At 41.3% G+C, this 144,179-nt stretch overlaps 2 protein-coding genes and 1 pseudogene across 2 annotated transcripts; 2 read left to right on the top strand and 1 right to left on the bottom strand.

Moving 5' to 3' along the window:
• Positions 1-2,327: 2,327 nt before the first annotated feature.
• On the top strand, positions 2,328-4,588 carry LOC134385850 (rho GTPase-activating protein 12-like; annotated as a pseudogene).
• Positions 4,589-30,637: 26,049 nt separating this feature from the next.
• TXNRD3 (thioredoxin reductase 3) lies at positions 30,638-93,184 on the bottom strand. Its single transcript, XM_063107518.1, has 18 exons — positions 93,103-93,184; positions 92,645-92,774; positions 92,234-92,510; positions 82,405-82,465; positions 81,287-81,396; positions 78,920-79,024; positions 78,607-78,679; positions 76,798-76,917; positions 65,642-65,784; positions 63,937-64,052; positions 62,930-63,155; positions 61,693-61,785; positions 56,757-56,833; positions 56,078-56,234; positions 52,306-52,413; positions 34,373-34,468; positions 30,904-31,038; positions 30,638-30,700 (listed from the first exon to the last, which is right to left on the bottom strand). The coding sequence occupies exons 1-18, from the start codon at positions 93,182-93,184 to the stop codon at positions 30,638-30,640; spliced, it is 2,172 nt and encodes a 723-aa protein (XP_062963588.1).
• Positions 93,185-131,501: 38,317 nt separating this feature from the next.
• NANP (N-acetylneuraminic acid phosphatase) lies at positions 131,502-137,312 on the top strand. The gene is made up of 2 exons (XM_063108271.1): positions 131,502-131,622; positions 136,082-137,312. The coding sequence occupies exons 1-2, from the start codon at positions 131,533-131,535 to the stop codon at positions 136,712-136,714; spliced, it is 723 nt and encodes a 240-aa protein (XP_062964341.1). The 5' UTR covers positions 131,502-131,532; the 3' UTR covers positions 136,715-137,312.
• The last annotated feature ends 6,867 nt before the right edge of the window (positions 137,313-144,179 follow it).

The raw sequence follows: 144,179 nt of genomic DNA, 5'->3' as shown, positions 1-144,179 counted from the left end.
TGGTTCTATCCATTACTGAAGGTGGGGTATGAGGTCTCCAATTATTATTGTAAAACTATTTATTATTATAGAAGTATTTCTTCCTTCAATTTTGTCAGTTTTTGCTTCATATACTTGGGGGTCCTGTTCTTAGGTGCATACATGTTTATTTTTTTATTTTTTTTATTTTTTATTTTTTTTGTCTTTTTCGTGACCAGCACTCAGGCAGTGAGCGCACTGGCCATTCCTATATGGGATCCGAACCCGCGGCCGGGAGCGTTGCTGCGCTCCCAGCGCAGCACTCTACCAAGTGCGCCACGGGCTCGGCCCCATACATGTTTATAATTGCTATATCTTCTTGATGGATTGAACCTTTTATCAATATTTAATTTTAAAAAATTTCTCATAACCTTTTTGACTCAACATCTACTTTGACAATAATATGGCAACTCAAGCTCTCTTTTGGTTACTATTTTCATGGAATGTCTCCTTCCAACCTTTTATTTGCAGCCTCTATGAGTTTTGTATCTAAATTGAGTTTCCTGTAGACAGCATATAGATGAATCTTTTATATACATTCTGCTAATCTATGCCTACTAGTTGGAAAATTTAATCCACTTACACTTAATTACTGAAAAGGAAGGACTTACTTCTGCCATTTTGAATTTGTTTGCTTTATGTCGTATGTATTTTGTTCCTCAATTCCTTCATTATTGCATTATTTTTATATTTAGTTGATTTTTGTAGTGTACCATTTTGATTCCCTCCTTCTGTGCTATTCTTTAGTTATCATCTTAGTGGATACCTTGCAGGTTACATTTAACACCTTACACTTATAAACACCTAGTATGAACAATAGTAACTTAGTTAAAAATTGTATACAAACCCTCTGCTCCTATATATCTTCACCCCTCCTGTTTATATTACTACTGTTGTTACTGAGCAAGGGCTTGCTACCAATGTGTGCACAGAAGCCAATACCGTGGCACTGGTTTTTGCAAGAAAAAAGGATTTATTCACAAAGTTGACTGGCTTGGAGACTAGGAGGTACAGCCCTCAAATATGTCTTGCAGAACCAGATGCTGAAGGGGCTTTTAAGGGGTATTCAGGATTCCTGATTAACTAAATCCAAATCAGGCCAAATGGCATGGCAAAGGGTGACAGGCTGATAAAGTAAGGAGATGATCGGTCGATTCTGATTGGTCAGAGCTGAAGGTCATACTGAAGTAGAGTGGTCCCTTAATTCCACACAATTAGTGTCCTCCTACAAAAGGAAAATTCCGGATGCAGACACACACACGTTTAAAGATGAAGGCGGAAAACTACAAGCTGAGCAATGGCAAATATTGCCAGCACAGCACCAGCAAGTAGACAAGAGGGGTGGAGCAGGTCCCCTTGCTCTCAGAAGGAGCCAGCTCTGCCGTTTTGGACATTTGCCTCCAGAACTGTGAATCAATAGACTTACGTTCTTCCAGCCGCCCATCGTTATGGCAGTCCTAGCAAACTAATAAATGTGCTTTTTTACTTTTTGTTGAGAACTGTACATTCTGAGCACTATAATATCGTAACTATGGAGATCACATAGTCCCATTTCTCAGGGACTTTTTTTTTGTTTTCAAAGGTGGAGCCATCATTTGTGACTTTTCCAAACTATTGTGCAAACTGTATGTTTACTGTTGAGTGTGGTTGCTAAAATTTTTATGCTCTGTGATCAGCTAGTGACATGACAAAGATTTCTTTAAATATCTGGTTCCCAGCAGGGGCAAAATAAAAATAAAATAAAGTAGCTTTTCAAAAGAGTACTAGCTCTTTAAATACCCTTGTGACAGAAAAGCTGCGTCAGATTGTGGGGTTGGAAGAATGATCAGCCTCTGCCGGCCACCCAGCAATCAAAAGCAGTGATCAGCAGCCAAAACACACATCCTGACACACCCTGATTTTTGGAGGGCAAGGGACTTATTGTCCACTGTGGCACCAGCAAGCTGCACCATCATCACGGGCTGCCATGCACAGCTGCCTGCCATGCTGGTGGGGGGTGGCTGCTGTGAGAGACATGGATATTCGGGGGCCAGTCTCGGCCGCTGCCATGTGAGCGCTTGCTGAGCTTGCTTAGGCCTCATGCAGCTGTGATGCTGGTTGAAGAGGGAGCTGCCTGCCACAAGGCCACCAGGCCCTTGGATTAAATGTAATATTTACATCTCCTTCATCTAAGCTGCGTTCATCCAACAAGCCATCAGGCCATAATGGGGTGTACCAGCCTTTTTGAGAGGTGAACATTGTTGAATAAGAGTGGCTGAAGGAAGTGGGAGGATGGACAAGTGCACACTAAAGTGGAGCAGGATGCTGGAATGGAGCAGAGGACAGAGAGAGTGAGAAAACAAGGGGAGTGGTACACCCCTGTGAAAAAGACATTGACGACTGGTGGCAAGTCAGCCAGGTGAGAATCCCCAGGCGTTCTATGACCAGCACAGGCAGTTAGGGAGGTCACCTGCAAAGCTCTAATGCTACCTGTTATATAGGCAGCTGGACTGCCAGATAATTCTGTGAAAACGATGCAGAGTCTCCACCTTCAGAGGCCACCAAGGCTGAGAACCAACTGCCTGAGCTTTTGAGCTTTGGAAAGCCATCTGTCCAAGGGTCAGATCGTATTCAGGAAGCCAGTCAGAATTTTGGACCCCGTTATATTCCAAGTCAGACTCTCAACCTAAGCCTGGACCTGATCCATAATAATGGAAAGTTTAACAATGACTCACAATCTCCTAAACTTTCCAGCCAGAATAGGACATGTATATTGGTCACTTTCCCAGTTCAGAATTCTTGGACATGGAGAAAACTAGCTTCTCCCAGGAACAGTCTTGTGAGTCGGCAGGAGAAGGCTCAGAAAGAACACATCAAGATTCTGAATCTGGTGATGAACTTAGCAGCAGCTCCACTGGACAGATAAGGGCGACTACACCTCCAAATCAAGGAAGGCAGATTCTCCTGTCTACACTAACCTACAAGAACTGAAAATATCCCAGTCTGCTCTGCCCCCACTTCCTGGGAGCCCAGCAATTCAGATTAATGGAGAATAGGAAACTCATAAAGATAGTTCAGGGTATTGTTATTGGTGTAACAGAGGAACACAGGAAAGAACTTGGAAACCACCTTATTGGACTCAGGATAAGCAAAGGAGATTTCCAAAGTCCAGGACATCAAGTGTGGCTGAAGCACATTGACGATCAAGGCAACGTTACTACAGTGCAGATGGATCTTGGTCAGAATGGGAATTGCCAGAGTACAGTGCTTCATCCCAGCAGCAAAGAGAAATAATTAAAAGTAGGAGCCTGGACAGATGGCTGCCAGAACCAAAGGTATTAACAGAGTGGAGACATGTAACCACTGTATTGAACGCTAATGACAAGGAATCTCCAACTGCCTTAAAACCCTGCTTTCCTGAAAATGAGTTTTCTCTCTCTTCACCAAAGCACTGAGATACAGGTCAAGAGAAATATGGATTATTAAATGTAACAAAAATTACTGAAAATGGGGAAAAGGTTTGAAAGAAGTGGTTGTCTTCTTGGGCAGTGTTGCAGAGTTCATCTTTACTTTTTACCAAAAGTCAAGGAAGCAGCACAAGTTGGTTTGGAAGTAATCAGACCAAACCAGAGTTCACAGTGGACCTCAAGGGCTCAATGACTGAGAGGGCTGCAGAGGATAAATCCAGCAAAAAGATGTATTTGAGCTGAAGACTCATCAGGGAACAGTCAGTTGGACTGAATTCAGTCTGATAATGACAGTCATTAATGATTGGTTTAAAGTTCTTAGTAGTACTATCAATAATCAATAATCAATGCAATTGAAGAACAGATACCAGATTCACCAGGAATAGAAAAGCCTGATAAAGAAAAGGACCAGAAGGATCCTAAAAACTTCGTTACATGAAACCACCTAACATAGATTCTTTGGAACAGAAAAAAAAGAAAAAGAAAAACTTAGAAGTTTCTTACATGACACCCCTCTTTGCAAGCTGTTCGTGAAGAAGGTTCTATTAAACATTGGGTATTTGGACTCAATCTTGCTAATCTGTCGGGGAGACTGGCACAGTGACGAAGTCTGTGAAGCTGTGTGTTGAACATGCTGGACGACATGGTTTGGATGCTGATGGGACGTATAGAGTAAGGGGCGACCTTGCAGTGACCCAGAAGCTGAGGTTTGCCGTCGGTTGTGATGAGACTTGGACTGGAATGGTAGTGAATGGGAAGACATTCGTGTCATCACTGGAACACTCAGAATGTTTTTTCAAGAATTACCAGAACCTCTTTTTACATTTAAGCACTTCAATGATTCTGTTGATGCAATTGAGCAAGACCCAAGACATCAAGTAGCTGCTGTTAGGACCTAATCAGACGGCTGCCAAAGCCAGATCAAGACACACGCAGACTCTTTGTGGACATCTCAAAAGAGCTACAGAACACGGAGAGTGCACTGTCGGAGTGCAGCAACTGGTTTAGGTCCCACTCTGTTTCAGCCAGAGAGAGAGACTGGTAATACAGCAGTTCATACTGTGGACCGAAATTGGATGGTAGAATGAATTCTTCTAGAACTACGTTCCATCTTCGGACATTGATTCCTGTTGAAGACAGCCTATGGAACAGAAGCTGGGTTCCATCAGACTTCAGATCTTTATGCATGGTGCATTTTACTTTTGGGTAAGCAGTGAGTCTTTGGTTTTGCACTTTTTTTGAGGGGTCAGAAGGGAAGGGGAGAGCCGAGATGCGTGTTAGGCCCTCACATTTGCTGCTTTGTTGCGAGTTGATATAACTGTGTGTAATTTTGAATTCATTTTATCCTGAATGTTTGTGTTTCATACTCTGAATTTCAGTAAAAATCAAAACTTAAAATGCTAACCAGTCATATACCCTGGATAATTTCGTTAAGAAAACAACATTTCTTTTTCTCTTCTAACTGGATAATGTAGAATTTCTTATGATCTGTAGGTTCATCACTTGACATAGCAATATTTACTATCAATTATTTTGAACATGGTCCTGGGCATTTGAACAAAATAAAGAACTTCCATTTTGAGACCTGTGTTTCTTTTTCAGGGTTTCTGCACACAGTGGTGGCCTCAGTGCTGGCATGTGTCATGACCTCGACATAACCTCTCGATGGAGGCCGCTGTCTTCTGCTGTGTGGTGCGGCGTCCTCACTGGGAATCGTAGCTACATGTTCGGGCAACAACTCATATTAAAACACTGTAATATTCTGGAGTTTTAGTTAGCATAAGTCAGTTATTTTGGGACTATTTTGCTATACTGAATTGTACCTAATAATCTTAATTATATCTAGTGCCATACTGAGTTCTTGGTATCACTGTGGAAATGGACATTATTTAATGTAAATATAGGCTAAAGACTTAATGTTCTTTAGCTTATGTATATAATTGTGCTGTATAGTCTCAGAGTACATTCCAACTCTACATTTCTTTCTTTTTAAAAAAATTTTTCTTTTATTTTGTCAATATACAATGTGGTTGATTATTGGGGCCCATCACCAAAACCTCCCTCCCTCCTCCCTCTCCCCCCTCCCTCCCAACAACCTCCTTTCTGTTCACTTGTCGTATCAACATCAAGGAATTGTAATTGTTATGTCTTCTTCCCCCCCACCCCAGGATATTTGTGTATTTATTTATTTATTTTTAGCTCCCACCAATAAGTGAGAACATGTGATATTTCTCTTTCTGTGCCTGACTCATTTCACTTAATATAATTCTCTCTAGGTCCACCCATGTTGTTGCAAATGGCAGTATTTCATTCGTTTTTATAGCTGAGTAGTATTCCATTGTGTAGATATACCACATTTTCCGTATCCACTCATCTGATGATGGACATTTGGGCTGGTTCCAACTCTTGGCTATTGTAAAGAGTGCTGCGATGAACATTGGGGAACAGGTATACCTTCGACTTGATGATTTCCATTCCTCTGGGTATATTCCCAGCAGGGGGATAGCTGGGTCGTATGGTAGATCTATCTGCAATTGTTTGAGGAACCTCCATACCATTTTCCACACAGGCTGCACCATTTTGCAGTCCCACCAACAATGTATGAGAGTTTCTTCTTCTCCACAACCTCGCCAGCATTTATCATTCACAGTCTTTTGGATATTAGCCATCCTAACTGGGGTGAGATGGTGTCTCAGTATGGTTTTGATTTGGATTTCCCAAATGCTGACTGATGTTGAGCATTTTTTCATGTGTCTGTTGGCCATTCATCTATCTTCCTTTGAGAAATGCCTATTTAGCTCTTTTGCCCATTTTTTAATTGGGTTACTTGTTTTTTTGTTGTAAAGTTGTTTCAGTTCCTTGTATATTCTGGATATCAATCCTTTGTCAAATGTATATTTTGCAAATATTTTCTCCCACTCTGTTGGTGGTCTTTTAACTCTATTAATTGTTTCTTTTGCTGTGCGGAAGCTTTTTAGTTTGATATAATCCCATTTGTTTATTTTTCCTTTGGTTGCCCATGCTTTTGGAGTCGTATTCATGAAGTCTGTGCCCAGTCCTACTTCCTGAAGGGTTTCTCCTATGTTTTCTTTAAGAAGTTTTATTGTTTCAGGGTGTATACTTAATTCTTTAATCCATTTTGAGTTGATTTTACTATATGGTGAGAGGTATGGGCCTAGTTTCATTCTCCTGCATATTGATATCCAATTATCCCAGCACAATTTACTGAAAAGACAGTTTCTTCCCCAGTGTATAGGCTTGGTGCCTTTCTCAAAGATCAGATGGCTGTAGGTGTGTGTGTTGATTTCTGGATTCTCTAGTCCATTTCATTGATCAGTGTGTCTGTTTCTATGCCAGTACCATGTTTTGGTTATTATAGCTTTGTAGTACAGTTTAAAGTCATGTAGTGTTATGCCTCCAGCTTTATTTTTTTGGCTCAGAATTGCTTTGGCTATGTGTGGTCTTTTGTTATCCCCTATAAATGTCTGGATAGCTTTTTCCATTTCTGAGAAAAATGTCATTGGGATTTTGATGGGGATTGCATTGAATTTGTATATCACTTTGGGTAGTAAGGACAATTTCACAATGTTGATTCTTCCAATCCAAGAGCATGGGATATCTTTCCATCTTCTTGTGTCCTCTTTAATTTCTCTCAGCAGTGGTTTGTAGTTCTCATTATAGAGATTTTTCACATCTTTGGTTAACTCAATTCATAAGTATTTTATTTTTTTGGTGGCTATTGTAAATGGGCAAGCTTTCTTGATTTCCCTTTCTGCATGTTCACTATTGGAGAATAGATATGCTACTGATTTTTGTGTGTTGATTTTGTATCCTGCTACTGTGCTGAAATCATTTATCAAGTCCAACAGTTTTTTTGTAGAGGTTTTAGGCTGTTCGATATATAGGATCATGTCATCTGCAAACAGGGACAGTTTGACTTCATCTTTTCCAATCTGGATGCCCTTTATTTCCTTCTCTTCTCTGATTGCTCTGGCTAGTACTTCCAGCACTATGTTGAATAGGAGTGGTGAGAGTCGGCATCCTTGTCTAGTTCCTGTTCTTAAAAGAAAAGCTTTCAGATTTTCCCCATTCAAGATGATATTGGCAGTGGGTTTATCATATATGGCTTTAATCATGTTGAGATACTTTAGATCTATACCTAACTTATAGAGAGTCTTTATCATGAATGAGTATTGAATTTTATCAAATGCTTTTTCAGAATCTATAGAGATGACCATATGGTCCTTATGTTTGATTTTATTGATATGGTGTACCACATTTATTGATTTGCATATGTTGAACCAACCCTGCATCCCTGGGATGAATCCCACTTGATCATGGTGTATAATTTTACGTATGTGTTGCTGTATTCTGTTAGCTAGTATTTTATTGAGGATTTTTGCATCTATATTCATCAAGGATATTGGCCTATAGTTTTTTTAGTTGAATTTTTACCTGGTTTTGGTATCAGGGTGATGTTTGCTTCATAGAATGAGTTTGGGAGAATTGCCTCTGTTTCGATCTTTTGGAATAGTTTGTAGAGAATTGGTGTCAATTCCTCTTTGAATGTTTTGTAGAATTCTGCTGTGAATCCATCTGGTCCTGGGCTTTTCTTTGTTGGGAGTTCGGATAACAGCTCCAATTTCTTTTATTGTTATTGGTCGGTTCAGATTTTCTACATTCTTCTTGGCTCAGTTTTGGGAGCTTGTGTGTCCAGAAATTTGTCCATTTCCTCCAGATTTTCAAGTTTGCTGGCATATAGTTGTTTATACTAGTATCGAATGATTCCTTGTATTTCAGATGTATCAGTTATAATATCACCATTATCATTTCTAATTTTTTTAATTTGGATCTTCTCTCTTCTTTTTTTAGTTAGCCATGCTAATGGTTTGTCAATTTTATTTATCTTTTCAAAAAACCAACTTTTTGATTGGTTGATCTTTTGTATCATTTGGGTTTCAATTTCATTCAGTTCTGCTCTGATCTTAATGATTTCTTTCCATCTGCTAACTTTGGGTTTGGATTGTTCTTGTTTTTCTAGTTCTTTAAGGTGAAGTATTAGGTTGTTCACTTGCCATCTTTCCATTCTTCTGAAGGAAGCACTTAATGAAATAAATTTTCCCCTCAATACTGCTTTTGCAGTATCCCACAGGTTTTGGTATGATGTATCATTGTTTTCATTAGTTTCAATAAATTTTTTGATTTCCTGTTTGATTTCTTCTTGGACTCATATGTCATTAAGTAGAATGCTGTTTAATTTCCATGTGTTTGTATAGTTTCTAGAGTTTCATTTGTTATTGATTTCAAATTTTAATCCATTGTGGTCTGAAAAAAATACATGGCATAACTTCAAATTTTGAATTTGTTGAGACTTGATTTGTGACCTAACATGTGATCTATCCTGGAGAATGATCCATGTGCTGATGAGAAGAATGAATATTCTGAGGTTGTTGGGTGGAATGTTCTGTAGATATCTGCCAAGTCCAATTGGTCTAGAGTGTTGCTTAGATCTTGTTTCTCTGCTGATTCTTTGCCTAGATGATCTGTCTAATATTGACAGTGGGCTGTTCAAGTCCCCTGCTATTATGGTATTAGTGTCTATTTCCTTCTTTAGGTCTAATAGAGTTTGCTTTATAAATCTGGCCTCTCTGACTTGGGTGCATATATATTCATGATTGTTATGTCTTCTTGATGGATCAGTCCTTTTATCATTATTTAGTGGTCCTCGTTATCTCTTTTTATGGTTTTTAGTTTAAAGTCTATTTTGTCAGATATAAGGATAGCTACTCCAGCTCGTTTTTCTTTTCTGTTTGCATGGTAAATCTTTTCCTATCCTTTCACTCTTAGTCTGTGTGAGTCTTTATAGGTGAGGTGGGTCTCTTGAAGGCACCATATAGCTGGGTTCTCCTTTTTAATCCCGTCAGCCAGTCTTTGTCTTTTGATTGGGGAATTTAATCCTTATATATTAAGAGTTGTTATTGAAAAGTGTTGATTTACTCCTAGCATTTTATTGATTTTTGTTTGGATTTCTTAAGTGTCTTTTGTTCCTTTCTTTCTGATTTACTGTTTGTTTTCTGTATTTGTTGGTTCCTTGGGTTGTAGATAAACTTTTTTTTTCTCTTCATTGTTGGCATTTTTATTTTACTAGTGGGTTTTGATTTTTCTTGAGTTTTTATAGAAGTGGTAGTTATTTTTCAGGTACTAAACCCAGTACTCCCTTTAGAATTTCTTGTAAGGGTGGTCATGTGGTAGTGAACTCCTGCAGTTTTTGTTTGTCTGAGAAATATACTATTTGCCCTTCATTTCAGAAGGATAGCTTTGTGGGGTAGAGTATTCTTGTCTGGCAATCTCTGTCTTTTAGTGGGGTAGAGTATTCTTGTCTGGCAATCTCTGTCTTTTAGTATTTTGAATATATCATCCTATTCCTTTCTTGATTTTAGGGTTTGTGATGAAAAGTCTGGTGTTGGTCTGATTGGGGCTCCCTTATAGGTGATTTGATGCTTCTCTCTTGCAGCTTTTAAGATTCTCTCTTTGTCTTTGAGTTTTGCCAATTTGACTATAACATGTCTTGGAGAAGACCTTTTTGGGTTGAATACATTTGGGGATCTTTGAGCTTCCTGAATCTGAAGATTTGTGTCTTCTCCTATACCTGGGAAGTTTTCTGCCACTATTTTGTTGAATATGTTTTCAATGCAATCTCCTTTTTCCTCCCCTTCTGGAATAACCATGACTCGGATATTTGAGTGCTTAAGGTTGTCTGATATCTCTCTTAGATTTTCTTCAATGTTTTTAATCCTTTTTTCTTTTTTTTCTTTTTGTCTGCCTGTATTATTTCAAACAGCCCATCTTCAAGGTCAGAAGTTTTCTCTTCTACTTCTGCAAGCCTGCTGGTTAAACTCTCTGTTCTGTTTTTTTATTTCATTGAATGAATTCTTCAGTTCAGCAAGCTCTGCTACATTCTTTTTCAGGGCATTGATTTCCTTGCACATTTCTTCCTTCAGATCCTGTATACTTTTCCTCATTTCATCATGTGGTCTAGCTGAGTTTTCTTGTATCTCATTCAGTTTCCTTAGAATTTCGAAATTCCTTGTCAGATATTTCAAGGGCTTCTTGTTCTATAGGATCTAGAGTTTGAGAGTTATTACCCTTTGGTGTTGTACTTTCTTGATTTTTTATATTTCTGGTATCTTTCCTTTGATGTTTAGTCATTGTGGCAGGGGATTTCACTGTCAACTAGTTTGACACTATTGTCTGGCTAGGATGCTGCTGGGGCTGCCAATTTGGTATGGCTGCCTCAGTGTCTGCTTGGTTGCCCACTAGTGCCTCGGGTGTGTGGTCGCCTCAGTTCTTGGGCCTCTCTGGGGAGGCACCTCTCTGGTCAGCACTCACTTGGCCGGGATGGGGATGGAGTTGGGCAGCAGTGGCAAGGCCTACCTGCTGAGTCACATGCTGGCACTGCAGGGTGTATGGTCTCCACGGATCTTGGGCTTCTCCAGCTGGGCGCCTCTCTGATGGGTGTTCACTTGGCCGGGCTGGGGATGGAGTCAGGCAGCAGCAGTGAGGCCTATCTGCAGGGTTGTGTGCTGGCACCACAGGGCACCTGGTCTCCCCCAACTCTACATTTCTAATCATGATATTGTTAATCTTTTCTCTGAATATTAGGTTTCCTTCCAAAATGGGCCATTGTTTGGGAAAGTTAACTGTGTGCTCTTGTAGATTTTAATTACATTTACAGGCAAATCACTATAATGTGAATGTTACTGTAAAAATACTTAATAGACTTGCTAAATGGTAAATACACCACAAGAGGAATCTTTTAGATTACTTAATACATACAGAATACATTAGAAAAAACCTATTACAGAATTCTAGCTCTCCATATGAATAGTAGAAATCCACATGTCAATTCGATGGAGGTTGGGTGGAAAACGAGTGCTGAATTCTCGAGTTTCTTTTTATGTTACTAATGTAGATTGATTTATACAATAAAATAGGGTTTGGACAGTTTTATTACAGGGAGAGTGGTTTGTTGAAGATTTTTTTAATGTATTTTTCTGGATTAACCTCTGTATATGAAATGTCTGATATGATAAACTGTAAGAGAAAAAAAAAAAGAAACACCAAAATTCCCCAGCCTCTTCATCGAGCTCTCCCTTCAATGCTGCATGTTTCTGGCAGACTCCAGAGTTCCAGAACAGAGCTTCAGACACTTGTTCTGACAACTCAAGTGTGGTTTCTGGGGAGGGACGGATCCCTTGAGTGTCTCTTTCCTCCATTTTCCATAATGTTGCTCCTGTCCCCTCGTTCTTACTGCTGAGGACACCCCTGGGCATGAATGCCCGCAGTTCGCTCACCTGTCCACCTGCTGTTTCCATGTTGGGGCTGTCAAGAATAAAGTTGTTATAAGCATTCATGTACACACAGAGACAAATATAAGCCCTCATTTGTCTGAATGCCTCAAAATTTACATTTCTAACAGTTTCTTTTGGTTCTCTGGATGTTACTGCTGATAGCAGATTCCACATTCAGTTCACGGCTGTGACACATTATCTCTGAGGATATCTGCACAGTCACCGTTTCTTTCACGTCTGATAGTCTCTGATTGACTACTCATATTCAATGCTAAAGATTAAAAATATGTTTGGATTTTGGGGTGATGAAACTGTTATCTTGATTCTAGCGGTACTTCACAATTGTTTTCTGAACTCATAGAAGAGTACACCAAAAAACCCTGAATTTTACTGTAAGTAAACTATATCTCATATTTTAAAATTTTTAAAGAAAAATAAAGTTCAAAAACTCTGAGCCTGTGTTCAGGGCTTATTGAATTTGAGCTTCACTGTTATCTAACGGGGGGAATTTAGCTGAGGGCCTGACTCAATATCTTTGCATCTGCCCTTAGGAGCCTCTCTGAACCCCCAGAGGGAGAAGATGGTACCAGTGTCTGGCCAGAGCAAGGGGAAGGGCTGGTTGCCAGCGTCCTGCCCCAGGACTCGGATTTGTTCATTTAAATACTGTGCTGGAAGAGCCTCATGCCTCGTTTCCCACCTAGTGCCCCTAGTCAAGAGACCCTTGGCTTTAGCCCTCCCCAGAGAAGAACTTTCCGAGCTTTGCAAGAATGTGGAAAGTGCTCTGAGAAGTGCAGGAGGTGGGATCTCACCACCTCTTCAGTGGACTTCCAATCGTCTGCTTCATCTCAGCTGCACCCATCCCCCCACCTGCTCACCTCCTCCTCCAGAGGCACATGGTGCCAGCAATTCCTGAGCTTTTGTCTACCTTGATGCAGAGTTAGTGGGTTTCTTCCCCATATCTGCCTAGATTTTTTAATCTGCTGGGCTATTCACCACTCATCCATCTGCTTTTCTTTCCCAAATCTCACTGCTGTTCGTCTACTCTCCTGCATGGAAAGAAATTAAAGAATACTTAAGTAAATGGAAAGACAACCTGTGTTTATGGATTGGAAGACTTAAGATGGCAATACTACCCAATTTTACAGATTCAATGCAGTCCCTATCAAAAGTGATTCAGTGAAATCAAAATCCCACTGGCTTTGTGCAGATATGAAAAAACTGATCTTAAAATTGCAAAAGACCCTGAATAGCCAAAACAATCTTTAAAAAGTACTACAAAGTTGGAGGATTCACACTTCCTCCTTTCAAAACTTTCTACAAAGCTACATTAATCAAAACACTGTAGTACTGGCATAAGAACAGACATTGATCAATGGGATAGAATGAAAGTCCAGAAATAAGCCCGTAAATCTATATTCAGACTTTTTACTTGGGTGCCAAGACCATCCAATGAGGAAAGAACAGTGGTGCTGGGACAACTGGATATTCACATGCAAAAGAATGAAACTGAACTCTTAACCTATACCATATACAAACATTAACCAAAAACCAATCCAAAACCTAAACATAAGACGCTTACAAAGAGTCTTCAAAACTGTAAAAATCTTACAAGGAAACAGATTTCAATCTTTCTAACCTTGTGTGGGCAAAGGTTTCTTAAATATGACAGCAAGAGTACAAGCAACCAAAGAATAAACAGATAAACTGGAACTCATCTTAAAACCTTTTGTGCTTCAAAGGATACTATCAAGAAAGTCAGGACAACCCATACAACGGGTGAAAATATTTGCAGATCTAGTAATGGTTTAACATCCGTGCTATGTAAAGAACTCTTGCAACTCAACACAAAAAGACAAGACACCAATTTAACAATGGGCACAGGACCTGAACAGACATTTCACATTTCAAGCAGATACACTAATGGTCGATAAGCACATGAAAAGATGCCCAGCACCAACATTAGGGAAACGCAAATAAAAACCACAGTGAAATACCACTTTCCACCTATTATGATGGCATCATCCAAAAAAAAAAAAAAAAAAAGGAAATAAGTGTTGGTGAGGATGTGGGGAAATCAGAACCCTCACACATTGCTGGTGGGAGTGTAAGGTGAATAGCTGCTGTGGAAAACATCCTGGCAGTTGCTCAGAAAGTTAAACAGAATATCCACATGACTCAGCAATTCCGCTCCTAGGTGTACATCCCAAAGAACTGAAAACAGGAACTCAGACAGATTCTTCTATGCCAGTACTCACTGCAGAATTATTTACAATAGCCAAAAGGCAGAAGCAACGCAGTGTCCATCAGCAGATGAACGGATACAAAAGTGGTGTGTCCATACGTATTATTCAGCCACAAAAAGGAATGAAGTACTGATTCATGCTACAACACGGATGAACTCTGAAAACACCAAGCTAAGTGAAAGAAGACAGACACAAATGGTCATATACTGTGTAATTCCAATTATGTGAAGTATCTAGAATAGACAGATTCATAGAGCTGGGAAGTAGAATGAAGGTTCTCAAGAGCTGGGGACTTGTTGACCAGGACGGAGTTTCCCTTCGGGATGGTGAAAATATCGTGGAACTAGATAGAGGTGGTGGTTGAACAACGTTGTGAATGTACTAAATGCCACTGAATTGTGCACTTTACAGTGGTTGACTCGTGTTATGTGAATTTACCTCCATAAACACTTTCCCCAACCTGACACACACACACAAAGATAAGCTTAGAGTTTTGTTTGCCGGAAAGCAAGTCAGTGATCAAAGAGTGATGAGATTACAGCAGAGCGACCCAGAACCAGCCCGAACTGCTCAGATCCGGTGCAGTCTGTGTTCATGAACACATTGGAATATTACTCAGCAACAGCAAGGAACGAACGACTCATCTCCTCGTCTCAAACGCGTCACAATAAATGAACAAAACAGCCACCGAGGACTCCACATCGTATGATTCCATTTGCAGGACTGTAGCGACAGAAGCAGGCCAGTCGTTGCCCACAGGTGGTGTTGACGGGAATGTATGGACTTCAAAGGGCACTGGGGAACTTCTTTAGGATTATGGAATTATTCTGTATAATGACCACGGTGGTGGCTGCCTCAGTAAAGCTGAAGGAAAAAGAATTCGTTGCTCATGCTTGGAAGAGACTTCACATTTCTCTTAACCATTTGGGAGATCTGTGGTGGCCAGGTGGCCGCAGTGGGCTGGGGTGAGTGGAGGGTGTCCCTTTACATGCCCCGAGGGTGTGCAAGCATAAAGAAATTCTGCCCGAATCCTAACGGACCAGGACAGCAAAGGAGTGCGGTGGTGCTGGAGTTAAGAACGGTGCCCTGGGAGCTGGAGCTGGAGCTGGGGAGAGTCTGCTGCGGGAACATTCTGCACCCTCCTGCCACCTGCCGTCTGGCGTGCACGCTGCGCTCCCTGGTGCCCTCACGTGGCGGAGCTCCGGGGAAGACGTGCAACCTCCCTCTGGGACTGGAGCAGCCCCTTGAGATTTGTCACGTTGGAGGGAGAAGGCAGCCCAAGCAGCCCAGAAAGTGGCGCCTTCTTTTTTTTTTTTTTTTTGTCGTTTTTTCGTGACTGGCACTCAGCCAGTGAGTGCACCGGTCAGTCCTATATAGGATCCGAACCCGCGGCGGGAGCGTCGCCGCACTGCCAGCGCAGCACTCTACCAAGTGCGCCACGGGCTCGGCCCGAAAGTGGCGCCTTCTGCTGAGGCATTTGTGGCTGGAGTGATGAGGTGGGTAAGTGGGAGCCGAAACCACATTTGTCCTCGGATTTTCTGCAGCTTCTTTCCCAGCACAGGTGCAAAGAGGTCAGCACGGTTACACCTCCAGTGTGCACTGTATCCCTCAAACAGTAAACAAAACAAAGTCCTCTTGGTCCTGCTCAGTACTTTTCACTTTACATTGGTTTTTTCGGACATTATCCTGGGTCATGGGGTCTGTTCTGGGAAGAGCAAGAGAGAATTCTACTGTCCCTCTTCCTGCTACTCACGGAGCTGCCGGCAGGGGGCAGGGACACCCAGATTCTGGGATTTTGAATCCTGCCCCAAACTGATTGAGGACTTGTGAGTCCATTGAAGAGAAAACTCAAATTGCATGCTGTGAAGCACAGAGACCCCAATTCAGCTTTGGGGGTAGAGAGCTGTGTTTGGAGCAGGCCCTTTCAGATCAGGATGTGGCTTGTGACTGCAGCAGCAGGGACATTTGATATTGTTGTGTGCTTTTGTGTGTGAAGTCCTCCTGTGACCCCAAAACTTTGATCTGCATTTGCAGTGCTTGGAACCAGGCCCTGTACCAGGGCCTGCTGGGGGGCTGCATCTCTTGGGGATAGAGGGTGGCCTTGAGTCGTGGTCTCATCACGAGTAAGGGGATGAGAGCCAGGGCCCTGCCATGAAGATAGCCAGCCGTGTGAGAAGACATGAGCCCAACCTATTTCCCCAGCCACCCCAGAAGAAGGGGGCTCTTGAAAGGCTTGGGACATGCACAGGCTTGTTTTTCCAAGGGCAGCAGCTCTGCAGCTGTGACAACTGGGCCATCTTCGCACTTGGCTGGGCTGTCCTTGGCATGCTGGTCAAGGTACACAAAGCCACAGGCTCTGGGCAAGAAAGACTGTACTAAAGTGGCCGTGTAGGGTCAGGCCAGGGACCAACTGCTTGGGGAGTTACAAGAAAACAGAGCCTGGGAACCCCCAGGTGCCACCAAGGTACAGTAGGAAGAAATGCTAACTGCTTGACTGCAAAGCCAGTCCATGTTCAAAATGCCTGCAGTTGGACTTATGCCCTCCAAAGTATTACACTGGGATAGTCGAAACTCAGCTGCTATAACAGACACCCCCAAATGCAGTGGCCTTCATACCACACAAGGTGACAGCTCCCTCTCCTACCCCTCTAAAGATGAGTGGCCCAAGGTGGTGGGACTATGCTCGGCGAGTTCCCTCTGAGAGCCCGGCCCTTCTGCCTCGGTGTCCACGTCTCCCTGAGGTGCATGGTCAGAGTGGGGCCTTCTGCACCTGTGCTCCAGCCTGCGGGGAAGAGACGAGAGGAGACGCCGCGGGGGCTGCAGCAGCACATCCCGCCAGCCCAGACCTGGTCACGTGGCCTTGATCGGCTGCACGGGCAGTGGGATGCATGGGCTCTGGCTGGCGTACAATCCAAAGCTCGGTGCTGAGAATTTACTCCTAAAAGGAAGAAGGGGAGAATGTCAGGGAGTCATTCTAAAGTGACGATAAACCTGCTCTCGAGGTTTCCCGAGACTGGTGGGTGGAGGGTCAGAGGCCAGTGTGCCCTGGCTGCTGGACAGCAGCCGGGTGCCCCTGCTGCCCTCGCTGCCCCACTGCTCAAGTCCACCTCACTGGCAGCGCTGGTCTGAGCCCTGGGCCCTGTTCTGCTGTGGCAGCTGGTGCCCCACCTGGATCCTGCCACCTGCCCTCCCAGTGCCCAACCCCACTATGACCCTGTGACCACCCGAGAGAACCATGGTAGCAGTGCTCCACCATGCCCTTGCTCAGCCAGTTGGGAGAGAAGACAGCTCGGCCAGGGGAGAAGGGAGCTGGGAGTGTGACCCTGCTGCCCAGTGGGCTGCACAAGAATTTGGGCACAGACGTGATGCACAGGCAGAGCAGCCTTGCCTCCCCGCAGAAGCAGCAGCTGGGAGTGACCAGAAGGCAGGAGAGCACCTGCAGAGTGACCCCATGGGCTCTTGGCCACAGGCAGGAGGGGACTGGAGGGACGTGTGGCCAGGGTGGAGAGTGAGAGAAGAAGGGAGGGGCGCAGTGGCTGGCAAGTGGCACGAATCCTTCCCATCACTTCGCAAATGTTACCGAACAACTTGACTCATGCAAAGAGCAGATTCCAGAGCTGTGCGACAGCTTCTCAAAATGAAACACCACGGGGCAGAGATTCCCCCTGTCATCCTGTCAGGCTCTGGCAGGAAGAGACAGGTGGGTGCCCACCTCAAGAGTGCCAGGAGGTGTGACCGGCGGGGCTTCAGTGGGGAGCTGATGGTACCCCAAGTCAGAGGGGAGGGTGGGCAAGGAGTGGCAGACACTGTTCAAGGGGGGCTGCCTAAAGGCACTGGCCTTGGTGGGGGTCAAGGCCTCTGCTACCTGGGGTGCCCTGCAGAGCTCCCCCCACCTTCCCTGTCCTGCTGGCACCTCCCTGGTTGGAGCCAACTGGAGGCTGAGGCTGGGGTCCGTGTGGGGGACCCCAGAAGTGGTTTCCCCAGGCACAGAGCAGGTGGAGGAGGGTCTGCAGGGGCAAATGGAATGCGCAGCAGTTATTTTGCTTTAGGAATGACTGTTCTGGACTTGACCTCAGCAGAAAGGCAGGCGTGTGGTGCCTCGTGCCATCATCAGGCTCTCCTCTGTACTAGACTTAGCTCTTGCATCGTGTTGCTTGTATTAGGGCATTATTTTACACACGGGATACTCGCACAAAATCTAAGGAGACAGGGGCCGTTCCCAATGGCGCCAACATGTGACATGTGTGTGGCAGTGTCTCCCGGTGTTCTGCGCCTGGTGCTGCTGGTGAGGCCTGCCCTGCAGACTCAGCTGTCACAAGCAGGCCCTGTGTCCCTCTTGCTCCCATGGCAATCACAGGAGTACTTTTGGTTAGACTGCATTCGTTCTTTACATTTTTATGCCTGAGCAGACACTGTCCTTTCTTATCTTGTGCTATGCTTTCTCTCTGCTTTGCTGCGGTGCCAGCACTGTCTCTCCAGGCTCTTCCTCTCCAGCTGCTCAGGCTCCCCAGAGACCTTCCCTGGTTTCCAGGCTGGAGGGGAGGGCCCGGCGAGCAGGGTCAAGGCCCAGGCTCTCAGCTTCATCAAGTAGATCTCCTATCCCCTGAGGGGCTGGCAACCCCTGTCCAAATTCCTCTTGCTCTAGGTTCTGCAGAGCACACCCTTCTGCAGTGGTGGGGACCAGCAGGGAACAGCCAGTGATGGGTGTGACTGCTTCTCCCAGCCCTCCCCAGGCCCTGGGCTCTGGAGGGGACTGTCAGTGCAGGTCTCAGCTCTGACCCACCAGCCTCCTCTCCCTCAGGTGCACGGTGACAGTCTCTGCACATCCTCTGCGCTCTGGTGATCAGGAGTCCACTGCGTCATCTGCTGCTTGCCCATCCTTGTGAGTCTGTGTGTCCAGGAGACAGCTGTGCTGCAGGGCGAGAGCACGCTGGGCAGGAGCATCATCACACCTGTCTTCAACCCACCTTCTTAACCCAGAGGCCCATTTTATTTTTATATTTTCTTCAGTATCTTTATTATTACAATTATTTCCTGTTTAAGGCAAATAAGACTGGTTTCCATTTATGGTAGTAATATAAAGTTTCTTTTTTAAAATACATGTATTTAAGTACATATTTATAGAATGTGAGTTGATTAATAAAAACATTGCTGAGTAAACAGTATAGGTGAAAAGTTACTGGCAAAAGTTATGAATGAAAGGTTTGGGAAACAAAGCACTTGAGGAATTTTAAGGTTTCTTATGTTTCTGAAATTTAAGATTTCATAACTATTAGGAAAGTAAAGAAAGATAGCTAATTTTTTTTAGCATATTGTTACAAATCATATTCTTTATGCTCCTTATCCACTCTTCCCCCTCCCCCTCCCCCTCTAATAACCACAGATTTGTTCTCCCCGTCTGACAGATTAACTGTTCTCCTGTTGGTTTGTTGCCCAGATGATCTGTCCAGTGCTGAGACAGGTGTGATCAAGTCCTCCCCTATTATTGTAAATCAGATGCTTTTTCTATTACTCTGGAGTGTGCTTTGTGGAGAGAGAGGACCTCTTATTTTTTTCTTTTTTCTTTTTGGTCTCTGCTGGTGCCTCTCGTTGTGTTAATGCAGTTGAGAGTCTGGCGTGCCATCTGCACAGTGGCTGTGACTGCTGCTATAGAGAGTAGCCACGTTTGCAGCTGCCATGGTAATTGCAGTGGCTGTGGAAGTCTACACATGTGAAAATCATGTTTTTGTGTGCTCTTCACCTGGTTGCGGCTGGGTTTGTCTTCCCCAGCTCCAGACCTTAGGACCCCGGTGGTGTCCGGGGCAGTGGTGCAGCTTGCCTAGTTGTGGCTGGGTTTGTCTTCCCCCAGCTCCAGACCTCAGGACCCCGGTGGTGTCCGGGGCGGTGGTGCAGCTTGCCTAGTTGTGGCTGGGTTTGTCTTCCCCCAGGTCCAGACCTCAGGACCCCGGTGGTGTCCGGGGCGGTGGTGCAGCTTGCCTAGTTGTGGCTGGGTTTGTCTTCCCCCAGCTCCAGACCTCAGGACCCCGGTGGTGTCCGGGGCGGTGGTGCAGCTTGCCTAGTTGTGGCTGGGTTCAGCTTCCCCGGCCCTAACCAAATCTTCAACTTTGTTTACTTTGAAAAACCCACATGGTTATCTTAATACACACAGAAAAGCATTTGACAAAATCCAACACTGTTTAATGATAAAAACTCTCAGCAAACTAGGAATAGAAAGGAGATTCCTCAATCAACAAAAGGCATCTGTGAAAAACCCACAGCTAATCTAATGCTGAGTAGTGAGAGACTGGATGCCTTCCCCTAGGAGTGGGAACAAAGCAAGATGTCTTTTCTGACCATTTGTACTCAACACTGTACCAGAGGTTCCAGCCAGTGCAGCCAGGGAGAAGGAAAAAATATATATCCAGATTGGAAAGGAAGAAGTAAAACTATCTTTATGTGTAGATGACATGATCCTATATATAGAAAGTACTAAAGAATCCATTAGAAAACTGCTAGAACTTATAAGCTAGTTCAGCAAGGTTGCAGAATACAAGATCAATATACAGAAATCAAGTGTATTTCTATATACTAGAAATGAACCATCCAAAAGTGAAATTAAAAAAAAAATTTAATTCACAATAGCATCAAAAAGAATAAAATATTTGGGACTAAATTTAACATAAGTACAAGACTTGTACCCTGAAAACTACAAAACATTGCTGAGAAATTAAAGAAGCTCTGTATGGATGGAGAGACACTCCATGTTCACAGATACCAAGAGTCTATCATTAAGATGGAAACACTCTCCAAAGTAATCCATATACTCAGTGAAATCCCTATCAAAATCCCAGTAGGCTTTTTTTTTTTTTTTGGCAGAAACTGATAAACTGATCCTACAATTTATATGGAAATAGAAAGGATCTAAAATGCCCAAAACAATCTTAAAAAAGAACAAAGTTGGAGGACTCACACTTCCCACCTTCAGAACCTACTACATAGCTGCAGTGATCAAGACAGTATGTTACCAGCATAAGGACACACCAACGGAACAGAATTAAGAGTCTTTCTGGACTTACATTTATGACCAATTGATTTTTACAAAGGTGCTGGGACGCTTGGATATCTACAGGCAAAAATACAAATTTAGATGCTTACCTCACGTTACACACAAAAATGAACTAAGAATGGATCATAAACTTAAATAGAAGAGCTAAAACTATAAAACTTCTAGAAAAAAAAAAAAAAAAACCAGTAGAAAAATCTTCATGATTTTGGATTAGGCATAGTTCTTAGATAAGATACCAAAGTCACTAACCATAAGAGTGAAAAACTGACAGATCAGACTACATCAAAATTATAAATTTTTGTGCTTCCAAAGAAACCATTTTGAAAATGAAAAGACAAGCCACAGAGAGGAAATATTTTCAAATCACTGGCAGACATCTATAGAACACTTAATCCAACAACTACAGAATACACTCTCCAAGATAGACCACATATTAGGTCCCAAATCAAGTCTCAACAAATTATTAAGAACTGAAATCTATTTCAAGTATCTTTTCAGAACACAATGAATTAAAGCTATAAATCAATAACAAGCAAAGCTCTGGAAATTATACAAATACACGGAAATTAACAACATGCCCCTGAACGACCTATGGGTCAAAGAAAAAATAAAAAGGAAATTAAAAAATATCTTGACTTGAAACTAATGAAAATGAAGACACATCATATCAAAACCTGTAGGATTCTGCAAAAGCAGTACTGAGTAAGTTTATTGCAATAAATGCTTACATCAAAAGACCAGAAAGACCTCAAATAAACAACCTAACATTATACCTCAAAGAACTGGAAAAACAAGAACAATCCAAACCCAAAATTAGCACATGGAAAGAAATAATTAAGATCAGAGCAGAACTAAATGAAATAGAGACCAGAAAAACGATACAAAAGATCAATGCAACAAAAAGTTGGCTTTTTGAGAAGATAAACAAAATAGACAAACCACTAGCAAGGTTAACTTTAAAAAGAAGAGAGAAGTCTCAAATAACAAAAATCAGAAATGAAAAAGGAGACATTACAACTGATACTACAAAGAATCATTAGAGACTAGTATGAATAACTGTACTCCAACAAATTTGAAAACCTGGAGGAAATGGATAAATTTCTGGACACATGCAAACCTTCAAGACTGAACAAAGAAGAAATAGAAAACCTGGACAGACTAACAACGAGCAACAAGATTAAAGCAGTAATCAGCACTCTCCCAACAAAGAAAAGCCCAGGACTGGATGGCTTCACTGCTGAATTCTAACAAACATATAAAGAAGAATTAATAGCAATCCCTTTCAAACCATTCCAAAAATTGGAAACATAGGCCATTCTCCCAAACTCATTCTATGAGGCCAGTGTCTCCCTGATACCAAAACCAGACAAAGATACAACAAAAAAAGAAAACTATATGCCAATATCCTTGCTCCTTGATTGGAAGAATTAACATTGTAAAAATTTCCACACCACCCTAAGTGATCTACAGATTCAATGAAATTCCCAACAAAATACCAATGACATTCCTCACAGAAATAGAAAAAACATCCTAACATTCATATGAAAGAGCAAAAGACACCAAATAGCCAAAGAAATCCTGAGCAAAATAAATAAAGCCAGAGGCATTACACTACCTGACTTCAAATTATACTACAAAGCTATAATAACCAATACATCATGGTACTGGCATAAAAACAGACACTTGGACCAATGGAACCGAATAGAGAACCCAGAAATCAACCCATACACTTACAGCCAACTGATCTTTGACAAAGACAACAAGAACATACATTGGGGGAAAGACTGCTTCTTCAATAAATGGTGCTGGGAAAACTGGACATCCACTTGTAAGAAGAATGAAACTAGACCCATACTTCTCACCACATACCCAAATCAACTAAAATCAACAGAATGAAAAGACAACCTACAGAATGGGAGAAAGTATTGCAAACTACGCATCTAACAAGGGATTAATATCCAGAATACACAAAGAACTCAAACAATTTAACAGGAAAAAAAATCTGATTAAAGAATGGCCAAAGGGGCTGAATAGGCATTTCTCAAAGGAAGATACGCAATGGTCATCAGACACATGAAAAAATGCTCAACATCACTATTAGGGAAATGCAAATCAAAACCACATTGAAATATCATCTCATCCCAGTTAGACTGGCCATTATCAAAAAGAGAATAACAAATACTGGTGAGGATGTGGAGAAAGGGGTCCTCTCCTACACTGTGGGTGGGACTGTAAATTAGTGCAGCCACTATGGAAAACAGTATGGAGGTTCCTCAAGCAACTACAGATAGAACTGCCATACGGTCCAGCAATTCCACTGCTGGGTGTATACCCAAAGGAATGGAAATCATCATGTGGAAGGGATACCTGCACTCCCATGTTCATCACAGCTCTATTTACAATAGCCAAGAGTTGGAAACAATGTAAACGTCCACCGACAGATGATGGATAAGGAAAATGTGGTATATATACACAATGGAATACTACTCAGCCATAAAAAGAATGAACTTCTGCCATTCGCAGCAACATGGATGAGCTTGGAAGAAAATTATGTTAAGTGAAATAAGCCAGGCACAGAAAAATACCACATGTCCTCACTCATAGGTGGGAGCTAAAAAACATACAAGTAAATAAAAAAAGAAAGAAAGATACAACAATCAGAAAAAGATACAACAATCACGAAAAGATACAACAATCACAATAATATGTTAAACTTTGAAAAGAGGAGCAAAAGGGGGAGGGGGAAGGGGACTAGTGAGAAACTGGTAAAGGGCCACAAAGAATGATTACGTTTTGCTATGATTAATCATCACATATTGTGTACAGGTATTGATATTCAACTCTGTACCCCACAAATACGTATAATCAATTATGTTTCGTTAAGAAAAAAGACAATGATGTACTGGCTAAAATGCACAGAGGTAAACAGCCCTTTAGTGTGATGTTTTATGTCCATGTGGCTTGGATCTGTGGGCTTTCAATTTTCACGACAGTTGTAAAATTTTTCTCTATTATTTCTCAAAACATTGTTCTGTCTCTCTCCCACCTTTCCCTTTCTGGGGCTCAAAGTATACATGTTATACCACTTGGTATTGTTTCAGAGCTCACTGATTCTGAGTTTTTTTATTTTTCAGCCTCTCCCCTCTGTCCCTCATTTCAGACAGTTTCTATTGCTTCGATTCTTTAACCTTTTCTTCCGCAGTGTATAATCTGCTGCTGACCACATCCAGTGAATATTCTTTTGGACAGTGCAAGGGAACAGCTAATGCAGAAGGGTTGTTTTACTCAGTTCTTGATTACCCCTGGAGCCTGGCAACCATCTCCAGCCAAGCCCTCAAAGCAAACTATAATAGCCACATACTTACTGATTTATGATATTATTACATAGGCCTGAAGCAGGGGGTCAAGATGAGCCAGGCTATCAGTGTGCTTCAAGTAAACATGAAGATTCATGATGTACATTTGGTGCCTGATCTGGCAGCCACACTATGGCTGGTCGTGTATCTACGTGACCCGTCCCTTTGAAGAACTCAAAGCTCCAAGACTTGAGTCTGCATGGCTGGGTGGAGACAGACCACATATATCTTTGCAGTTCGCAGTTGGAGAGAAAAGCACACCTCTATGCCTCTCAAAAACGGAGGTTTTGGAAGCCTGTGCATGACCTAACCACTGACTGTGTTTTGGTTTTTTTCTCTCTTTTTGCTGTATCTGCACTTTACCCTCTGCTGTAATAAACCTTAGGCATGAATACAACTCGATGTTGAGCCATGCGAGTCCTCCCCACAAATCACCAAACTAGCTAATGGCCACGAGGCCCCTTGAAAAAGGCACTGTGATTTTTCACCTCTGCAAGCTCTGTCTGGTCCTTCTTAATATCTTCCATTTCTTTCAGTACATTCATGTTTCCATCTAAGTTTAGAATATCTAAATCTCCAGTAAGTAGTTCTAATAGTGGTTTTAACACTCTCGTATGTTAGTTCCACTGCATCTGTCTTTCTGGGTCTGTTTCTATTCACTGGCTTTGATCCTGGCTGTGGATCACATTTTCCTGTTTCTTGGCATGTCTAGTAATTTTTTATTGAGTACTGAATATTATGGTTGTTATACTGCTGACTGTTTCGTTGACTTCCTTTAAGGAATGTTGTGCTTTCTTTTGCCGGCAGTTATTTCTGGATCATTTTGATCCCATTAAGGCCTATTTTTAAACTTTTCTAGGACAGATCTAGTAGTCTTCACTTCAATTCAACCCAAGACGTGACCCCTTTATGGGGTCTCCACTCAATGTCTGGGGGGTATCATTGAAGAATCTCTTATGTTGGTCAGAGTTCAAACTCTTCCCCACTTTCTGAGACTAGTAGGAATTGCTCAACTAACAAATCCCTGTCATTTTTTGCCCAACCTTCTAGAATTTCATTCTAAGGATGTGGGGCTTAGTCCTCAGCAAAGACTCCAGGGGATCCTTTTGTAGATTTCTGGAGCTCTTTTCTGCACAGCTCCCACCTGTGTCTCCCCCACAACTTCTAGCTGTCTCACTCTCCCTAAACTCTGATGCCTATCTCAACTCAGCAAGGACATCAGGCTCTGTTTGGGTTCTCTCTTTGTGCTCATTGTCTCAAAGTCACTTCCATGCAGAAAGCTGGGGCAACTGCAGGGATCACCTCATTTCCTTTCCCTCTGGAGTCACAGTCCTGCTCTGTCACTCCACAGCTGAATGCAGTCATTTCCCATCCCCTCCAGTTTAATTGTTTATGGAGGAAGAATACATTCCATGTAACTCCAGCGTGGCTGGAAACATAAGTCTCAATAAATATTTAATGATCTCTTGCAGCAAACTCCTAACAGGTCTCTTTGTTGCTATGTGCTTAGAAGCATTGCATGGCTCTCCACTGGAAAATAAAACAAACCACAGCTTGAGCACGTACCATATGACTCAAAAAGATAAAGTGTACTGAACCATTCATACAACAGATTTCCCCAGCTCACTCAGACTCATGCAGTCAAGAGAAGACTACAGTAACAGAAAGGCAAAACTCGTCTCATATACCCCCAGTACTGGGTAAGACCACTGACAGATCGTTTCAGCAACTAGTCTAGTTTACACATTCTGACCGACTGCTGCCCAAAACCACTTCTAATCACTGCCCTGTGACTACCCCATGACTACCCCCAGTCCTCCAAATGCTCTATGTGTCCTTCCCTCATTCCCATTTGAGATGACACTGAGACTGTCAAGGTCATGCTCTCCCTCTGGATGATGAGCAGGTCCCCCAAACAATCTTTCAGGTGAGCTTTGACAATCATGAATACTCTGCGGAACTTTCTCATGGACCCGTCGCAGCCACAGCTCAGGACCACTGACTCAGAGGGTGCTCCACCAAGGCCCCATGAACTTCCCCTGTAAGGTCTCATTTACAGTGATAAGTATGTCCAGTGCTAAGTATGAGTTCCAATCCTCTTTTGTCAAACTCCCAAATCTATATGAGGTTTTTGTCCGCCCTAGGAATAAAGTCAAGACATTTTAGTGATCTGACCAGATCAGTACTAATTTCAATTTTCCTTGATAAATGTATTAGTAATCTATTGCTGTGCAACAAATTACTCCAAAAATCAGCAGCTTAAATTACAAATAACTATTCTCTCTCAGTTTCTGAGGGTCAGCAATCTGGGAGTAGTCAACTAGATGGTAACGGCCCAAAGTCTCTCTGGAGACTGCAGTCTAGCTGCTGGCTCGGGTGAGGCTTGACTGGAGTAGTATTCATTTACAAGCCCTTTCACTTGGGCTTGGGTGACCTATTTCTTGCTGAATGTGGCTGGAGACTTCAGTTCTCCACCACGTGGGCTTTCTGAGTGTCATCATGACATGACAGCTGCCCTTCTCCCAGAGCAAGCAATACGAGAGAGACTGCACGTGAATGACCAAACTTAAGCAGTAGTGCTTTTATGACCTAATCTTAGAATCTTAGTCCCATCACTTCTGCCATATGTTACTGGCCACACAGACCAACCTTGGTAAATGTGGGAAGGGACTACACAAGGATGTGATTACCAGCAGCTGAGGATCCAACGTGGGGACAGCTTGGCAGCTGCCTCCCACAGTGGAAGTCTGCAAAAGCACTGACTCATCCATCTTCCTCCTGCCTGCCTGGTAGCTATACTGCTGCATGTCTACAAGAGCTTTCTTAATTGGGCCCTGTATTAGTCCGTTTCTGTTGCTTATATCATAATACACAGAACTGGGCAACTTATAAAGAAAACGAAATTTATTGCTTACAGTTTCTGAGGCAAGGAAGTCCGAAGTCCAGGGAACACATCTGGTGAAGGCTTTCTTTGGTGGTGATTTCAGTCCTGGCAGCGTATCACATTGTGAAAATGGTGCAGCAGAGAGAAAGAGATAGACTCTTCTGTTCTTTTAAAGCCCTCAGAACTATGCCCCTGACCACCATTTTCAATCCATTCACTACTGCAGGGTCCAACAATGTAATCACTTCTTCAAGGCTCCACCTTTCAATTACCATAATAGGATTTCCCACCCTCTTGACAGTCACAGTGGGGGCCAAGTTTCTAATACATAAAATTTGGGGAACACAATTCAAGCTTCAGTGAGTTTTGGGTGGACAGCCAGTCTACAGCAGGCCCCTACTCATTATCACAGAAGCCAAGATTCCCTACACCCATGTGCTGTACTTTGGGAACTTAGTAAGTGTTGCTCAATTTTTATAAGTTTGTGGGACAGGCAATAATGTGGACACTTAGTAAATGAGGAACAGGAAAGGTGAATGGATACACGCTGGCACATATCCAGTAAGCCAGAACCAGGCATTCCCGAGGCTAGCACGCCTCGGAGCCCAGGGTCGTTCCATCGCTCCCTGGCTCCTGTGAGCTGGCTCCTGGTCTCGCCCCTCTTCCCAGATCAATCGCCCACGACCCCTCACTCACCTCACTCTGTATCCACACGCCGCTTCCCATCACACCACTGTGTAACACAGGTCTTAAGATCTTTGCGTTCCTCATGTTAGTGCCACCAAACCCTCTTACCCCATCCCTATATGACACCAGTCTTGAAATTTAAGCCCAGCCTTCATGGCCTATCACATGTGTGCTTAGAATGAGTGTGTTTTCATGGTGAGTGTAGTCTTAAATCAAGCTTGTTAATTGTGCTACTCAAATCTATATATTTACAATTTTTTTGTTTGATCTAATGTTACTGAGGTATATTAAAATCTCCTCCATAATAAAGAATGTCAATTTTTCCTTGCAGATCTACGTGTAATTAGATGCATACAAATTTTATCTTCCACGTAAAATTAATCTCTCACCATTATACAGGGGCCATATTTATCCCAGGAGAGGAAAAAAGAGGAAGAAGGAGATAAAGAGGGAGGAAAATAAAAAGGTGACAGGGAGCCAACCACAGGCAGGTTTATGTGTCAGCCCTCCCCTTTCCTTACCAAAGCGATTAGCCTTGTCTGGTCAGAAGCCTGGAGGACGGTTACACTCTCTCTGGGTACTTAGTTCCTCCCACCCATGCCCGTGCAAAGGCAGGCAAGTCACCGTGTTGCCTCTTCCTGAGGGACAGTTTGTTCTCCACTCGCCCTTCCATGGGCGTGCAGCCCCCTGGGGTCTCAAGCTTTGCCAAAGGCTTCCTATCAGAAATCCCACCTGGGGCAGGCACGGGACTTAGCTTTTTTGCCCCTTGCTCAGCGCAAAGCAGGAGTTCAAGGTTTCCAGAGTTCCTGGGTTCTCTTCATTTGGGATTCTGGAAAACTGTGTGTGTGTGTGTGTGTGTGTGTGTGTGTGTGTGTGTGTGTGTGTGTGTGTGTGTGTGTGTGTGTGTGTGTGTGTGTGTGTGTGTGTGTGTGTGTGTGTGTGTGTGTGTGTGTGTGTGTGTGAGAGAGAGAGAGAGAGAGAGAGAGAGAAAGAGAGAGAGAGAGAGAGAGAGAGGGAGAGAGGGGGAGAGAGAGAGAGAGAGGGAGAGAGAGGGAGAGAGAGATTCAACAATACGGTAACAAAACATTTTCTAAAATTTCATCTATATTTTAACTGAATCTGTTGAAAGGATCATTCAGACCTTTTCCATGTTACTCTTGCAATTCAGCTCAAATATCACTGCTTCTGTTAAACACTGTTCAGTTACCCTACCCCCACCCCACACCCAATGTACATTAATAGCATCTCCCTCCATTTCCCACTGAACTGTTTCTACCTCAGTGACAGCAACTGCTGCACCTGCCTTACTTTTCGGACAGTCATATTTGCATTTTTCCCTCCCCAGTGAAAAAGCAACTTAATAACCAGATCCTATGTCAGTTTTCTTTGGGTTCCCAAGCCCACTCCACTCGTGCTCCAGCCCCACCTCTGGAGAGGGCAGCCAAATGCCCGTCTACGGATGGTGTTCCCTAATTGTTCGTTGGTTTAAATTTTTTCTTTTAAAACTTATGCCTAGAAATTCCAACCACAGAACTATCTGATCCTGTGGCACAGGGCTGAACGGCTAGAGTACTGCTCAAGAGAGCAAGTGGTGTAGAAGAGCCTTGGATTGGGCTGTGGTGTGCTGATGCCTCAAGAAAACAAGAGGTTTTCCTAAAAGACCTTGGAATAGGCCTCCCTCTTCCAGGGCATTTTAGGTGCTGAAAGTGCTTGTAAATTCAAATAAAACCTCTTAATATCACCTGTTCATTTACTGAATTTGACTATCATTAAGTAGATTGTGATTGAATCATTTCAAACAGTTTTAAAGTTCACATAATGTAGTATTGAAAACTTTAATATTACTCTTAAGATCAACATGAAAAAGAAATTCAAGTATTTTTCTCTTACATGAGATATTTTGCTCAGTCTTGGGATACTAATAATAGGAGAATGACTTCCAGGTCATTACCATGAGGAAACGCACAAGTGGGTGAAGCACTTGTCAGGTTTTTGACAGTAGGTCAAAATGCACCTTGAAAGAGACAGTGACTAAAACCTACAGAGTGTGTGCAGATCTCTGCTGGGGCATCCAGTTCTCTGCAGCCACAAACACCTGTCACCAGGGAGCAGTGTGAATGCTAGGCACACACTGGAAAATCACCACATTACAGTCAGTTTCATAACTGAAAAGATATTTTCACAGTGACAACAAAGGAAGGATAAAAACACTGGCAACCAAAAGAAAACAAAACAAATAACAAAAAAACCCACGAGCATCCAGAAGAGTTAACTCGAGTTGACTGCCCTTCAAAGGTCTCACCAAGGGCAGCTTGATTCTGACTCGCAAGGCAGTCAGCCTCAGCCTGCCTCACAACGGGATTCCGGGCCAAGACGTCAAGGAAGCAGTCTGCCTGCTGCTTGCAGTCAGCCAAGACTCTGAGCAGACTCAGGCTGCTGTCCTGTCACCTTGCCTGCATTCTCATCTCAGTGTCAAGAAGAAAAGCCTGGCCTGGCCCCTGAATAACAGAGCAGGTGTCATGAGCACAGGCTCTCATTATCTGAGAACTCTTGTCTTTGAAAGAAATGAGAATGTGACAAGGAAACTACACAGCAGCAGGACTAGCCTCAGCAGCCTTTCTGGGTGACGTCTAGTCCCGATGACTTTGTGATTTCCAAAGTTGTGAATACCTGTTCAGAAGGAAGAAAACAAAACAAACACATATTTAGATGTTAGTACTGCTTTAAGAAAACACATTGAGTATCACATTGACACTATTCTTAAAAATACACAGAGCAGTTACTAGCACAAAATCCTTCTGACAATGTGCTTTGTAACAGTTTTTCAAACTACAGCAATTGAAGCCAATTTTAAAAACCCTCCTGTTCCCTACCTCCCCGCACGTGGGGTGAATTCCAACGGTGTCATCGAGTAGCTGTTTAGTGAGCCCACATTTCATTGCCACTGCAAATCCTTGGGTAACCTCACCAGCATTTGGTCCAAGAATATGAAATCCTACCACCCGTTCCTTTAATACAGAAGCAAAACAAAGAGAATCCCAATAGTTTAATGGTCTAAACAGGAATCTATTCACTGCAAGTTCACAGTTAAATTTATAGCACCTACTACAGAAAAAGAACACCAGTGTTAAACTGAGCACATTACCATGAAACTGAGCCCCATAAGAATCTGCTAAATGAGGCAGTAAATGCACATCCAGAGTTAATTTGCACTCAAATTTATTAGAACAAGCAATTTACCCACTGCATGAAGGAGTTCATTAGTGTGATGTAAATTATGCTGAGATAGCACTGAGCAACACGACAAATCTGAACTGAAGTCCAGCAGTGGAGTGGTTCTAAGGCATCAGGTCTTACTGAAAATGCAGAGACCGCCAGTCCAGGAAGCAAGGTGCCCTGCTCCTAACATAAGCAGAGACCGAGGAGTGGACAGTGTGGAATTGTTACCCAGGGCCATCTGCCGGGAGGACCAAGGAGCACGGTGCAGTGATGAGCAGACCCACGAGGCAGGAGGCAACACTCGCAGTCAGTTTCCTAGTAACAGTGCGCTGTAGGCTGTCCATTGGTCAGTGTTCTTCCATCAGACTCTATCCTTCATTTCAATCTTCAATAGTGAAAGTGTAAAGCAGATGAAGAGAAAGATGTAAAAGAGCACTAGAGCCCAGGGCTGGCAGGAATCCACGGCTACTCAGGCTCTGGAGAAAGAGCCGTGTTCCAGAGCAGCCAACCTTACACACATGTGCCAGTGGGCCCTCAAGCAGAGAGCTCCAAGAGCAGGTCTCAGAGAGCAGGCACGCAGAGGCCCCTGGGCTGTGCGTTAAAAGTGGGGTCCCACGTCTTCTCTATCCATTCATCTGTGGAGGACACTTGGGTTGCTTCCATACGGAGCTGCTGCAAGTAGTGCTGAAATGGACATGGGAGCGCAGGTGTCTCTTCAACACGCTAATTTCAGTTCTTTCAGATCTATGCCCAGGAGTGGAATTGCTGGATCATATGATAGTTCTATTTTTAGTTTTTTGAGGAACCTACATACTATTTTCCAAAATGACTACTAATTTACAAACGGATGAAGAAAATGTGGTATATACACACAATGGAATACTACACAGCCTCAAAAAGAAGGAAATTCTGTCACTTGTGACAACATGAGTGGGACTGGAGGACATTGCGCCAAGTGAGATAAGCCAGGCACAGAAAGACTGTGGAATGAGTTTTAGTGATCCTCTGCACTGCATGGTGACCACGGTTAACATTAATAATGTTTTATGTATTTGAAAGTTGCTAACATAGATGTCTAATGTCCTTACCACTAGAAAACGATGAATTGGGGAGGTGATGGATATCTTAATCAGCTTGACTAAATCTTTCTATAATGTATACATAGATCACAACACTACAGAGGATCCTATAAATATACACAATTATTACTTGTCTGTTAAAAAGTTCTAAAAATGTACTGCTAAAAAACAAGTGTGGTTCCCAGGCCCTACAGAAGGCTACTGAAATAGCATCTGAGGTGGCGCGTTGTGGAGCATGCTGGAAAGGGGTCAGCCCAGAGGTGAGTAAGGACGCCTGGTGAAAATCTCCACTGGTGACTGACAGTGGGGCCGGTGCTGTGCGAGGGCAGCCTTGGGCACAATTCCCACCAGGGTGGTACCTGAGAAATACACACATGCTGGGTGAAAGGAAGGGTGAGCTCTGGTGGCGGAGGGGCAAGCATGTGACCTGGGGGCCTGACAGGAGTGAGGGGGGCAGGATGGGTGGTAGGGACAAAGCAGGTGTTGAAAGATGCCAGACAGGCCCCGAGTCCTACCCTGGGGCTGCTGGATGCAGCCAGCGCCTGAGGACAGCAGCCGTGTGCACAGTCTCTCACTCCCTCTGGAAAGGCTGCCAAGCTGTTCACCTCAGAGGACTTACTCCCACAAACAAGACCATGGTCACACACAGGCATACCAATCCTCAGGTGTGCAGCTGTGAGCCTGTCCCCACTTGGCAGCATTCTAGGGCCGCTCTGACCAATATCCCCATCACTGCCCTGCAGACAAGTGCCACCACCAAGGAACTAAGTCCAGGGCTCTGAGGGGCTTCACCATTCAGGAGCAGGAAACCTGCAAATGGGCAGTCAGCCTGTGACACCGTTTTCTGTTTTCACCAAAAATAAGATGACAACAGACATGCGAGAAGTAAACAAGGTGAAGACTGTGTGACTGCGTAAACTCTATGTAAACAGCACCTGCTGCTGTTCACATTTTCCTATTTTTATGGTCTATCTCCCCAGATAGATCATAAACCCTTAAAAAGAGAAGAAGTAAGTCTTAACACTGCTTTCCTCACTCACTATTCCTTATAAAGCAATTCCTAAATGACCATGTGGGAGGCTGTCAGCACCGTGGTGGGAAGGGCAGGGCCTCTGCTGAAGGGCTGGCCACCCCACTGCCGCTCCTTTAATGAAGAGCATCAGCAGGACTCAGATCAGTACTGGAGTTTCACTGTGTGTGAGCACCTCCTTCCAAAGTCTTTGGACACTTGCAAAATGCACACAAACATACAACTTACAATTTATTAGTTGATGACCAAAATTTTCACTCATCATGCAGTTCTAAACTACAGTTATCCCTCAGTATCAGCAGAGGTTTGCTCCCAAGACCCCACTCAGATACCAAAATCTGCAGATGCACAAAAAGTCCCTGATATAAAATGGCATAGTGTTTGCATATATCCTTTTTTTGTGACCGGTAAGGGGATCGCAACCCTTGGCTTGGTGTCGCCCACACCACGCTCAGCCAGTGAGCGCACCGACCATCCCTATATAGGATCCGAACCCGCGACGGGAGCGCCGCTGCGCTCCCAAGCGCTGCACTCACCCAAGTGCGCCACGGGGCTGGCCCAGTGTTTGCATATATCCTACACACATCCTCCCATACAGTTTAAATCCTCTCCAGATTACTTACAACACCTTATACAATGTAAATGCTATGTATAGTTTGTTATACTGTATTGTTTTTAAATTTACATTATTTTTATTGGTTTTTTTCCCTAATATTTTTGATCTGCAGTTGGTTGAATCCATGGATGTGGAACCCATGTATACAGAGGGCCAACTGTATCAAGTTAGATAGCTCTGGGGAGAGACAACTTCCAGTGATGTATTTTGAGAGGTATTGGTAAACCTCAATTACAATCTGTCACTGTTCAATCTCTGCAAACACACTCGCTAGGTAACAGAAGGGGTTCTGGCCTGCTCTGAAAGCTATGTTCAAAGAGATTACGAAAATCCAAATGCTAAGGGTAAAAGCTACATTTTAAAACAGCAGCATTTCGGCTTCCAGTCATATTACATACATTGTCGAATTTATTGCAGATTATCTTTGCATAACAAGCATTGTTGTCTCTGCCAGCTACTGTCCATTCAAGAGGCCAGAAAAAAGTATGATATACCTGGAAGACAAAAGATAGAGAAAGGCCAAGATTGATGCATATGAAAAACATTCCTCTTTAATTCTATAAAGACAATAATCTCTGTAGCAGCTTCAAAATTTGAAGTTCGATGATCCCAACTTTACATATCTGATGAGAGTATCTGGGCCAGAGCTCCTGAAACATCCTCTGCACAAGTGTGTTGACCTTTGTTTTGCTCAATTGTTAGTCAAAAAAAATCTATTAAAAAATTTTATTTTCATTTACAGAGCACTGCACACCAAGGCAATGCACTAGGCCTTTGTGTGCCCTGCAAAGATAAGGACTGAGACCCGCCTCCAACAAACTGACCACCTGCCTATAATGTTCACATTCAAACACAATCCAGCAAGAGTAAAAGAGATAGTTCCAGCAATCAAAGAACATCATCTATGCTACTTGAAAGCAGGGATCATGTCCTTCACACCAGCCCTGGGTACACCTCTAAGCCCTTTCAACCTGGCTCGGTATTCTAAGAACCAAAGCAAAGCACGAAGTGTCCCTCCATCCCGCTAGGACAGCTCCATCTTCCAGTGTTATTCATCCAGATCACTCCACAAAGAAGGTGATGAATCAATGTTTGGTGACAAAGAAATATATATCTCACAATGGATGAATTTAAGTTTTTAAAAAAATCCCATGCTGAAATAACCATATTAAATAATCTCAGAATTAAACGTTAGGCAACCATCAATTGTTTGCGCACATGCAGATTAAACAACAGTTTTATTAAAAGGTGTAATAGTACAAAGTTCTGTGTAATAAAAAAATTAGATCTAACTTGTATTTAACAGAAGAGAAACTCTTCTATCTATTTTACTACAAACTTTCCAATTTCTGTGGCTATTAGGAAGAGAAGATAAACGTTTCTCTACCCCGAGACATTATTTCCCAAGTATACGCCTCTAAGGTTGAGAAGAGATGATGCGAACTCCCTGAGGTTTTAAACACAGCAGCAAGCTTCTGTTTTGACACGTTCTGTTACCCTCTGCTGTAAAGAGTAAGGAAGCGAGTGCTTAAACTTCCTTCCATCTCTGCCTTATTTTTTCCCTGTCTTTTGTTAAATGTGTTTTTTCCTTCTACTATTTTGAATATTTTACTTAAGTCTTTGGCCCTCCTGGTTCAAAGTGGGTGTGAAGTGTGGATCCACCTTTATTTTTTTCCTGAACAGCTGCCCACCTATTCCATTGCCCTTTAATGAATAATCTGACTTCTGCCACTAATGTAAAACACTACCTGTGTTGCATACTGATTCTTATAAGCATTCTGGACTTCCTGTTCTGTCCATGTGCACGCCACAACTGTCCAACTGTCTTTACTGTGGCTAGACGATAAACTTTAAAATGTAACTAAGGCTGGTCTCCCCTCATTACTGTCCTGTTATTGCTTGTGCTTTTTAAAAGTTTTTATCAAATTATGCACAATAATTACAGACATAATTTTCAAAGCTCTTTTATGAAAAAGAGTGATCTCTGCCCCCACCCATTTCAGTATACATGGAGGCCACCACCATCACCTCTTTTAATTATTTTGGTATTTATCTCCATGTTTCTAAATAACATGCTTATGGTGCTACTTGACTTTTCTATTTTAGGCTTGGTTTACTGACTTGCCTCTATGGAAGAGGAGAATTCAGCTCTTTCTCCCCTGGCCCCCACCACACACTTGGCACCCTTCCTGCCCTGCTCCCATCCTTCTCATATACTTACAATCTTAGCTAGATGATTTCCAGTGTTTCCTTTACCAAGTAAAAGGTACCCACAGACAACTGGAGAGCCACACGCAGAGAATGAAGCTGCACCTTCACCTCACACCACACGCAAACATTAATTCAAATGGGTTATAGACCTAAATGCAAGAATCAAGACTATTTTTTAAAAATACTCTTGGAAACACAGGCATACATCTCCATGACTTTGGATTAGGCAATGGTTTCTTAGATGTGACATCAAAAGCACAGATGACAGAAGAAAAAAAAAGACAAACTGGGCATCATCAAAATTAAAGACTCTTGTGCTTTAAGGGACATCATCAAGAATATGAGAAGACAACTCCCAGAATGGGACAAAATTTGTAAACCATCTGATAAGGTACTTGTATGTAGAATACATAAAGGAACTCTTACAACTCAATAATGAAAAGGCAAATAACCCAATTTTAAAAAGGACAAAGGATCTAAATTGACATTTCTCCAAAGATGATCTACAAATGGCCGATAAACACATGAAAAAATGCTAAAAATCACTAGTCATTAGAGAAATGAAAATCACAACCATAATGAAATATCACTGGGATAATGTATTACCACACAAAAATTACCACAAACTTGGTGGCTTAAAATGAAAGAAATTCTCACAGTTCTTGAAGCCAGAAATATAAAATCAAGGTATCAGCAGGGCTACTCTCCCTCCAAAGGCTCTGAGCCTCTTCCAGCTTCTGGGAGCTCCAAGGGTAAGTGCCAAAAGCCAGGGAACCTACACGACCCAGCAATTTCACTGTTAGGTATATACCCAAGAGAAATCATATTATGTCCACACAAGAACTTGTACATGAATGCTCACAGGAGCATTATTCATGATAGCCAAAAATGGAAACAATTAAAATGTCTACCAATGTATCAAAGGATAAATAAAATGTGGTATATCCATATAATGAAGTACTATTCAGCAATAAAAATAATTAAATACCAACACACGCTACAATATGGATGAACCTTGAAGACATCATGCTAAGGGAAAGAGGTCACTCACATATTGTATTGAATGATTCCATTTGTCGGAAATGTCCCTAACAGGCAAATCTATAGAAACTTAAAGTAGACTAGTGGTTGCTTGGAGCCAAGGGTGGGGTGTAAATAGGGAGTGAACACTAATGGACACAGGGTTTCTTTTCTTTTCTTTTTTAAACAGGGTTTCTTTTGGGGTGATGAAAATGTCCTAAATTTAATTATAGTGATGGTTGCACAAGAGAATATACTAAGAATATACTAAAATCCATAGAATTGTACACTTAGTGAATTATATGTTAGGTAATTACATATCAATAGAACTATTCCTTTAAAAAATAAAGTTTTGCACAGCTGAGTCACATAATAAACTATGATTATTTTACTCTCATGCACAACTTTTTATTTTCTATGAGATTAAGAATATATTGTTTTGTCACAGACTTAATTTTCTATGTACTAACCCTAATTTATCCTAAATTTTAGCAATATTAAATCTTCAAATCCATGAACATGAGATGCTTTTCCAATTATTTAGGTCTTATTTAATTTCTTTGAGCAATGCTTTATGGTTTTCAGGGTACAATTTTTTCACCTCCTTGGTTAAATTTATTCCTAAGTACTTTATTCTTTTTAATGCTATTGTAAATGGAATTGCTTCTTTTGTTTGTTTTTGTTTTTGGATAGTTTATTGCAAGTGTAATAAAATATAACTGAGTTTTGTGTGTTGACTTTATATCCTGCAATGTTGATGAATTCATTTATTAGCTCAGTTGTGGGCTCAACTGCCCCCCTCTCTATCCACCCCCCATATCCATTTGTTAAAGTCCTAACAGAGTCTTTAAAGAGGCAAATCCTCTATCAGTAATCATATTAAATGTAAATGGCATAAGCTCTCCTATTAAAAGGCAGAGTTTAGCAGATTTGATTAAAAATATCAAGATTCATCTATATGTTGTTTAAGGAGACTCATTTCAGATTTAGGACACAAAAAGGTTGAAAGTAAAAGGACAGAAAAGTTATTTTCTCAGTGGTTACACTGGGGATTACAAGTAACATCTTAAATTTGTAGTAAACTATAACCTTAGTTTCAATGGTATACAAACACTCTTCTATCCATCTTTATCCCTCCCCCTTAATATTCTCACTTTCACAGATTACATCTATAGACAACATATGCTCATTAACATAGACTTATGATTATTGTTTTAATTCATATTCCCTTTTAAATCATATAGGGAAAAGAGAGAAGTTACAAAGCAAACCAAAAGTACAATATAACTGGCTTTTACATTTACCCATGAAATTACCTTTAATGGTGTTAATTTTTCTTACAGCTTCCAGTTACCATCTAATGTACTTTCATTTCAGCCTGAATGATAAACTCCCTCAGCTTTTCTGTGCAAATGTCTTAATTTTTCCTTCATTTAAAAATACATTTTAATTAATTAATTATTATTATTTTGGGGGGGTAGCTGGGCAGTGTGGGGATCTGAACTCTTGACCTTGGTGTTATCAATACCGCTCTCTAACCAACTGAGCTAGCAGGCCAGACCTTTTTCTTCATATTTAAAGGATAGTTTTTGCTGGATGTAGAATCCGTAGTTGACAATTTTTCTTTCCAGGCTTTAAATATGTCATACCATTGTCTTCTGGACTCCATGGTTTATGGTGAAAAATAGGCTGTTAATCTTACTGAAGATGTCTTGTACTTCATAAGTTGCTTCTCTTTTGCTTCTTTCAAAATTCTCTGTGTCTAAGCCCCTGGCATGATATGGGAGAGACTGGTGGTGGGTGCTGCAATGGTTTGGTTTTGCCCCCATGAGTGGTAAAGGACATTATATAATGATAAAAGGATCGATGCAGCAAGAAGATATAAGAATCGTAAATATATACACACCTAACATCGGAGCACCCAGATATATAAAGCAATGGTTATTAGATGTAAGGGGAGAGACAGACCTCACACAGTAATAGTTGGGGATTTTAACACACTACTCTCAGCATTAGACAGATTGATCATCCAGACAAAGAACTAGCAGAGAAATATTAGATTTAAACAGCATTTTGACCAAATGGACATGACAGACACGTACAGAACATTATATCCAACAACAACAGAATATACATTCTTCTCATCACCACATGGATCATTCTCCAGAATAGACCATATGTTGGCCAAAACTTAAGTGTCAACAAATTTAAAAAGATTGAAATCATATCAAATATATTTTCAGACCACAATTGAATAAAATTAGAAATTAGCAACAAATAAAACTTTGGAAACTATACAAATACATGGAAAAACATGCTCCTAAATGACCAAAGAATCAAAGAAGAAATCAAAAAATTCCTTGTAAACAAATGAAAATACAAGCACAACTTACCAAAACCTACAGAATACTGAAAAAGTAGTACTAAGAAGGAAGTTTCCTGCAGTAAATGCTTACATGAAAAGAGTAGAAAGACTTTGTAAAATAGGGGCTGGCCAGTTAGCTCACTTGGGAGAGCCTTGTGCTGACACCACCAAGGTCAAGGGTTTAGATCCCATACCAGCCAGCCACGAAAAAAATAAAAATAAACAATCTAATGTTACATCTCAAAGAACTAGAATAATAAGAACAATCCAATCCCCAAATTAGTGGATGAAAAAAAAAAAATTAAGATCAGATCAGAGCAAAATGAAATAGAGATCAAAAGAATTATACAAAAGATCAGCAAAACAAAAAGTTCGTTATTTGAGAAGAAAAACAAAATAGACAACCACTGGTCAGACTAACTAAAAAAAGAAGAGAAAAGACCCAAATAACAAAAATCAGAAATGAGGAAGGAGACATTACAACTGATACTACAGAAATACAAAGAATCAGTATAAAGTATTATGAACAAATTTGAAAATCTGGAGGGAATGGATAAATTGCTGGACACATTCAAACTACCAAGACTGAACCAAGAAGAAATAGAAAACCTGAACAGACCAATAACAAGCAATGAAACTGAAGCAGTAATCAGCAGCCTCCTCACAAAGAAAAGCTCAGGACCAGATGGCTTCACTGCTGAATTCTACCAAACCTTTAAAGAAGAATTAATAGCAATCCTTTTCAAACTATTCCAAAAAATTGAAACAGAGGCTATTTTCCCAAACTCATTCTATGAATCCATCATCACCCTGATACAAAAATCAGACAAAGATACAACAAAAAAAAGAACAGTACAGGCCAATATCCTCAATGCACATAGACACAAAAATCCTCAATAAAATATTGAGAATATAATAGCAAACAGAATACAACAAAATACAACAGCACATCAAAAAGATAATACATCATGATCAAGTGAGACTCATCCCAGGGATTCAAGGATGGTTCAACATATGCAAGTCAATAAATACGATACATCAACAAAATCAAGGTCAAAAACCATATGATTATCTCAATGGATCCAACAAAAAGCATTTGACAAAATTCAACATCCCTTCATGACAAAGACTCTCAACAAATTAGGTTTAGAAGGAAAATACCTCAACATGAAAAAGCCATATACAACAAACCCACCGCTGACAGCATTCTGAATGGAGAAAAACTGAAAGCTTTTCCTTTAAGAATGGGAACAAGACAAGAGCGCTCACTCTCACCACTCCTATTTAACATAGTATTGGAAGCACTAGTCAGAGAAATCAGGCAAAATAAAGAAATAAAGACCATCCAAATTGGAAAAGACAAAGTCAGATTTTCCCTTTTTGCAGATGACATGATCCTATATATAGAAAAACCTATAAATTCTATCAAAAAACTGCAAGAGCTGATAAATGAATGCAGCAAAGTTGCAGGACACAAAATCGATACACAAAAATCAGCATTTTTATACTGCAATAATGAACTAGCAGAAAAAGTAATCAAGAAAGCAAGCCCATTTACAATAGCCACCAAAAGAATAAAATGCCTAGGAATAAATTTAACCAATGAAGTGAAAGATCTCTATGAGAACTACAAAACACTGCTGAAAGAAATTAAGAGGACACATAAAGATGGAAAGACATTCCATGCTCTTGGTTTAGAAGAACTAACACTGTGAAAATGTCCACACTACCCAAAGCAATCTACAGATTCAATGCAATCCCCATCAAAATACCAGTGACATTCTCTACAGAAATAGAAAAAACAACCCTAACATTCATATGGAACAACAAAAGACCCTGAATAGCCAAAGCGATCCTACAAAAAAAAAAAAAGAAAGAAAGAAAGAAAGAAAGCCGGAGGTACTACACTACCTGATTTCAAATTATAATAAAAGCTATAATAACCAAAACAGCATGGTACCAGCATAAAAACAGACACTTGGACCAATGGAACACAACAGAGAACCCAGAAACCAATCCACATACTTACAGCCAACTGATCTTCAACAAAGTCAACAAGAACATACACTGGCGGAAAGACTGACTCTTTAGTAAATGATGCTGGGAAAACTGAACATCCATAAGTAGAAGAACAAAACTAGACCTGTACTTCTTTCCATATACTGAAATAAACTCAAAATGGATTAAAGAGTTCAGTATAAGACCTGAAACTATAAAACTCCTAGAAGAAAACATAGCGGAAACACTTCAGGATGTATGACTGGGCAAAGACTTTATAAATAAGACCACAAAAGCACAAGCAACAAAAGGAAAAATAAACAACTGGGATCATATCAAACAAAAAAGCTTCTGCACAGCAAAGGAAACAATCAACAGGGTGAAAAGACAACCTACAGAATGGAAAAAATATTTGCAAACTATACATCTGAGAAGAGATTAATATCCAGAGTATACAAGGAACTCAAGCAATTACACGGTAAAAAAACAAATAACCCAATTAAAAAATGGGCAAAGGAGCTGAATAGACATTTTTCAAAGAAAGACATACAAATAGTCAACAGGTACATGAAAAAATGTTCACATCACTAAGCATCAGGGAAATGCAAATCAAAACCACACTGAGATATCATCTCACCCAGTTAGACTGGCTATTATCAAAAAGGCAGAGAACAGCAAATGTTGATGAGGATGTGGAGAAAGGGGAACGCTTCTGCACTGTTGGTGGGATTGTAAATTAGCACAGCCACTATGGAAAACTGTATGGAGGTTTCTCAAACAACTATGGATAGATCTACCATATGATCCAGCAATCCCACTACTGGGTATATACCCAAAGGAATGGAAATCATCACATCAAAGGGACACCTGCACTCCCATGTTCATCGCAGCTCTGTTTACAATAGCCAGGATATGGAACCAACCTAAATGTCCATCGATGGATGACTGAATAAGGAAATTCTAGTATATATACACCATGGAATAGTACTCAGTGATAAAAAGAATGTAATTCTGTCATTCACAGCTACATGGGTGAGCTTGGAGAAAATTATGTTAAGTGAAACAAGCCAGGCGCAGATAGAGAAATACTGCATGTCCTCACTTATAAGTGGGAGCGAAGGAAGGAAGGAAGGAGGGAGGGAAAGAGGAAGGAAGGACAATCACAATAACACATTGAGCTTTCAGAAGGAGAGAACAGAACTGTGGTTACTAGAGGTGGGAAAGCGGATGGAGGAGGGGAGTCAGCAAGACATTGGTTAATGGACACAAGCAATGATTACATTCTGTAATGATGAACATGCTAATTATCCTGATTTGATCATCATACATTGTACACAGGTATTAATATTCAACTCTGTACCCCACAAATATGTTTAATCAATTATTTTTCAATAAAAATTGTTTAAAATAAAAAAATAAAATGGGGTCCTGTTCTGGACAAAGGAAATTAAGAATGTAAACGTTAGAATTGTCCTGTCTGAGATGAAAAGTATGCTTTGGCTTAAAAGAGATACATACAGTACGTTGATCACATATTTTATCATTACTGTTTATTTCTTGGAATTGAACAATTTCTGCCTTTCTCAAAGCAAAATAATATTAATGAGTACTTCCATTTTCTGCATTTTTCTGATTTTAGGCTTCAAAACAGCTGGTAATTATCACAGCATTCTGCATTTTTGGAACCTAATTTTATAAAGAGCTCTCTGATCTTGACTATGGAGACCACCTACTGGATGGAACAATTTTTGTACTATGAACACCAACACTTTCTTAGCGATGACTTGCTGAGAAGAGAAACACCAAGATTTAAAGCCTGCAGTAAAAATGCCAAACGCTGTAGTACTTCAGAACCAGTTTATTCTTTTGCTAAGCAGATCTGTGAAATAGTTAAAATGTCTTACCAGATAATTTGCTGATTATATTGATACCACTTTTGTTTTTTACTCCATTCTTTGTTTTAACATATGTGGTAGTGATGTCCTATACTTTTTCACCAAACAGATTCAAAGCCAAAATTAAAACTTCAAACTTCTTTGAAAGACCTCTTTAAGAGTAACAGTTAAGTCATACTTCACGACTGGTAAAGAAAGTCTTAAAATTTAGAAAGGTTTTGTTGGGCATAGCAGTAATTGAGTGAAAAGGATAAATTCCGTCAAAATGAGAATGAGCTAAAACTAGAAGTAGAACTAAAGGCTATTTCCTTCAATTTAGCAGTAAAACTGGAACATTTTACTACTTAACGTGGCTTTTACAAATGCATGGTCCTGTGGTTTTACCCGCTGTCAGTACTTAATATCTTGTTAATGCTTCTGCCCCTCTGACGATGAATTTAAGTTACAAAAAAAATGTCCAATAACTCTAATTTTAAAACGAAACTAGGTATTTACCTAAATTTGATATTTTTTTTATAAGGAGGCCCTGGGTTTGGGTTTTTTGCAGGGAGAGGGGGTGGATAATAGTGCAAGCTACATATGTCATGCAAGTTAGACTTTTTAAAAGGGTGACAAATTTCAATTATAGCTAAAGATACTTGTAAAAGTTTAGGACAGAGTTTCTCAAATTTGAGAACCCAGTGACCCCTGAGAATGCTTATGGATCAGTCTGAACAACACCTAATGCTGTTATTTTAGGTTATCAGTTACTACTTGGTGCTACTGTAAGCAACACATTGCAGCCCTAGGTGCTAACATAATTCATTGTTTAGGTACGAGCTGGGTATTCAAGTGATCTAGGATATGCTTTCTATATGATCATTGAAATTAAAACACAACTTTTTAGGGCTGGCTGGTTAACTTGTTTGGTAGAGTGCGGTGTTAACAACTAACACCTAGGTCAAGGGTTTGGGTCACCTCCCTGGCCAGCCGCAACAAAACAAAAGAAAAAACAAATAAATAAAACAAACTTTTAAAAAAATGTTTATATAGAACAACCAGCCCCATAGGCCTGCAGACTCCAGTTTAAGAACAGCTAGGTTAAGAAACATCTAAAACATGTTTGGTTTTCTGCAATCGAGATATTCATGGAAAAAGAATTTACACACATATGTTTTGCTTATGGCCACATTTTAGAGTAAAAGTATTGAAGCAAAGGAAATAGTCTTAATTCTCAGTTATCTACTGAAGCTGTGGTTTCATTGGTTCTGTTGCAACAATTTACAGGTATTTATTTAACTGAAAGTGTTTTTCTATAATTTCTGAAAGTTAAAGTCTTAACACACGCCAATTATGTATTTGTTGAACATATTCTACTTATTTCTTCAGCTTCCCCCCACATTTATAGAGCCTTTTTAAACATGTGAGATCAACAAGGTTTTACAATATTTGTGTCTGTCTGCATGCGTGTGTATGTGTGTGCATATGTGTGTGTATGGGGGTGGTTATAAAATAGAGAATATTGTGAGGTGTGGGATTCTTCAGAAAAATCCATCATCTCTCATTGTAGCAAACAGCACTGTTGCTGAAAGAATTCTATTTACTATTATCCAGAATATTTCTATTAAAAAATTGCTTACCTATTTTGGCGTTTCTGAAGTTCTAAAGACTAAATACAATCTATTATCTTTTTATGGATGGTTTTGGGGGGTAAAGAAACAAGCTGTCCCCAGCCAGCCTATAACAAACATTTTACAAAAATAAATAAAATAAAAATAACTTTTTTAAAAAAAAGAAATTCTCCCCTTGCCTTGACTGTAATGTGTGCTGCTGTGGGTCTCTTTGAGTTTATTTTGCTTAGTGTTCATTGACCTGCCTAGGAGTGTAGGTTCATATTTTCCATTAAATCTGGGAGGTCTGGGCCATTACTTATTGAAATATTTTTCAGTCCTTTATTTTCTCTCTTCACTTTCTGGACTGCTTGAGGGTGTCCCGCAAGACTATCAGGTTCTTTTCACTCTTCTTCATTATTTTTTCTTCCTGCTCCTCAGACTGGATAATTTCAACAGTCTTATCTTCAAGTTCACTGATCCTTTTCAGCCTGCTCCAATCTGCTTCTGAACCCCTCCAGTGAGTTTTTCACTTGAGTTATTGTAGTTTCAGCTCCAGAATTTCTATTTGGCTGTTTTTCATAATTTCTATCTCTTCATAGGTATTCTTATTTTGGTCATGTATCATTTTTCTGATTTTCTTCTGTTCTCTGACCATTGTTTCCTGAGCTCATTGAACATATTTAAGACAGGTGATTCAACACCTCTGACAAAAAATTCCAATGTCTAAACTCCCTCTAGGATGGTGTCTGTCAAATTATTTTTTTTTCCTGTGAATGGGCCATACATTCCTGTTTCTTTGTACGCTGTTATGAGTTGAATTGTGTCATCCCAAAATTCATATGTTGAATTCCTAGCCTGCACTACCTCAGCACATTTTATCTGGTAGTTTCAAATGTCATGATTTAAGATGAGGTCACACTGGAGTAGGGTGGTTCCCTAATCCAACATGACTGGTGTCCTTATAAAAATGGGAAATTTTAAATGAGGACACACACATGAGGAGAATGCTATGTGAAGATGAAGGCAGAGATCTACAAGCCAAGGAGTGCCAAAGATTGCCAGCACAGCACAGGAAGCTAGTAGACAGGGTGTAAAAGATCCTCGCTCTTGGAACTTAGCAGGAAACAACCTTGCGGACACCTGCGTCTCAGATTTCTAGCCTCCAGAACTTTTGTTGTTTAAGCAACCCAATTTGTAGTTTTGACAGACCTAGCAAACTAATACATATATTTTATTATTTCTTGTTGAGAACTGAACCTTCTGGATAAAATAGGTGGTAACTGTAACTCACAAATCGCCACTCCTCAGGGATTGCCGGTTTTGCTTGTTGAGGACTGGAGTTGTGCATGGGCAACTTGTCCAAAACGTCCTTGGCAAGTGCATGTTCACTGTGTGTGTGGCTGCTAAACTTTCTCTTCTGGCTCCCTGCGATCAGCCAGGAGCTTGACAAAGATTTCCCTAAATTTCTGACCCCCAAAGGGGCATGGGGAGGGAGGGAAGTACTGTCTCTAAATCCCACTGCAGGACGGAGGCTGCTTCAGCTCCTGAGGGTTGAAAGAAAGGCCAGCAAATGCAGTGACTGGCACAACCCCAATGTTTGGAGGACAAGGCCTTACTCCCTACACTGGCACCAGCAGGCCACACCATGAACACAACTGCCATCACTTGGCTGCCTGCCACACTGCTGGGAACGGAGGGTGATAGCCCTACTTAAAACACAGAAATTCATGGAAATTCACCAGCCTCTTCACCGAGTTCTCCCTTCAATGCTGCACGTTTCTGGCAGACTCCAGAGTTCCAGAACAGAGCTTCAGACACTTGTTCTGACAACTCAAGTGTGGTTTCTGGGGAGGGACGGATCCCTTGAGTGTCTCTTTCCTCCATTTTCCATAATGTTGCTCCTGTCCCCTCGTTCTTACCGCTGAGGACACCCCTGGGCATGAATGCCCGCAGTTCGCTCACCTGTCCACCTGCTGTTTCCATGTTGGGGCTGTCATGAATAAAGTTGTTATAAGCATTCATGTACACACAGAGACAAATATAAGCCCTCATTTGTCTGAATGCCTCAAAATTTACATTTCTAACAGTTTCTTTTGGTTCTCTGGATGTTACTGCTGATAGCAGATTCCACATTCAGTTCACGGCTGTGACACATTATCTCTGAGGATATCTGCACAGTCACCGTTTCTTTCACGTCTGATAGTCTCTGATTGACTACTCATATTCAATGCTAAAGATTAAAAATATGTTTGGATTTTGGGGTGATGAAACTGTTCTTTATCTTGATTCTAGCGGTACTTCACAATTGTTTTCTGAACTCATAGAAGAGTACACCAAAAAACCCTGAATTTTACTGTAAGTAAATTATATCTCATATTTTAAAATTTTTAAAGAAAAATAAAGTTCAAAAACTCTGAACCTGTGTTCAGGGCTTATTGAATTTGAGCTTCACTGTTATCTAACTGGGGGAGTTTAGCCGAGGGCCTGACTCACTATCTTTGCATCTGCCCTTAGGAGCCTCTCTGAGCCCCCAGAGGGAGAAGATGGTACCAGTGTCTAGCCAGAGCAAGGGGAAGGGCTGGTTGCCAGCGTCCTGCCCCAGGACTCGGATTTGTTCATTTAAATACTGTGCTGGAAGAGCCTCATGCCTCATTTCCCGCCTAGTGCCCCTAGTCAAGAGACCCTTGGCTTTAGCCCTCCCCAGAGAAGAACCTTCCGAGCTTTGCAAGAATGTGGAAAGTGCTCTGAGAAGTGCAGGAGGTGGGATCTCACCACCTCTTCAGTGGACTTCCAATCGTCTGCTTCATCTCAGCTGCACCCATCCCCCCACCTGCTCATCTCCTCCTCCAGAGGCACATGGTGCCAGCAATTCCTGAGCTTTTGTCTACCTTTATGCAGAGTTAGTGGGTTTTTTCCCCATATCTGCCTAGATTTTTTAATCTGCTGGGCTATTCACCACTCCTCCATCTGCTTTTCTTTCCCAAATGTCACTGCTGTTTGTCTACTCTCCTATCCTTCCCATCTGCTATGCTCTGAATGTTTGTGTCCCCCCCCAAATTCATATTTTGAAATCCTGACCCCCAAGGATATGTTATCATATGTGGGGGCTTTGGGAGGAGATTAGGTCAAGAGGACAAGCCCTCATGAATGCAATAGCACCCTTATAAAGGAGACCCAGAGAGCTGCCTACCCCTCCCACCATGTGAGGACACAGGGAAAAGACAGCTGTCTAGGAGCTAGGAACAGGGCCCTCACCAGACACCAGTTCTGCCTTGATCTTAAACTTCCCAGCCTCCAGAACTGTGAGAAACAAATTTCTATTGTCTTTAAGCTACTTGGTTACAGCAGTTTGAATAGACAGAGGCACCATCCTTGACAGTTTACTTTCCAAAGCATGTACTTCCCTCAGAAGTGTACAATACCACTCACTGCCCCTGGCATTGAACACTGCTATGACAAAGCCTGAGGTGTGTCTGACTCTTTGCCCTCTGCGGACGACTGCCTTTCTCTTCCTGGATCACCAACTTCAATAACTTAACTAGGATATGTCTTTGTCTATCATTCTACATCAATTTCTTCTAGAACAAGGTATGTTATTTCAAGGTTTAGGTTCAGTTCTTCCTTAGTATTAGGGAAGTTTTTTTCTATCATATTTATTAGTACTACTTCTACACCATTTGTTAGGTTTTCCACTGAGGGGTATGAATTACACTTATGTTGGATCATCTTTGTCTGCCCATATCCACCATCTTCCTTCTTTGTCCTTTTTCTTCCACATCTCAACCTTTTCCTATGTAACTAACTCTACTTTCAATAACATGCTTCTTGTGATTCCCAACATTCCACATACTTCTTATCTCGGGTACATGGAATGCTGGGAATCACAGAAAGCACATGATTCAGTGTTTGTTACAGTGTTTCTGGTTCTCAGTTTGTCCTTAATAATCAGCACACAGGTGTGATTCTCCTGCTCCCTCCTTCCATGGAACAGGTATTCACTAGGAAGAAAGCCTGCACTTTTTTACTCGGGAGAAAGCCTGACATCTCCTTCTCCTTTCTCTCTGGCTTCTCCCAAGTGGCAGTGTCAGGTACAGAAAAACTGCACTGGAGAAGAGCACACTATTTCTATTATCCATCTCCTTTGGGTAACATTTTCCATAATGTGGCAGGTGTGTTGATTATCTTTGGTTTTTCACATATTATAGTAGTAAGCAAAGGAAACCTGAAGCACAAAGACCTTCCAGTGCCACAGGAAGGAACTCGGTGAGTCTCTAGAACAAATATGAGACTGTGTGGCTGCACCTTTATGAGCAGGACAAACAGCAGTGTGAACAGCCTGATTCCACTCTGCCTCTTACAGCCAACAGGAAGGAGTGTAGATCGTACTGTGTGGGCACTGGAAAACCATGGAAGTTTTAAGTGGGAAAAATGGAATGATTGATCTGTATTTTTAGAAGATGTCTCTGGCTTACATGATGACTAGACTGTAGTGGGTCAGTGTGAAAGCATAGATGAGGGGGGCTGTGGCAGTGGCACAGGCAATTGATAACAGTGGACTACAACAGGATGATGAGGGCAAAAACGAAACAAGGAGATGCACACGAGACACACTCTGAAGTTGAAACTGACAGGGCTCCTGGTGAATTGACTAACTGCTGGTGGCAAACAGGAAGTGACTCTCAGGCATGTATATATATGGGATTTTTCCCCTGGAAACCAAAGATTTCACTGCATTCTCAAAGGAATATATTCTAAAACAGGTTACAACCTTGCTTGTAGATCTCTAAATTTTGTATTAAGTCAGGCCACCAGAGAATACTATATTAGCACGGCCCTATTTTGGCCCCTTCAGGGATTGCTTTTTTACTATACTGTACTTGGGCATTATGCAATGGGACTGCATTGTTGGATCTAATAAGAAATGGTTCTATAAAACCTATTATTGTGCAGTATTTAACTAAAGGGACACTTTAAGGATGTTACTCATAATGTCCTTTCCTAAGACCTTGAAGAAATACCTCTCAGTTCTACCTCCTTGAGTCAGGTGGCGGGAAGCTTAGAGTTCAATTAAATTTTCAACATAACCTCACAGCAGGACTTCATGGCATGTATTTTGTGAACAACAAATCAACCTTTCTTCTAGCACCTTTTTTCTATCCTTATTTTCTTTTCACTTTGATTTCCTAAAAAACTACTATACACGTGTTTTTGAGAGGCTTCTTAAAATCCCTCTATAATAAGAACTTTTAGAAGTACTTATAAACCAAATTTTTGGTCCTGTCAAAATGCAACAAATAAATAATATAGGTATGTTGACCTGTAGTGAACTTTAGGAAAAAGACCTTAGACTACCCTTCAACCTTTGGGAGCCTGTTTCCTGTAAGACACTCCTTTATCTGGGGTATGGCTTCTACATCCTGCCTCTCATGTGCCTACTGCCTTTCTACTTAATTTCCCATTAATTTCAAATAGTTTTAAAGCTAAGTGTTAAATCCATAATTACTACCATCAAATTTCCAAGACCCAAGTAAAAGTTCACCCATGCAAAAAGGATTGGCTCATCATTATAAGGAGTTAACTATAAACACTAATGAAATAATGTCTTCTAAAACATAAATTTCAAAAACAACCATCTAGGCTGGCCAGTTAGCTCAGTTGATTACAGCGCAGCCTTGTAACACCAAGGTCACGGGTTTGGATCCCCATGCCAGCCAGCCACCAAAACAAACAAACAAACAAAAAACCAGAAACAAAAACCACCATCTAAAATAACATTATAAAGTTTTAATCATATATTTTCCTAACACCAGAAATGTAAACGAGAGTTTCAATAAGTCCTTAGGCCATTTAAATAGGGAATAAAGAAATTCCCAGTAATAAATTACATTGTACAATTAAAATGCCTTTAAGGGAGAGAACTGAGATTTCAATTGTCTTTTACTTAAAACATCAATTATCAATAATCTTCAAACTCTTTTTTTCTCCTTCTCCCTCCCATACTGGGAAGGTGGGCAGAAAAAAGCCAATCAAACTACCCACCAAAATACGATGTAAGAAAATATCTGTGCAGGACATCTTCTAGGGGATCTGAACAGCCCACAGCAGGCAGCCCACTCTGGAACTTGCTCACTGTCCCCACCCCAAGCCCATCAAGACTGCTGTGTGCATGTGATGGGGCTCTGGCTGCTGGCCATGCCACAGAGGTGATGGATGCTTGACCCAATTTGGACCAGCCACGTGTCCTCTCCCATAATGTTTATATTAGTCTTTCTGTTGCTTATAACAAAATTACCTGGAACTGGGTGATTTATAAAGAAAACAAAATTTATTGCTCACAGTTTCAGAGGTTGGAAGTCCAAAGTCCAGGGAACACATCTGGTGAAGACTTTCTTTGGTAGTGACTTCAGTGACAGCAGGGTGTCACATTGTGAAATGGTGGAGCAGAGAGAGCAGAGACTAACCTCCTCATTCACTCTCTTTTCAAAGCTCAGAACCTCGCCCCTGACCACCATTATTAATCCATTCACTACTGCAGGGTCCTGCAATCCAATCACCTCCCCAAGCTCCCACCTTTCAATTACCATAATAGGATTCTCCCACCCACCCACCCCCGCCGACAGTCACAGTGGGGGCTAAGTTTTTAAACATAAAACTTGGGAGACAATTCAAGCTTCAGTGAGTTTGGGGGGGCATTCAATCCACTACAACGTGGAACTAAGAATGAGAAGCAGTGAACTATTGCATAAACTTGGGGCATTAGAAAGGCTGTATTTTGGCTACTATGTACATTCCAGCAGCAAATAACAACCATCTGTAGAAAGAGAGGAATGGACTGTGCGTGCACAAATGCACACACAGACCCAAGAAAGTGAGAGAAAAAGCTGAACTAGCCTCCCGTTCCTGGTTCTTGTCCCTCCCTATGGCCTCGATATGTTTCTACCCCTGCACTCCGAAAAGATCTTCAAATAACTCTGCACTGCCTTGTATAAGCATGAAGCAGACTTAAGTTATTGCAACTCCTAAAAAAGGTCTGACTTATACATTACACTTCCCTCCTTCCCCAACTGTATTCTTATTATCAGTTTGCTACAGACAGGGTTTAAATTAATTTCTAATGCTCCTAAAATAGGAATATAATTTCCCACAATGTAACCATTATAGTAAAACAACAAAATAGAAAGTGACCGCAAAGACAAAGGGTTGATTAAAAGAGAAATTCTTAAAAAGCAAACAATAAAACATAATCTTACTTCTAGATTCTCTTTCTTATATACTTCAATAGCTTTCTCTTCAGATAATCCACAGCAACCATATTCCAGAGGAGTAAACACTGTAGTTGGAACATTAGTATAATTACACTGAAAGATAAACAAATTACATTCTTATTTTGTGACACTTTTTTCAGCAAAAATCTATATTACATATATTTATAAGAGGAAAATAAGTGCATCCAGTTCAGTGTGACTGATTCTTACATCATCAGCAATTTCAGGGAAGTTCCAAGATATGCTAAACAAGACCAGACAGGAGCCCCTGACCTGAGGGCAGAGACCACGTGCTTGCCAGCCACCACCGAGTGGGACTGGCCTTCCCTGAGCCCAGACTCAGAAGTCTGCAAACCAGGAGACCCAGGTGCAGGTGGAGCCACTCAGGTGCCCCTGAAGACACTCTCCAAAATGTTTTCTCTCCATCCCTGTGACACTAGGCGCTGCTCTCCTGAAGCACTGCTATCAGTGACCTGGAACTATGAGACTGCACTGGAAGCTGAGACCTCCCCTTGGCCACTTCATCTCCCTCATGCCACTGAGGGAATAAGCAAACAAGCAGCTCAGCAGGGCTGGAGTGACCATCCTTGACCATCAAGGGGACGGCACGTGTGTGTGACAGGATGCTAGCACACCAAGGGGGCCGGGATGAGTAGTTAAGACAGAACCCTCTTCAGAGCCATCATCAGACTGGGTCAGAGAAGAATGGACCACGTAGGAAGACTGTGGACTCAACCTGGCAGGCAGTCCTCCAGCTGCTCCGTGGATCCACCTGTGGGTAAGCGAGTATGACCACCTGTGGTACTGCTGCTGGGAGCAGAGGTCCCCACCTGGGAGGAGACTGAGTGGAAAAGAGCTGGAACACACTGGTGGAGCACCGTAAAAACTGTGCATGGGGAGAAAGTGCTGCGTAGGTGGCAGAGAATAGGGGGCAGGTGCCTGCCCATCCACAGCCTTGCAGAGAACATCACCACCACAGCACTGTACGTTTCCCCTAATCCCTGCCAACAGTTATCAGTGATTAGAATGGGGAAAGACCTCTGACCCCAAGAGAGCCAATACATAAGCTGGCCAGAAATCTACGGAATGGCAAGAAAGGGTGGGCAGGATCAATCCAATTCTTTCTCTTGCAGGAAAATGAACTAGAAGCAAAGAGAATTTTCCAGGTGGTAGTGGGACAGGAAGAAACGTGTCTGCAAAGTAGTAGCCTCCCTAGGTAGAGGAAGAGCACACATGTATAAAACCTCTGCCTACGCTGCTAGGCCCCAGACCACCTGCACACCACCAGCTCCACCTGTGGTGAGGCCCAGTCCCAGTCCAGTTCTTGTTTTATGTTCCTGTGCAGCTCTACCCATTAACCCTGTGATTCTCATAATAAACTCCCTCCATTTGCCTAGTTTGAATCAGTTTCAAGGAAAAACAAAACAAAACACCACCAGGTAACCCTGAATCAAAGAGGGGATTTGGGTACAACACAGAGTCACTTCTCCATTAGCCTGGTCCCTAACTTACACACTTGAGTACCACTCCACCTGAGCCTGCCTGCAAACCATGGGGAGCCAAGCACATATTTGCTTTTTTCTAACATGTCTGAGAAAAATCACATAATTATGTGAAATGCCTTGGTGATTTGGGGTCTCTCCTAGGCCCTCACATGTTGCTGGCCAATCCATTTGTTGACCGGCAGCTGACCCCACACTCATGGCTGACAATGGAGGCCTCATTCTCGACAGAGGCCTCGTCTCTTGTTCCACATCGATTGGGAAATTAGCAGAAAATCCCCTTCTCCTAAAAAGCCATCTCCACATCTTAGACTACTTCCTCCACCTAATCTGACCTCATCCCACCACATCTTTCCTTTCTTTCTTTGTACCTTACATATACTGCTCCATCTCCTGATCCCTCCACCCCACGTCATCATGTTTAACTTCTTAAAGCATTGGGTGACTGCTCTGCCTACATACATACTGAAATGCTCTTTGCAGTTGGGATGGGACAGTTGTTCTTTGCACACTGAGCATTCCTGGCCCCCACCCACTATTGCCAGCAGAGCCCCTCCCCAGGGCCCCTCATGCACCAGCTTCTCCACATGTCCATAGGGTCTTCATGTGTGGCCTAATGAGGCAGCTGTGTGGACAAAATAAGCAGCATGTGGCATTCCTTATGGAGAACACGTGCCAATGTTTCACCTGAACATAATCATGTGAAACAACCAGAGAAATTCAAAATGTGGGACATTCTACAGGAAAAATGGCCCAGATTCATCAAAATGTCAGCGGCATAAAAAATAAAACAAATATGTAAAGGCAGGGGGACTGTATCAGATTAAGAGACAAGAGTTGTAGGAGCCAAAAGTGCTGTGTGAATCAAAACACGCACATGCTCTTAACAGCCAACTGAGAAAGTCTGAGTGTCATTGCATTTCTGTTTAATTTCTCAGATGTGGTAACAGAACTGGAGTTGTGGAGGTGAATACCCTCGGACTTAGAATATACATGCTGAAGGAGGTAGGGGCAAAGTGTCACTGATGTCTACCACTTCGAAAAGCCCTGCAAAAAAAAAAATGCACATGTACTATACATATACACATTCAGAAAAGGAGTGAAAGAGCGAAACAGCAAAATGCTAACACCTGGGGAATGTGGTGAAAGGTTAATGTGGGTGATTGTTTCACTATTCTTTTTGTGGTCTGACATCTTTCTAATAAAAAGTTGGGGAAAACAAGGGCCTTCACCACTTCCCCACTGCCTAGAGAAAGCCTTACTAATTCTTCCTTACGGCATTAAAGATTTTCAATGATCTGGTACCAAATTAATTTTCCAGGCTCATCTCCAACTGTACTCCCCTATCATCAATTGCTCTGCTCTCAAATGCTATATGCATTGTGGATGGGACAATTCCTCTTGTGTGAAACAGTACATGTAGCATTGCTAACCCCCCGCTCATATGCCAGCAGAGCCCCTCCCCAGGTACCCTTCACCTGCCAACTCCTGCACACATGCACAGTGATGCTGAGAGAGCAAAGCAAGACTTCCCCCAGCTGAAAACTCCTGGGCGCCCATGCACAGCCCCAGAGCAAGCCAGCACTGCGGGTCCCAGTGCTCTTATTTGAGTTATTGACCTTCCAGAGGAGTCCTTTCCTTCTTCAATTTTAAATTACGAATCCTACAAAGCCCATCCCAAATAATTGATTAAAGAATATTAAAAGTGAAAATCATCTGTAGAAATCATCTGATTTGCACCCTTGGCTTTGTAGATGACGAAATGACTTGACCAAGTTCACACACCAAGTAGGCAGTAAAGCCAGGGCCAGGGCTTGACCCATGTTGAGGGCTCCTCCTGCTCACTACAGCACAACAGTCCATTTATGAAGCCCTTCCCTATTCCTTCAGTCAGAGTTAAGTGGTCTGACACTTCTGAGTGTCCCTAAACCAACCAGCTCATAGTGCTCTTTGGCACATTACTGTACTCTGCCTTATTCAGCTGTGCTTCTCTGACTCATGACCGCCTGCCTACGTGGGAAACCCTGGGGCTGGAACCACAGCCAGTCCTTTGTACATCACCCAGCACATCCTGCACACAGTATTTGCACAAAAAATATTTACTGAAAACCATTAGTAAGTAGTAAGTCAACTTCAAATTATATCTCTGAGGAAAGCTTTACTTGGAAAATTGCACACAAGTGTTATTTGTATTGATTTTTTAAATCATGATTTTGATCAAGAAATTATCTCAAAAACAACAGTGCAAAACTTACCTTTTCTAAAGAGCCTCCAAAAAGTCTTCGAGCTAGCAGCCTGCCTGCCTGTATAGCTACAGGAGTGAGCTCTGGTTTACCCTCCAAAACATCCCCAACAGCATAGACATAGGGCACACTGGTCTGTTCCACATCATTTACTGGTATTTTGCCACTCCTATTAGTTTTTGAAGAGGAAAAGAAATATATTGTGACTAACTCTGTACCGCTGGAAGACTTAACACTACTCCAAAAGACTACACACAGAGAAAAGAGACCTCCCTCTAGGAACTCGTCACCTCAAGTTATCGATTATCCATGAGATCAATGGCTTAATATAGCAAAGGCTTAAGTTGCTCCAGAGGAGAACATCTGTCTGCTAAGACCATGTATGCTTCTTGGGTACCTGAGATTTCTCCAGGCTTCCCTGACAGTCACACTCAGAGCTTTGGAGTTTTGGAGTTTTTCTCCTTGCTGGACCAAGTACACAGAAATTCAGTCTAACTTACACTATTGAATGCATGAGCTCTTTAAGCCACACACTAAGAGTTACTGATTAATTAATGAAGAAATTGATAATACAGAGCTAGCACAGTACTTATGGTAAGATAAATTTAAATTAAATGAGAATTTCTAAGCAATAATCTGCACAAAACTTTGCTTTGTGCATCAACAGTGCAATGATCACACATACACTTACTTCTCATTGATTTTGACACCAATCGTCTCCAAGCCTAGTTTCCTTGTACAGGAGTCACGACCAATTGCTATCAAAACCTGTATTTAAAGAGAGACCAAAAACAAATTATCTACATCAGAAATAAACAAGGAAATATCACTACAGATCATTCAGACATTAAAAGGAGAGTAACAAATTTTAGGAACAACCTATGCCAGTAAATTTGACAGCCTAGGTGAAACAGATTCCATGAGAGACAATTTACCAAACTTATACACAGAATTCTGAATAAGCCTATAATACGGGCTGAATTGTGTTACTTCAAGGTTTGTATGTCGAAATCTTGACCCCAAGCACCTCAGAGTAAGACTATGTCTGGAGACAGGGCCTTTAAAGAGGTTATTAAGGTAAAATGAGTCACATGGGTGTGCCCTAATCCAATATTGCTGGTGTCCTTATAAGAAGAGGCAATTAGGACACAGACACACAGACCAGGCACAAACATGCGAGGACACAGGAGGAAGATGGCCACATACAAGCCAAGGGGAGAGGCCTCAGAAGAAACCAATTCTGCCACACCTTGATCTCAGACTCCCAGCCTCCAGAACTGTAAGAAAATAAATTTCTGTTGTTCAAGCCACCCACTCTGTGGTACTTTGCTATGGCAGCCCTAGCAAACCAATATACCGTATATCCTTTAAAGAAACTGAATTCACAATTTATAAACTTCCCATAAATTAATTCCAGACCCAGATGGCTTCTCTTGTAAAATCTATGGAACACCTAATAAGAAATAATACTAATGGTACACAAACTCTTTCAGAGAAAAAGAGAAAAAGGGAACACTTCCCAACTCCTTTATATGAAGCCAGTATAAACATCTGATACAAAATCAGACAAGGACATTAAAAGAAGCGAAAATCATAAGCCAGTACTTCTCATGAACATAGATGTAATATCCTTAATGAAATGCTGGCAAAAACACCAAGGGTTCGGATACCTATACATAGGCCATCCTCCAAAATAAATAAATTTTTTTTTTAAAGAAATATTAGCAAATCAAATATAGCAACACATAAAAAGTATAAGCAGGGGCCGGCCCGTGGCTCACTTGGGAGAGTGTGGTGCTGATAACACCAAGGCCACGGGTTTGGATCCCATATAGGGATGGCCGGTTAGCTCACTTGGGAGAGTGTGGTGCTGACAACACCAAGGCCACAGGTTCGGATCCCATATAGGGATGGCCGGTTGGCTCACTTGGGAGAGTGTGGTGCTGATAACACCAAGGCCACAGGTTCGGATCCCTATTTATGGATGGCCAGTTGGCTCACTTGGGAGAGCGTGGTGCTGACTACACCAAGGGTTAAGATCCCCTTACCTGTCATCTTTTCTAAAAAAAAAAAAAAAAAATTGATTATGACCAAGTGGAGTCTATCCCCAAAATGCAAATTTGGCTTAACATACAAAAATCAATCGATGTAATTTACTTCACAGAATAACGGAGAACAATTTAATCATCTCAATATATGCAGAAAAAGCATTTGACAAAATTCAACACTCTTTCACTGTTAAAACAAAATCTTTATCATACAAAGAACGAAAAAAACTTCCTCCACCAGATAAAAGGCATGTGCAGAAAACCTATAGGTCACATTCCAGCAATGACAAAAGGCTTCACCCAGGCAAGGATGCCCATTCTCACAGTCTCCAAACAACACTGTCCTGGAGGTCTTGACCAGAGCAAGAAGGCAAGAATAAAATTTTTAAAAACATGCAGATCAGAAAGAAACAAAACTCCTTTTATTTGGAGACATGAATCCTAAGGAGCTATTACAAAGTCAATACACAAAAACTAATCTGTATTTCTATGTAGTAACAATTGACAATTAAGAATTTTTAAAATACTGTATACCCTACCTTAAAAATCACGAAACAAAGATAAATTCAGCAAAATAGGTGAAAGACCTCTAGAGCACAATAAAACATTTCTGAGAAACTAAGGAATACACACATAAATGAAAAGACAAATGAGGTTCACATGTTGGAAAAAACAATACTGTTAAGATATCATTTCTTCCAAACTGATCTATAGAATAAATACAATATCAACCAAAATCCTAGCACACTTTTTTTTTTTTAGAAATTGACAAGCTGCTTTTAAAATTTATGTAGAAACGCAAAGGACCAAAACAAACTTGGAGGACCTGCTCTAGCTGATCTAAGACTCACCATAAAGCTTGGTAATCAAAACAAGGTGGCCCTGGGGATAAGATAGACAAATGGCCTGGGGAACAGAATAAAGGGCACAGAAACGGGCCCACAGTTAAATGGTCAGATGATTTCAACATAGGCACCAAAGCAATTCAATGGAGAAAGGGAAGTCTTTTTGACAAACGGTACTGGATATCACACCATTCAAAAAAATTAATTTGAGGTGGATCGCAGACCGAAATATAAAAGACAAAACTATAAAGCTTCAGGAAGAAAACACAGGGTATCTTCACAAACTTTGGGTAAGCAAAGATATCTTAGAGCACAGAGAAAGTTCTAACCATGATAGAAAAAACAGATAAACTAACCCAGAAAAATTTTAAAACTACTGCTCACGAAAAGATGCTACTAAAAAATAAACAGGCAAGTCACAGAATGGAAGAAAATATTCACAACACACATATCAGAAAACAGAATATATCCAAGATATATACAGAATTCCTGCAACTTAAGAATAAAAATTCAAACAATCCAACAAAAAGTGCCTAAAGACTTGAACAGACACTTCATAAGGGAAGATATAGGCATGGCCAACAAACACAGAAAAAATTACTCCACATCACTAGTCATCAGGAAGAAACAAACAAAAACCATAGTAAGATCCCACTACACATTAACTGGAAGGGCTAACATGAGAAAGCCAGACAACCCCAAAGCTAGGTGAGGACACGGAACAGCCAAACCCTCACGCGTGGCTGGTAGAGATACAAAATGTCACAGGTCATTTGGAAACTGTCCAGCAGTTTCTCAAAAAGTTAAACATAGATATTACCCTATGATCAAGCAATTTCACTCCTAGATATTTTTCCAAGAGAAATTAAACTGCACACCCACAAACAGCTTTAAACAAGAAATCTTCATAGCAGTTCTGATCACAATAGCCCAAACTGAAAGAAGCCATGGCATCATCCACAGGAAGATGAACGAGCAAACTGTGCTACGTCTGCACAGTCCACACAATCAGCAAACTAACTGCAGCTGCAGACACTAATGTGAATCCTACAAACATCAATCTGAACAAAAGACGAGTCCACTTAAGTGATGTCCAGAACAGGCAGAACCCGTCCACGGGGGCAGAATCAGAATAGTGGCTGCTTGGAGTTAGGGACTGGGAAGGGGCACAAGAGAGCTTTCTGGAGTCACAAAAATGTTCTGTTACCTTTAAAGGTGTGTGGATTACATGAACATGTGCACTTTTCAAAAGTGATTAAATGTACATCTAACATCTGTGTATTTTAGTACATGTGAATTATACCTTGTTACAAAAATAATTTACAAAGTTAGACATTATGAACAACCTCATACCAGTATATTTGAAAACTTATATGAAATGGACTGATTCCTAGAAAAGTACAACTAATTGCAAGTAACTCAAGAAAAAAATAGAAAGCCTTAAAAATCCTTTGACTATTAAAGAAACTGAATCAGTGGTCAAATACATCTCCATAGAAAATTCTAGGCCTAGAATGGTTGTATGAATGAATTCTATCAAACATATAATGAACCAATTCTAATATTACATTAACACTGCCAGAGAACAGAAAAAGAAGAAACATACTCCAAACTTCTTTCATGAGCTAGAATGACTTTGATACCCAAATCTGAAAAGTTCAACATATGATAAGAAAATTATAAGCTAATATGATTCATGAATATAGATGTAAAAATTATGAATAATCAAATCCAAAATTACCAAGTTGGGTTCATACCAGGAATACAAAGTAGACTGAACATTAGAAAATCAATGTAATTCAATGCATTAACAGACTAAAGAAAAAGACTGATCACTAACAGCTGCAAGAGAAACAGGTAGAACTGAACATCCATTCATGATTTTAAAATAAACAAAATAAACAAAAAAACTTAGCAAACAAAAAATTGAAAAGAATTTCCTTAACTTGATTAAGAGTATCTACCAAAACCTTACAGAAAACATTAATCTGTAACAATGAAACATGAAAACCTTCCTTTTGATACTGAGGACAAGACAAGATCGAGTAGTATTGCCATTCCTTGTTAACACTGTACTGGGGGTCCTAGTTAGCCCACTTATGCAAGAACATCCAATGCAGTACTCACCAAAATCCCAACAGGGTTCACTTTTGTTTTTTGGTTTTGCTATATATATGATTTGGCTGTCTTGATCCTCTCTACATTATCTTTACTGTTTCTAACTGAAAAATTATGTATATAAAAAGAGCATATAAGACATCAATGTGTATTTTCTTTTAAAACTGTAAACTAAGTACAAAAGAACTGTTGGCAAGCAAAATATCCCATGGGCTATTCACACTGTTCAGAGATTTTGTATTGTTTGCTTTTGAAAAAGAAAAATGGCTTTGTTATTGTTTCGATTATAAAATATATTCAATGTTTACTGCAAAAATAATTAAAAGAAAAAAATGTACAAAATACCTGACTCCCCAGAAGCAAGCACTAATAACATTTGGATACACGTGTTTCCAGATTTTGTTCTGCATTCAGTTACAAACACATATATTTTACCAGGGTATTCTTTATGTATCACTGGACACTCAAATGTCAGCAGCCCACCTATATTCTATACTTATTATACTCTTATAAAGAATCAAAAAATGTTAATCCTGGTAGAAATTTTCCATAAATTTCATCTCTGCTAATTTATGAGTGTGTTCAATCACTTGCTGCTTATAAAGTAAAAGCTTACTGTGTTATATACTCCTTCAATAGTTTCTGGTCCTTCAGTGGATTTAGCCAATATTTTCAGCTTTCCAGGTGAACCTTTCTCCAACTGTTGAATCTAGTAAGGACAAATAATGTAATTACTCTATGTAAAGTGACAGAAAACAAATGGCCAAAGGGTGTGAACACATGCATGTATGTCTGTGTGTGTGTGTGTTTGTGTGTGTATTGGTATATACATATGTGTGGGCATATTAAGGTTTTTGGACTAGGCAGAGAGAGGAAAGAGGTCCTTACAAGATACATCCTGGAAGTAGAAATGAATTAATGGATGAGCTGAGATTAGAGGTAGTATAAAAGGAGAACTGAAGGGATGTGTCTTAGATGTACATTTAATAAACTGTGTAGACTATGGTACCATTTACTGAGTACTTTGATGGGCAAGAAAGACTGGCAGGGGAATACACTTAGGTAAAAATCTAGAGTTTCCACTTTTGTCTTGTTAAATTTGAAATGGTTATGAGAGATTCAAGTGGCAATATCCGATAGGCAGTCGTATAAATAAATGAGTGTGGAGTTCAGGAGAGATGCTTGAACAGGAGATGGAAATCTGAGAGTCATTAACTTCCAGATAATACTTAAAACCATGGGCCTAAAGAAGATCGTCCAGATAAAAGTGCAGAGCAGTAAAGAGGGGGCCAGGATGGAAACCTGCACTGATGTTTAAAGGCTAGGAGGCTGTGGATGAGAAGAACCATGGACTGAGAGGCCACAGAAGCCAGAAAGGGGGTGCTTCAAATGGAAGCAGCGTGGTTTTACCATGTGCTGCAGAGCAGCTCAGGACAGGGATGCGACCACTGGATCTGACAACAGGAAGTTTGCTAAAAACACGACAGCAGTTTCAAAGAAGTGGTGGAGACCAAAGCAGCTGAGAGTCAACTACGTGTGAGGCGGAGGCTAGAAATCAGGAGCAGCATGTGAAGAAGTTCTCTCGTGAAGGGAGAAGAAAACCGGGGACCCAGGCAGCCAGGCAGGCAGGGAGGGCAGGGGCTCCTTTGAGAAGGTGAGAAAAAGTGAGAGAGGCGGGGACCCCGCCTCTGGGAAGAGCAAGGACACCTCGTCCATTATCAGAGGAGGGGATGAGGGGACAAATGGGGTAAGTCCTGTAGATTTGGGGGTGGGAACACTACATTTAACACTATTTGAGCACAGAAGAGAGTGAGAAAGAAAACAAAAGGAATTCTAAATGTCATCAGACTTACCACCACGGGTATAAACTTTCTTAAGAACTTAACACCATGCTGTTCCATGTAGGAACCCACTTTCTCTGCCATTTCTTGATCAAAGCCACGAAGAAGGATGGAGCGCACCATAACCGTGACATCTAAGCCAAGGCCACCAAGAAATCCTGCACATTCCAGAGCAACATAAGAGGCACCCACTACCAACGTTTTGCCAGGGCAATAAGGCAGAGAAAAAAGGTCATCGCTGAAAGAGAAAAATAATAGTACTAGGCACTGAAAATGAAATGAGTGACGCAGGTCCAGCGGATGATGACCTTTTGCTGGCTGAAATGCAATTCGGCGCTTGAGTGAACTGGAAGCAGCTGCCTCCTGAAGCCTGTCACTGGGTCCACTGCAGAGAGTGAGAGGTGTGTACCTCCATATTTTCAAAATCAAATTAGATCACAAGCAAAAGTCTTTTAAAAATAAAACAGAACAGGAAATATCAGACTACATTACACGTAATAATAAGAAAAAGTGTTGATCTGGAGATGTGTGCGTGGGTGGATGTTCACCTGAACAACAGAATGAAAATGGATTTCTTAATGTGAGTCTGCTCAGAAGTTACGAGTCATTGTGCCACATTATACAGCGTCCTCGCTTTGACCATCCAGGGATTTCCTCTCACTTCTCAGTGTTGAGAAGAGTTGTGCTGCTCCTGACCAGCTGGCTCGCTCTGATCAGAGGGACACTTGCGCTCAATGTATTTACTTCTTTGCTTTGGCCCACAGGAAATTTACAACCAAATTCCCAGACCACCTCCAGCAATCACCTAGAAACATATAGCATATTTTTGTGCATAAATTTTACCACTGACTTTATTATTTACCTAACTTTATTTTCTCTTTGTCTCATTACTTAGTTTTTTACATTGCATATACTTTTATTTCATCACTTCAAATCCTTTGTGGAATAAGACAGGGAATAAATAAATCGGAAACATATAATGCAGTTTATTGAAGTTAAAATGGACTATTTACTCTTACCTAGTAATACAGTATTCTTTATCTCCTTCAATTCCTAAATACCGTGGCCTTTGACCTGTTGCTATGACGAATTTTGCCCCAGTATAACAAGTTTCCTGTCCTTTTCTATTGGTTGCCTTGAAAAAAGAAAAGTAAACTTCACTTATTTAGCAAATACTACAGAGTATCAGACACTCTGGATAAAACAGTCATCACCCTTATTGAGCATCTCACTCAACAGAACAACGGACATGCAAAAAATAACAATGATTGTGTTAAGTGCCAGCACGGAAAATAGACGTCTTTGCAAACTATTACTCAAAGCACCACAGTGGGGGTGAGGTAGCGGGTTAGAGAGCCAGTCAAGGATGGCTTCAAAGATGGAGTGGAGATTTTCAAGTGGAGATGAGAAAACTGAAATAATTTGAAGGGAAGGGAGACCTGGAAAGAGAACAGGACAAACAAAAGTACACAGGCCTGGAAGGAGATGGTGTCTGGGGCACAGCAAGTGGCCAGACGTGACTAGAAAGCAGGGCTGTGTCAGAGGTGACATGAAACAGATCAGAGCCAAAATTGAAGGCTTTTACATGCCATTCTAACATTTAAGCTATGGGGACCAACAGAGGTTGTTCATTTTTTTAAATTAAACAAGTAGTTCATAAATACATTTTCATTTAAAAAAATCAAAACCAGCGAAGTGGGTTGGCACCATCATTGGGATAGAGGGTGGACAGCCTGGGGACAGGGGCCAGACTGCTTGGGCCAGTCCTGAAACAGACAAGCAAGCACAGGCTCAGGATGAAAGGTGGACCTGAAGTTCTAGCTTGAGCCACGGGGGACACTGACATCTCTAAAGGAGGCACCAAAGAAGAGGCAGGTCTGGCTGGGGCGTGACTGGCTTACTCAACCATCTGTGCCAGGCATATTGCAGTTCAAGAAATAAAACCAACTTATATTTCCACTGTGTTGCATGTGGATAATGTAATTCAAATTGGCCCACGTAAGGGTTTAATGGGGTGGCTTTAAGTGGACCACCTCGTATCTTTCTAAGTTGAGACAACTACTGACTACAAAATAATCTAAAATCTTGTCAGGATTGTCTTACACTATGCTACCAAAGCAAGTAGAAAAACTAGATGCTGAGGATATTTGATTCTCTTTCATAACTTAATTTTAAATGTTTTTGCTCATCAAAATTATCTCATTTTCCTTATGTATTTGATCTCATAATTATAAACATTATAAATTTAAACTTATAAAATACACTAATTATGACATTACTTTCATCAATGCTTTTACGAACAATATTTATTGGAGTTCTAGTTAAGGTTTCGTTTTAAAAAAGGATTCCACTGCTAAAATTTTGGACTTTTTTGTCTTTTGATCTTTCAACTGTTTAGTCTGAACATTTTCTCTTTGAAGATGGCAATGAAGCCAAAGGCAGATAATAACTTTAGGAATTCTTTAAAATGCACTGTTTGCAACTTAGCCCGACACATGGAATCAACAATAGGGGAAAACAGCCGTGTGCACGTGTGTGCGTGTGCATGTGTGTGCACGTGTGCGCATGCGCATGTGGGCATGTGTGTGCACATGTGTGCGTGTGTGTGTGTGTGTGTACATGCACTAACTACCTTTGTTGATGTGCAACATGGAATTTAGTTCAAGGTAAGTATAAGCAATCATAAGGAAGGGCAATAAAAAAGACGAGAAATTCAAACAGTACCTTTATTTTATAATGTTCAACAAATTCTCCATAGGAATTGACATAGGTCACAGCCTTTTCCCTCAAAGACAACCTGTAGACCCAATTTAGAGAGCCGATGTGGTTCTGAATCGCTTCTGTCATGTTCTTCCAGTTGTGCCTCACTGAAAATAAACAACCATGGTGAAGGTGTAAAGTGAATTTTACTTTTAATGGTAAAGTATATATAACCACAAAGGGACACACTATACACTGCTTTAACAACGAAGAAGTGAAGAAAAAAATTAAAAATAAATTTAAAAAATAAAAATCAACTGGTGAACAGAAGATAACTAGCATAAAAAATTCAATCTTTGTTATGCCAGCTACAGTTTATACCTCTTCCTATTTTATATTACAAAGCACGCGCAAAAAGCAGACTTCTGAAAAGAAAAAAACTGGGGGAAAGTCCATGGAGGAGAGAACGGGGGAAACTGGCCCTCACGTGGGAATGTCCACCACAGTGTAGGGCAGAGGGCCACCTCCATGGGGAGCGCCCCCTGGAACACTGCCCTGCTCTAGGGGCCTGCTCCACCTGGTCCCTTGGATGCGAACTTGGCTTCAAGTCAGTGAGCATGGCACACTCACCTCACAGACTGGCCCGGGCCTCCTCTCATGCAGTTCACTGGGTGGCAGTTCCATAACAGTCAATATCTTACATGTCTTTGCAATAAACGTGGCTCACGCTCAAAACTGCCAACCTTCTGTATCACAGTGTTCACCCATTCCTTTTGAAGTTAGGCTAGGACTCAGTTGGTGGGATTCTGCATCATCCCTGTATCTTCTACATGGGATTTATTTCATGGTGTTCACCTGGTCTACTGAGACTGGACCCCAAACCTCACACCAATCTCCATGCAGCTCAATTTATAACACATGGAGGCCAGCCCAGGGCTCCCATCATAACTGATGAGAGCCCCGAAGACAAACAGCAATCTGAGGGTGAGGGTCACATTTGGAGACTCACCTCGTCCACCACTCTTTAGAAATCCCTCCCCATCTGAGATGTGGGATCTTACTGTGCAGGAAAGGGAGGGGATTAGAAGAGATGTCCAGTGCAGAGAGGCCTGGCCAATGTAGGCACTGATGGCCCTTCTATGATGCCAGTGTACACCAGTCTCCTGAGACCCTGCCATCTGGGCAGTTACTCTTGGCCCTACATCATCCCACCACCACGTCCCACGAACCAGGTAGGTTACAATGACTTCAGTATCTGTCCCAGCAGTAATAACCCTCACCACAATGGCATACACCTACATGCCTCCTCCCCCTCCCAAAAAGTTTTCCTTCCAACACTTAAAGAAATCCATTTATCCCAAGGATCCTTTCAGTTCAATTCACAATTCCTGCGTCCTTTTGTTTCTGGTTCTTGTAACAGACAGTCTATGTTAGAGGTTCCAAGCAGGGCTGCACATCAGGAGGTGCTGGGAATCCTGTGATATACAAATCCTACGACTCACCCCAAACTATGAAATCAGGAGTGGGGTCCCAGAATCTGTACAGTTATAAAGCTCCTCCAGGTGATTTTAATAGGCCAACTCAATGGGCTGGCATTTTGGAACCACCTGCTCTACTGTTTTATTGATCTGTTTAGTCCTGCACCAGTATATTTTAAAATACAGATGGCAAAAGTCATGCTCTATACTTTAGCAAAGGTTGCTTAGCTATTCTCATGATTATTTTTCAACACAAACTTTATGTTTTTAAAGTATGATTATTTTAATCAGTCAAGTTCCAAAGAGAAAAAAAGTCTCATTTTTTGAGATTTTCACTGGTCTTACATAAAAGTTACAAATTAATTTCAAGATAAATAACGTCTTCACAATATTGAAACACCTCTTCTAAAATCATAGTATATTTTTAATGTCTTTGTATTCTTTCCTTATACATCTTGTACATTCCTGGTTAAATTTATTCCAAGGTATTCTATCATTTTGGTTGCAATTTTCCACTATACCTTTACTGTTGCTGATATGTAAAAAAAAACCTATTGATTTTTGCACATTTATCTTATAAGCAATCAACTGAACTCATCAGTTCTAGTATCTTTTAGTTCGATCTCATATTTTCTAGGTATATTATACATAACCATACATAATTCATATTATAAACTTAAAATATCTTTTTATTACTCCTTCTCCCATATGTACCCTCCTTCTTCCCTATTCGTCCAGCGTGTGCACTGCCTGAAGCTCCAGTTGTTCTAGCTGTTGCAGATATCGGCCATGGGAGTGTCCAGGCAGCCCTGATTCTTGACTTAATGCAAACACCTCCAATTCTTCCCTATTAAATATCTGCTTCTGAGGAGGCTGGCCGGTTAGCTCAGTTGGCTATAGTGGCCTTGCAATACCAAGGTCAAGGGTTCAGTTCCCTGTACTAGCCAGCCACCAAAAATAAATATCTGCTTCTGACTTTTCTTCATCAATGTAAAGGAGTATCCATTTCTTTTTTTAGATTTACTGACAGTTTTTTTAAAAGGCAACAATGGATGTGAGATTCTCATCCAAAGCCTTTAGAGCTAAAATCCAGGCCCTGGTGTTGATTCTGCTTCCTCCTCCTGTGCTGTCCTAACGTGGACCCCTCCTGCATGCCCACAGTGAACCCACACCAGCCGTGTTCATTCCTTTAGTACACTACTAGAGAGGACTTGCTAATGCTTGTCCTAGAGTTTGGGCACTTCTATGGGCTATACTTTTCGGGTTTTTGTTTTTTTTTTTTAATTTTTATTGAATCAAAATTGATTATACATATTTTGGGGGTTCAACGTTGAGATATGTTAATCAAAGCAATATTACTAGCATATATATTGTTACAAATCATACTTATTCTTCATGCCCCTTGTCCAATCTCACCCCATCCCTCTCCCTTTCCCCCTTCTCCCCTCTAATTATCCTAGATTTCTTCTCTCCTTCTGAAAGAATAATGGTTACTCTGTTGATCTGTTGCCTGGATGATCTGTCCAGTGCTGAGAGGTGTGATCAGGTCCCCCAGTATTATCATGAGCAGATGCCTCTTCTGTCAATCAGGAATGGGCTTTGTGGAGAGAGACATCCTCTTCTTTTCTTTATCTCTGCTGGTGACTCTCCTTGTGTCAATGCACTCCAGTGGCTGGCAGACCATCTGTGTGGTGGTTGTGGCATCCAGCCGCTTTCACAGCAGCCATGGTTACTGTGGTGGGCCACCCACATGGAGGTGAGTTTTTGGTATGCTCCTTGGTGCTGGCAGTGTGCCTGGTTGTGGGAGGGGAGTCTGGTCTCTGGCTCCATGCCTTGGGTCCCCAGGAGGGCCCTGAGGTGCTGGTGCAGTGTGCCTGGTTGTGGGAGGAGGATCACAGTCCCTGGCTCCATCCCTTGGGTCCCTGGGTGGGCCCGGAGTTGCTGGCGTGGTGTGCCTGGTTGAGGGGAGGGGTCTCTGGTCCCCAGCTTGATGCCTCTGGTCTCCTCACGGCCTCTGAGGTGCTGGTGTTGTGCCTAATTGTGAGAGGGGGCTCTGGTCCCTGGCTCCAAGCCTCATGTCCCTGGGTGGACCCCAGGCACTGGCAGTGTGTCTGAGCCAGAACTAATTTTTCTGTCCTTTGCTTACTTCTAAAGTGGGGGAACTTCCTTTTGGGACCAGTACTTGAGCTGTGTGGTTTAGCTAAATTGCTGCTTTGCTGCTGCTTTCCTAGGGAAGGCTTTTTGTGCAGCACAGGTCATAATGATTGACTTTATAGGTACTCCCGGCTCTCCAGAGACTTGGTGCACCTGGGTTGTATAGCAACTCTGATCTGGGCCAGAGTCTTTTCATCAAACTGCACCATGCAATTCTATATTCGTGACCAGTCTCCTCTGAGTGGTCCTATGCTGACTGGGGTGTAGATCAGCTGTCCTCGCTGTGCCCCAGTGTTCCCCTGGTGAGCCCATCTCTCTCACTGCCCATGCTGCAAACACTTTCCATGGGACGGGCCATGCACCAGTCCCTTGCAATGACTCTCCAGCCTCTGAGTGGTTCCATTTTTTCAGTTGTTGTGGTTCCTCGCTCCTGTGTGAGCCCATGGGAACCCTATTAGTGGTCTTGCTGGCCTGGGGGCCACCAAGGCCCTCTTCTCTCCTGCCACCTCCAAGCAACTTCATCTGAAGCACACAGCTGTGGTTTTTGCCTGCTCCTGCTCCGTGTGCTCAGCAGTTCCAGCCTTAAAGCGGCCACGGCACAAAATCTAGTTTTCTGTTTTTATACTATCTTTCGGTATGCTAGTTGTTTCAGTCTCAAAAAAAAGGTGAGAACAGTTTAAATTACAGAGGAAGTGTCTGTTCATTAAAGATTTCAGAAAATTTACTTGCAAAGCTATGGTGCCTTTTGGACAGGAGAGGGTTGTCCTTAGATAAGGTTTTCTTTGAGAATTGTAGTCAATTCTGGTCATTCATATTTTCCTAGAAGATATTCCTTTTTCATTGAGATATTTAAAATTATTACCACTAATTTGTACAGGAAATTTGTTTTATCTCTTCCCTATCTGTAGTTATATATATATATATATATATATATATATATATTTTTTTTTTTTGGTAGTTAAATTTCTTTCCTCACATCTAATATTGCATATTTATATGAGTTTTCTCCCCTACTTCCTTGATTAGACTTTCCAAAGGTCTGCCTATTTTATTTGTATTTTCAAATAAACTCTTGTTTTATATATCTGTTCTGCTGGAGGGATGCTAACTTGTTGATTTATGTTGTTTTTGTGTCTGTTTGCTTGCTTCTACCTACTTCTACCTACCCAGTATCAATTGCTATTGCTTTTAATCACATTTCCCTGACATATCTTTTCCCATCTGTTTAAAAATTTCCCATATATCCTTAACTTCTATTTGAAATTCCTTAATTTCCTATTTAAATTCTTAAAATTCCATATTTTCAACATTTTCACCAATTACCTCTTTTGCTTTTAGGTATGTGTCTTATAAACAGCACATAGAAAAATTTTGCTATTTATCCAACCTGAGAATCTGACCCACTCAGCTTTATTCTAATAGGTAATATGACTGCTCTTCTGTCTGGCATCTTATTTTCTGTTGTTTTTGTTTATTTTATTTTTCACAAAAGCAATATATATTTATTACACAAGAATACTGAACAGAAAATAGAAGAAATTACAATCATTTAGAGCCCTGCAACACAGAGATAATCACTGCTAACATTTTGATGCTGAACCTTTTTCTTGTGAATAAGTATTGATATATTTAATATATTTATGTAAAAAATATATGCATTTATATGTAATTATATGCAATTTTACCAATACAGGACCACATACACAGATTGGCTTTTTTTTTCTTTCTTAATTTTATTTTATTATTATTACTATTTGGGGGCCATAAAACAAGTTGCAATACATTTTAAAAGACTATGATCATAGAAAATATGCTCTCTGACCACAATAACAGAAGGAAATTTAGAAAATTCACAAATGTGTGGAAATTAAACAACACTCTCCTAAATAAACAAGGGGTAAAAAGAAAAATCACGGGGAAATTAGAGAGTAGTTTGAGTTAAGATCCAAGTGCAACATATCAAAGTTTGTAGGATGCAGGGTTCGTGCAGTGCTTAGAGGAAAACTTATACTTGTAAACACCTATATTAAAAATAAGAAAAATCTCAAATCAGTAACCTAAATTTCTACCTTAAGAAAGAAAAAGAAAAGCAAACTAAACCAAAACCAAATATAAGTAGGAAATAACAGAGATTATAACAGAAATATATGAAATAGGGAGTTAAAAAACAATAGAGAAAATCAACAAAACCAAAAGTTGATTCTTTAAAAAGATCAACAAAATTTGCAAATCTTTATCTAGATTGACCAAGAAAAAAGAGAAAAGATCAAAATTACTAAAGTCGGAAATAAAGCAGGGGCATTATTACATTGTCACTATGGTTTTTTGTGGTGGTAAGATTTAGTTTCTTTCTCTTTCTCATTTGCATTTTTGTTCTACAAGGGGATTTTGTACTTACTTGTGTATTCGTGGTAGTGATTACTGTTTTTTGGATTCCAGATGCAGGACTTCCTGGAGGATTTCTTGTAGGGCTGGTTGTATGATGGCAAACTCCCACAGTTTTTGTTTGTCTGGAAAACACAGTTTTCCCCTTGTTTCTGAAGGATAGCCTTGCTGGGTATTGTTCTCTTGGCTGGCAGCTTTCTCCTGTTAGTATTTTGAATATATCACCCCATTTTCTTCTGGCCTGTAGAGTTTCTGTTGAGAAGTCTGCTGTTAGTCTGATAGGGGCTCCCTTATGGGTGACTTGATGCTTTTCTATTGCTGTTTTTAGAATTCTGTCTTTTCTTTGAACTTTGCCAGTTTGACTCTGATGTATCTTGGAGAGGATCTTTTTAGATTGAATCTGTTTGGGGATCTTTGAGCCTCCTGGATCTGCAGGTCTGTGTCTCTCCCTGTACCTGGGAAGTCTTCCATTATTATTTCGTTGAATTGGTTTTCCATGCCTTTTCCTTACTTCTCCCCTTCTGGAACACTGTTGGGCTGCAACCGCTCCACTCACTATAGCAATTGCTAGGGTGAAAGGAGGCCACACCAAATGGCGGCTGTTTAAGTTCCCCACCCGCATGGTCCACACAAGATGCGCGCCTAGAGGAAGCAAAGGAGGAGGGTCACTTTTAGTTCCGCAAAAATTTTTATTGGTAGTTGCGCTTTTCCGCACTCGTGATCAGTGCATGATCGGTAGGCTAAGCATAGGAAAGTAAGGCGTATGCACATGTGACTTTTCCAGTGACTGGCTCTCGGTGTGGAAATCCCCACTTATATATAAATACAAGTGCTTAAAAGACAATAAACAGAACTGCCTGATGGAACTCCCGCCGCGTCTGAGTGTCCCTTTGCAGGCTGAATAGGCTGGCAGTGCACTCACCCACCTTCGGGGATCCTTCTTCGGCTTACGCCGCAGAGGGCAACTTATCTGGTCCTGCCTGGGGAGGGGGATAGGGAGTCTCCCAGGGATCACTGGGTGGCCACGGCCAAGGAAATCCAAAGCCTGGGCCTGGCTGACCGAGAGAGCACCCCGACAGAACACCCATGATTCAAGTGTTTGTGCGCTTCAGGTTGTCTGCTAGCTCCCTTAGATTTTCATTTTTTAAAATTCTTTTTCCCTTTTTTTGGTCCACCTGGGTTATTTCTAAAAGATTATCTTTAAGATCAGAAATCCTTTGTTTTGCTTATTCTAACCTGCTGTTTAAGCTATCAGTTGTGCTGTTTATTTCACTGAGTGAATCTTTCAGTTCCATGAGTTCTGTTACATTATTTTTTAAGGTATTGATCTCTGTGTAAATTTTCTCCTTTATATCCTGGAATTTTTTCTCATTTAATTATGTTGTCTGAGTCTTCTCTTATTCAGTGAGTTTCCTTAAAATTGTTGCTCAGAATTCCTTTTCAGTCATTTCAAGGGTTTCCTGCTCTATAGGGTCTGGTATTTGAGAATTACTGTATTCTTTTGGAGGTGTCATATTTCCTTGGGTTTTCATATTTCTATGGTAATGTCTGGTCATCTGGTAGAGCAGTTGTTTCTTCTATTACTCTGGAGGAGGCTTTAAGGAGAGAGACATCCTCTTCTTTTTCTGGTCTCTGCTGGTGACTCTCCTTGTGTCAGTACAGTCAAGTGTCTGGTGGGCCACCTGCATGGTGGCTGTGGCTACTGCTGTGGCATCAAGCTGCTTTTTCAGCAGCTGTGGCTGTGGTGGTGACTGTGGTGGGCCATCCACATGGATGTGGTGTTTTCAGCATGTTCCTTGCCTTCTTCCAGGAGGGGAATTGTGCCTTTGGCTTCTGCCTAGGACCCTGGGCATGCTCTGCTTTTTGCCTGCTTCCAAGAAGAGGGGACTGCCCTCAGCTCCTCTGTTTTTGTCTATTTAAAATTACAGTTGCATGCTGCTTCTTTTTTATTTTTGTTTTACTAACCTTTCTTTGTACATTTTCTCCTCTCCTTTTAAACTTACATTCAATTGCTCATCTAGAAATTATCTATATGTTTTAAACTTACTTTACCCTATATTTCTCTTGATGTTCATAGAGAAACATGTTCTTCTGAAACAAGATTGTGGCATACTTTTACTACTATTCTCTTGCCTCTCAGATTCTGTTGACCATTTATTTATTTATTTATTTATTTATTTATTTATTTATTTATTTATTTATTTATTTATTTATTTACTCACTCACTCACTCTTGGCCCTTTATTGAGCCTCTGCCTCAAAACTGCCAAGCCTCAAATCCCATGCAATGGCTAGCTAAGTATTTCATAGTATAACACCCCAAAGTTGACTTAGAAAGCATTTTGTATATGGGGATCTTTGAGGAATCCAATATAAAATTTTACCCACTCAAGGAAATTTGTAAGTATTTAGAAACCATCAACACTTAGAACAGGGTTAAGAACACCACCTAGCCTGTCAGGTGAGGCACAGTGGTCCAAACACATAACCCAGCTGTCTCCTCTTTGAAAGTGCAGAGCCCAGACAATGTGAGATGGTACAGAACAGACAAGGGTACTGTGTCGAGAAGTCCCCAGCAGGCATGGACCTGTCAAGACAGGTCTAATGTCAACCACACAAGCCACCTCTGCCTGCTTCGTCTCCCTCTCAAAGTGCCACAACTCAGTCCTTCACAGACTTTTCCCCATGACTGAGGCTTCTGGTTTTCTCCCCACTTACACTAAATTATTTTAGAAACAGTATAGAAACATTTTTAATTTTAAAGAGACTCCTTAACTACCTGCCAAATTAAAATGCACATAATTCAAATCCTATTCCATTTGCCTTTCTGTGGCATTTGACTCATTAATTCTCTTTCCAGACAACGAAAGTCCCAAATCTTGCCCTTAAAAATCTAGTGCCTCCTTGACCTGTGACAGCTCTCCTGGCTTTCCTCCTCTTCCTCACCCACTCCCTTAGGAATTGTGTACTCGGCATTCTATCTCTGCGTCTTTTCAATCTATACATTCTCCCCAGTTCCTAAGACTTCGAGTCTCACCCACATGCCGTGACTCTAAAACCCAGCTCGTGGCCAGCTCAGGTACAAACCTCCCCACAGCACCTCCACCAGCATGCTCCTGGTGCATCTGAAGTGGAATATCCAGGCAAGATGAAGGACTCGGGGAGAAGGATTCTTGAATGTGAAAAAGTAACCCAGGAGTTAAACTGCCAAATGGAAAGGCCTCACTTCATCTACAACCAGTTGATACTAATTTGACCTAAGGATGTCTATCAAGTTGACTGGGAAAACGTGTCCAGCCTCAGCTCAGTATCCTGAGCTCAGCCACACCCAACCACCAAACCAAACCCATCTATGCCTTCCACCTCAGTGGCCTGCATCCCATCTCCACGCTAACCCTCCTCCTGGACTCCCCCCGCCATGCTACCATGAACTGAAAACCTGTCACAATCACTTGGCTAAGCATTAGAGTGAGTCATCTACAGCACTTGAAACATGCATGTGCCCATATCTACAGGATCAACATCTCTGGGGAAAGAGACAAGTCGTCTGTAATTTTTTAAAACTCCATGAGGCATTGTGATACACAGCCAAGATGAAGAATCCACATTTAACTTGTCACCACATCTGATCAATCCTATATCTTCAATCTCCTTACACCCATTTCCTATGCTCCAGCCCGGCTATGCTCGGGCCTCTGTCATCTCTTGCTCCACCCCCAGCCCCCTCCTCCCTTTGTAAGTTCCTCAGTGCCATCGGAAGGATCCACAATCAAAACTGTGGCTCATGTTCCTCTCCTGCTTAAACTCCTCAACAGCTCTATTTCCTCTGCGGTAAAATTTAACTCCTTAATTTAAATGACACTTAAGGGCCTGCACAGCCTGCTCACTTCTCACCCATTCTTCATCGCAGCCACTCACTACCCCCAAGTGTACCATGCTTTCTCAAATTTCCACAGTTTTGGTCAAGCTGCCTCCTGTCTTAAACTTCCTACTTCTCTGTAACCTTCAAGGTCCAGCTCAAGGGTTACTTTGTCCCTGTCTTAGTCCATTTCTGTTGCTTATAACAAAATAGCTGGAACTGCGTGATGTATAAGAAAAACAAAATTTATTGCTTATAGTTTCAGCGGCTCAGAAGTCCAAACTCCAAAGAACACATCTGGTGGTGGTGACAATGACCCAGGGGTCTCACATTTGCAAGATGGTAGAAGCAGAGAAAGAGAGAGACAGACAGACTCTCCTCTCCTCTTCTTTTAAAGCCCTCAGAACCATGCCCCTGACCACCATCTTTAATCCATTCACTACTGCACGGTCCTATAATCTAATCACCTCTTCAAGCCTCCACCTTTCAGTTACCATAATAGGACTTCCCACCCTCAACAGTTACAGTGGGGGTTAAGTTTCCAATAAATGAAATTTGGGGGACACAATTCAATCAGACCATAGCAGTCCTAAAAGCGTTCCTTGACACTCCCTCCTCCTCAACATTACATTAAATGCCCCTCAAGTCAGCACTCAAAAGGGCCCCATTAATTACAGCACACTGAATGAATCTCCTTGTCTCTCTCTCCCAACAGACTGGGTGCTGCTTAGGGGCTGGAGCTATATGTTCTTCATCTCTGTATCCCCAGGGCCTAGATTACATAAATGTTTATTGGATGAATCTGTTTTCCACCTTTCGTTAACCGAAGACATATATAACCCTGATAAAACAGAAAATGTTATTAAAATAGCAGATAAAATTCAATTAATCCTTGCTATTCTACCTTCTTTCATTTTTTGGATAAAAAACAGAAATTAATTATCTCAATTCTGGAGGCCTGGAAGTCCAAGATCAAGATGTCAGCAGGGTTGGTTCCTTCTGATGACTATGAGAGAGAATATGTTCTTTGTACTTCAAAAAAAATCCGAAAATAGTGATTACTCTCTTTCACATTCTGATAAGGGTCTGGAATTGCTAGAGCTGAAACAATTCCTTCCTCGGCAGAGGCCCCTGAGAGCAGGCCATCTTTGCGTCCTCTGTATCTGGCTGACACCCAATGGGCTCCTAACGAATGTTTATTAATTGAATTTCAAACTCAACTACAAAATATGAATAGCAAGTCTTTTCTAAGAAACTCATTCTTCCTCCTTTCTCCCAATCTGTATTTCATATACCGTTACTCACCCTGTTGGTCACATTCCCAGCCAAACTTCGTTGAGTCACATAGCGCCTGCCCCAGAAGGGCAGCTTGGTGCATCAGTTTCTTAGGAATACAGCCTACATTTATACACGTACCACCGAGCCCTGAGAAAGGAAACAGCAGTCTTAGTGTTTCTTCTGTGTGTGTGCGTGTGTGTGTGTGCGTGCGTGTGTGTGCATGTGCGTGTGCGTGTGTGTGTAACCTGCAGAGTGTTATTAAAACATGTGGAAACGGCAAGCATGAATGGCAGTGTGAACAACCCTCCTCTCCAAAATAACACACAAGTGATTCATCTAAACTTTCGAACTGAGGGTCCATGGCAGAGACCCAAGATAGGCAAAAAATATGAATGTGCATGTGAAAAGTCTGCTGGGGACAGAGTCTGAGTCTGATCCACAAAGGAATCAGAAGTAATTTGATGAATCAGACATAAACTACAGCAAGGGTCAAATCTCAGCTTCCAGCCTTTTACTCTCTGTAACCCTGCCTGCTACCCAGAGCCAGCAGTCAGCCCACTGCAAGCCGCCTAGTGACATCTGCTCCAAATCCTGAACCCCACAAAACACATCACGCATGGAGGCCCTCTGCAGGGCATGAGTTGAGGAGCCCTCTCTGATTGCCGTCTCTTCTGCTATGCCAGGTAAGTAGGATAACTTCTGAACAGGAAAGGGAGAAGGAAAAGAAAAAAGAAGAAAGAGGGAGGGAGGAAGAAGGAGGGAGGGAAAACAAGACAAGTGTACACACACCACAAGAACATTATGACAAAAGTCAAGGCAGATTAACTTTACTGTATGTAATTCTAGGCTAAAACTTTTTGAGTAAGTTTGAATTTTAAAAAATCATTTTCATATTTTAATCACTCAGGGTTGTGGCAGGAGAGAGGAGACACACTCAAACAAGGTAACTGGAAAGAGTTTATGGAGAAGTTACAGAGTGTGGAAGGCGAGCAAGAAGGGATAGAGTGCCAGCGGGGGACCACTGGCAGCCCAGGTCAAGGGGCAAGGAGACTGAGTGAGGGCCACCACCCAGGGCAGCCGGCCATCTGACACGGGTGTGGCCTTCCGCATGAGGACAGAGACAACCTGCAACCACCCAGCAGGGAGGGAGCCAGAGGCGCAAGACCCCAGCTCCATACTCCTCTCTCCCTCTGTTCTCCTCCCACTGCTCAAAACTATCCAGGCCCCACCAGAAGCCAGAGGGCGAGGCTACCAACCGACCTGTCCCCTGGGGCATACAGCAGGGCAGAGACAGAAGGAGAACGCATTTGAAGTATAAAGAGAAAACAGCCACACAAAATCTACGTGTTCTATTTTATTGTGGAAAAAACCATGGAAAGGTGAGCTCTCAAGTCTATAGTACAGCAGAGTCACGGGCTGGGACCACATTGTGCTCCTTATTAAACTAAACTACAAAGATTACACGCATTAACTCGATCGACTACTGTGCAGTCATTAAAGTCAATTATGAAATTGAAGCAGAAACACAGAAAAATGTTTATGGCAAACTTAGGTGATGACCATACCGTATATACTCTATGACCACGACTATGTGAAAATATTATCACGTGTATGTGAAAACTACGGAAGAAGGGCTGGAATACTGGGGTCATGGAATATTTTTCTTTTTGCAAGGTCACCACTTGTTAACCATAACCTCACTGAGACTCAGTTTCCTCATAAACTTACAATAGGCTACCTGCATTTCTTGAGATTGTTACGAGGATTAAATGAGATTATGTAAAGAAAACAACATATGTATAAAGCAGAGAACAACAACAAAGAAAAATGGCTTACCCCAGGATGTGCCCTGAGGTGACGGGACCACAAAGTCTAGCACCATAACTTTCTTTCCCAAAATGGCAGCTTCCTACAAAGAAAAACTGCACATAAAGATGTTGTAATTTTCCTGACACTCCCCCAATTTTTCTCTCCCCTAAATAAAAACAGACTGTTTTTGTGTAACACGGTCTTTTCCCTGAATTAAGCCAGCTATTACAATAAAAACTTAAATTGTGACATTATAATTATCCTTTTTTTTAAGTGGTGAAGAAATGCTCATGGCAATCACCAGGAAAATTATCTATGAGTTTCATTTCTGTGCTCATACCTTCGCGCAGGCAAGGCCACCAGAACCACCACCAATGACAATGAGATCGTAATCATATGCTGAATCTTTCTGAAGGAGCTTCTGTAACAAACCACTCTGATGTGCCTATGGTTTAAAGAAAGCAGAAAGACTATTACATGACCTAAAGTTTTAAAACTTATTATTTGCACCCTGTGTTCAATCAGCATGGATTTCTTTTATAAAAAAATCTTAAAAACAATTATTGTATAATTCATCTAAGCTGGAATTGTAAATTTATTTGGATGCTATTCAAACAGGATCCAAGGAATTAGAACTAATGCCAAAGTACATATATTTTGTCCATTCTGACCTATCACCTGATGGCTAGCCATGTATCAAATGATCCAGGAGGTCATGGCTTTGTATTGCTGTCGGATGAGGTCAATTTCCTTAGTATAATCAAAATACTATAGGAAAGTGCAGCAAAATAACCAAGTATCATTTTTCGAGATCCCTGTGTACCTGAGCTAGTCTTCACTTTGAAAACAATTCTTATGCATCATCAGCATATTTTTTTCATGGTTTCTCATAAATTGATCTAAATTTTGTAGCTGTACTGGTGAACTTCCTATACAGCACAAACATCTTCCTTTTCCTTTAGGCAATAGTCACGAGGTTGGCTTGGCCCAAATGCTCCTGTTAATTTGGCCCTCCTTATGATCAGAAGCAGCTTCATGAGGTTAGTAGTTTGATGTGTGATTTAGTGAGTTTTCTTTATGCAAAATCAGTTACTCAATCCCATTACCTTGGCTTTAAAAACACCATGCTCAAATTAGCCCTTCCTGTGACACACAACAGGAACTTCAGGCAATCACCACATGCTCCACAGCCCATTAAAGAATGGGTGCCCAAGAAGAATTTTGGCATATCCTAAAAAGGATTTCTTCAGCCTCCTCACTTTTAGGTCCCTGATAAGGACAGAACTGTGTCTGCCAAATTTTATGGGAGAAGCTTGATTCCCCACTGTAACCACTGAAGGTGGGAAATCCTATTATGCTAGCTGAAAGGTGGGGTCTTGAAGATGTGATCAGATTGTAAGGACCTAGCTCACAGGCATGGTTCTGAGGGCTTTAAAAGGAAAGCAAGTGAGTCTTTCTCTCTCTCTCTGCTCCACCATTCTGCCGTATGAGATCCCTGGGTCACTGTCACCACCAACAAGGCCTTCCCTGGATGTTTCCTGGACTTTGGACTTCCCAGCCTCTGAAACTAAGCAGTACATTTCATTTTTTAATAAATTACCCAGTTCCAGGTATTTTATTATAAGTAACAGAAATGAACTAATACAGTGCCCTTAGAGAAATCCATCTCCTAAGGATCTGCCATCCAAGGAAATGCCTTTCAGTCTTGAAACAGAATTGCTGTCTCTGGATCTCCATATTTATTCTCTGCCATCATTTTCCAGATTAGAATTGGCAAGACCAGCACTTCATAAGGTGTTTAGGGGCTACAGTGATGGTACTTACCACCATGTAAATTGGGTTATAGCTTCTAAAACTAATAAAACAGGCTGTTACTACATAACAATGGTAGTCATAGACTAACATACAATGTAGACAATCTTTTCTCCAACAAAAATATAATTCTTAATTAAAATCTCAAATATAATATTTAATCAATTACTGATTATTAACGTTTGCATACATATATAAAGGATACAACAGAGTAGGTTTTTTTTTTTTTTTGTCTTTTTCGTGACCAGCACTCAGCCAGTGAGTACACCGGCCATTCCTATATAGGATCCGAACCCGCAGGGGGTGCGTCGCTGCGCTCCCAGCGCTGCACTCTCCCAAGTGCGCCATGGGCTCGGCCCAACAACAGAGTAGAATTTTAATAAAAATGAATAACTGTAAAATAACGACTCTATTTAATAAACATCAATTTTTATCTATCACTGCCTAACTGAATGTCACCTGTTCATCTCAAGCATGCTAGGAATGAAAAAATCAAAAGGCCGGTCCTTTGCAAAATGTCCCATGGTTAGCAGCCCTGACAGAACTTCTAATTACCCTAGATAAGAATGTTAGTGTTCACCTCATCTTACTGGGGGAACAGCCCTCGTTTCTCTCCTCATCAGGAGGTAGAGATGTCTCCAGGGTGGCCAGCCTGTCTGTCCTGGTAACCTCACTCAGAAGACAACTTCCTAGCTTCTGAAATTCGGGTTGGTAGAAAAGCTAATATGCCTCAAAGTAATCAAGCTTATCTGATAACCATCCTATATGCTCTCCTATTTCACAACTTCTAAAAGAGAAATGAATAGACTCCTAAAGATCATTTCCACCCTTTTGAATACTTTTTAAAATAAAGGTTGAGCCAGCAGTGCTGAAAAACACACAATACTATAAATACCTGAAACGTCTGGTCGCATCCGCCCACGTGAACTTTATTCACAAAGATATTGGGCACGGTTTTCTGATTAGTGATTTCTGACAGCACTTCCTGAACACTGGCCCCATCATCTAAAGAGTAAAAAAGTACATGAAAACATCGAAAAGGGCTCCAAAACCTTGTGAGCTGAACTGTGGTATTACAGCACTCTGCTCACCTGCACACACCCGTAAGAGATTAGTGTGTTATATAACCTCATGAGTGTTGACTCAAGCGGGGAGCCCACCCGTGCTTTAAAGGAAACCTTAAAAAATACAGACCAGTCTACTGGTTCCTTTTAAAATAAACTCTTCTAAATCAGATTTTGACATATAATTCAATGACTATGCCAAGACAAATAGATAAGAACCCTCTTTAAAGAGCAGATATCAAGATAAAATCTGCTGCAACAATAACTCAGAAAATACTTCCGACAGTTACTTTTGAAAAATCTTAATGATCATGGTCCAAAATTCACCCTCCATCCCTAAAAACAAACTGGGCCAGAACTATTTAAGACTACCTTATTTGGTATGCTCTTTCGAAAAGTTTCAAAGATTCAAGAGCATTTCACTTAACAAAGCAACTTGACTAAAATGAGTCAGGGAAATCCAGTGATGACACAGATTGACTTTTTCTGTCCAACACATCCTCACCCCTGCAAAGCACCTCATGTGTAAAGTGCCTAATTAACAATGGATGTGTGAATGTCAAGAATTCAAAAGCATGCTAAAAACTTAATGTGCTCTCCCTCATGGTAACACAATCAGGAAATAGGAGCAGATTCTTCTTATTTATTACAGCTGAAACTATTTTGCTAGAAAGTTGGCAGATGCATCTGAAATGCCTCAAGTACTTCAAAGTTAACAGCTTATACATCTTCCTCTTCTTCTCTCAAATATGAAAAACATATAAATAAAAAATCTACACCAAATAATCTGTCATAGAAGGATTCATTTTCTGCCTGGTTGAATATAGACAAAAATGGCTCATCTAACCCAAGAGACAAGAGCAAGTAGAACTAAACAAAGTAAACAAAAAGAAGTCAACCTTGCTGGAATTTATTATAAACAACACTATGTATTAGCAGTTCTACTTACCAACTTGATCAAGTTCCAGGATATTACAGTCAACTCCCAAAGAGGAAAAGAGTTCTTTAACCTGTAACAAAAACACACCTAACTTTCACCCTCACAAAAGAGTCAACAGTTATAAAATATGGACTGATGCCTGGAAGGCAAGGACTGTGTTCAGAAGATGTGTGGAGGCATTCTGCGTTAAAAATCTGACTGCATCCCCAGCCCGGCCGAGTGTGCGCCGATCAGAGGGGTGCCCAGCCTGAGAAGCCCAAGATCCATGGAGACCACACACCTGGTGGTGCCAGCACGCAACCCAGCAGGTAGGCCTCGCCGCTGCTGCCCAACTCCATCCCCAGCCCAGCTGAGTGCACGCTGATCAGGGAGGGGCCCAGCCAGGGAGGCCCAAGACCCAAGGCGACCATGAACCCGAGGCACTAGTGGGCAACCGAGCAGACAATGAGGCAGCTATAGAAAAGAATGAAATGCTGCCATTTGCAACAATGTGGATGGACCTAGAGAGAATTATATTAAGTGAAACAAGTCAGGCACAGAAAGAAAAATATCACATTTTCTCACTTTCTTGCAGGAGCTAAAAATAAATAAATAAATGCAAAAATAACCTGGGGGGGGGCGGGGAGGGAAGAAGACACAATTACAATTCCTTGAAGTTGATAGGACAAGCCAACAGAAAGGAGATTGTGGGGAGGGAGCGGGGAGAAGGCAGAGGGAGGGAGGTTTTGGTAATGGGCCACAATAATCAACCACATTGTACATTGACAAAATAAAATAAAAAATTTTTTAAAAAAACAGTTATAAAATATGGGCATAGTAATAAGGGATGTCCAAAATAAAAGTTTTTTAGGAATACGAGTTATGGCCTGAGGTTTTTTCCTTTCCTCTATTAAAAAGGCAGAATAATCTCAGCCCATCCCCTGCCTTATTTTTCCTGACCACTTATGGTTCCCAAATCTACAGCTCTTGCCCCAATCTCTTTTCTGAACTCAAGACAGGCAATTTATAGTTCTCCATCTGGGTGTCCCTCAGGCGCCTCACGGGCAACATGCCCAAAATGCAGCTCATCTTCTTACACACCTTTTCCTCTTTCTATGATTCCTTTTAACAGTGATTAAGTCATTCCATCATTTTTTACCCATCAAACACCATGTATGGGTCACTTACTGTTCTTAGAACCTGAGATAGAACAATGAACAAGACAAAACCCCTGCCCTCTAGCAGGGAAAACAGACAAGGAAATTGACAATTTAACTGCAGCACCATTCACAAATTGCTTAAACAAGACACCCTACAGCCTTGCTGCTGGAACAGGGGATGGAGCAGCAGCAGGGTAGGCACCACCAGACACGCACAATCTGCATTTCACCAACATCACAAAGTTCTGACTGGGAGTCATTTTAGACCCTCCCACTCAGGCAGTATCTTCCTACCCACCAACTCCCCACCTATCAAAAACTACCCCGGTGAAGAGGCCCATGTGTAATTGAATCAAAGTGTGGAACAATTTATACCTAGGGCATGGTCACAAACAATGTATAGTGGAGAACAACTAGCCTAAGCCGTGGATGCAATACCAGCAGAGGCAGGCAGCAGAACAGAGTGTCAACGGGAGCCTGCCAAACCCTGTGTCCCAGGGTCACTGCACACACCCAAGGCTGCACCTTCTGAGAAGCAACATCAGGTGGAAATAAGCTTTCCTAAAATAACCCAGCCAACTCACTGTAAGGAAATAAACAAGCAAACAAAAGCAGGCCACAGAGGAGGGGTTCAGTATCCAGAGTTGCTACAATATATTACCTTAATGTCCAATTTTGAACAAAAAATGACTAGATGTAAAAAGAAACAGGAAAGTTTAATCCATTCATAGCAAAGAATGTGGGCAACAGAAATGGCCTCTGAGAGGGCCCAGATGTGATATTTAACAAAGTAGTCATTACAAATATGTTCAAAGAACTAAAGGAACTGTGCTTAAGAAGTCTGTCATACGATGACAGTGACTCATCCAATAAAAAATATTATTAAACAGAAAAAATTATAAAAGAGAACTGAACTAAATAATTATTGAGTTGAAAGGTACAATAACTAAAATGAAAAGTTCACCACAGTGGCTTGACACTAGATTGAACTTGCAGAAGAAAGAATTAGTGAACTTGAGGATAGGTCAATAGAGACAATGCAATCTGAAGACACAGAGAAAAACAAAAATGGACAGAGCTTCAGAGAAATGTGGGACTCTAGTAAGCACACCAACGCAGACATAGTCTGAGTACAAGAAAGAAAGGAGATAAAATGTTCAAAGAAATAATAGCTGAAAATGTCCCAAATTTGATGAAAAACAGTAATCTACACATCCAGGAAGCTCAATAATCTCCAAGTAAGATAAATGCAGAGACTGACATTTAGACACATCAGAATGAAAACACTGAAAGACAAACACACATACACAAATTTAAGAGCAGTAGGACAAAAATGTTTCTTCATATACAAGGGAACAAGAATAAGATTAACAGCTGACTTCTCATCAAAAACAATGTTGGCCAAAGACAGTGGGATGAAATATTCAAAGTGGTGAAAAAATCATTAACCAAGAATCCCACATCCAGCAAAACTCTCTTTCAAAAGTGAAGGTGAGTTAAATATCCATTGATAGATGAATGGATAAGGAAAACATGGTATATATATACACAGTGGAATACTACTTTGCCATAAAAACAAAATGAAATTCTGCCTTTCACAGCAACATGGATGAACTTAGAGAAAATTATGTTAAGTGAAATAAGCCAGGCACAGATAAATACCGTACGTCCTCATTAATAAGTGGGGGGGGGGGGGGGGGGGAGGGAGGGAGAGAGAGAGAGAGAGAGAGAGAGAGAGAGATGGAAAGAGACAGAGAGACACACAGAGAGAGAGAGAAAGATCACAGTAATACATTGAATTTTCAAAAGGAGAGAATAGAACTGAGGTTACCACAGGTGGTGTGAAGGTTAATTCTAGGTGTCAACTTGGTTAGATGAAGGAATGCTGAGAAACCTGGTAAAGCTATCTTTGTAGGTGTGTCCATGAGGGTGTTTCCAGCAGAGATTAGTATGAGAATCTGAGTGCACTGGCTGGTAAAGATCTGCTCTCAATGTGGGTGGGAACCATTCAATCCACTGGGGATCTGGAGAGAACAAAAGACAGGAAAAAGGTGAAGCTCTATCCGCTGGAGCTGGGATACACTCTTCTCTCCTGTTTGTGGACACCAGAGCTCAAGTCTCTTCAGTTTTTGGGTTCCAGGACTTACACCAAGGACACCATCAACTTCCCTGTGTTGAGGTCTTCAGACTTGGACTGAACCACACTACCAGCTTCCAGTTTACAGAAGGCCTATCATGGGACTTCTCTTCACAATTGCATAAGCTAAATCCCCTAATGAACCCCTCTCACATATTTATAACATATCTTATTGATTCTGTCTCTCCGGAGAACCCTGACTAATACAGGTTGGGGGGAAGGTTAGCAAGAAATTGGTAAAGGGCCATGAAATATGATTACATTGTATAATGTTGAATATACTCATTATCCTGATCTGAGCATCAAAATAAATAAATAAAATAAATAAACAAGGTTAAAAAAAATGAAGGTGAGTGATATCAACAAGACGGCAGATGAGTGAGTTCCAGGCTCTCGTTCCCCATAGCAGCAATGAATAAAGAGCTCCTGATCAGAATAACTTCATAGGAGCTCTGGAAACTGATCAAAGATCTACAGCAATGAAGTGAATGCCCAATCAAGAAAAAGCCACATTTGAGATGGAAGAAGATGTTGTGGCATTTTCACTTGTCCTTACCCCACCACCTCCCCAATATTGTGTGGCACAGTGTGGGGGAAGCACAGTGTGGGTCCCAGTTGCCTTCCATAAAATGGAGAGCAGAAAGAACAAAACTGCAACACTCAACCAGCTAGGAATAGAAGGAAACTACCTCAACATTATTAAAGCTATATGGATTAGTCCATTTCCATTGCTTATAACAGAATACTGAAACTGGGTAATTTATAAAGAAATGAAAAATTTATTTCTTAGAGTTTCAGAGGCTGGGAAGTCCAAAGTACAGGGAAACCATCTGGTGAGGGCCTCCTTGGTGGTGACTCTCTACAGGGAGGCAGTGTCTCACATGGCAAGAATGGGCTGAGCAAGAAAGATAATCTGCTCACTCACTCTTCTTATAAAACCATCAGAACCATTACCCCCATTACATCCATCACTCCATGAATAGCTCAATCCATTCCCATGGGCACAGTCCTCACAATCTAATCATCTCTTAAAGGCCCCACCCTTCAAATACCATAATAGGATTTCTCACACTCTTAGCATTGTTACAATGGGGTCAAGTTTCCAATACATGAACGAACTTTTGGGAGACACATTTAACTAATAGCACCATATATGAAAAGCCCACAACTGTCATACTTGATGATGATGTAAGACTAAAAGCATTTCTTCCAAGATCAGGAAGAAGACAAGGATGCCTGTCTGCTTTTATCACTTCCATTCAACATAGTACTGGAAGTCCTAGCAAGAGCAATAAGGCAAGAAAAAGAAATAAAAGGCATTCAAGTTAAAAAGAAGTAAAATTGTCGCTGTTCACAGAAAACATGATCTTATATGCAGAAACCCTGAAGATTCCATAGACACCCACACACACACACACACACACACACACACACACAAAAGCTGTGAGAATAAAAAAATTCAGCAAAGTTGCAGGATATAAAATCAACAAACAAAAATCAGTTGCTTTTCTATGTATTAACAATGAACAATCCAAAAAGAAAATTAAGAAAAGAATTCTATTTACAATAGCATAAATAGCAGAAGAATAAATCTTAGGAATGAACTTAACCAAGGAAGCAAAACACATGTACATGGAAAAACTACAAAATGTTGCTGAAAGAAATTAAAGAAGACACCAATAAATGGAAAAACATCCCCTGTTCATGGGTTGGAAGACTTTATATTGTTAAGATGTGAATAGCACCCAACAGTTTCAGTGCAACCCCTGTCAAAATTGCAATCATGGTTTTGGAAAAATAGAAAAATTCATCCTAAAATTCATATGGATTCTGAAGGGAACCTGAATAGCTCAAACAATCTTGAAAAAGATAAACAAAGTTGGAGATCTCATGAATCCCAACTTCAAAACTTAGCAGGAAGCTACAGTAATTAAAACAGTATGGTACTGGCATAAAGACAGACATATACACCAATGGAAGAGACTAGAAAGCCCAGAAATAAAGCCTCACATAAACTGTCAAATGATATTTGATTAGGGTGCCAAGACCATTCAATAGTCTTTTCAACAAATGATGCTGAGAAAACTGGATATCCACATGGAAAAAAATTAAATTGGATTCTTACCTAAAACCATATAAAGAAATTAATTCAAAATGGATCAAAGATCTAAATGTAAGAGTTAAAACCATAAAACTCTTATAAGAAAACATAGGGGGAAAGTGTCACAACATTGGATTTGGCAATGATTTCTTGGATATGACCCCAAAGGTGCAAACAACAAAAGAAAAAATAGACAAACTGGATCTCACAAAAATAAAAAACTATTGTGCATCAAAGGATACTATCAACTGAGTAAAAAGGCAACCCGAGGAATTGGAAAGATTATTTGAAAATCACATATGTGATAAGTTATTAATATCCAGACTATGCAGAGAACTCCTAAAACTCAACAACAAATAAAAACCCAGCTAAAAAATGGACCAGGAGGCCAGCCACCCAAAATTAAAAATTAATTAATTAAAATGGACAAGGCACTCGAATAGATATTTCTCCAGAAAAGATATACAAATGGCCAACAAGCACATGAAAAAATGTTTGACATCATTAATCTTTAGGGAAATGCAAATCAAAACCACAATGAGATACCACTTCATACCCATTACAATAACTATCATTTAAAAAAAAAGACAAAAAAAACCCAAAAATCAGGTGTGCTGGCTAGCTCAGGTGGTTATAATGTGGTGTTATAACACCAAGGTCAAGGGTTTGGATCCCTGTACTGGTCAGTTGCAAACAACAAATGAACGAACAAACAAATAAATAAATAAATAAAAATAAATTTAAAGAACAGAAAATATCAAGTGTTGGTGAGTATGTGGAGAAACTGGCACCCTTGAACACTGTTGGTGGGAATGTAAAATAGTATGGCCACAATAGAAAACACAATGGCAGTTCCTCAAACATTTAAAAGAGAAATACCTTATGATCCAGCAATGCATTTCTAGGTATATACCTAAAACATTGAAAGCAGGGGCTCAAACAGATATTTGCACACCCATATTTATAACAACATTATTCACAATAGCCAAAAGGTGAAAGCAAGCCAAGCACTGACCAATGGATGAATGGATAAACAAAATGTTCTACTCGTACATATGTAGAATGGAATATTATTCAACCTTAAAAAGGAAGGAAACTCTGACACATGCTACGACATGTATGAACCTTGAGGACATTATGCTAAGTGAAATAAGCCAGTTACAAAAGGACAAATACTGTAAGATTCAATTCATATGAGATACCTAGAGTAGTCAAATTCATCAACAGAAAATAGAATGGTGGGTGCCAGCAGCTGGGGGCGGGGAAGGAAATGTAGGGTTAGTGTTTAATGGAGACAGAGTTTCAGTTTGGGAAGATGAAAAAGTTCTGTGGATGGATGGTCGTGATGGTTGCACAACACCGTGAACGCACTTAATGCCACCGAACTCTACACTTAAAAATGGTCAAAATAGTAAATTTTACATTCTGTATATTTTACCATAATAATTTTTAAAAGCTAACCAAAGAAAGCATAAATTTTTAATCCACAAATGTATGAATTCAGGATTAGGGAAACGTGGCTTAAAATTAATGTGAAGAAAGTGTTAAAAAATCAGGGCATTCTCTTCACTCTTTAGTTTGGGTTATTATTTCCTAACTGTCCTTTGACAGTGACTTCCCAACCAGTCTGGCTGCCTCCACATTCTCAGCCTAGTTTCAAATGACAGCCAGATTTCAAATCGCAGGTGGTGACTTTTCTTTTGTCACATCATTAAGTCCACACTTATCAGCAAGCATTGTAAGACCTCCTCAATTCAACCCTGAAACTGAACTTCCAGCCATTTTCCAATGAGTTCTCCTGATTTCCTTTCATATACACTATGTTCAGCCACACAGTTTTCCTTTTGTCATCTCTTACCCTTGTTCATACTAATTTCTCAGCTAGGTGCTCTTCCTTAACTACAGACATCCAACTTAGCCCTCAAGGACCAGCTTATATATCATTTTCTCAGATTGTTCTGATCCTCCCCACAGCCATTATTCTATCCGTTATGTCTAATGTCTACAGCACTTGTCTTTCAGTCACTTCTCTGTACGTGAGAATCATTTGATTACAGCTCAACTAGACTATGACTTATTGGGAGAGAAGACCAAGGTTTATTCATTCTTGTGTCCCTGCAACACTAAGCACCCAACAATGTTTGTTCAATGATATTAGCAGCCCAATCAAGGAAGAAATCTCTCTACTTAACTCTGTAAGGGTAAGGACATATGTGGAATACAGTGTCTAAGTTGAGTGATACATTTAAGTGGTTCATAGGCAAACTACTGCAAATTGAGTTAGTGAATGGTCACATGTAAAGACAGATGTGTAAGAAAGCAGACTGCTTGGCCAGGCAAAAAAAAAAAAACACTCAGGTAAAGTACTGGAAGATCTGTTGTCCACGTAGAAGCAGGGTACTTAATTCTGCCCACTAGAGCAATGCTCCCCTCCAGGAGTGAGCAAATGTTTCAAGGAGGCAGATTTTGCCTCACTTAAAAAAAAAATCCAATAATCAGAGATGTCCAATTATGTAATGGGACTCAAGGTGTTGGCAACATTACTGGAAGTGTTGACACATAAAGGACAGGGATCATCTGTCCTAAGATGTTGGGCATCAGCAAAGTTTTGACTAGAATAATCTAAAACCATTTATTCATTCAATGCACATTATGTGCCTGACACTATTCCAGTGATAAAGGAGTGGACAGACATAGTTCTGATCCCTTGGTGCTTCTACGAACCCCCAAAGGACAACTTTAAAAATACATAGATAGAAACAGACCCCAGAAATAGACCAACACATATGTGAGAACCTGAACGATCATGAATGAGCATTCAAACTAGTATGGAAGGGATGGGCTCTCCAATGAATGAAACAGAAACCAATAGGTCATAAAGAAGAAAACAATCTGGATCCCCACTAGTGTCACCAACAAGTCCAGATAGATTAAAGAAGGTGCATGTGAAAAGCACTCTATAAAACTTTCAGGAATTAAAACAGAAGGAAACCTTTATGACCTCAGAATAGAAACAGATTTCCTAAATCAGACACAAAAAGTACAACCCATAATAGGAAAAGAGTGATAGGTTCAACTATATTAAACTTGCAAACTTCTGTTAATCAAAAGATCTCATACAAAGAGTAAAAGAAAAGCCAAATCTGGGAGACTTTCCAATACATATAATCAAAGGATTAGTATCCAAAATATATAAAGAACACCTACAAATCACTACAAGAAAATTACAACTCAATAGAAAAATAAGCAAAAGAGCTGAATGTTTCATAGAAGAGGAAATTCAAATACCAATAAACACATGAACTTCATCAGGGAAATGCAAAATTAAAGCACAACGAAATACCATTTCATAACTGCAAAAATTGGTAAAAATTAAAAATATCAATGGTAGCAAGGACATGGACCAAGAGGAACCGTTGTACACTAGCAGAAGGGTACACTGGTATAATCACTTGGAAAAACAGAAGGTAGAAATCGTGTGTCCTCTACTGCCCAGCAATTCAGCTTCAAGACATCTACGCTCACTGGAGAGTAAGTCTTGTATACAAGCAGTAGGACATGTGTGCAAGAGCAGGCATACGGCTGTATTGTTAAGAGAAAAATACTAGGAACAGCAGAATGGTAAACTGTGGTATGATTCACCCGAGAGAAAGTTACGGCAATGAAAATTAATGAACCACAGCCACAGATATTAACATGCATGAATCTCTAAGACTTAACTGTCGAGGGAGGAAAGGTGCAGAAGAACACGTAGTTAGTATGATTCCATTTAGGTAAAGTCCCAAAACAGACCAAAAGGAAGTTTTAGTGATATATGTGTACGTGGTGAAACTGTAAAGTAAGGAATTTCAGACAGCGGTTAATCCTAGGGGGAGAGAGGAGACATCCAAGGGGCTTCTACACTACTAGTGTCACCTTATCATTCTTTAAAATGTATACGCCTGATACTATGTTTTAAGAGACTTTACCCATCAGTGTAAACTTCAAACCAATTTGAAAAACTCAGCCTAGAATTTCACGAGCCTAACATAGTTCCTGCTTTTGCATATTATCTTCCAAGCACCATTATTTTGACTTTCTGATAAGGTGAACTTCAGAATACTGAAAACGCCTCTGCGTGAGTCACCTTCCAAAGGCCCGTTTTCCACGTGCGTTGTTTCTAAACTCAGCACGCCTGTGTCCCTGGAAACACTGCCGGACTCCTCAGCAGCCCCAAGGCAGGGCCGTGCGCGGAAGCCCGGCGCTCCCTCCCTCACGGCCTTCTCACGACTCCGCGCCACGAGATGCCTCCGCTCGCACCGCCCCCCGACCCCCAGCCGAAGCTCTGTCTAAGTCGTGACGACGCGACCCCGACGGGCGGTTGAGAGCGCGCGCGCGGACCCGGCGTGGGGCCCCGGCCTCCGGCCCCTGCCCGCCGCCCCGCTCCGTCCCGCCGCCACCCGCCCCGTGCCTGCCGCCCACCCGCGCGCTGTGCGGGCAGTAGCTCTTGCTGAAGATCACCACGCGGCTGCCCTCGATGAGGCCCAGCAGGCGGCGCCGCAGGGCCTCGCGGGCCTCGGACAGGCGGCTGGTCCCGGGGGGCGACAGGCGGGCGCGGCGCCCCGGCGACGACAACTCCGGCACGCCGCGCACGCTGCCCAGGCGGCGGTTGGGGACGGCGCCCGCCTGCCCCGGCGCCCGCGGCGGCGGCGGCGCCGGCGGCTCCAGCGCCTCGCTCTCCCTGCCGGCCGGGCCGGGCCTGTTCGGGAGCCGAGACGCCGAGGGGCTGAGGGGATGCCCACGCCGCGTGCCCCGCGCCTAACGCCGCTCCGCGACGCCCGCTCACCCCGCCCCCTCGCCGCCCCGCCCCCTCTCCCGGGGCGCGGGACTCACCTGCCCATCAGAAGGGGCCCGAGCCGAGCTTCATCCTGCAGTAGCTCGGCGTGGTGTGCGCGTCCCGGGCCGCCTGGTCTCGGTGCAACGCCTTCCGCTCCTCTTGCGCTCACCCAGCCCCGCCAGCCACCTGAGAGTAGATGTATGTTCTTCAGGGCGGGTACATGTCTCTACTATATGGCAGTGTGAATTTTTAAAAGCTGACATCACGGAAGCTGAACAAAAATACTGCGTTTCCTAGTTTCCTAAGTTGCTGCCCTCAGCTCCCTACTCCGTGCAATTCTGGAGCCGCCCCAGACAAGGGGACCCTGACACCATTTGTGCTGGAGCGGGGACCCTGAGTCCAGCATCCAGGGCGCAGGGTGGCGTTTCACGGCCGACCTGGCCCGCCTTCACTCAGCGTCCTCCTCGCCACATGGATGGAGAGAGACGCTCTAGTGTGGGAGCCCAAGTGTCACCTGCTGCCCAGGTGTCTGGCTCACTGTGCCGCAGCCACGCCAGCTTCCTCTCCATGCCTCGGTGCCTCGGTACGTCAACCATTCCCGCTTGAGGGGCTTTGCTTTTCAGTGTCGTTAGTCTAGGATGTTCAACCCTGCAATGGACTCCACAATGTTGTGTTCCCCAAATTTCATGTGTTGAAACCGTAATCCCAATGTAATGACATCTGGAAGTGTGGCCTTTGAGAGAGGATTAAGTCCAAGGGTGGGGCCCTCGTGAATGGGATTAGTGCCCTTAAAGAAGAGGCCAGAGAACTAGCTTGCTGTCCTTCTGCCAGGGAGGACACAGCGAGAAACTGCAGTCTGAAATCGGGAAGAGGGCTCGCACCAGAACCCTAGTCTCAGACTTCCAGCCTCCGGAACTGTAATTATTTAATAAATTTATTTAATAAATTAAATAAATCTCTGTCGTTTGCAAGCCACACAGCCTACGTACTTTGTTACAGCAACCGGCACAAACTAACCCCTCCAGCAAATCTGGCTCCTGGGTCTTAACTTAAATGTTACCTCCTTAGATAACCTTTTACTGTGTACCCAAAAGGAGGTAGCCCTAGTCTCCCATTGCTCCTCACAGGTTCAACCTCCTCCATGACACATTTACTGCTACTTTCAATTATCTCCTGTAATTACTGGTTTATTTCTTTATTGTCTGCCCCACCCCCACCCCCATCACCATCACTAGAATGAGAGCTCCGTGAGGACAGGACTTCATCACTCCAGTCCACAGGTCTGTCCCCAGAGTCTATCACAGTGCCTGGCTCAAGGTAGGCACACAATTTAATTTTATTGAATGAATGAATGAATGAGTGAGTGATTCGGACATGTCACAAATTACTCGCACATGTATTACCCCTCTTGTCCCCAAGTGACAGACTGGGATCTCAAATCCTTTTTCTTCCTACCCAGCTCATCCAGAGAACCCCACATCAGGGAGGTGGGGCACAGACCACAATATTCAGGGGCTGTCCCATGCCACTCCTCCTGCCCTGGGCCTGTGTAGCCTATTTCATGCTTTTACTCCATGAGCACTTACTGAACACATAGGTCTGTGCTAAGGCTCAGAGAATAAGTGCATGATCTCAAGTCTTCAGGACATTAGAGTCTTTCAGGGAGAGATGTCAAAAATAAGGAGAGCAAATGAGGAAGTCTTTCTAGAGAGAGGAATACACTTGAGCTGGGGCTGACGACTGAAGAATCGTTAGCCCGGATGGTAAGAGTTGGAGGAAGAAACCGGACGGAGGGAGGCAGCCCAACTGAACCGTAGGAGCAGGGTAGAGACTTGGTGTACTTGGGAAAATGCTAGAGGATCCAGAAATGGACAGAGGTGAGAGAGAAATTAACACTGATGAAGTGAGCAGGGCCAGATGGCTGAGACCCAGCTGACCTGCTGTTTAGAAACTCCCTAGGAGAGAAAAGAGAACCCCAGACAGTGCTTCAGGCAGCACAAGGAAGGCTGCCCCGCTGGCCTCAGCAAAGGTCGCAGTTTGGAGAAACTGAAGGAGAAAGGAAACAGAACAAGAGCATGTCCCTCTTCTCCTTCTTATTTTTAGTTATTTGTGTCTTCTCTCTCTACCTCTTAATCTTAGACTTGTCTATTTTACTTGACTTTTCCAAAGAGAGTTTTAAATTTTACTGATCAAATCCACATTTTGTTTTCTAATTTATGAATTCCTTTGCTTATTTTCTTGGAGTTATTTTTACATTTTTTTCCTATTCCTTAAGTTGAAACTTTCATTCATTTATTTCTTGTTTTCTTTTATAAAATAAATATTAATTTTGCAAAATATACATGCAAATTTTTTCCCAAAAGCTCAAGCAACACATAAAAGTAGAAAAGAGAAAGCAAAGTATAAGATAATAATCATCTCAAAGTCTAGGAAAACAATTTATTGTCAATGTCTGATGTCCATCATCTTACATATCTCTGTAAACATTTAAACAGATAGAAGGATATATATCAATAATTTTACAAAATATGGCCAGTCTGATTTTAAAGTAAAATATAAATAAAATTTTAAGGCAAAAAGCTAAAGAGGAACTGTTGGAATTATTTATTCAAATTTTCTGGACACTTTTTCCAGAAAAGATATTGGTTCCTCAAAGATCTATTTAAATAAAACTGATCATGAAACAATGAGACTGAAATCATTACAAGTTCCAACTTTCAACTGTAGTTTTTACTCCCCAGTAGGAAAAATGAAGAAATTAGAACACTTACACTTTCTCCTACCTCTCCTCCTTCCCCCTCATGGATTTTGTGGATTTTGTTACCATTTTTACACTGTCAGGCTCTATAACATTTGCATTCTGCTAGATAGACGTGCCTCTCACAATTCCGTCTTACTTACTTACGTGGTTATTGAAGTAGACTTGATGTCAATCACTAACCGCTTTCCCATGACTTTTACACTCCTGAATTTTAATATTTTTAATCATCTCTTTGTAGCTTGGTTTGAATTATCCCAAGTAATTTTTTTCTAAAAGGATCAAGGTTGTTGTCTGCCCTGAGTTTTTACATGCTTTCTTTTCGTTTTCAGAAAAATCAATTATTTGTTGGATTTCCTTTACTTTCACATTTAATATCTCTGTAATTATCTCTACAACTTCATTGTTTTCCATTCATTTTTCAGTAACTTGTGTTTCCTCTAGCTTACTTACCAGGTCCCTTACCTGTGTTTTCAGTTGTGTTTATCTTATGTGTTATGAGGGTACTTCAAACAGTTCATGGGAGAATAGAATAAAAAGATACTAGTAATCCTTCCATGGACTTTTTGAAGACCCCTCGTATGTGCTGCTTTGAATGTGGTTCTATGCTCTGTACTCTCGTCATGTTTTCTTTCTTTTCTGGGCTCTTCCAGCTTTCCCTCAATCATCTAATCACCTTCCATGGGCTTGAAATTTTGTACCTTTTTCTTGAGCCTGTTGTCCTCTTGTTCTTTTAAGACATATCATGTTTTTTCTCGCTTCTTTGGAGTCATGGAGAATCACCTGTATGAATTCTCATGGTGTCTAGTGGAGTCGATTCACCTGCAGTATGCGCAATCTCACCTGCAATTTACTTGAGTCCTCCTTTCCTCATCTCCTTTTGTAGCACTCATGCATAGATTCCGAGTGCCACCAGTGGGTGCCATGCATTCAGACTGGCAATCAAATTCACAAACTACAGTGATCTTTAGTTTAGCATATGTTTAGACAGATTTATAGAAGGACATAGGACAGGATATTCAGCATCTGTCACCTCTTCATCTGATCAGGGTGTCCCAACAGGTACACAACTTCTCATGTCCCCTTACCCACATGGGACATAGACAGCTGATGCAATGAGAGACAAAGTGCACATGGGCAAGCTTGGCACAAAAACTGTCACCTCAGTTTCTCACCAGTTTTTATATGGTCATGTGGGCCCAAAGCCTGATGCCAACTCGCAGTTCCTGCTGTCCAGGTAGACCCGTGGATGATGGAGAAACAGCAAAGAAAGTACCCACAGCAATGCACACTTATCTTACCACTGTGATTACCAAGGAAATGGCACTGAGAGGAGAGACTCGAGGTCATTTGTCCAGGTAAGCCAACGTCAGCCAGGCCTGGTGCTAACTGTGTACTCACAGGACCCTTGCAGGTTCCTTTCTAAGTATGACTATCTTTTGATGGAATTGGCTATTTGCTGAAAAATATTGTAAGAAGAAGCAGAGAAAGGGCTGCCACACCTTCAACTTAGATTCACTGTCCTTGCTATGGCCTGGATGTTTGTGTCCCCTCAAAATTTATACATTGAAGCCCTAATCCCCAATGTGATGTTTTCTGGAGTCGGGGCCTTTTGGAGGTAAGTATGTGTATAAAATCTCATTATTTACTCATTCCAATAGCCCTGTAAGGTAGATATTATTGTCTCCACATCACGGGTGATAAAACTAAGGATGAGGAGCAGAACATGACTTGTCCAAAGCCACATACATGGTGAGGAGAACTGAGACTGGAATCCTGGCTCATTTATCTCTGGTACTTGTTCCAGAATTAACACTACTATGTTTTATTATTTTTGGTGGGTTTTGAGGGAGGGAAGAAACTAGAACTGCCTTTATTTCATCAGCTTTAATGAGAAGTTTTTTTTTTTCTTTTTTTGCTCATGATAAATGCATTTTAAAGCTTTGAATTTTCCTCTAAATACTGCTTTGGCTCCCCATAGTAACTTTGATCTTTTTGCTATTGCTGTCATTTGTTTCTAAATAGTGTTTAATTTTTAAATTAAAATTTTTAAACTGGTTTTAAACAAATAGGTTTTAATTTTCTCTTCAATACAGCAATTATTTAGGAGGTTTGTTTTAACATTTCCAAATGGGTAGATTTTTTTGTCACTGCTACTGCTGCCCTTTATTGCATATTTCCAAATTTATTATATTATAGACCAAAAACATGGCTTCTCTGATTTCTCCTTTTTGTGATTTATTAAGATCCTCTTCATAGTTTAGCAGCAAATATTATTTTCTGTCAATGCTCCTTGACTGTTTGAAAAGAATGTACATTTTCAACATGCTGTGTACAAAGTAGAAGCTTGAAATTGTGTAATTCACATTGCAGAATTTTAACTTAAAAAAAGAGTTTTAACTTATTTCTTGTTTTCTTGATATGTCAATTTATAAAAGAGATAGTGAAAAACCTCCCACAATGACTGTGGGTTTGTCAATTTCTTAATCCATTTGCTCATATAACTTTTGACAAGGTGTTTGGCTCCCAGGATTTGTTCCATCTCTTCTACATTGCATCACTTCCGAATGTTTGAGTCTCCACATACCACAACAGGTCATGATGGTTTCAGACACTCGAGGAATACTTTTCCCTTGCTCCAGTTTATTTCAGAATTGTCTGCATAAGCCAAGTCTAAGCCAGCCAGTCCCTGTTATTTCCCTGGCTGCACTGACTGGTTCAATCACTGTCCTAGGACCTAAGTCAGCCTATGAAAAATATAACTCAGGATTTGTTTTGTTTTGTTTTGTTTGTGGACAGCTGAAGGGCGAGATACCATCAGACTATATGCTGAGGGAATATTTGACTCCAGATGCTACCACCACCCATCCTTTGGTCATGAGGAGAGACTGCACAAGGTGAAATAAAAGCCCTGAAAGTGAGGATGAAAGAAAGAAGGGAACTTGTCTTTGGGAAAGTCATTAAGCCACTGGATCAGACCTCACCTGAAGGCCACCCTGCCTCCGGACTGTTGTACTCCAGTGAATTCCCTTAATCATTTAAGTCAGCTTGAGTTACATTTTCTTTTACTTGCAAACAAAAGCATCTCAACAAATAAAAATATGTTAAGATTGTGATGTTAGGTGCAGGAAAGTTCACGACTCATAATTTCTTAATTGATTGTTTCTTTTATAGGAAAACATCTTTCTTTGCCCTACTTAACTCTTTAGTCTGTAAAAATATATTTTTTTATAAATATTACTGTGGCCAAATCTGCTTTCTTTTGTTGGTATTTGCATATATATTTTGTTCCATCCTTTTCTTTTCCATATATATTTGTATTTTTCTTCTATATATGTCTGTTAGGGCAGGGTAAGACCTAACTGATCACCTCTCATCTCTTATATGTTCTTAATTAATTGAAGACAGATACAAGAAACCAGATGATAGTGACAAGAAGTTATTGGAACAGAAGTAGATCAGTGGTTGCCTTGGGCTGGGAGTGATGGTGGGCAAGGAGATGGTGGGGAGGAATGGAGAGTGATGGCTAAGTGTTATAGGGCTTATTTTTTGAGTAATTAAAATACTCTAAAATTGTGGTGACTGATGTACAAATCTATGAATGTGTTAAAAGCTATTGAATTGTATACTCTAAGTGGATGTGTGGTATGTGAATCACATCTTTAAAAAAGATATGGAATAAATAAAACAAGAATACGATGCTATGAACAAGAAACAATTATAAGACCAGAAAAAAAATTTATAAATTTCAAGGATTATTGCCAAAATTAATTTATTTATTACATACATATATTTTAATATTTGGAAATATATATATATATTTATATGTATACACACATATGTCTATATCTCTGCCTTGGATTGAGTGTCCCCTCAAAACTTGACCCCCACTGTGACAGTGTTAAGAGGGTGGGAAATCCTATTATGGTAATTGGAAGGTGGGGCCTTGAAGAGGTGATTGGACTGTAAGACCGTGCTTCACTGGATGGATTAAAAATGGCGGTCAGGGGCATGGTTTGGAGGGCTTTAAAAGGAGAGTGAATGAGGAGGTTAGGCTCTCTCTGCTCCACCATTCTCTGCCATGTGAGCAACACTGCTTTGCTGCAAATCCACCACCAAGCAGACCCTCACCATAAGTGTTCCCTGGACTTTGGATTGACAGCCTCTGAAACTGTAAGCAATAAGTTTTGTTTGGTTGGTTTTTAATAAATCACAGAGTTCCAAGTATTTTGTTATAAGCAACAGAAGTGGACTAACACAATCCCTATACAAGAAAATTTCCCACAATATGGAACAATAACGTAAAAAGGCAGAAAGTATGAAAGTAAAACAAGAAACCAAGAAATCAACCCATGAGTTTACATCTGTCTGATAGGAATCCCCAAAATAGAAGGCAGGTCAGCAAAGTGAATTAAAAAAAGGCCCATATGGCATTAGCACAAAATTCCAGAATATCAAGAATAGTGGAAATATCCTACAAGCTTCCAGAAAAGGTGAGTGCAGGGGAGGCACATTTGGCATCAGGCGTCTCATCAGTAACTCCGAATGCAGGAAGAAATGGAGCAGTGTTTCAAATTTTCTGAGGGACAATGATTTTGAACCAAGACTTCTAGAACAAGCCAATGTTTAAAGACAAAATAAAGATATTTTCAGATATGGAAGGACTCAAGACTGACCTTGTGCACAATGTTCCTTGGGAAATTACTTGAGAAATGAGGGGATACTCCTTGAGGAAGTCTCCAGGAAGGAACAGGGAGCTCTCTCTGGAGGATGAGAACTGGAGCCTGCGGGCGACAGCCAAACAGCAAGTCTGAGAGTGAGCAGTCTACAGAGAAGGAGAGTGTCCAGGAAACTGGGGACCGTGCAGCAGCCCTGCCTGCACCCGAGAGCAGCCTCTCGTCCCTCAGCCTCTCGACCCCACCAGGCTGAGCCTGTCCTCAGCGGACTCCCAGTGTTCCCAGAGAGTCCTCAGTGGGCAGCTGCTTTCCCAACACTGGGCCCGGAGTGCAGAGAGTGGGGACGTAACCCAAAGAGACACAGCTACCCGGCTGGATGGCCTTGAGCAAGCCCGGAAGAGCAGAATGAAGGAAGGAGCAGAAGGAAGTTAGCAGGTATATCAGCTATTGCTACGTAGCTTCAAACAACAGCCATGTGGAGCTCCTCCTGACTCCGAGAGCGGGCAGCGTGCTTCTGCTCCTCTGAGCTGGGCTCAGCAGGGCTTCCTTGCGTCTCAGCTGTGCTTCAGCTGTATGTCATCCCAGTGGCGTTGCTGAAGTTGGCTGGGTGTTCTAGCATGTCTGGAGACTCGGCTGGGACAACAGGGTTGACTCCCTTGGCTCCAGGTGCTCTCTCCTGTAACAGGCTAGCCCAGAGATCCGAGAGGAAGGAAGTATGTGAAGTCTCTTGAGGCCTAGCTTCAGAACCAGAGCACCTTCACTTCTGCCACATTCTGTTGGCCAAAGTGAGTCCCAGGCCAGCTCAGATCCCACGGGTGGAAATACAATCCACGTCTTGATGGGAGTTGCTACACAGTCACCTCTCTGAGGACATGGACACACGGAGGGCTGCAAAATCAAGGATTGCAATCAATCTATCATGGGGACAGAAAATAAGGATTTTTAAACAGTAGCAAAAAGGTACCTCTCTTCCTATGTGTGATCTCTTCTCTCTTACTCTGTGACCTGAGCATGAACGGACCATTTCCCAGGTCAGAACTCCAGACCTTCTGAGTGGTTTAGACATAGCTGTGTTTGTTTTTCTATATCCCACACACTGAGAAGCTTTTGAATGGTCTCAGCATGGTTTCCCTGAGCTGAGGGATACCCCCAGAGTGGAATTTAGCTCATCACTGGAGCAGAGCACTGTAGAGAGCACTAACATTAATAAAGTAAATGTATTTCACAGGGCCTAGCTTCCAAAGCCCTGTAGTTTCAGGTATAACCTAACTTTTTAAAATTACACATAGAAATATTAAGCTTTCAAAAGACAGGAAACTTTCCCCAGGCTAAAGTCTCTGTTGTAGATAAAGAATTGTAACACAGCAAAATTGCTGGCTCCAGGGGCAGATGTCCTTGGTGCAATTAAACCTAATGACTGTTGCCATGACAATTATCTTACTGTTCTTTTTGTAACCACCTATGTTCCTTTTCTGTAATTTTCTGGCCTGGAGAATAAATACTGAGAGAAGACACCAGTTCATTGTTAATTTTCCAAGGAATGCCTCTCTCTTGAGGGTTCGTGGAAATTAACCCCTTCGGGGCTTCTCACTGCTCAGAAGAAATGGGCTTTGAGTAATCCTTTTTGCATTTCTGTCACCCTGGGGGAGAGGTGACAGAGCACTGAAGGGGAGATGTGCCCTCGCACTCCAGCCCACTCAGGCAGCAGAGGGCTCAGGCTGAGTCTCTCAAGGGAAGGAAGAGCTTGCTGCCTCCCACCCCACTTCCTTGCTGGAGTTGATCTTTCCAGAAACCAGCCATGGAGACTGAGGGTAATGGAAGTGCCTTCTCAGGCGGAAACTTAGGGTTATGCCAGCTGCTCCCCTATCTACAAACGGAGACCTCGAGTCACCTTAGAACAGATTTGCCTTATTATCTTTCGAGCTCCTTAGGTTATACAAATGTAAGACAAGTGGGCACTGCTTTTTTTCAAGAAAGGATGTAAATGGACACTTGCTTTCTTTGGCTTGGAAATGCCTGCCCCTCCGAAGAGTCCCCAACACACAAAGCTAGGGAGGAGACAGAGGCAAAATCACACAGGGGCCAAGGGCCTGCAGGGAAAAGGGGTTTGGGACTCTGTCCTTCTTTTACTGGAACCAGTCTCTCACAGACACTGTGTGGGCTCACCTGAGGTCCTCGGGCAAGAAAGGGTGGCCACGGCCCCAGAGGACACTTCTCTCCAAGAGAAGGGCAGAGTCTGGTGGGTGGCCCGCACACACCTGGCCAGCGCAGGGTCTCCCATGGGTGCAGCTGAGACCTTGGCTCCGCTGCACCTCTGCATTCCCGGGCATTCCTCGGAGCTCAGGCACGGGGAGCCTCTGCCACACCCCACGGTCACCCCTCTGCTTCCCCACCGCAGGGCACGGGCCTGGCCTCAGAGGAGGACTCTGGCATGAATGTAGGGCATCCGAAGCACACACCCCCCCCCCCCCGCCCCAAGAGCCCTTGTGCGCTCGCTTTTAGGATAAGGCTTTGCTCCGCAGGCAGCCCCTGGTTAGGACGGAGGGGCCCCTCAGCTCTCCGGCCCCAGGTCCCCGTGGGCACTTAGGAAGGCGGCCGCGAGGTGGGACTGGGCTTCTGGGGACGCAGATGGCGCAACACAGACGGCGTGACGGCGTGAGGGCCGCTGTCGGAGGGTCTGTCTGCCGGGGGCTGCCTGCCCACAGGAGCCAGGCACCGCCGGGAGCACAGCCTGTCCCCAGCAGCTCCTGGGAGCTCTGCTCCAGCTCACTGACTCCAACTCTCCGGTCTCGATGTCCCCCGACGAAAGCAGGATGACGACCCAGATTCGGAGGTGACGCGTAAGCACACACAGTGGACCGTGCGGGTGGGGGCAGAACCGCCTGTTGCGGACACGGGTATGAAAAGGAAGCGGCCGTGCTCTTCAGGCCGCCCCTGCTCTTCAGGGCTGTCCCTGGGGTCACTAAGGACCTGTCCCGGCAGGAAGGTGCCCACGGCGGGAGGGGCGTGCTGGGCGCTCTGGTCTGCGAGCTCCCAGATACCTCACGACAGCCCTCCGGTTCTCTGAACTGCTGTGATTGTCCCCATTTTATAGACAAGAAAACCGAGGCCCAGGGCAGTTGTGACTCGGTGGAGCCCCCATGTGAGTGAGAGGTCAGGAGGGGTGCAGAAATGGAAGAGGAGAGAGACACTGAAGGGAGAGGGGAGAAAGTGAGAGAGGGCAGGAAGGTGAGGAGACGGGTGTCTGGGAGGGCAGGAGGACAGCATTTGACTGTCCCCCAGCCGGAGTCGTCGTGCCCTCGGGGATCGAGGCCCTTTGCAGGCAGCTTTGGGCATGCTCTGCCACCAGCCCAGGCTGCTAGGTGTCCTCAGAGCCCCTTGAACTTGCCATAGTTTGTAATGCTGCACTTGGGTGATTTTCTGATTAGTGCCTGCCTCCCTCCCCCATGTCCCCGGACTGGAAGCTCCAGGAGGGCGGGGAGCACGTCATGTGTTCACCGTTGTGTCATCAGCACTAAGTGCTTGGTGGCACGGGGTTGACGCTGGGTGTGCATGAGTTGCAGGTCGACTCTGGCACTCGTTGGGATGAGGTTTGTGCAGTCATCCCTTGTCTCAGCCGGTCTTCTGTCAGGTGTGTCAGATCAGCAGCAGCAGCAGGGGCTGGAGAGATGCACCCTGGCTGCAGAAAGTGTTCAGAGGAAAAGCAAGTGAGGCTGAAGGTGTCTTTGATGCCACGTCCCTTCTGCTGCTGCCTTAGCAGCTTTCTAGCTGGGAAATATCTGTGCAGCCGCCCCATTTCATTGGAATGGCTGTCTCAGGGACACGATAGGCCAGGAGGAGACAGAGTTGGCTGTGTACCTGGGGGGGAAATTACCCTTCTCCTCCCAGAGACTGCAAAATGGCTCCGTAAAACTGAGGCCAGCTCTTTGGCTTCTCAGATTTGCTTCCTATCCCCTCACTGGAATCTTTTCACATACAAGGATTTATTACCTTCCTGCACAGCAGAGGTATCATCTGCTGGTTAAAGGTGCAGAGTGATAGTTATTGGAGCTGTAACTGGTTTCTGCAAGTTCCAGGATCTGGAGACAGACGAGAAATTGGGAGTAATTTGAGAGACTAGTAATTGCTGATTGTTAAACTCCTGGTGGTTTTATTTATGCACTTATTTGTCGTGCAGCATTGTTTGCGCCTCTCGTCCTTAAACTGTCATGTACAGAGAGGGTGAGAATTTCCTGAGATGAGATCTGAGTGAACTGCTTCCTGCCTTCGTCTTTTTTCTTCTGTTTAAACAGCAACAAGAATTAGTGTCTAAATAAAATCAACCGACAGGAAAGTGTGCTTTATGAGTCTGACAGATGATAGTAATGGGCAGCAAACCTGTAGAATAGAAAACCTATAAAACAGGCCTCAAAGCACCTCTCTTTTGTCAAGTTATGATGAAGGATATCTATAGGCTCAGGGAAGAAAACTCAGCCAGCCAGGGAGTGTGGGTGAATTTCTTAGGTCTGGCAGACAAGATGTTTATAACACGCATAAGACTGAAACTCTTAGTTGCAAAGATATCAAAGCTGTGCTCGGAGTAAGATCTGGAGTTTTCGTCATTTAAAATGTCTGGGAATTTTGTATTATCCTGTATGTATTAGTCAGTTTTCTGTTGCTTATAATAGAATACCTGAAACTGGGTAATTTATAAAGAAACAAAATTGACTTCTTACAGTTTTGGAGGCTGGAAAGTCCAAGGTGGAGGGGTGCATCAGGTCAGGGACTTCTTTCTGGAGGGGACTCTGCAGAGAGGGCAAAAGCATGCTAACTGCTCTCTTCTTATAAAGCCACCAGTCTGCTCCCATGATAACCCATTTATCAATTAACCCGTTAATCCATGAATGGACTAATCCGTTCTTGAAGGCATAGTCCTCATGGTCTAATCACCTTTTAAAAGCCCTACTTTTCAAATATCATACTGGAAATTAAGCTTCAACATGAGCTTTGGAGGGGACAAACATTCAAATCATATCACTGTACTTATCCCAGTCACAGAGAAACAAAAGACACAAGGCTTTTCTTATGAAAAGCATGAGAGGGAAGAGTTGGGAATCCAACAAGTGGGATTCTGAGACCTATCCTACAGGAGTGGGGCTGGGGCTGAAGTTTATCCCACCAGGAACCTTTGGGCCAAACAAATATACTCACATTCAGTCCTCCAATGGCTCAGCAAGGCCAGCCATACACACTAAACATGACGCACAGGAACCACCAGGGACAGACATCACTTGCATGCATGCTAGTTCTTCAGCCAGGCTCAATTCTCTTCTGCACCTTGGATTGGTCGATTGATCTTATTTTCTTGGCTCAATCCTTGGCACATGTAAGGGATTTTAACACTTCCTGACTTTCTCCTTTTCCTTCCCCCTTGCCCAACCTCCCACCACAAGGGAGGACACCTCTACCTAGCTTTGACTCCCAAGGACACATCGACAAATCCCTAATGGTGTCCACCAAATCAGCCTGTAGAGGAGGGCTCAATGAGTTATCATTTTGGAGCAGTGGGAGGAAGAGAAAGAAGAGTAGAAGGGAAGAAGTGTGTTAGGACTAGAAGTCTGACACTCTTCTCCCCAGACACAGCTAAAGTAAACACCTGTGATCAATCTCCTCTTTAGCACAAGGCTACTAACTGCTTGGATCTCTTTGCAAATCTGTGAGATGGTTTGAGAATCTGAGCATGAGTAATTATAAAGTTTTCTGCCATGTTCTCTCAATAGCAACACTGTGAAAAAGAGTCGCCAAATTCAGTCAACAAAAAATGTATCTGAAGAACCAGATTTAATAGAGAAAGCAAACAGGGATGTTGAATAAATATAATTAATGACTTCAGAAAGATGCCCAAGGATATTGCCTTCATAAGAAAATAAATATATTAAAAACTAGATTGGGGGAACAGCGCCAGCAAGCAGGATGTGAGGGAGGAATTTGCAGCTACTGGCACAGCTGCCATCCCCATCACATAGCCATGGCTGACAAGGACACCACAGGTGCCAGGGAGGCAGTTGGAGCTGCCAATGTCACTGCTGCCACCATAAGGTAACCCTGCTGCTGCTACAGACACTGTCTTAGTCCGTTTCTGTTGCTTATAACAAAATACCTGGAATTGGGTAATTTGTAAGAAAATGAAATTTATGCTTACAGTTTGGGAGGCTGGGAAATCCAAAATCCAGGGAACACATCTGGTGAGAGTCTTAGTAGTGGTGACAGTGACCCAGGAGTCTCACATGGCAGAAAATGGTGGAGAAGAGAGAGACCAACCTCTCATGTGCTCTTCTTTTAAAGCCCTAAGAATCACGCCCCAACCACCATTATTAAATAATTCACTATGGCATGGTCCTATGATCTAATCACCTCCTCAAGGCCCGACCTTTCAATTACCATAATAGGATTTCCCACCCTCAACACTTAACAGTGGGAATTAAGCTTCAGTGAGGTTGGGGGGCATCCAATCTACTACAACATCACAGCTACACAGGCTGCCACTGTGGACACCACAGCCAAGCAAGTGGCTACTGCAGCCACCACTTCTGCAGTTGCCACCATGATTGGTGCTGCCAGGAAGCTGCCATGGTCATGTGAGCAGTTCATCACTGCTGGAGCCATGTGAGCAGCCCACCAAAGCCATCTCTACAACCACCACCACCACCACCGAAAGGGTGGCCTGCTACCACAGCAGCAACCACAGCATCCCCTGCCTCAGTGCAGATGAAACACTGACCATTTGACTCATTGACACAAGGAGGGTTACCAGCAGAGTCCTGAGAAGGAGAGTAATAGAAGAAGCAACTGCTCTCCTAGATGACCAGACATCAACATAGAGATACTAGAAATACAAAACACACACACACACACACACACACACACACACACACACACACACACACACACACACACACACACACACAAAAGAAAATATGAGTCCACCAAAGGAATACAATAATGCTCAAGTACTAGACCCCATATAGCAGCAATCTCTTGAAATGACTGAAAAGGAATTCTGAGTAAAAATCTTAAGGAAACTCAATGAAATACAAAAAGATGCAGTTAGACAATACAATGAACTAAGCAAAACTATCCAGAATATGAAGGAAGAAATCTACAAAGAGATTTATACCTTAAAAAAGAATGTAGCAGAACTCATGGAACTAAGAGTCATTTGACAAAATAAAAAGCACAACCAAGAGTTTAAGCAGCAGCCTAGAGCAAGCAGAAGAAAGGAGTTCTGATCTTGAAGATGATCTCTTTGAAATAACTCAGGTGAACCAAAAAAAAAAAAAGGAATTTTAAAAAATGAAGAAAATCTAAGAGGGATAACAAACAGCCTTAAGCACACAAACATCTAAATCATGGGTATTGCCAAAGGAGAGGATAAAGGAAAAGGCATTGAGAACATATTGAACAGAATAACAGCAGAAAACATCCCAGGTATAGGGAGAGACATGGACCTTCAAATTCAGGAGGCTCGAAGATCTCCAAATAGATTCAATCCAAAAAGGTCCTCTCCCAGGTACATTATAGTCAAACTGGCAAGACTCAGAGACATAGAGAGAATCCTAAAAACAACAAGGGAAAAACATCAAGTCACTTATAAGGGAGCCCCCATCAGACTAGGAGCAGACTTCTCAACAGAAACTCTACAGGTCAGGAGAGAATGGGATGATATATTCAAAATACTAAAAGAAAAAAACTGCCAGCCAAGAATACTATACCCAGCAAAGTTATCCTCCAGAAACAAAGGAGAAATAGTGTATTTTCCAGACAAAAACTACAAGAGTTCACCACCACATGACCAGCCCTAAAAGAAATCCTCAAGGGAGTCCTGCATCTGGAATCCAAAAAAAGAATAATCACTACTATGAATACACAAAAAAGAACAAAACCTACTGATAGAACAAAAATGTAAAAGAAAAAGAGAAAGGAACTGTATCTCACCACCTCCAAAAACCAACAAACACCAAAGACAATGAAAGGGAAAGAAAGAAACAAGAGATACTTAAAATATCCAAATAAAAATCAATAAAATGCCAGAAGTAAGAAAATACCTTTAACTAACAACCTTAAATGTAAATGGATTAAATTTCTCACTCAAAAGACACACTGGCTGATTGGGTTAAAAAGCCAGACCCAACTTTATGCTATATAGAAGATACTCACCTGACCTGTAAAGACACACACAGACTAAGAGTGAAGGGATGGAAAAAAATATACCACACGAATGGAAATAAAAAATGAGCAGAAGTAGCTATGCTTACATCAGATAAAACAGACTTTAAACAAAAACTATAAAAAGAGACAAAGAAGGTCATTATATAATGATAAAGGGATCTATCCAGCAAGAAGACATAACAATCATAAATATATATGTATCCAACATCAAGCACCCAGATATATAAAGCAAACTCTATTAGACCTAAGGAAAGAGATACACCCAAATACAATAACAGTTGGGGACCAATACACCCCTCTCTCAACATTGGAGAGATCATCTAGGCAACAAAACCAACAGAGAAACACAGGGTTGAAACCACACTTTAGACCAATAGGACTTGGCAGATAACTACGGAACATTTCATCCAACAACCCCACAATATACTTCTCAGCAGCACATGGAACATTCTCCAGAATAGACCACATATTATGTCCCAAATCAAGCCTCAACAAACTTTTAAAAATTGAAGTCATTTTAAGTATCTTCTCAGACCACAACAGATTAAAACTAGAATCAGTAGCAAGTAAAACTCTGAAAATTATATAAGCACGTGGAAATTAAACATGCTCCTGAACAACCTATGGGTCCAAGAAGAAATCAAACCGGGAATCAAAAAATTTCTTGAAAATAAAGAAAATAAAGACACATCATACCAAAACCTGTGGGATACAGCAAAAGCAGTACAAAGAGGGAAGTTTATTGCAATAAATACTTGCATCAAAAGAACAGAAAGACTCCCAATAAACAACCTGATGTTATACCTCAAAGAACTAGAAAAACAACAATCCAATCCTGAATTTAGTAGACAGAAAGAAATAATCAAGATCAGAGCAGAACTAAATGAGATAGAGACTGAGAAAACAATGAAAAAGATCAATGAAAAAGTTGTTTTTTTAAAAAGATAAACTAATACCACAGAAATACAAAATATTATTAGAGACTATTATAAACAACTATATTCCAACAAATTTGAAAACCTGGTGGAAAAGGATAAACTTCTGGACTCATACAAACTACCAAGACTAAACCAAGAAAAAACAGAAAACCTGAACAGACCAATAATGACCAATGAGATTGAAGCAGTAATCAGCAGTCTCCCAACAAAGAAAAGCCCAGGACTGGAAGGCTTTAATGCTAAATTCTACCAGACCTTCAAAGAGGAATTAATACCAGTTCTCTTCAAACTATTCCAAAAATTTGAAACAGAGGTGATTCCCCCAGACTCATTCTATGATGCCAGCATGACCCTGCTTCCAAAACCAGACAAAGATATAACAAAAAATGAAAACTATAGGCCAATATCTTTGCTGAATATATACACAAAAACCTTAATAAAATATTAGCAAGTACAATACAGCAATATGTAAAAAAAAAAAAAACTGTACACCACAATCAATTGGGATTCACCCCAGGGATACAAGGATGGTTTCACAAGTCAAATGTGATATATCACATCAACAAAATCAAGGACAAAAACCATATGATCATCTCAACAGACACATAAAAAGTCTTTGACAAAATTCAGCATCCCTTCATGATAAAGACTCTTGGAAAATTAGGTATAGGAAGAAAGTATCTCAACACAATAAAAGCCATATATGACAAACCCATAGCCAATATAATCCTGAATGATCCTTAAGAATGAGAACAAGAAAAGAATGCCCACTCTCACCAATCCTATTTAAGATAGTATTGGATGTACTAGCCAGAGCAATCAGGCAAAAGAAAGAAATAAAGAGCATTCAGATTCCAAAAGACGAAGCCAAATTATCCCTGTTTGCACATGACATGATCCTATATAGACAGAAACCTGAAGACTCTAAAAAAAAATCTCTTAGAGGTGATAAACAAATTCCATAAGGTTTCAGGATACAAAATCAACACACAAAAATCAGTTGCATTTTCATACTCCTATAGTGGACTAGCAGAAAAAGAAATCAAGAAAGCTAGCCCGTTTACAATAGACACCAAAAAAACAAAATGCATAGGAATAAACTTAACCAAGGAGGTGAAGAACTCTACAACAGGAACTACAAATTACTGTTGAAAGAATTAAAAAGGATATGAAAAGATGGAAAGACATACCATGCTCTTGGATTAGAAGAATTAAAATTGGAAAATGTCCATATTACCCAAAGCAATCTACAGATTCAATGCAATCCCCATCAAGATACCAAAGACATTCTTCACAGAAATAGAAAAAAGCAATCCTGAGCAAAATAAATAAATAAATAAAGCCAGAGGCATAACCCTACCTGACTTCAAATGATAAAACAAAGCTATAGTAATCAAAACAGCACGGTACTGGCATAAAAACAGACACTCATGCCAGTGGAATAGAATAGGGAACCCAGAAATCAACCCCAAAACCTACAGCCAAATGATCTTCAACAAAAGCACCAAGAACTTACATTGGGGGAAAGACTGCCTCTTCAATAAATGGTGCAGAGAAAACTTGGCATGCATATGTGGAAGAATGAAACTAGTCCTATCCTTCTCATCATATACCAAAATCAACTCAAAATGGACTGAAGATTTAAATATAAGCCCTGAAACTATAAAACTACTAAAAAAAAAAAAAACAGAGAGGAAACACTTCAGGAAGTAGGACTGGACAAAGACATGACCCCCGAAGCACAGGCAACAAAAGGAAAAATGAACAAATGGGATTATATCCAACCAGAAAGCTTCTGCACAGCAAAGGAAACATAAACAGAGCAAAAAAACAACCTACAGTGTGGGAGAATATATATTCAAACTCTGCATCCAACAGGGGATTAATATCTAGAATATACAAGAAACTCAAACAACTTAAAGGTAAAAAAAAAAAAAAAAAGCAAGCTGCTTTAAAAATGGACAAAGGAGCTGAATAGACATTTCTCAAGTGAAGATATACAAATGATCAACAGACACATGAAAAAAGGGTCAACATCACTCAGCATCAGGGAAATGCAAATCAAGATCACATTAGGGTATCATCTCACCCCAGTTAGACAGGATATTATCAAAAAGACAGAGGATGACAAATGCTAGAGAGGATGAGGAGAAAGGGAAGCCCTCCCTCACTATTGGTGGGACTGTAAACTGGTACAGCCATTATGGAAAATAGTATGGAGTTTCCTCAAACAGCTGCAGGTGTAACTGCCATATGATCCAGCAATCCCACTGCTGGGCATATACCCAGAGGAAATGGAAATCATCGTGTCTAAGGGATATCTGCACTCCCACCTTACTGGCCCTATTTACAATAGTCAAGAGTTGGAACCAATCTAAATGTTCACTGTTGGATGACTGGATATGGAGAATGTGGTGCATTTATTTACACAATAGAATACTACTCAAAAAAAAAGAAAAGAGTGAATACTCCCATTTGCAGCAACATGGATGAACTTAGAGAAAATCATGTTAAGTAAAATAAGCCAGGCACAGAAAGAGTGCCCTTACTCATAAGTGGGAGCTAAAAAATAAGCAAATAAATAAAAAAGAAAGAAAGTTAAAACAATCACAATAATATGTTGAATTTTCAAAAGGAGAGAACAGAACTGAGATTACTGGAGGGGGAAAAGGGGGAGTTTGAGGGGGGTAAGGGAGGAATTGGTAAAGGTCCATGAAAATCAGTTCCATTGTATAATGTTGATATACTAATTATTCTGATTTGCATGTCACATATTGCACACAGGTATTGATATTCAACTCTGTACCCCACAGATATGTATAATCAACTATGTTACAATAAAAAAAAAGTTTTAAAAAATCCTGATTGGTAAATTAGGAAAAACAAAAGCTCAGTACATTGGCTGAGAAACAGAATGAATACAGCCGAAGGTCCAAATTGGCAATCTGAAGACTCTTAACTGAGGAATTATCCCAGAACATGACATAAAAGTACAGAGAAATAGAAAGCATGAAATAAAAGTTAAAGGATGTGGAAGACAGAGAAATTGCAAAAAACATCAAATAGTAGTTCTAGAAGGAGAGAACAGAGAGAATGGAGGAAAGGAAACTTCCTAAGAAACAACAGAGGAAGCTCTCTCCATCTGAGAGAAATGCATGAATGCTGAGATTGCCCGGGCCCCTCCAGAGGTGAACATGTTAAAAGAGCAGCATCTTCAAAGCTCTAGGTGAAAACCACCTGGAACCTGTATTGACATACTCAGCCTATCATAAAACTGTCATTTTTTGTGAGGGCAAAATAAAGACATTTTCAGGCATGAAATGAGCCAAACTGGTTAACACCCAGAGGTACTTTCTAAAAAGATGTACTCCATCAAGAAGAAAAATGAAGACATGGGAAAAATGAGGTGCAAGAAACAATGGTAATCAAATAAAGGAGTTAAAGCTATTTTTAAAAGAGTAAATAAAAGGCTGGCCAGTTAGCTCAGTTGGTTAGAGCGTAGTTAAGGGTTCAGATCACCATACTGACCAGCCACCAAAAATAAAAAAATAAAATTTAAAAAAGAGTGAATAAGTGTTGATTATTTAAAGTAAGACATTTTAAATAACCATGTTGGTACCCTGCTTAGAAAACTGACAGTATCCACAAATGCTAAGGCTATGCATACCCAGCAATTCTGACCCAGCAATTCTGCTCCTGGGTGTGTATCCAAAGGGAATGCATAGATATCTGTACCAAAACCATAGGTACTAAAATGTTCACAGCAGCATTATGCGCAAAACCCCCAAACTGGCGCCAGTGCAGATGTTCATTGGCAGTAGAATAGATAACCTGCGAAATCATCATCGAATGGAATACTGTATTGCATAAGAAAAGTCCTACTGTTTTGTGCCTCTGTGGATGAGACTCAGAGGCATGATGCTGAGCAAAGGAAGCCAGACACAAAGGAATAGGTATCATGATTTCATTTATATAAAGGTGAAAATCAAGACAAGCTGATTCATGGTGACAGAAATCAGAATCATGGCTCACTTTTGGTGGGGAAATGACTGCAAGAGGACTCATGAAGACTTTTGAAGAACTGATCATGTCCTTTGTCCTCATCCAGGTAGTGTTTACACAAGTGTGCTCACCTTGAAAAAATTCACCAAGCTGTGTACTTAAGACCTGGGCATGTTATGCTTTAATGAAAACAAGATAAAATAATCATGGCACAAAAAAACAAGGGAATTGATAAATGCAGCAAAGGGAAATAAAAGTATGTTGTTTGACTTATTGTGGGGATAACAAAACTACAGATAGTGTTTTAAATTTAAATTACATACATTTTTAAAAGGTAAAAAACGTAAAAGAAAATTTGGTATAATAATATGTAAGAAAAAAGGGGAAAGAAACAACTAAAAAGCATAGTAAATAGAAAACAAAACAAGTGTATAAATAGTTTTAATATTATCAGTCATCATGATAGATGTGAATGAGTTAAACTTGTTAATTAAAAGAAATAGACTCTGGTTGGATAAAAATACAAACTCCAGATGTATTCCCTGTGAGATACATTTAAAAGAAAAAATCCAGAAAAAAAGAAATTGAAGGAATAAAAATGCTAATAGAACCAAGGAAAGATGGTAATATTAAATTCAGGTAAAATGGAGTTCAAGGTCAAAACATTCAATAAGACAAAGAGAAGGATATGTTCTATTGAAAATAAAGAACATACTTATGTAAGTAATACTAATTTTTTTTGTTGCACTTCATAGCTTCAAAATACATAGAGCAGAAACCTGACAGAATCACAAGTAGAAAAAACAGATCCTTAATATTTTAGTAGATAATCTTAGCAAATCTCTCACAGAAATAAGTAAAAAGAGAATTTGAATAAAACAGTGAGCCTGCCCTAGTCTCTCTCTTTCTCTCTCACACACCCCTTTCTGCTCAACTAACAGAAATTACATATTCTTTTAACCACAAATGGAATATTCTGAAAAAACTGGCCACATATAAGGCAATAAAGGAAATCTTAATAAATTTCAAAAAGCTGCTATTATTTAGGCCACATTTCCTTATTAAATTGAAATAAAATAAGAAGTTAACAAAAACATAGCTCTTGAATGAAAGGGAAAATAAAAATACATAATGTATAAACTATTTATGTCTCAACAATAATGGGGGAACCATATCACTTGTGTTTTGCTGCCAAATCTGTTTTGCCAAAGCAGTATTCAATGACAAAAGTATGACTTATATTCATTTATTAGAAAATAAGAAAGATTGGGGCTGGCCCCGTGGCTCACTCGGGAGAGTGTGGAGCTGGTAGCGCCAAGGCCGCGGGTTCGGATCCTACATAGGGATGGCCAGTGCGCTCACTGGTTGAGCGTGGTGCTGACAACACTGTGCCAAGGGTTGCGATCCCCTTACTGGTCAAAAAAAAAAAAAGGAAATAAGAAAGATTGAAAATAAATGAATTAAAATTTCAACTCAAAAAGTTTAAAATTTGTTTTAATTCCAAAAAATTAGACTAGTGGAATTAACACTAAAGTAGAATTAAATGGAAAAAAACAAAAACAATGCAGTTGATCAATTAAACAGATATTTCAAGAGACAAAACTTTATGTAACTAAGAAATGGAACTAAAAGGTAGACACAAGTACAGATATATAAAGAATTTCTTAAATTATAAAACAATATATATACAACTTTATATTAGTAAACTCAAAGAACTAGACAAAATGGATGATTTTTAAGAGAACTACAAATTGTGAAAATTGATTGAAGAATAGTGCAATAGTCATAGAAGAAATTCAAAAGTTATTTAAATATCTTCCCTCTAAAGAGGCACCTGATCCAGTTTTACAGGGGACTTCCACCAAAACTTCATTTGTGCAGTTTCAGGACACAGTAAAAGATCAGAAACTTATCCACTCATTTTACAGAGATAATATAACCACGAAAAGTGAAACTGGAGAGGACAGCTCAGGAAAATAAAAGCAATATGCCAATCTTCCTCATAAATATAGATTCAAATCTAGTAAGTAAAATACCACACAAAACAGCACCTGGAGGGCCATAGAAAGGACAGGGGATTGGCCGGCAAGGCCACATCCTGTCTAAGAATCATTCCATAGTTTTACATTTTTGTTTTTTAAGATGAACAAACCATTTTATAGTATTGTCTTTTAAAATTAAATTGATTGAGTTTTTATTTTTTAAGAATTAGCAAATTTAGTTCAGCAGTATTTATGAAATATTGTAATACGTAAGATATATTAGAAATGAAAGTATGTGTTAAACTTCAGAAAAATCTATCAATTTAAATCACTGTTTTACTAGAGTCAAAGAAAAACAACATAATTTCCATAGAGAACAAAAACGCTGTAGGTTAAATGCTGGACATTGCCCTGTTCCCCCTCCCTATGCACACCAGAGTACCCCTCACTCCTGGGAGACTACCCCTGACCAAGGTAGTTATGCAGGGAAGGGCATGTCCCCTTTGAGACAAACAGAAGCCTGGAGGGTGCAGGGACCCTAAGTAAATGAACAAGCATTCTGGTGCCTGGAGAGTAGCGAGTAGATTGACTCATCTGCTCAGCTATCTGTCCCACGTGCTCCGAGTTACATGAGCTGGGTGAGGGACTGCACGTGAGCCTGAAAATGATTTACACCCCTACTCTGATCTGCTCACCATATACCTGTGGTATATACTCCGTGGCAGTGTGGCTTTTCTCACCGACGGCCACCTCAGTATCTCATGTAAGTTTAACAAACCAGTGTCTCTACCTAATGGACCTCTGGGTAAGTTCTTTGGAATAGGCAAACCTACATGAATGCCCTCACAGACTTGGGGCTCCCACAATACAAACACTTTTTTTTCTTTTTTATTGAATCATAATTGATTATATATATTTTTGGGGTTTAACATTGACATATGTTGATTAAACCAATATTACTAACATATATATTGCTAGAAGGCGTACTTATTCTTTATGCTCCTTGTTCAATCTCACCCTATCCCCCTCTCCCTCCCACTCCCCGCTCTGATAACCCTAGATTTCTTCTCACCTTCTGAAAGAGTAACGGTTACTCTGTTAATTCATTGCCTAGATGATCTGTCCAATGCTGAGAGGTGTGATCAGGTCCCCCAATATTATTATAGAGCAGATGCTTCTTCTGTCACTCTGGAATGGGCTTTCTGGAGAGAGACATCCTCTTCTTTTCTTTGGTCTTTGCTGGTGACTCTCCTTGTGTCAATGCACTCCAATGGCTGGCAGGCCATCTGTGTGGTGGTTGTGGTGTCTAGCCACTTTCGCAGCAGCCATGATTATTGTGGTGGCTGTGGTGGGCCACCCACATGGAGGTGATGTTTTTGACATGCTCCTTGGTGCTGGCAGTGTGCCTGGTTGTGAGAGAGGGGTCTGGTCCCTGGCTCCATGCCTCTGGGCCTGCCAGGTGACCCTAAGGCACTGGTGGTGTGCCTGGGCCAGAACTAGTTTTTTGTCCTTTGCTTACTTCTAAAATGGTGGAACTTCCTGTGGGGACCAGCACTTGAGCTGTGTGGTTCAGCTAAATTGCTGCTCTGCTGCTGATTCCCCGGGAAACGCTTTTTGTGCAGCTCAGGGTTTAAAGTTGACCTTGTAGGTACTTCCAGCTCTCCAGAGACCCCGGTGGATCTGGGTTGAGTCTTTTCATCAAAATGTGCCTCATGCAATTCTATATTCCTGACCAATCTCCTCTGAGTGGGCCTCTGCTGATTAGGGGGCAGATCAGCTGTCCTTGCTGTGCCCCAATGTTCCCCTGGTGGGCCTGTCTCTCTCACTGCCCGTGTTCCAAACACTTCCCATGGGACAGGCCATGCTCCAGTCCCTTGCAATGACTCACCAGCCTCTGAGTAGCTCCTTTTTGTCAGTTCTGGCTCCTCACTCCTCTGTTGGTCCGGGGGAGCCCTGTTAGTGGTCTTGCTGGCCTGGGGGCCACCATGGCTCTCTTCTCCCCTGCTGCGTCCATGCAACTTCATCTGAAGGGCACAGCTGTGGCTTTTGCTGGCTCCTTCTCTGTGCACTCAGCAGCTCCAGCCTTAAAGTGTCCACAGCACTAAATGGTTGGAGAGTTTTCTTCTTTCTCTCATCGTGGCTTCTCCCACCTTCATACACTCTGTAGGTCTCTCCTCCTCTTCCCCTGAGCTCTAGTGGCCCCAGCTTGACTGTTGTTGCCTTTTTATAGTTGTAAATTGGTTAATTTGTGGGAGGGAGTGATGCTGGGGACTGTCTATTCCACCACCTTGACTGGAAGCCCCACAATACAAACACCTTTGAAAATACTCAACATGCATACTTTCATGATTGGAAAAAAAGCTTCTAAACAGCAATGAGATACCACTACACATTTATTAGAATGGCCAAAATCTGGAATGCTGACATCAAATGCTGTGGAGCAGCAGGCTTTCTCGTTCATGCTGGTGGAGACACAAACTGGCTCAGCTGCTCCCAACGACAGTGTGCGTTTTCTTGCAAAACTGAACACACTCTTACCATGTGATCCAGCAATCGCATTGCTTGGTATTTACCTAACAGAGGTGAAAACTTATATCCACCCAAAAACCTGAGCAGGAATATTTATAGCATCTTTATTCATAGTTGCCAAGACTTGGAAACAACCAAGATGTCCTTCAGTAGGTGAATGGTAAACAAACTGTGGTACATCCAGACAATGGAATGTCATTCAGTGCTGAAAAGAAATGAGCTATCTCATAACACCAAAGTCAAGGATTTGGATTTCCATACTGGCCAGCCACCAAAAAAAAAAAGACATGAGCTGTCAAGCCATGAAAAGACATGGAGGAACCTCAAATGCAGGTTATGTGAAAGAAGCCACTGAAAGGGCTACGTACTGTATGATTCCAATTATATTTTATTCTGAAAAAGGCAAAACTGGAGACAGTAAAGGATAAATGACTGTTAGGGATCAGGGGGAGGGAGGGATGAAAAGTGGAGCACAGGGAATTTTCAGGGCAGTGAAACTACTCTTCTGTGTGATACTACAATGGTGGGTACATATCATTACTCATTGAATGTACACCACCAAGAATGAGCCCTCATGTAAACTGTGGGCTCTGTGTGACAATGACGCGTCAGTAGGTTCATCGATTGTATCAAATATACACTTTTGGGGGGTTGTTAACAGTGGGGAAGGCTGTGCAGGTGCAGTGGGGAGTGTATGGGAACTCTCTGTACTTTCCACTCAGTTTTGCCGTGAACCTAAAATTGCTATAAAAATAAAGTCTACTTTTTTTCAACGGAAAAAACAAAACAAAACAAACCTTCCAGCAAATTAGGTTCGGTTGTGGTACAAAGGGCATCAGAACACTACAGTAATCATCACACTTGATGAAATAAAAAGAAACAATATTACTATTACTGCTCTAGTCAACCTTTTTATTGGAGATTTTAGCCAATTCCGTGACACACAAGAAAAATGGTATTAATATTGGGAGAAAAGGGGCAAAACTGAGATTATTTGCAGACTAGATGATCATCCGTCTGGAGGACTCTCATGACTCTCAAGAGAGCCAACTGACAAACCAGCAAGAGAGTTTGGCAGTGCATCAGGTATAAGAGAGCATAGAAAAATCAGTAGCTTAATTACTTACTGGCACGAACCACTTAGAAAGGAAAATTAACAATGAACTCATTCTTTTTTTTTTTTTTTTTTTTTGGTTTTGGGGTTTTGGTTTGTTTGTTTCGTTTTAGCAGCTGGCCGGTATGGGGATTGGAACTCTTCGGTGTTATGAGCACCATGCTTTAAACAACCGAGCTGTGAACTCATTCTTAAAAGCAGCAAATTCCATAAAAAATCAAGCAAGACATCTAATATAAACGTCTAAGAACTATATAAAGAAAGCACACAAAGTTTACTAAATGGCCTTCGGTAAGAGTGAGATATGTTGATTCTCCCATAAACTAATCTACGAATTCAGTGAAATACTGATAAGAATCTCCGTAAGACTGTTAGTGGTGTATGGCAAAATGATTTCTTTCCCCTGGAAGGGAAATTTCCAGAGATAGCCAAGAAAAGTTGAAAAAAAGAAAAACAAGGGGTAACTTCCCATGTCATGTATCCAAATACCTTACAAAGCTATGGCAGGTAAATCAGTGGTGAATTGCTATAGAAATATCCAAAGAGTAGAGAAACAAACCCAGAAACAGATCATTTGCCTATGGACAAATTATCATGAAGCTGGCTTTTGAAATTCAGTGGCAAAACAATGAAATATTCAATAAGTGATTGGGGGAGAGAGCAATTGGTTATCTACATGAAAAACTCCTATACAGCATAATCCTACAGTATACTTACAAAAGATCGCAAGTGGCTTTAAAAGGCAAACGTAAAAATGAATTATTTCACAATCTAAGTAGGAGATACTTCCTTATTAACACACAAAATCTACAAACCAAAAAAAGCACAATTTAGAGAATGACTGCACTAACAATTTAAACATTATTTGTCAATTTAAAAGTTGTTTTGTAGTGTTATTTTTAACATAATATAAAAGTGGTAGACTGGAAAAAAATAGTTACAGCACCCAAAAAGGAGGAGTAACACAGAAAACATGTAAAGAGTTCCTATAAATCAATAATAGAAAGATTAAATAAATAATAAAATATCAAATAAATAAAGTGGGCAAAGTATATGAAAAGGTAATTCACAGATAAAAGAAATATAAACGACCAACAGATAAGTGTAAAGGTGCTCAGCTTTAGATATGATATTCAGGGAGTTTCAATTAAAATGAAAACAAAACTATTTATTCTCTATCACACTGGAGAAAACTAAACAGTAACACCCAGCATTGGCCAAGGTGTGGGGAGATGAGCATTCTCTCGTGTTATTGGTGGGTAGAAGGGCTGATACAGCTTTTTCAAAGGGCAGCTTAGCAGTATCTATGGGAACTTAAATTCACATGTGGTTCGAATGAGCGGTTGCATGCCTAGGACCGTATTCTTCAGAAACACATGCACTCATGCACAAAGACAAGCACGGAAGATGTCGCTGTAGCATGCTTTGTGTTCGTGCTGATGAGGAGGGCAGAGGTGGGTGGTGTTTCCAGGCCCAGACCTGCCTCCCCCCAGTGCCCCTGCAGTGTGGTGTGTCTGCTGCTGGGTCAGAACAGGTAGCAGAGTGTGGTGTGCTCCGGGCAGGTTAGTTCCCACCCAGCCCAGGGTTATCATGCCTGACTTGCGACAATAATGGTAATAATACTTACTGCATCAGACTATTGTGAGGATTAAATGCAACAGCCAGATCATATGCAAACATTCCCCAATCTTCTTCTCAGAGGTCCATCAGAAAACTGGGGATACCATCTGTCTGGTCACACAGGATGTTCCTTGGAGGTTAGGTCATGACAGCACAGTCTAGCCCAGCCTGTGTCCTCCTAAGAAAGGCTGGAGAAAATCACGTGAATGCTTCTGATCCTTCCACACTGCTGTTGTCGTGGCAACTGGGACACCATCAGGACTCCAGTAGGAGGCTTCAAGTCTGTACAGAAAACATCAGAGCTCCTCCAGTGCCTCATCCCAGCTTGCAAGTCTTTCTCAGGTCCCGCTGTCTCCCGCCCTCCTCGGTGCTCAGCCTGGTGTGTCCCCTCTCCACATTCTGGAGGTCATCTCTTCTGAGAACCTTCCTCAGCCCTTTGGGGCCCTGCGGTCCTCTGCGGCTCACCCTGCTCAGCTCACAACCACATGGCACTGTGTCTGTGGGGCAGCCCACCACTCAGCAACCACTGACATTTCCTCTTGTGTTCCAGCACTGACATACATAGCATGTGCATTTCAATTTCACGTGTCCACAGCCACATTTTGGGGGCAGACACAGATGCAAACAAGCACAGAATTGTGACAGCTCCATGGTGGCTTGTGGGGGCTTGGGAGCTTTGGGAGGCCAGTCTTCTAGCTCTATTTGCGATGCAAACATGAGGTTCCTATCCAGAGGGTACTTTTTAGCATGGCTGAGAAGGGGTGATAGAGATTATGGAGGAAGGGCAAAGCTCCCCCTCTGGGATAGCCGCTGCTCTGATGCAGGACTCAGGTAGTGGCCTTGAATACAGGGAAGGTGGCCCTACCTTTGCCCCTCACCCTGGTCATCCTGTGGGGTCCCTCTGAAGACCAGGCTCCGGCAGGTACTCAGAGCGCAGAGGGGACCTGGGGGCCTGGTACTTTGCTTTCCCTGCCAATATGTTCAAAAGGCTGGAAAATCATGTTGCTAGGTAACTAGAATTACCACTGAGCTCTCAAAGGAATTGTGCCCATTTGTAGCTCCTATTACAGTGGAATGTCATTTCCTTAAAAGTTTGTGTGCACATTTAATTAATTCATAGGACTTAAGCCATAAGAGTCTCATGGTGGGGAGGTGGGATGCAGCTCTGTAAATAACTCCTCATTCCAGCTGCTGTGGTCAAAGGAACCACGCGTGGGGCTGGGGGCTGGGGACACAGCCAAGACAGTTTCCCCATCTGTTCTTAGGGCCTGGGCTAGAACGTGCCAAGCCTCCTTGGTGGGGAGCCTCCCGCTCCCTCCCCCATCCACACCCCTTCCTAGGCCTCAGAATCTGAGTGTCATGGTCAGGTGTGCCACTAACTAGCCCCTTCATCCCAGCTCCAAGTTCATACCCAAGGGCTAGGCAGGCCACGTCCAAGCATGACAAGGCCACATGGGGCCCTAGAAAGTGCTCCATCTTCTGAGCCATAAATACAGAAGAAAAATCAAAACCCACTAGTAAAACTAAAATGCCAACAATGAAGAAGAAAAAAAAAAAGGTTATCTACAACCCAAGGAACCAACAAATACAGAAAACAAACAGTAAATCAGAAAGAAAGGAACAAAAGACACTTAAGACATCCAAAGAAAAATCAATAAAATGCTAAGATTAAATCAACTTTTTTCAATAACAACTCTTAATGTAAAAGGATTAAATTCCCCAATCAAAAGACACAGACTGGCTGACTGGATGAAAAAGGAGGACCCAACTATATGCTGCCTTCAAGAGACCCACCTCACGTATAGACTCACATAGACTAAGAGTGAAAGGATGGAAAAAGATTTACCATGCAAACAAATGAAAAATGAGCTGGAGTAGCTATTCTTATATCTGACAAAATAGACTTTAAACTAAAAAGCATAAAAGGAGAAAATGAGGGACACTATGTAATGATAAAAGGATTGATCCATCAAGAAGACATAAGAATCATAAATATATACACACCCAATGTCAGACCAGCCAGATTTATAAAGCAAACTCTATTAGACCTAAAGAAGAAAATAGACACTAATACCATAATAGCAGGGGACCTGAACACCCCACTATCAATATTGGACAGATCATCTAGGCAAAGAATCAGCAGAGAAACCCAAGATCTAAACAAAACTCTAGACTAATTGGACTTGGAAGACATCTACAGAACATTCCATCCAACAACCTCAGAATATTCATTCTTCTCACCAGCACATGGATCATTCTCCAGGATAGATCACATGTGAGGCCACAAATCAAGTCTCAGCAAATTAAAAAAAATTGGAATTATTCCATGTATTTTTTCAGACCACAATAGATTAAAATTAGGAATCATTAACAAACAAAATTCTGGAACTATACAAACACATGGAAATTAAATAGCATTCTACTTAATGACATATGGGTCCAAGAAGAAATAAAACAGGAAATCAAAAAATTTATTGAAACGAATGAAAACAATGATACATCATACCAAAACATCTGGGATACTGCAAAAGCAGTACTGCAGGGGAAATTTATCACATTAAATGCTTACTTCAGAAGAATGGAAAGATGGCAAGTGAACAACCTAACACTTTACCTTAAAGATCTAGAAAGACCAGAACAATCCAAACCCAAAGTTTGCAGATGGAAAGAAATCATTAAGATCACAGCAGAACTTAATGAAATTGGAATCCCCCAAAAAGTACAAAAGATAAACCAATCAAAAAGTCAGTTTTTTGAAAAAATAAATAAAATTGCATGGTTAACTTAAAAAAGAAGAGAGAAGACCCAGATTAAAAAAAGTTAGAAATGAAAACAGTGCTATTACAACTGATACATCTGAAATACAAGGAATCATTTGAGACTACTATGAACAACTATATGCCAACAAATTTCAAAATCTGGAAGAAATGGATAAATTTCTGGACACCCTCGAACTACCAAAACTGAGCCAAGAAGACGTAGAAAATCTAAACAGACCATTAACAATAAAAGAAATTGAAGCTGTTATCAGAAGGCTCCCTACAAAGAAAAGCTCAGGACCAGATGGATTCACAGCAGAATTCTATAAAACATTCAAAAAGGAATTGACACCGATTCTCTACAAACTATTGCAAAAGATTGAAACAGAGGCAATTCTCCCAAACTCATTCTATGAAGCAAATATCACCCTGATACCAAAACCAGGTAAAAATTCAACTAAAAAAGAAAACTACAGGTCAATATCCTTGATGAATATAGATGCAAAAATCCTCAACAAAATACTAGCTAACAGAATACAGCAACACATATGCAAAATTATACACCACAATCAAGTGGGATTCATCCCAGGGATGCAAGGTTGGTTCAACATATGCAAATCAATAAATGTGATACACCATATCAATAAAATCAAACACAAGGACCATATGATCATCTCTATAGATGCTGAAAAAGCATTTGATAAAATTCAACACTCATTCATGATAAAGACTCTCAACAAGTTAGGTAAAGATGGAAAGTATCTCAACATAATTAAAGCCATATATAATAAACCCACTGCCAGTACTACCTTGAATGGGGAAAAGCTGAAAGCTTTTCTTTTAAGAACAGGAACTAGACAAGTCTGCCCACTCTCATCACTCCTATTCAACATAGTGTTGGAAGTACTAGCCAGAGCAATCAGAGAAGAGAAGGAAATAAAGGGCATCCAGATTGGAAAAGATGAAGTCAAACTGTCCCTGTTTGCAGATGACATGATCCTATATATCGAACAGCCTAAAGCCTCTACCAAAAAACTCTTGGAGGTGATAAATGATTTCAGCACAGTAGCAGGATACAAAATCAACATACAAAAATCAGTAGCATTTCTATTCTCCAATAGTGAACATGCTGAAAGAGAAATCAAGAAAGCTTGCCCATTTACAGTAGCCACCAAAAAAAAATAAAATACTTAGGAATTGAGTTATCCAAGGAGGTGAAAAATCTCTATAATGAGAACTACAAACCACTGCTGAGAGAAATTAGAGCAGACACAAGAAGATGTAAAGATATCCCATGCTCTTGGATTGGAAGAATCAACATTGTGAAAATGTTCATACTACCCAAAGTGATATACAAATTCAATGCAATCCCCATCAAAATTCCAATGTCATTTTTCTCAGAAATGGATAAAGCTATCCAGACATTTATAGGGAATAACAAAAGACCACGCATAGCCAAAGCAACACTGAGCAAAAAAAAAAAAAAAATACCTGGAGGCATAACATTACCTGACTTTAAACTATACTACAAAGCTATAAGAACGAAAACAGTATGGTACTGGCATAAAAACAGACACACTGACAGATGGAATAGAACAGAGAATCCAGAAATCAACCCACACACTTACAGCCATCTGATCTTTGACAAAGGCACCAAGCCTATACACTGGGGAAGATACTGCCTCTTTAGCAAATGGTGCTGGGAGAACTGGATATCAATAGGCAGGAGAATGAAACTAGACCCATACCTTTCACCATATACTAAAGTCAACTCAAAATGGATTAAAGAATTAAATATATACCCTGGAACAATAAAACTTCTTAAAGAAAACATAGGAGAAACACTTCAGGAGGTAGGACTGGACACAGACTTCATGAACATGACCCCCAAAGCACAGGCAACCAAAGGAAAAATAAACAAATGGGATTATATCAAATTAAAGAGCTTCTGCACAGCAAAAGAAACAGTTAACAGAGTTAAAAGACAACCAACAGAGTGGGAGAAAATATTTGCAAAATATACATCTGACAAAGGATTAATATCCAGAATATACAAGGAACTCAAACAATTTTACAAGAAAAAATAAGCAACCCAATTAAAAAATGGGCAAAAGAGCTAAGTAGGCATTTCTCTAAGAAAGATATACAAATGGCCAACAGACATATGAAAAAATGCTCTACATCACTCAGCATTTGGGAAATGCAAATCAAAACTACACTGAGATATCATCTCACCCCAGTTAGTATGGCTAAAATCCAAAAGACTCTGAACGATAAATGCTGGTGAGGTTGCGGAGAAAAAGGAATCCTCATACATTGTTGGTGGGACTGCAAAATGGTGCAGCCTCTATGGAAAATGGTATGGAGGTCCCTCAAACGATTGCAGATAGATCTGCCATATGACCCAGCTATCCCACTGCTGGGAATATACCCAGAGGAATGGAAATCATCAAGTCGAAGGTATACCTGTTCCCCAATGTTCATCGCAGCACTCTTCAGAATAGCCAAGAGTTGGAACCAGCCCAAATGTCTATCATTGGATGAGTGGATACAGAAAATGTGGTATATCTACACAATGGAATACTACTCAGCTATAAAAAAGAATGAAATACTGCCATTTGGAACAACACGGATGGACCTTCAGAGAATTATATTAAGTGAAACAAGTCAGGCACAGAAAGAGAAATACCACATGTTCTCACTTATTGGTGGGAACTAAAAATAAATAAATAAATTCACACACACACAAAAACTGGGGGTGAGAAGAAGACATAACAATTACAATTCTTTGAAGTTGACAGGAGAAGCAAACAGAAAGGACATTGTTGGGTGGGAGGGGAGAGAGGGAGGAGGGAGGGAGGTTTCAGTAATGGGCCACAATAATCAACCACATTGTATATTGACAAAACAAAATTTAAAAATAAGTAAATAAATAAACAAATAAATAAATAACAACAACAAAAATAAAATAAAAAATGAATTGATTATAAAAAAAAAAGGAATAATACTTTGAAATTATTGGTATTAGCAAGGACTATTCAGAAAAATTACCCAAACTTGGAAGTGAGCAATGGGATTATGACATGTCCTTTCAATCCTAAGCAGTACCAGATTCTCTAGGGTTGTATTCACTTGATTTGCTACAATATTTGTTTAGGATATTTCATAAATCCTTGAAGATAGGTATTAAGTGATAGAAAACAGAGTGATGTAAATGACTTTTGTCCAGTAGCTATGTAAATGAATTTTGTTCTGTAGAGATACAGTATTTCTGTCTGATAGAAAAGATGATCCCAAAGGTTATATCTTTCCTCTGTGTAATATTAACCAGCTTTGTATTTAAATTAGCAATCATATTCAAGTATTCTTTCTTTCAGTCACTGTGAATAGTTTGCTCTCTCCATTTTCATTAATCAGTCACCATCTTGCTGTTTCCCTTAATAATACGTAGTCACTTAAAAACAAACAAAAACCTGAACACAGAATGAAGAAATACCAAAGTTGCATTTATGAATCGTAAGCCAAATAAACCTCTGTTCTTTACAAATTACCCAGTCTCAGGTATTTCTGTTATAGCAACACAAAACGGACTAAAACACCCATAGAAGCAGAGAGTAGAATCGTGGTTACCAGAGGCTGAAGGGGACTGGGGGTTGGGAGATGTTGGTCAGAGGATACGGAATTTCAGTTAGATAGGAGGAATAACCTCAAGGTCTACCGTACAACTTCTTGACTACAGTTAGTAACAATGTATTGTAGTCTTGAAAATCACTAAGAAAGTAGATTTTAGTGTTCTCACCACAAAAATTAATATGTGAGGCAAGGCATATGTTAATTAGCTCGACTTAGCTATTCCACAATGCATACATATCCAAAATACAATGTTGTGGGTGGGGAAGAAGACACAACAATCATAATTCCTTGAACTTGTAAGACAAATGAACAGACATGATGTTGATGGCAGAGGAGGGGGGAAGGGGGGAAGAGGAATTGGTAAAGGGAGATGAAAATCAACTACATTGTATATCGATAAATTAAAATTTTTTTTAAAAGGAATAAACAAATAAATAAAATGGCATATTTGCTTGTCCCTACTTCAAAAAAACAAAAAAATTCTGTAATAAAAGTAAATCCACTTAAAAACAACAAAAAGAAACCCCACAATGTTGTACAGAAAGAATTCATGTAATTTTGTCAATTAAATGTTTAATTAATTTTAAAAAGAAATAAGTAAACAAAGTATAAAATCGCATGTTTCTTGTTTGTCATTTGTAACCCAAATGATGTGGCTCTTTCTGGAGGGACATTTGTGCATGCTAGAGAATATAGTCATCAGATAACTATCTTTAAAAAATAAAATAAACCTAAAGAATCAATCTAAACAAAATGAATAGCAAGTTCAATAGGACAACTCACTGTGTATTGTTCATCTGCATTGCTGAAATTCGGATTTAAACATGTATATGAAAACACAGAAAGCTAGCATTATTTGTTTTCTGCTTTTAAGAGAATGGCATGCCCCAGTCTATAAGGGAGGAGCTTTTGAGTTAGACATTTTCCCTATAGGAATCCTTTCGGTTTGGTGTGTGGGCAAGGAGTGCATGGATAAGTGATTTTTATCTCTAACCATCAGCACAGCTATTCTTACACTGAATTTGTGCTTGTGCATGCACACAGCCCTCTTTCTTTTCACTGAGCAGTGTTTATCAGTAATTCAAAATGATTTTCTCCTGGGGAGTAAAAGCTTTTTTATTAAAAAAAAAAAAAAACCAAAAACCAAAAGATATGTGTGCCGCCCCGCCATGATAGCTATAGGATTATTGGGCCACAAGGGTCAAGTCTGAAAGTCTTCATGATAGATCCTATATCCTGTTTTGACATTGTAGCCTTCATGCTCAGCACAAAGTGACAGGAGGCCTTGAGAAATTGGACAGCAAAGTCTTGGGAGGAGTGAGATGGGGGTTGCATCACAGAGTAGGCACAGGGGACTCAGGTACTGCAGTTTGAAAAAAAAAAAAGAGTAAGGATTTGTTTTTAAAATATTGATTTTCTAGTTTCTGCCAGAGAAAGACCGTTCTTTACATGCAGATTTCATATCATCTTCATCTTTTCCATAGCTTCTTGATCTTCCTTGTAGGCGTCACCCAGTTTCTTCCTGTTTCCCTTCCTGTCCTCTCTACACCTTCTCCCACCCCCTTCCTACTCCCATCTACCTCCGGGGAAGCCAGTCCTGTATGCTGTTTGTGACATGCCTTCACTCTCATTTCATCTTCAAAGGGTCTTAGAGGGTACCTGGAACTGCCCCATCTCCTTTGCTCCATAACCAGTTCAGGTGGAGCAGGAGGGCTAGTCTGACTACTCCATCCCTGGTGGCTCATTTGAACAGGGGCCTTCCCCTCACTGTTAGGCCCAGAACCTTGTCCAAGGGACAAGCAGAATCCAGGCACTGCTCTGTGGTTGGCCATTGGAATGTCCAAACTGGTGCTACCCATGGCACAGCCACTGCTGTATATTTTTTGTTGTTTTTAAGAAACTTGATGAAGAGGGTGTCATTCTGGGCTTGGGGTGGTTGCCAGTTCACCAGAAGGGGAGCCACACACCCCTGCAAGAGGACAGAGCCACACTTCTGTCCTCTTTAGTCAGCCCTGCCCTCCTCCCAGCCAAGGCATGGCCTGGCTTCTGTCATCCCATTTAGTTTTGCTCATTTACTCTCCCTTTTTGGGCTTAATTTATTCAAATAGTTGCTATATAATTTATTTTCATAAACTATAAAAAATTACTAAGTGGTTAAAATAGACTTGCAGGCCAATCTTAAATGGGGTGGGAGGGTCTGAGGGTGGGATGGGAAAAGGGAGAGATGTTTTGATATAAACAAATGTATTTTGGGTGTGTTTTGGTATTTTTCTCGGGTTAGAGGGTGTGGGTGTTGGGATGTCCCTGTAGATTAGTTCCAGAATGGGACTAATATACTGTACATACTGTATATACTGTAATATACTGTAATAATAGGCACGTCTGTATATACTTTAATAATAGGCATGTTTGACTCTCATAAAGGTACATTAGGAGCTGCTGTAGGTCCTTCTGGGAAACCCCATATACAATTCCTGGTCTTTTGTGTCAGTGCAGGAGACATTTGACTCTTCTGTTTATTTCTCCTTTTTATGATTGTTAGGCAATTATGTTTTAGCTGATGTCTAAGATGATGGCGGGCGGACGGGAGGAACACCCAAAATGGCTGCAGAGAGTTTCAGGTCCCTAGAACAGCAGGTTTTCTGAGAATCACACAAAAAAACCTTCCCCCTTCTTCCTCACCACCACATCCCCTTCCCACGTGCGAATTTTTCCACCTATACAAAAATCCCAACTCAGCTTAAACCCCGCTCGCTTCCCTCCCCTTCCTTCTTAGCCAATAGCAACAGTCCAGCTCAGCCTCACTGGATATAAAAGGCCCACCCGACTCTCCTGGTTGCTGCCTGCTTGTTCATTTTGCCTGACTGACACACTTTGGTTGAGTCCCTGTCTCCTGGTGTGTTTTATTTTCACGCTCAGGCTAGGGCTTTTCCTTTCAATGATTGCTGTACCAACCCATGTCTTTCTGGGGAGAAGTGAAAAGAGATTTGAAATAAAAATGTTGAGCAATTAAAAAAGAAAACCAACATTGTATAAGTGGTTCAGAAACATTACTATGAAACCTACGAAGAAAACAATGATACACCAATTTCAATTGAGAATAAAGTATAATTTACTAAAATGAATCAGCTTACAGTGCATAGTTCGTCTATTTTGCTGAAATTCTTCTTTTAATCATATATGAAAAGTCACTGAAAACCAGCATTGGATAATCGGTTCAGAAACGTCTGTGTATCTAAAAGACCATGATATATTTTTCAACTCAGAATAAAGTGTAATTTACTAATTGAATCAGCTTTCCATGTACTTTTCACCTATATTGCTGAAATTCTGCCTTTAAACATATATATGAAAACCCACTTGTTCTGCCAAAAGTGTTTATTACTTTCATTTCAGGTTCGGAGGATTCGATTAACAAAAGACACCACTCTAACACAGTTAAGCAATGAATAATAATTTTATTACAAAATTATTTTTTAAAAGACTATAAAACAGGCATTAATATAGGAAAGAGAAGACAAAAATTTGTGTCAGTGCTAGAGACATTTGAATCTTCTATTTGTATCTCCTTTTTATGATGGCTGTACCAACCCATGTCTTTCTGGGGAGAAGTGAAAAGAGATTTGAAATAAAAATGTTTAGAAATTAAAAAAGAAAACCAGCACTGAATAAGCGATTCAGAAACATCAATATATAACCCACATGAAAAACAATGATATATCATTCTCAACGCAGAAAATTAATTCACTGAAATGAATCGGCTCACAATGCATCGTTCACTTTACACTGCTGAAATTGTGCTTTTAAACGAGTATTTGAAAACCAGCATTAAATCAGTGGTTCAGAAACATCACTATAAAATCTATGTAAGAGACAATGGCCTATTTTATATCTGAAAACCACCCGATTAAAAGGTATCCAGAGACCTGAGAGTGAAAGGTTCCAGGAAAAGCAATCACGGTGGAGGAAACAGCAGCACACACCACAGAGCCCCTCGGTCTTCAGGCACGGCTGTCAAACAAGGGCTCTCAGATATCCCGGTTACACCTTTCAAAAATGTACCGGGGCGGGCTGCAGTTCGAACAAGGCTACCGCGCTGAGATATTAAGAAGGCCCAGGGTGGCAGTTTGAACCTGGAAAGCACAGCACGCGTTATGGGCTGGTAGGTGCGATTTGAAAACACAAGCCATCACAGGTCTGCACCCCTCTGGCGCTCCCCACTACTATCAGTGACCTGTCGGGTGAACGCAGACTCAGGATCTGGACCCCGGACTCTCGCCCCGCCTCGGGAACGACCGCCGCTGCTCCCGCGAGCTAATGCCCACCGCAAGAGCAAGCTTCGCAGCGCCGAAAGCCACCCCCGGCCAGTGATGGCACGCTGCTCGCGCGGACAAGGTGAGAAAAGAGAAGCAGAAAGAGAATACGAAAGAAGAAACCCGTGCTTCCGACCAACCTCCACCGCAAGCGGACCAGACCAGCAGCCACCCGGCGACGCAGACGCACACCTCCCGCGCTCTTCAGAGACCAGGGGTCTGCAGTATCGCGGGATCTCGCTGTTCTCAGACGCGCGGGTACTGAGACATCTCGCGGGATTCCAGCGAGGCTCCCGCGGGTCTGCGTTGTGGCTCGCCGGCTGCGCGGGAAGGTCAGGTGACCTCGAGACTCCGCCTCGCGCATGCGCGGGCGCTGGAGGAGCGGTGGCGCGGTTCGCGGAAGGCCGGCGCTATGGGGCCGAGCCGCGTGCGGGCCGTTTTTTTCGACTTGGATAACACGCTCATCGACACGGCCGAGGCGAGCAGGAGAGGCATGCTGGAGGTAACGTCCCCTCTCCGCCGCCTTCCTCCGGGCGCGGTCGGCACGGCCCAGCCGCGTGCCGTGCTCTTTCGCGTGCCGGGGCCCCACTCCCTCCCATCGTCCCCGGAGGCGCTGGCTGCTGCCGTCCGCTGGGAGCTCGGAAGCTGTCCCGGCTCGGGACGGAGCGGGAAGGGGCGATGGCAGAGGGGCCCCGGACGTGGGTGACGGCCCACGGCTCCCGGCGGTCGACCCGGGCCGGTCGTCTCCCCACGGCCCGGTCTTCGGTGCGTCTTTGGGGAGACTAGGGTGAGGCAGTCCCATCTTTGGCCCAAGAAGTCAGGCAACTCTCAGTGGCGAGCCTCGCCTTCAGCCGTGCCGCGCGGTTATCTGCGGATTCGCCTGGCCCTGCTGGCCGTCCGGCGGCGTCCCCACACCACGACCACAGCCCGACCTCTCCCGTGCTCCCCAAGCCCTAAGCCACCCCTGCCTTCAGCTTCGAGGAGGAAGCGAAGGGTTATCAGATGAGGAAAAGCCCGCTTTCAAAAGCTAATCTGTCCCGCCCTGAGTGTCCCGTTCTCTTCATGCCTCGTCAGTTAGTTTTTGTCTCCCTGGATCTTCAGCCTTCTCGTCTTTTTGCTTTCTTGGTGCATTTCCCGCCTGCCGCATATTCACGTCTGTGCGATACTTCTTAAAAAGTGAAAAGGAACGCCTCCCGTGGACTCTTCTGCCTTTAGTAGATGTTGCCTGACTCTCAACAGCCACGTTTTAAGGAGAAATCTGCACTCATTATTTCCGTGTCTCTACTTCATGACTATTTCTCTATCCATTGCAGTGTCACTTCTGTCTTCCACATTAGAATGAAACAGACTTGAGAGGTCTTTAGGCACCTCTCGCATTGCCAGAATCAGTGGACATCTGAAGTGTTTTAATTACTTGACTGAGGCATTCCATACTCTTGGCTGTCCCTTCCGTCTTCATACCCTTCACTCGACCTTGGGATAGCACCCTGTGCTATCTTAGCTCCAGGATCTCTAGCTGCCCCAAATTCTCGTTGGAAAATTTGAATGATATTAATCCTCAATAACGCTGTGAGGGAGGTTTAATATAAGGCATGGTAAGTAAGTAGCATCCAGTGTCCACTCTGAATTGTACCGCCATCCACCAGCACATCCCCCTGCTCTTGTCTTAGTTCCAGCTGGCCGCCTCTCTCCTCTAGACTGTTGCTGTCGTCGTTTCTCCAGGCTTACCAGGTCAAATTCATCATCCACGTTCCTGCCACAGTTACATTTCCAGAACAAATTAGATTGTCTTTCCCTCTGATCTTTACACCCTCACTTACACTAGTACTGTATTTTATTCGGGTATCTCTTAATGTACCCATCAAAGGATATTACAGTTAATTTTTGCATCTCAGAAGCCTGCAACTAAATAGTGAATTTCTTGAGAGGGAAAAAGTTCTCTTAATTCTTTGTTTGACACATGGTAAATGTTGAATGAATGCTGGGTGTATGGATAAACATTCTGATCTCCAAACTTGTTTTTGTTACTGCCTCCTTTACAAGTAGCCTATGAAATGAGCAGAATTGAACTGTGTATTTTGACTATACAAGGGATATTTTATCACATAAGAATGCACCACCGCTCATGTATGGTGACCTTTTTAAAAGTAGCATGCTGGCTTTCATAAATCATTGTGAAATGATTTCCTAAATCTTCGGCGAGGGGAGAAGGGATCTCAAACTGTATGTATCAGCTTTAATTTTTTTTTTAATCATCTGGGAAAGTTAATTCAAGGGATATAATAGGAAGAATTTTTGAAACCTCGAAGCAGTATGCCGTGCCTCTACAAATATCTCCCCTTTAAAGTGATCATCCCACTGTTTCGGAGCCCCAAGAATGTGGTTAATGTATTGCCAACTGCACTAACAGGAAATTGGATCTTTATTGGGAGCTCTGTTTACTAGCTTTAAGGCACCTCCTACTGGAGTTCTGGAGGCCTGTGTCCTTTTACTGTGCAGTACTAGTGCTGCTGAAACTGTCAGGCATAGTGTAAGGGTAATTTGATTGTTGTTGCTCGAAAAATGGTGACATAACCATGGAGGTTGAAAGAGCTTGATTTGTACATTGAAATTTAACTTTTATAAAGCAAAAATTGTCAGTGTTTTGCCATCACCTAAAAGTTTTACGGCTGGCATCTTTTTCTCAGGCCAGTAAGACTTTTCTTAACTATTACATTTTTGATTAGCACAAATAGTAGCCTGAGCTATTTTTCCTTTGTTGTAAGTGATTCTTGTGCTCTGAGGGGAGAAGAATGTGTGTGTCGTCACTCCCTCCATCTCAGTAGCTGGATTGAGTTTCTGGTTTGAGGAGCGTACCACTTATTCCCTGTATAGTTTAGGGCAACACATTTTCACTTGTTGGACTGCTTTGCTTCAACAGCAGAAATATTTTAGTCTCAGCTATGTGCACGTCCATCATCCGACATTGCCTTGCGTGGTCGACTTTCCTCAGATGCATACTCTTAACAGGAATTTCAAGTGCAGGCAGTTCATTTGGGAGGTGATTCCAGGAAGCACTGTCAGGGTGGGGGGAAGTAAGACAGGGAGGGGGAGGAATCTAATACAGAGTGTGTTGATGAGCAGGTTACTGTGCGAGCAAGTCGGGATCTCTGGGAGGCAGTACACAGAACATTCTTCAGTTGTCCCTCCCAAGGGACAGAAAGCTGTGATATTCATCCACCAATTCTACCTCTCACTGGTTGAGGGCAGCTCTCCGGGCAACACTTACAGTTCAACCCCAGCCTGTGTGCACAGATGCCCCTGTGGCCAGATAAAGCCAGCAAGCTGAGAGGCCCAAGCAAAGGTTGAGTATCCCATATCGTAAATGCTTGGGAGCAGAAGTGTTTGGGATTTCAGATTTTTTTTTTTTTGGTAATATTTGGGTGATAGTACTGGTTGAGTATCCCTAATCTGAAATCCTCTGATGAGCATTTCTTTTGTGCATGACGTTTGAGTGTCATGTCAGCCCTCAAAAAGTTTTAGATTTGGGGTTTTGGAATTTTGAATTAGGGATGCTCAACCTGTACTTGTAGTATGAAGCCACTGGTGTATGTGGGAATAGTGGGGGGCAAGTCTTTGGGCAGCATCTGCTACAGCATTGGGTTCAAGGCCCTTTACAAACTGGTTCCAACCAGCCTCTCCAGCCTCATCTCCTAGCATCTTCCTTCACATCCTTCCACTTTGCTGCAGCTCAGCTCCTTGCCTTTTCCAAACTCCTTGCCTTTGTTGATGCCGTTCCTTCTGTCTAGAGTGATTTTATCCTTCTCCCATCCCCACCTTATCTGTTTGGTAACTGTTTTTAATGTTTAAATGTGACTTCCTCTGCCAACCCTTATCCAACTACCCTGCAGAATGACTTCCATTTCCACAGTTCTTGTTCCCACAACTACCTTGGCAGTCAACTGGCACTTGTGGTGGTTGCGTACATGCTTGTTTTCCCCACCAGTAATGCCCTGAGGACAAGAGATCCAGTACCCAGCAGCTAATGCACAGTGTAAAGGCAGGCATGTGGGCTTTGGAAGTGTGCAGATGGGGATTCAAATCCCAGCTTGGTCAAATTATTAATAGTTCTGAACGTCTGTTGCTTCATCTTGAAAAGGCAACTGCCTTGTAGAGTTGTAGTAAAGGTTAGAAATAATGGGTAGGCATTTGGTATAATGCTTGCCACATTAGGGTCCTTAGTAAATGTTAGAAGACAGGCCGAATGGAGAACCTAGTATAATAAAAGCCCAGATAAAAAGCTGGGAACACAGGAGAGGGAGTGCTTAATTCTGATGAAGGATTCAGAACCAGTGTAAAAGAGTGACTCAGAAGTGCTGGGAATTTTTTATCTGAAAAACTAGGTTTGGAAGAAGCACTGGGTCATTAAACTGCTGAAACCACATACATATTTGATTCCATTAGAGCTAAGTAGATGTGTTTTTAAAAGTACAGAATCGGGTTCCATTTTATGTGGTCAGTTTGGGTCTTCAAAATGTGAAATGGATGTAGATGAGAAAAGGTTAGATGAACTAGCATTATTTATTCGAGGAAGAACCTAAATAATGGTTGTCAGAAATTCAAAATGTTTTACTAAATATAAGCATAAGTTTGATTTTCATATTTTCACAACTGGAATGAAAGGTGGGGTGGTGTACTTGAAACTGCCAAATGAAGGATTGTTAGCTATGTAAGAAGAATCTTCTTAGAATGGAAATCAGTAAAAAATATGTATACGAATGAGTTGTCTAGAGAGGTTGAGAGAGCTTCACTCTGGTGTCTGTAAAATAAAGCCAACTCCCACCAGAAATGGAGTGGTACTAAAGCTGCATTGAGGCAGGGTAGTGGAGTTAGAATCTCAGCCACTTGTAGGATCCCAGCTTCTCAGGGCATGACTGTTAAAGACAGGAGGTGTGTTAATGAATTTATTTTCCTTTATTTAGGTGATAAAGCTCTTACAATCAAAATACCATTATAAAGAAGAGGCTGAAAGCATCTGTGATAAAGTTCAGGTTAAACTCAGCAAGGAATGTTTTCATCCTTACAACATGTGCATTACTGATCTAAGGACTTCCCATTGGGAAGAAGCAATCCAGGAAACAAAAGGTGGTACAGCCAATAGGAAGTTGGCTGAAGAATGCTATTTCCTGTGGAAATCCACACGTTTACAGCATATGACACTAGCGGAAGATGTCAAAACCATGCTCACTGAACTGCGAAAGGAGGTCCGCCTACTTTTATTAACAAATGGTGACAGACAGACCCAGAGGGAGAAGATCGAGGCCTGTGCCTGTCAGTCCTATTTTGACGCTGTTGTTGTAGGAGGAGAGCAGAAAGAGGAGAAGCCAGCGCCTTCCATATTCCATTACTGCTGTGACTTACTGGGAGTGCAGCCTGGGGACTGTGTAATGGTTGGTGACACATTAGAAACTGACATACAAGGAGGCCTCAATGCAGGGCTGAAAGCAACAGTCTGGATAAATAAAAATAGAATAGTACCACTGAAGTCGTCCCCCGTCCCACATTATATAGTTTCTTCTGTGTTAGAGTTACCTGCTCTCTTACAAAGTCTATAACTTCAAAGTCATTATGTCAGCTTAAAGCACATAAAAGAGCATGATTACAAATTTTAGAGTCAATTTACAGGGCTTGAACTAAGAAAAGTTAAGGCATTCCATATACTGTGGTCTATTTCTGAAAATGATTTTACTTATCATTTAATGGTCGCTATTGTGAAGGTCCTCCCAGTCCTATTGCTTTTTAAGTTTTGACAACCAACCATTGACTGGTACTTATACCTGAAAATCCAGATTGCATTAATACAAGTTACTTTTTGTAATATAATCCAGAAAATTTGAGGAAATACATTATTTGTTAGTCTGTAAAAATTTTACTGGAGACTTAAAAATTATTAATCTTTTGGTGTATTGGCTCCATGATACCAAGTAAGATAGCTTACACATGGACGCACAAATATTGATTTTATGTTCTGATTTAAAAATAGATTTTTTTAAAAAATAGATATTTTAAAACATATAATAGAGATTTATCAGAGCAATTGGATCTGGTTAATATTAAATGAGTACTAAGTCATGCAAATCAAGGTATTTCATAGTGAAATTATTTTGCATATTTTTTAAAACTCATAAACCATTTTTTTGTTGACTTTGGATGTATCTTCTCTATTATGAATCTAATTTTTCTGCATGACCTTTTTTTTGGATGACAGTGCTTTTCTGTAGTGTGTACCTGACAAAAAGCTGTTAAAATCAACATGTGGTGCTCCTATTCTGTGACATTTTCATACCTTTCCAGAGTGAGCTCGTAGCTTCCTTGTAGTCTTTACATCATAAGGAGATATTTTTACTATCTTTTCCCAGGCACACATTGGGTTGAGGGAACTAGACTGTCTTGCTGGGGATAAGTGCAAACCACATGGCACCAAAAGTCATTTTCCTTCTGTGGATCCACAAAGAGAAGAATTGCCTCAGTGTGGCCCAACCATGCAGCCCGTTCTCTACTGACGGAGAAGTTTCACCCATATAATGAAACTAGTGGAAACTAGGTTTTGCTATTAAGCCAGTTCCAGGGTGCCAGTTTAATACTTGAGTAATTCTTCTTAGAGTCACCATCTGCCTTAAATCCCCTGTTTTTCACAATTTTGGAAATACATCATTGTTTCATAGGTTTCATAAAGTACTTCAGGGTTTACTTTGAGCTTAATAATGCCTCCTTAGCAAGGCATCATCTTTGAACCTGAAAATTTTCCATTAACCATTAGGCTAGATAGTCTGATGATTCCACTAACCAGACACGGAGTAAAGTGGTTAATAAAGGAAATATGATTTGGGTTGTGCTTTGGTAGGGTTTTTTTTTTAACTATTGTATGGGAAACTACTGATGTAAAATATTGGAACGTATGTTAGGAGATGTATGCTAGACTCCAAGGTTGATACTCAGAATCAAATTCTAGGTTGTACCTGTCTGTGAACCTCTTTAGCCTGTTTTCTATCTACTACGAAGAACAGGATTCTTTGCTTTATGCAAATGCCCTTTGTGTTTGCTTTTCACACTTCATTTTTTTAAATGTGAGTGTGCCCTTGACTATCCCAGGGTGCTGCTGCTATGAAGCAGAGCACTTGTGAACAGGGCATGTTTGTAGTTCCAGTTATAGTGCCCATTATAGCCTTCATTTTATTTTAGCTATTTAAATATTAAGGTGGAGGATTTTGGCAAAAATAATTTCTGGCAATAATTTTTGGCAGGATTTTCTAATAGGTTGTTGTGTGATGCTATCCCACAGGATGGATGTAGGCAGCGACACATTCTCTATACTAACTGGTGAAGGCTCATCTATCCTAAATCGTGGCAAATCTCAACAAGATAGCTGTTGGATGTGAAATGAGCAGTTATTCAGCAAAAATGCTGTAGGGGGTAAAAATGAAATAATTGAATTTCCTAGTCTTCACAGTTCATATCTATACAGTGCAGTAATGCAATATTACATTCCTTTTGCACCCTTCCTTAGGGAAGAACTTTGTGGTTTTCTGCCTTCTGAGTGCAGTGTTACAGAAGATATTAAAAAAAATACTGGAATAGACCTATGATAATGTTTTTTGTTTTATAATAATATTCCTTAAAACGTTTTAAATGGTATAACAGTGGTGTTTTGTCATCTTTATGTTTTCCATAGTTTTTTTTTATAGTGGTGTGCTCATCATACAAAGCCAGAGGCTCTCCCAGACACTAGCTACAGAGGACGCCAAAAGTAGACACCAGTGGGCACTGTGCCAGGGATACTGACACAGATGTAGTTGATCTGATTCCACAGACACAGCCCCCTGCTAGTGCACAAACACCTTAGCTCTGGTAGTGCCCAGGACCAGTGGGTGCTCACTAAGTACGGTCAGCCCTCCATGTTTGTAAGTTCCACATCTGCAGATTCAGCCAACTGTGGATTGAAAATATTCAGGAAAATAAAAAATAATACAACAATAAGAAATAATACAAATTTTAAATTTTACATAGCACTTGCATTATATTAGGTATTATACATAATCTAGAGATGATTTAAAGTGTATAGGAGGATGTGTATAAGTTATATGCAAATACTCTGCCTTTTTATGTAAGGGGCTTGAGCATCCTCAGACTTTAGTATCCATAGGAGGTCCTGGAAGCAATCCTCCATGGGTACTGTGAATCAGCTGAATTGTAGGAAAGCAATTTTTTATAATTACAGAAGTCCTTGGTTTACTGCTTGCAAACTACTGTGTATCCCACAATAAGAAACATTTTAAAATACATTTAAACACTAAATAAACACATTTAAACACATTATTTAATAATACTATTAAAACATAATATTATATGTGTATGAAATAGAGTTTTATATGTCTGTTTCATAAAACTTATCCTTGCTATGTATTTTTCATTCTGTTCTCTTTAGAATTAGAGAATATATTTCATCCATTTTTGAACAAGTACTAGCAATTTGTGTACTAGCAATACACAAATCAAAAAAATAAAAGGATGGATGATAAAAAGTCACCTCCTTAAATCTCTTTCCCAGGGAACCACAACCCACCTTTAGTGCCCTAAAGACCACTGCTGTCATCAGCTTTGTGTGCATCTGCATATAAAAGTATGTAATACCATTTAGATTTTTTGAATTCATGCAGGTTTTTTATTTCTGCTTTTCATTTTTAGGAAACAATGTTCTTGCTAAGGTAATGATTAAAAGAGAATCATGAAACTTCTTAAACAGAGATTGTGTCAGAAACAATGTCTTGATGGTCTCAGCCATGTGAGGTCCTTATGGATCTCATCAGTAAAGGTTGTTGATGTTCACTCTCCCTGTCAATTCACGGTGAAAGAATGGTCACTACAGCTGGGGAGCCCTGGCCCTGCTCCAGTCCGGGCTGGATGCCCTCCCTGGTGTCCATCAGCATGTGGTGATTCCTTCTCTTTGCCTCTTAGGTCAGATTTCCTGTTTTCTGTGTTGTGTGTGTTCCCCTTTTTGATTTATTCCCTCTTTTTGGTGGCATGCATCCTTGAGTAGTTTCTCTCTAAACATGTGACGTGTAAAGTTTTTAAGATCTTAAATGTCGGGAACGTCTGTTATGTCCCATCATTGATTCGGATATCATTTTCATTTGGAATTTCCAGGGCATTGGTCTGATCTTCTAGCAGCCATTTACATGGGAACAGTTCCTTTTTGTCTCTTGTAGCTCTTAGAACCTTATTTTTCCTCCAGTGGTCCATGACGATGTGCCCTGATGAGGATATGTTTTCATCCTATGTGCTTGGCACTCTGAACCATTTCCATCAAAACCTTATGTTCTTTAGTCTTGGGAAATGAAATTACTTCACTGATAAATTGTCTCCCCTCTTTATTTTTTTCTTTCCTCCAGTTTCTCTTTCCTATTCAGACAGTAGACCTCCTTTGCTGAACTTCCACTTTATTTTATCTTTTCTCTCCTGGTTTTCTCTCTCTCTTATTTTGTTCAACTGTTTGGGAGGTTTCTCCAACTTTATCTTCCAATCCTTCTATTGATATTTTTTTCTCCTTGACTACTGTCATACTTTTTAATCTCAAGAGCTTTTAAAAATTTTCTAAATGTTCCTTTTTAAATAACGTTCTGTTTTTGTTTCATGAATGGAATATCTTTCAAAAAAACTTTTTTTTTTTTTTTTTTTTTGGCAGCTGGGCCCTTGAACTTGGTGTGACAAAGCCATACTCTAACCAACTGAGCTAACTGGCCAGCTCCCCAATTTTTAAAAAGTTTTTGAAGAATCCACTGTTTCTTCCAAGTTTCTTTAATCTGTTTATCTGGGTATGTTTGTTCATTTTGGAGGCTTTCCTTAGATGCCCATTAACCCTTGGTTGTTCATGATTAAGAGAAGAGATGAAAATGCTGATTGGAGGCTCTGCACAAATGGGTGGGCCTTCGTAACTCAGAGGTTCCTTTACCATGGGGTGTCTGGGAGGGCTGTTAGTTGAGGGACCATGGAGGTCAGTGTCTTAAAGTCTTCCCTCTTCATTGGTCTAAATTCCAAGAGAAGAATCTCCTAGTCTCCTGACTGGAGGACAGAGGTCAAATCAGCACCTAGGAGCTGAGTGGGAAAGGAGGGGCTGTGGTATGCACATGGTCACCCAGTTTCTCTTTCTGGTTGTACTGAGCCAAACTGTGCCTGGTATCCCCCTGTCTAGAGACCCTCTGTCCAACCCTCTCCAGAGAAGCATCCCAATGTGTGTTGAGTGAGGGAGGACACCAGGTTGCAGTGGGGACAGATTTAGGGGTCCATTTGTGTCATGAACACCTTTTACCCCATCCTCCTTAACTCACCTGTCCCTTCTTCAGGACCACAGTATCTGGTGGTGCCAGTGCCTGCATCTTTGGAGGAGTCTGCTGTGTAGACTCCTACATCATCGCTTCTCAGCTTGTCTAGACTCTGCTCTCTTGAGTCTCCTAAATCCTTTGCCACTTGTCCATATGTTTTCTAGCTTCCAAGATTTTGTTGTCATTGACACCTATTTTCCTGGTCTCTGGATTTGTGTTTGTGTGTTTGTATGTTTAAATGACTATAGTTTTAGTTGGGTTTGTGATAGAAGCTATCAAATGTGTATTTCCATCTACCACCTTAATATGGAAGCTCTTTTCTATTTTGTATACGGCGTTGGTCAAGACCCACAAAACTAATCCTGTGCCCCATAGTCGCCACCTACACCTTCAGAAATGCTCATTTGAGGTGGAGATTTATAGCATACCCACAGCTTTATTTCCTTTTAATTTTATTTTGAATTATCCATCTTCCTTTTACTCTGTTCTTGAATATGACACTCTTTGACTAAACTCTCATAGTGATGGTGGGTCTCCTTGTCCTGTGTTCTTGAGTTGTTCTTGAGTTTTTGACATTACTTGGACAAGACGTTTATTTTGATTGACATGCTCGCACAGTCTGAATAGAACAGGCCTTTGGTCAATATCCATAACTCTGTTACTTCTAAGACAGCTGTGCTCTCATATTTCTTTCTTTTTTTTTTTTTTTTGTCATTTTTTTTTCATGACCGGCACTCAGCCAGTGAGTACACCGGTCAGTCCTATATAGGATCCGAACCCGCGGCGGGAGCGTCGCCGCGCTCCCAGCGCAGCACTCTACCAAGTGCGCCACGGGCTCGGCCCTCTCATATTTCTTTCTAATTAAACTCTTTTTGACTGGGATACATTAGATTTATACTTTTAAAAAATTAACTCACTCCTAGCAATAGGACTAAACTTTAGCCAGAAGAAAACCATATTTTTTAAACCAGTCTTCACATACATGACCTTCAAAAATACAGTTATTTCCACTGGATTTCTTGGGAGATGTCATTGTCATTTGTCAGGGGATGTCAGCCTGGCCTACAGATAAAATCTTCAACCCCCAAATTTTTAAAGTCACAGAAGATAAAAATGGTTTTAACCACCAGATAACTAAGAAATGTAACTCAGTACTCAAAATAGTTGATGTATAAAATCAGTTAATTCTTGAAAGAGTTATATTGATCCTTTTATTGAAGCTTAGAGGTTAAGGAAATTAGCCAATTTAGACTCCCAGATGTGTGTCCTCAGCCCACTGACATCTAGCTCAGAATAGCGATTCCCACCCTAACTTGTCCCAAACCAAAGTCCTGGTTTTTCCTCCCAAATCTGCTCTTCCTGTGGTCTTCCACATATCAGTAGTGGCAGCTCCACTTTTTTTTTTCCCCATCTTCCTGAGAGCAGGAACTTTGTTCACTGCTCTATCGTGCACTCAAAAATGATCTTGGTCCAATGAATATTCATTGAATGAAGGAGTGATTGACTACTTCTATGAAAGTTATTTAAAATTAAACAAAATTCTCACTTCCTTCAATGAAGAACAACTCATCAATGAATTGGTTTTTCTTAAAATTTTATTTTTCTTCCTTTGGATGTGTCAGATTGTCCTTCGCACCATGATCAAGCAAAACAAGTAGAATTCTGATTTGAAGAATACAATAATGACATTAGTTCACTTCCTGTAATGGGCCTATTTCCAAGTACCAGCTAATAACCTGTACCAACACTTGCTGATGTAAAAATGACAGTTGATTGAATGGTCACAAATCCCCATGGAGAAAATCTTTTTGAGTACATTTACAAACTCCAACAGTGACTGCCCTTGTGACAGAAAATATTCTTAATACAGTTTGAAATGTGCCTTTGTTTGGAAGAGCTTTTTTAAAAAAAAGAATGCTGTAGGCTATTTATTGAGTACAGTGCTGAAGGCATCCATCACACAAAGGAAAAGAGGTCACAAGTCACCAGAGTTAGTTGAAGACAGACTGGAAGAGAGCAATAGAAAATCACTTATTTACTGTTTCAGCAATCTATTGCTGAAAAAATAAACACACACATCCCAAAACTCAGTGGATTAAGACAACAACAGTCATTTATTCGTGGCATCAGCTCGGGTGCTGGGTTATCTGGAAGATCCAAAATGGCCTCCCTCAGGTGACTGGCAGTTCCTGCCGCTGTCAGCTGGGGCCCAGCTGGTGCTCAGTGGGGGCTGGTGGACAGGATGACTGCAACAACTGAACCTTTCTGCATGGGTTCCGGAGTCTCCACGGGGCTGGCGTGGGCTCCCTCTCGACATGGTGGCTGGGTTCCAATAAGGAGCATTCCAAGGGGGCAAACCTCAATCATAAATACTTGTAAGCCTCAACTTGCATCATGCTTTCTAATACCTAATTGGCAAGAGCTAGTCAAATACAATAGATTATTATACCTGTGAATGGGGCAGGTACTGCTTTAGCTACGTAATTGGGCAGGGAACAGTCCCATGAAAGGCAGGAGGTAAAAGAAGGGAAATGTCTCCTCAAAGTGGAGAAGCAAGCTGCACTCTGGCACATATTGAGATATCCCTATATTATTTCTATTTCCATTAGTACTTATGATAATGAAATGAACCACTTAACTCATTTTCTTGTCTAGGAAAACTTCTGCTATATGTGATGTATTCAACCACTAGGTCTACAGT

The sequence above is a fragment of the Cynocephalus volans genome, chromosome 9 (assembly GCF_027409185.1).
Source record: "Cynocephalus volans isolate mCynVol1 chromosome 9, mCynVol1.pri, whole genome shotgun sequence".
Taxonomy (NCBI): domain Eukaryota; kingdom Metazoa; phylum Chordata; class Mammalia; order Dermoptera; family Cynocephalidae; genus Cynocephalus; species Cynocephalus volans.
Note: the sequence above shows the minus strand (reverse complement) of the source record. Positions and strands in the feature narration are given on the sequence as shown.

What these genes read in the sequence shown, in the direction of transcription:
- TXNRD3 (XM_063107518.1), bottom strand. Translation starts at nt 93,184, where the DNA reads ATGGTTGACGTACCGAGGCACCGAGGCATGGAGAGGAAGCTGGCGTGG. An exon ending in GTGGCCTTGCCTGCGCGAAG is followed by an intron (nt 78,680 to 78,919) that starts GTATGAGCACAG and finishes TTTTCTTTGTAG; the next exon opens with GAAGCTGCCATTTTGGGAAA. An exon ending in TTGGAGGCTCTTTAGAAAAG is followed by an intron (nt 52,414 to 56,077) that starts GTAAGTTTTGCA and finishes TTTATCTTTCAG; the next exon opens with TGTAATTATACTAATGTTCC.
- NANP (XM_063108271.1), top strand. Translation starts at nt 131,533, where the DNA reads ATGGGGCCGAGCCGCGTGCGGGCCGTTTTTTTCGACTTGGATAACACG. An exon ending in GCAGGAGAGGCATGCTGGAG is followed by an intron (nt 131,623 to 136,081) that starts GTAACGTCCCCT and finishes TCCTTTATTTAG; the next exon opens with GTGATAAAGCTCTTACAATC.